The 144,179-nt window shown below is 40.4% G+C and overlaps 1 long non-coding RNA gene and 1 pseudogene across 1 annotated transcript; both read left to right on the top strand.

The window, feature by feature from the left end:
• Positions 1-26,148: 26,148 nt before the first annotated feature.
• Positions 26,149-26,652, top strand: LOC107982872 (large ribosomal subunit protein eL32-like; annotated as a pseudogene).
• Positions 26,653-52,775: 26,123 nt separating this feature from the next.
• LOC134295299 (uncharacterized) lies at positions 52,776-102,468 on the top strand. Its single transcript, XR_010001826.1, has 4 exons — positions 52,776-53,190; positions 96,871-96,962; positions 99,021-100,517; positions 101,871-102,468. It is a non-coding gene; the product is annotated as an uncharacterized LOC134295299 (long non-coding RNA).
• The last annotated feature ends 41,711 nt before the right edge of the window (positions 102,469-144,179 follow it).

Raw genomic sequence — 144,179 nt, 5'->3', positions numbered from 1 at the left:
CAGTTCAAGGTGAATGGGAGAGACTGAGATGACTACAAAATATTAGAGATGACCCAAAAGTTTTGGATTTTTTCACACAGACACAGGCTTGCTTGGTTTTGCAGAGAGCAGAGAAGGAAGGTATATGCACCAGGCACCTTCTCATATCATTGTGATAAAATCCAAAACAAAACCAAGCAAAAGAATCCCACCACAAAGTGCATTGTGTGGTACCTTTATTAGACCATCAAAATATACAAAATAAAGTACACAAGTTTTTAAAGCTCACAGTCTCCTTCATCAAGCATTCATCTTAAAAGTAATGTTGGGATGCAAAAATGTGAGGAGGGAAAGCAACAGAGCCACATCGCTCTTGAGATGTTAACACTGGTTTAAAGTAGTGGCAGAGGGAAGTTTGCTGCAGGAAATGTTCAAACCCCATGTTGGCCAGGAAGCAGGTGGAACACAAAAGCAAGACAAGGCCGTAAATCTTTTTAGAAACAGTCAATTTCTTTGCCATCTAGCCCATACTTGGCTATATCATAGGGTGTTGGCTAAATCATTGTTGAGAGGTGCCTTAAAGTGGTCTTCAGCTTATGGTGACCCTATTGTAGAATTGACTTTGGCATGATTTGATAATGTGTGCCGCCATTGCCTTTCTCTGATGGTAAGATAGTGGGGGGGGGGGGGGGGGGTTCTAAAGGAAGATTCATATGATTCTCCAACTCCTGTGCTTTGATATAGGGATATTAAAACAAAAAATGGACCCTGTCTTTTAACAAAACTATTGTAACTATCCTTCCAGAATTTTCAAGGTGTCTTAGATAAAGCAACCTATTCCACGTGTGTCATTTTCAAACAATTTTTTTCACAAAAACTATGTGTAGGCATTGAGTACATCTTTAAAATCAACCAAACAACCCAAGCAACAAACTGTGAATCCTGGTCGTGCAAAAAAAAAAAAAATCCCGAACCTCTTCACCTGTAACTTGGCAAGCTTAATTGCTTGAGAAGAGATAAATTTCACCCAGCTTTGCAAAGAAACAAAAAGTTTCTAACAGTTCAAGTATTTAAAATTATCAATATTGAAAGTTATATAGCATGAAACAAATGTCAAGGATCATGTAATAGTTGTGTAGAGGAGGGAATATAAGCAGGTGTTGCTTGCATAATACACCTAAAGGATTCTGGCCAGAATCATATGTAGATTTTGGGCTGAATAAAGTAGCTGTCAAAAGACTGTGCAACTTTTAAGAAGCAAAAACTGGAGAGTTGCAGCATAATCTTCCTGGGGAGCAAAGTTCACATGACCCACAAAATTTCCATTTTAGTAATGAAGCATTGTGACTTAATTCTATATTGTTTAGGATGAAAACGTTTCCATAGAAACGGAGACTAAGAATCCTATAGGGTGGAATCCTACTACAAAATTGATTGGGCACTTGATTTCTGCTTAAAACTTCAAAGAAGAAAGTGCACCATACTTTGAGATAGTCTATTCCACCATCATACTGGTCTCTTCCCAATAGGCCACATAGATGCTATGGTAAAGACAGAAGTAGTCATCCTATTTCAAGGGATGGTTATCAGCATGTTGGGAACAGTGATGAGAAACATCCCTTGAAATATATATTCTTTGTTGTAATTTCTGGATCAGCTTGTTTCCTGTATAAATACTGAGCATGTGCTATGCTGTTCTTTGGAATGATACATCTTGCAGAGGTGAGTAAAGTGCAGCCCTCAAAAAGGATACAGTGTTCCCTCACTTATCGCTGGGGTTAGGTTCTAAGACCACCCGCAAAAAGTGAAAATCCGCGAAGTAGGGATGAAATATTTATTTTAATATTTATACATTATTTTAGTAGTTATACACTATTTTAAGTCTTTATCAACCAATCGTTTATTGATAAATTGCCTCCTCCTCTTCCTGTTGCTACTTGGGCTCCTTTTCTCTCCCTTTGGCTTCTCCTTCCTCCCTTCCTTAGCCTGTAAATTGTAATTTTTTATGATTTATAATAGTATTTTAGAGTTTATTGAAAAACTGCGAAACAGCGAATCTGCGAAAAGTGAACCACGACGTAGTGAGGGAACACTGTACTGGATTTCTACTCACAGCATTCCTCAACACTGGCTAGGCTAGCTAGAGAAGCTGCAATTCTGCTTCTGGAGGATTGTACTTTCCCCACTGCGACATGAGATTTTGGAGGCAATGCTTCAGCTCTGATGAGGGGGAGACTGTACTGTTCCTAAGGATGTGTGCAGTGTGCACAGGACAGCAATTTACTTGCTTCAAGTTTCCTGTGTGACTTTATATGACTCTAAGGTCTTTTCATTTTCTTTTAACCAAAGCCAAGGGAGGGTATTATTTTGTTTTGTTTACTCCTGAACAGAAGGGGTTCAAGATGTGGGAGGAGAAAAAAGGTCTTCACTGTACTTAGAAATTCTGTGTACACATTCATTGGCCAGCTGGAAATCACTGTTTGAGACAGTGAAACCCAGTAGCTTGCAGAGAGAAGCCTTGTGGTTGCCTATCAGAAACACTAGGGAAACCCCCAAATTTGCAAATAGACCAAGGAAAAAGGTGGTTTGTCTAAACCTTCTTCTGCATTTTGAGAGCAAATATTAAATGAGTGATAAACAAATCAACCATCACTGTATTGCTGCATATGATTTGCATAATATGTAAAGTAATGTGTCTAGATTTATGGAAATGACAGAGCTTGAGACTGGGCACAGAATGTTTTAAGGTGGCCTTCTCAATCAGGTGTCTTTCACGTTATCGAATGAAAGCTCAGCTTATAAAGTCCAGTAAATGTGGCCACTGTAACAAATGGGAAGAGAGGAGGTGTCAACTAATGAAGTAGCAGCAGAATTAATCTTAGTGAAGGGAAGAGGAATAGTGTGCTCATAGATCGAGTGTGCCCTCCTTTTCCTTCTCAAAAGTCTACAGTAGCGATGCCTTCATAGGCTGAATTGGTTTTCTCTGTTCCCACTAGTAAGAAACAGCAGCCCTTCCAGAGTCTTGACAATTTCTAGGAGGGGTGCTTTGTGACAGAGCACAAGGAAAATAATCCTACCTGTCATCCAAAAGGAGCATACAGCTTCACTTATGTGTGAATGTATTAGTAACAAAATGTTGGCTTATGATACTTCTTACAAGATATGTTGCTTTGGACTGGTGGTGCACAACCTGTAGCCCTCCAACTGTTTTGGACTCCAGCTCCCAAAATTCTTGACCATTGGGCTTCTAGTAGTTGGAGTCCCAGACACCTGGAGAGCCATAGGTTGTGCATCACTAAACTAGACTTTTACATTGACAGCAATAGTGATGTCAGGAAAACTAAATGAATGCTGACACAAAGTGTATGCCTTGGATAATATTGAGTTTCCTGTTGATTAGTTCACTAAGAACTCTGTGACCAAATTTCTATGCTACAATCACATTTAGGAAAATAAGACAAGTGATGCTACTGTGAAACACAACAGGGGGAGAAAGAAACATGGTGACTCAAGGAAATTAATGCATAACCACTTCACTTTTTTCACAAAGGTACAAAGGGAGTGGAATCAGAATATTAAATATCAGGATATATGAACATTGTAATGCCACAGATGGAGAGAATCAACTGTGTGATGCGTCTGATTCCCTGGAATAGGGAACAGCTCCCTATCCTAAGAAGTCCTTGCAACCCTTACCAACATGGTTCAGATTTTGATACTAAAAATGGAATTGACAGGCACTGCACACCCACAAAGTGCTATAAGAACTAATAATAATACTAATAACATGAGTGGCAAGGTTTCTCTCTTTGTTTTTTTAATCTGAAGGATTGCTGTGGGTGTCGTTAAGACAGCCCTATTTATAAATCCTCCCAAACAGGCCACATTAAGCAGCTGTTTGCTTTGCTTATAAGCTGAGACCTGTCTGTATTCATAGGTGATTATTTTGAACAAGCAAAGGCTTTGAATGTTGTTCTTTTTGCAGGTGCCTCCCTATTTCCCTTGCTTAGCTGCCAGCTGTGTTGTTGGTCTGGAGCCACTTGCTAGAGGGTGCTTGTTGGCACCTGTGGAATACTTGTCTGCATGTGCACGTATATACATACATGCAGGGGGGTTATCCCCTTGCATGCACAAATGTGCACATTCTTGCAGAGAGATTCAGCATGTTTGAATGCACAGAAGCCAGGAAATATGAAATAGGGGATTCTCAAATTGTTTGTGATTTTTAGTCGGGTAGTGTCAATTAAATTCCTGCTATGTAGGATTCTTATTGTTATTCTCAAGTACCAGAAGGGACCGCACACAATCTTTTTGTCACAGCTTGTGCCTTGCCAAGCCTTAACATGCTTCATGTTCTTGTGCTGCTGAGTTGTGGCACTGAATGAAGAAAGGCTGGTGGGATTTTTGCAGCCGCATGGGAGAATAGAGAGGGTCCAAGGCATGCCAGTGGCTGAGATGAGGAAGATCTTTAAAATGCTGCCTTCAGTTGCGGTGTGACAGAATTGCCATTTTATTGGCAAGGCAATTTGTTTAGAACAGAGGTGGGCAAAGTTGCCCTGGTGCCATGCTTTCCCAGCGAGGATGACTTTGCGGTCCTTAACCTCTTCAGACAAAAGGTATATGTGTGACCCCCTGGGGACAACAGTTCATAACTTAAATTGGCTTCTCTTTTTCCCTCCTCTCTCTACCCTCAACTTTCCCTCCAGTTTTGGGTCTCAATACAGTTTACAACCATTAAAGTAAACACAACTAAAATTTTTGTAACATACAAAAGTCAAACAGGAATGAATTTTTTTTTAAAAAAAAAAACTATTAAAAAGAAAACATCAAATATGCAATCTAGCACACTATGTAGGCCCCAATTCCTTCAAAGCAATCAGTTCTCAAGTGTCTGCCAAAACAAAAATACCTTTACTTGCCTGTAAAACAGTGGTTCCCAACCTGTGGGTCCTCAGATGTTTTGACCTTCAACTCCCAGAAATCCTAACAGCTGGTAAACTGGATGGGATTTCTGGGAGTTTTAGGCCAAAACACCTGGGGACTCATGGGTTGAAAACCACTGTTGTAAAACCACAGAAAGGAGGATGGTAAAAAGGAGGATGGTAGATTTACCAAAAACAAGTCATGCCAGACTAATCTGATCTCTTTTTTCAATAGAGTTACGAGTTGGGTCGATACAGGGAATGCTGTGGATGTAGTGTACCTGGATTTCAGTAAGGCCTTCGACAAAGTCCCCCACGACCTTCTGTCAAACAAACTAGTAAAATGTGAGCTAGACAAAACTACGGTTAGTTGGATCTGTAAATGGCTAAGCGAACGAACCCAAAGGGTGCTCACCAATGCATCGTCTTCATCATGGAAAGAAGTGACAAGTGGAATGCCGCAGGGCTCCGTCCTGGGCCCGGTTGTGTTCAACATCTTTATTAACGACTTAGACGAAGGGTTAGAAGGCACGATCATCAAGTTTGCAGACGACACCAAACTGGGAGGGATAGCCAACACTCCAGAAGACAGGAGCAGAATTCAAAACGATCTTGACAGACTAGAGAGATGGGCCGAAACTAACAAAATGAAGTTCAACAGGGACAAATGCAAGATACTTCACTTCGGCAGAAAAAATGGAAATCAAAGATACAGAATGGGGGACGCCTGGCTTGACAGCAGTGTGTGCGAAAAAGACCTTGGAGTCCTCGTGGACAACAAGTTAAACATGAGCCAACAATGTGATGCGGCAGCTAAAAAAGCCAACGGGATTCTGGCCTGCATCAATAGGGGAATAGCGTCTAGATCTAGGGAAGTCCTGCTCCCCCTCTATTCTGCCTTGGTCAAACCACACCTGGAATACTGTGTCCAATTCTGGGTACCGCAGTTGAAGGGAGATGTTGACAAGCTGGAAGGCATCCAGAGGAGGGCGACTAAAATGATTAAGGGTCTGGGGAACAAGCCCTATGAGGAGCGGCTTAAAGAGCTGGGCATGTTTAGCCTGCAAAAGAGAAGGCTGAGAGGAGACGATAGCCATGTACAAATACGTGAGGGGAAGTCATAGGGAGGAGGGAGCAAGCTTGTTTTCTGCTGCCCTGCAGACTAGGACACAGAACAATGGCTTCAAACTACAGGAAAGGTGATTCCACCTGAACATCAGGAAGAACTTCCTCACTGTGAGGGCTGTTCGGCAGTGGAACTCTCTCCCCTGGGCTGTGGTGGAGGCTCCTTCTTTGGAGGCTTTTAAGCAGAGGCTGGTTGGCCATATGTCAGGGGTGATTTGAATGCGAGTTCCTGCTTTTTGGCAGGGGGTTGGACTGGATGGCCTATGAGGTTTCTTCCAACTCTACTATTCTATGATTCTATGATTCTAATATTTTTGAGAACAGTGTTCTCACCCTGGGAGAAGCCACTGAGAAGACTCTGCCCTGTGTTCCCAACAGTTGTACCACTACCTGCCTCTACAAATACTTTGAAGATCTGAAAACACAGACTCATACGAGAGAATACAATTCTTCAGATAACCTAGATCTGAGATATTAGGCTTTATAGCCACAACCAGCATTTGGATTGTGCCCAGAAAGAACATCAGATTCTAGGTTAGAACCCACAGAATAAGCAGCAGAGGTCTCAAAGTGTAGTCCTAGTTGGGCAGGGATTACCCATAGTTTAAATGTGATTTTTTTTTCAAAATCAGAAGTAGACATCTGGTCATCCTATTTTTGTGTTGTTTGTGATGGACTGTGTAACTTTTAGAGGTCTCTGTGGCAGAAAAGTGGTCCTTGGATGCAGCACAGTTGTCTATCCCATTTTAGAAGAATGCCATCTTTAGCACTTAGTATAGTCAAAAGAGTTCTCATGAAGGAATTGCACCGGTCACTGGATTATATAAGCTTGTCTTCAACTAATTTTTTAAAGGTAGCTATGTTATCCATGAGGAAAAAAATCTTTAAAATTCATATTAGTATAATGTCTTTATTAGAGTAACTCATTACAAATATATGCTTTTCATATCTTTTTGCTCTTGACAATACTGGAATGAAACCTGAAATTTCCACCACTCTTGCCAGATGAGGGGTAAGGAATCTGTAGTTCTCCAGATTGTTATATTACAACTCCAATCTGACTTACTCAGCATGCAAGCCACTGAAAGCTTATCTTAATGACACTTAGGCTGGCCAAATAAAAGCCTCTATTGAAATTTGCAATATGCAAATGTTTTTGGTGGTATGGAAGCAAATCCTCAAAGCTGAGAATTAGATCATTGTGTTTCTTTCAGGTGGGTTTAAGGAGGGATATCCCATTACCTCAACTTTACTCCATAGGGAAATATTATAAATATTCTGAGTGGACACACTTAGAGTTCAAACTTCAAATATTTTTATGTCCAAACAATTAACTTTGTTTTGTAACTGATCTGCATGTTTTGACAAATATAGAACTTCATCATGAAAATCAGCCTGTCGCCATTCAGTTTCATAACACTGAACTCCAGATGAGTCAGAGGATTTTTGGACGAAAACAGTATGAAATTCAATATCAGGTGTTTCCTCTTAAATAAATTCATCTTAAAAATTGGAGAATATTTTTGTTTTGTTTTATTTGCATTCTTTTGTACATTATGATTTGGCTTTTCTGTGCATCACTTGACATATTTCCTTTTTAAAACTAACAAACAAAGACAACGACTCTGTTCTTGATATCCTGCAGTTACGTCCAGTACGGCTTTGTTTATTTTTGTGCCCCTTGGACACAATTACAATACAATGTGCATGGACCACCGTGGCCAAGACAGGCTTCTCGTACAAGTTTTAACTGTGCGAAGGCCCTCCCAGTCACCGCTGACACCTGAGCAGGAGGACCCCCAGACTGCAGACCTGTGTCTTCAGGGGAGTGTAACCCCATCAAGCACAGGTATTCACCCTGTATCCCGATTAGCACGATTGACAGGAACTTCTCTGTCTTGTCTGGATTAAGCTTCAGCTTGTTAGCCCTCATCCAATCCATCACAGCGGCCAGGCACTGGTCCAGGATTTGGGGGGCTTCCTTGGAATTTGGTGGAAAGAAGTAATAGAGTTGAGTGTCATCTGCATAGAGATGTCACTGAATTCCAAAACTCCGGATGACCTTGCCCAGTGGTTTCATGTAGAAACTATGAGCCAGTGTGGACTTTGAGATCATCCGGGGAGGCTCTCCTCGCACTCCCACCACCGTCTCAAGTGCAGCTAGTGGGGACGAGGGAACGAGCCTTCTCAGCAGTGGCCCCCTGGCTCTGGAATGCACTGCCAAAAGAGATCAGGCAATCCCCTACATTATCCAATTTCTGCAAGGAACTGGTGGTGTCGGCAGGTTTTTGAGTAATTACATACCGTTGATCAATTTGGGCCTGAATATATTGCACAAGATTTATCTAGCCTGAAATGATACACTTTAATATATTGGGTTTATGGTTCCCGTCCCCTTGATCAGGTTGTGTAAGTGTTATTTATTGCTATATAATTGTATTGTTTTACCTTGTTTAATAATGTGTTATTATGCTGCTATGTAATGTATGTGCTGTTTTTATGATTGGAAACCGCCCTGAGTCCCATCCAGGAGATAGGGAGGTATATAAATAAAGTTTTATTATTATTATTATTATTATTATTATTATTATTATTATTATTATTTATGGGAGAAAGAATTGAACATTGCCGGACCCCACAGGTCAAAGGCCAGGGGTCTGAGGAGGTTTCTCCCAGCTTCACTAACTAGGAGCAACCCTCCAGGAAGGAGCGGAGCCACTGGAAAGTAATGCCCCCAAGACCCATTCTGGAGAGCTGCCCCAGAAGGATACCATGGTCGATGGTATTGAAAGGTGCTGAGATGTCCAGGAAAACCAACAGGGACACACTCCCCCTGTCTAGTTCTCTGTGGAGGTCATCCACCAAATCAACCAAAGCCGTCTCCGTACCGTGACAAGGCCTGGAACCAGATTGTGATGGATCAAGATAATCAGTCTCATCCAAGAGTTCCTGGAGCTGAGAAGCCACCACTCGCTCTAGAACCTTGCTTAAAAAGAGGAGATTAGAAATTGGCCAGTAGTTGTTAAGAACCGAGGGATCTAGAAATGCCTTTTTCAGGGGCAGGTTACACAATTGCCTGTTTTAGGTTTAGTTTAAGTGAGGCTCTAGCCCATGCCTAGTCAGATGCATCTCGAGTCATCCATAAGTCTTCTAGGGCAGACCATCTTAATGGGCCCTCAATCCCTGCAGAAGTTAGAGTCTATGGTTAATCTAAAGCTGATCAGATGATGGTGAGTCCATGACAACAGAACAATTTTTAGTTCTTTCATATCAACGTTACCCCTGTCCACATTAAACACTAAAGTGTGTCCAGCTACATGGGTGGGACCAGATATCAGTTGGGACAGCCCCAGACAGGGTAGCCTCAGCATGGACGTTGAAATGCCCTAGCACAATTAGCCTCTGGGACTCCAACACGAGGTCCAAGACACCCCCAGCAGCTCAGGCAGGGAGACTGCCATGTCGCAGGGTGGACAGTACACAAGTAGAATCCCCAAGCTGTCCTGGTTTCCCACTTTTAGATGGACACACTCAAACCCAGTAGAAGGCGGAACAGGGCACCTGATCAGCAGAATGGAATCATGATAGACCACCACAACCCTGCCTCCCTGCTCCCCAGGCCTGGCCTGCTGGTGCACACCGAAACCAGGTGGGCAAAGCCAGGAGAGGTAAACCCCCCCCCCCCCAGCTCATCCAACCAAGTCTCAGTGATGCAAGTCAGGTCTGCTTTTTCATCCAAGATCAAATCCTGGGTGGCAGCTGTTTTACCATTTACGTACCTGGAATTTAACAGCAGAACCTTAAGGCTGGAGAGCCTGTCATGTTGGCTATCCCACCTAACTTGGTTCAGGGCCGCATGAACTCTGTTGCACTTCTCCCTGGAATGGCATGGTTGACCCCATCTTCCTCTCCCCAGCATGACTTCAATGGTGATCCCCAGGTCCCGGAACTCCTCCCCACCCCAAGGGGGCTAAGGGCGATAATCAGCTCTCACGTGTCAAGGGGCCAGGGATATTCTAGGGAGCGGGCTCACTGGGGGAGGGAGAATCCTCTAAAAACAAAATAAAGGCATCAAATGGAGTCCTTGTAGGGGGCTGTTCTAAGGGCAAGGGCTGGAACTCTTCTTGCTTGGAGATTGGGAATGCTAGCAAAGGATCTGGACCCTTCTCTAGAATTTGCAGTGATTATTCTGGGGTGCTCTGGGGGCTATTTAGTATTCCTTTCTTTTGGGGGCCTATCTTAAGTCCAGCAATGAGTAGCCAAACAATTGAGTCTTGAAAAACCCTCCTTATACGGATACTCCAGTAATTCATCAACAATTTACATGCTAACACCTCCTTTGGTATTGTTGCGTCTTCAAATGTAATTAGTAGACAAGCGGTGTGATTATAACAGTCTTTACAGCGCTACTTGATGGAACCAATTTTGACATCTGTAGGGTGCTTCCTTAAAATCTGTCCCAGGGACCATGACAGCTTTCAATGAAGTCCATCTGCCCCTATTTAAAGGGATTCCCTTCATACCAACGTACTTTACCTTCATATAGATCTTCTAGACTAGACATTCTCTCTACTTTCAAGACTCCCTTTCACCTTCCAAATTACTTCCTCTGTGGCCTTCCTTTATTTCCCCTCTTAACCATTCCTACCTTCCTATATAACCCAGTCCTAATCTTCCTTTCCTATTTAATTTCCCCTTTCAACCATTTCATGAATATTTTCAAATTCCCTCCCCATCCTTAGTTCATTTACAACCAACTGATGCAAATCAATAAGGACAACTGAGACCTAAAAAGTCTGACTGTTTGGGAGGAAATTCTGACTAGAAGACCATGTATCTACTCAGTCTTTGGTGCAGATGCTTCCTGGTGATGAATAACAGAGACTCCCCCTCATTATGGTTAAGCAACAATAAAGAAGAAAGAACAAGAAAGGCATTGAAGTTATCTTTCAGTAAGGCATCTACTGACACCCTTTTAAACATACAGCATCTTCAAAGAGAGGATTTTTTTAATAGACTAAAATAGGGATGACCATCCTAGCTGAGAAGGGCCAGTGAACGTCATAGACATCAACAGGTTGAGCTAGCTAGAGGTGACCCATGAGGAAATATAGTACTGTATCTCTGGAACACTTCCCAGTCTTCCACAATAGCTATTAAACTGGGGAAAGTTACTTAACCTCAAAAACTAGCTCATGGCCAAGATGCAGACAAAAGAATACTGGGAATGGAGGCAAGGGGAAGCATTAAAAGGTGTTTTGCTCTATGTCATGTTTCTGGAGAAAGATACTCTGACCTTCATGCAGGGTGGGGAGCGGAGAGAGAGAATTAGCAGGAACACTGAAACCTTCATTCAGAGCTTAGTAATAGAAAATGACTCCTTTAAAGAGTCTCAACATGGAGCAAATAATTAGTCTTTTGCAGAAGTTCTCAGTTTTGACAGATCCATGCTGCTCTGTCCAGATTGGAGTGGATAGCTGCTCTCCAGGATTTATGAGGAGTCATCAGACCTAAGGCTCAAGGGGCATGTTGCATATATTTGTGTATTGTTTAATGGTTTTCTTGCATCCTTCCCTAAACCAGAACTTTATTAAAATGGGAAAGACACACAAGAATCCTCTCTTGTCTTTTCCTAGTAGAGCTAGCACTGTTTACATGTGGTCTTGACAAGACATTCCCCATGGAGTAAGGAAATAAAGAATTGCAAAGTGCTTATAGAGAGACTCATAAAGCTTAATACCCTTGCATTGTGTTCACAGCAAATTATGGCTTTGACTCAAAAGGGAGGGAGATGATGTCTCAGTAGGACATGTATAAATAAGCTCACAGCAGAAATCCAGATGAAGGCAAGCCTTTCTCACCAGCAGAAGGCATAGGCTATTGAAATATGCACTGAGTTGGGAAAGGGAGAGGATCCAAAATGAAAACTATTCAACTGTACATTTTAGAGTCTCCTATTGTTTGAATGCAGAGCTTGGAAAAGTCACTCAGCTGATTTGAAGATTCTGGAAGCTGTGGTCAAAGACTGAGGAGAGGCATTCTCCATGCTTTAACTAAAGCATAGAACCAAACTGTATGCCTTAGTGCAATCCTACCCAAGAGGCATATCATATCCAATACTCCAATTTCAACTTATGGTTTCTTTTGTCTTGCCCATCTCCTAATTGTTATATCATTCTGTGTAATGAAGCATTTTGGAGAACCCAATAGCTTTGCTGTCTTGATGAAAACTGGGAAGCATGACAATCAACATCAGAGTGTGATCAAGATGACAAAGGTTATTAAGGTGGAAAAACACACAAGCCAGGAGAGGTTGTAGCAGTTAACTTTTGCCTGAGTCAACTGGGAAGGGCAAGATTCTACTCCCTCATTGACTCTCCCCTCTGCAGAGCTAATTGATTTCAAATTACTTTTGCCATTTCAATTTGGTTTGAAACAATGGAGGTGAGCTGAACACAAAGAGAAAAAGTGGTAAGAAAGGAAAAAAAAACTAGGTCATTTTAAAAGTAGCCGAAAAAGTGGGATGACAGAGAATTAATCAGGACTGTCTGACAAATCAGACTAGCTGGAGCTACTTTTGTAATATTTTAGTAGCCCTAATAAAAGGCATTTTGATGAATCACGTGGCCAATTTATTGGTATCGTTTTTAGTCAGAAGTGTTGAAGTGTAAGGTACTTACATCTATACATAGACATTAGCATGTGCATCTTATATTGAAATCTCTATCCTTATTTTGCTTTTTCTTTGTACAGTAATATATAGTCACCCTAGTAAGAGAATAACGGTTGTCTTTTTCTCTATCTGTAATTTGGCTCTCAGTAATTGATTTAATCAATTTCTATCCAACCTTTCTCTCAAAGGAGTCTAAAGCAATTGGCAGTATGAAACACAGAACATGGAAAGTTGCTTTTAAAAAGTGATTAGATGCAGGAATTGCAGTGTATAGCTGCAATGTTATATGGTTCAGTGTAGTATAGTTCTGCATGCCAGTCTATGTTAGGCTGAGACATATATCACCCCTGCCCCCCAGTACTTACCATACCGTTTCTGACAGTCTTCTAGCCATTATGTGACTCATGGGGATTGAGCAAGTTCAAAGCAGCATCTGGCTATATCTCTGTAGTTAGACACAAAATTATTATAGGGAAATGGGCCACCCGGGTCCTCCATAGATGTAATAGTTTGCATTTGGCAATAGGGATACAGTGATGGTCAGATGAATGGATATAGACAGATGATTTTCTCTCCTAATTACTCCCCATGAAACAAAGAAAGGCCTTGGAAAGGGATTTCAGAAACTGTACATTAAGTCAGGGGAAATTGTGCTTTTTTGCAATACAGTAGAGTCTCACTTATCCAACGTTCTGGATTATCCAACGCATTTTTATAGTCAATGTTTCCAATATATCATGATATTTTGGTGTGAAATTCGTAAAATTGCTACGTAGCATTACTGCATATTGAACTACTTTTTCTGCCAGATTTGTTGTATAACATTATGTTTTGGTGCTTAATTTGTAAAATCATCACCTAATTTGATGTTTAATAGGCTTCTCCTTAATCTCTCCTTATTATCCAACATATTCGCTTATCCAATGTTCTGCTGGCCCGTTTATGTTGGATAAGTGAGACTCTACTGTAGATGGAAGAAGCACCTAAAAAAGTACATACTCAGGTGTAAAGGAAAAGTTTAAAACAAATTAAATAACTATTATAAAACTATTTTAACAATGTTAAACAGTTTAACAGATAAAATACCATCATGATGATAAAATATGCTGCATGCCCCAATAAAAAGACCTTCTACAATGGTCAGTTAGCAATACGTATATGACCTAAGTAGGTAAGAAAGTCTTGCCTGCTGGCAGAAGGGGACAACCTATACTAAGACACAGATAGGGAACTCTCAAGATATTGTTTGTTAGACTTTATGTCTCAGCCCATCTAGACAGAAATAACACTGAAAATTGATATTTTGTTTCCTTTACAATTTTTGGTGTACCAAATAGATTTTGTGATGCAGAAAATTGTCACACTATGTAAGGTTTTTGAGAAACAGCCCATTTTGTTTTACAGTTATTGCAAAATTATGAAATATTTTATTTCTCAACAGTTATTTGTATGATTTTTTAGATTGCTCATATCTTTGACAGCCATAACAAACATTATGCAACATGTAACAGAGACTCAGTCTGTTAAAATACCACAAAATACATTTCTGATCATGTAGAAACTTGCTCGGACATGCTTGAGGCATGGACACTAGAAAATGAGGAGGTAGGCGATAATGGTGATCAGATGCAGATGGAAACTGATGCTGATCCTGACTTTGTGCTATCAACATCCAGAGATCCTTATTTAATATCTCAGGCAGATTTGAATGATCTGGTAACAGATTTGGGTTTATTGAAGAGTCAGCCAGAGCTGCCTGGGTCAAGGCTGCAAGGATGGAATCTTTTGTCATTTTGTATGAAAATCTTAAAATTTCTCCACTGTGATGACAAAATATTTTAGCCAAGCTGACAGTGTAACCTTTTGCTGTGACATCAATTGATTGTTTTGTGCTCTCAGATGTTACCATGACCCAAGAGAATGGTGATTTTTTTAATTGACTTCCCAATCATAGAATCATAGAGCTGGAAGAGACCACATGGGCCATCTAGTCCAACCCCCTGCCATGCAGGAAAAGCACAACCAAAGTACTCCTGACAGATTCTTAAGTTTGAAGGCCGTTTTGCTGTACAATGGCAATGTCTACCCTTCTATATCCCTCAGACATGCTGTTCATATGAAAGAATCAGATGAGAACATACAACTTTTGCTGAACCACCTTCAATACTCAAAGCACAACTTGAATTTGTGTGGTGATCTTAAGGTAGTTGCAATTCTACTTGGTTACACCAAGTATTGCTGTTTCCTTGGAGCTGGATAGTTGAGCAAGAGATCTGCATTATATTGGAAAAGACTGGCCTCCCTACAATAAATTGGTTCCAGGATAGAATAATGTTGTTCATGATCCACTGGTTGATCCAAAGAAGATATTTCTTCTGCCTTTACACATCAAACTTAAGCTAATGAAAATTTTTGTTAAGGCGATGAACAAGGAAAGTGAAGCCTTAATTTATTTGCAACAGATGTTTCCCTGCATAAGTTGATGCAAAGATAAGGGAAGGTTTTCTCATTGGCCCACAAATCCGAGATGTGATGAAGGACACCCAATGTTCTTCTACAGCAATGATTCCCAACCTTTGGGCCTCCAGGTGTTTTGGACTTCAGCTCCCACAGTTCCTAACAGTTGGTAAGCTGGCTGGGATTTATGGGAGTTGAAGTCCAAAACACCTGGGCCCCAAAGGTTGGGAACCACTGTTCTACAGGGTGCAGAACATATTGCGTGGACAGCCTTAAAGAATGTTGTTTGTAACTTTCTAGGCATCTATAAAGAACCAGATTATTTCCAACAGATTGAAAGTCTGCTTCAGGCATACAAATCAATGAAGTGCAACATGTCACTGAAGATACATTTTCTTCATTCCCACTTGCACTTCTTTCCAGACAACCTGGGTGGTGTGAGTGACGATCATGGTGAAAGGCTTCATTGGGACATTGCCAAAATGGAGAAACGGTATCATGCAAGTAGAATCCGTCTATGTTGGGTGACTATTGTTGGACTCTCATCTGGGAAGTGTCAAACAGTAATGAAAATCTGTGGCAAAACATTTTTAGTTTTGCTTCCTGGTGACACCATTACTGTCATAGTGTATGCTGCTATAGACATTCAGCAATGCTTAGACTGTGGTTTTTAAATTTGAATATATTTTAATGGATTTTAACTGTGAATTTTAATACTGTTTATAGTACATTATGTTGTAATGTTTGCATATTTTGCATATTTTAAATTGTATGCTAATTTTTAATATTAGGGGGTATATATATTAATAATAATAATAATAATAATAATAATAATAATAATAATAATATAGCTGTGTGGTTTTCTGGCATTGTATATTTCTGCTGCTCCTGTGACTGTTCATTTGTATTTTGATTCCGTAGCCCACTTGTCGATGGATGTCCAGAATCAGCAGCATCCACCACGGTCCTTTTTATCCTGGGCGACGACTGAGCCAGTATAGACTTCATTTTGGTTTGATTCTCCATAATGCTAATGGGTTAGGTGCTCTTAGTTCTACTCCTCAGCTGAGACTTCTCTGGCTTTGTTGGACCTGCCGGTAGTTACACTACAGCCAGCACAGCTTTCAGTCATCATTGGAGTAGTTAAGCCCCCCCCCTCCACGGCAAGGTGGCACCTATGGGGGGGGGGGGGCGGTGGCGCCTGAACAGTCACATTAACGAAAAACAACAGGAAAAACTCAGTCGCTATCAGGATCTCAAGATTGAATTTCAAAGACTCTGGCAGAAACCAGTGCAGGTGGTCCCAGTGGTGATCGGCACATTGGGTGCCATGCCAAAAGATCCCAGCCGGCATTTGGAAACAATAGACATTACAAAATTATGATCTGCCAACTGCAAAAGGCCACCCTACTGGGATCATCCGAAATACATCACACAGTCCTATACACTTGGGAAGTGTCCGACTTGTGATTTTGTGAAACGAAATCCAGCATATCTATCTTGTTTGCTGTGTCATATAATAATAATAATATAGCATTTATCTGGAAAACTGTAAGAGAAGTGATACAGACATAATAATTCCATAGTTGTGTTCAACATGTTAAAATCTACTTGATTCACCCAAAATTGTGGCGGAAACAAAACATTCCCAAAAATTTGTTGACTAGTAATTATAATTAGGCATATTGAAACTACTAGTAGGCTGCTTCTGAAATCTGCCTAGCACAGAGGTGAAGAACGTGCAGGCCATTACTTACTACAAGCTTGTTACATATTGTGCCCTGCTCCTCAAAAGGGGATTGCACCATCTTTGGCTTTGTCAGCAATGTCTGACAACCAGGTGGTTTTACATAATAGAAATGTTACACCTTAGCTGATTTGAAAAAAGCTCTCAAGAGAGATGCAGATAAGGACAAGAGGCACTTGCTCTGACTTGTTAGTTGCCATGTTTACATTTCATCACCTTGAGAAAATAGTCAAGATTCAAATCTGATTACAGAAGAAACAACTTGGGTAAGAATTATATTCAGCCGCAAACATTACGCCAAGAATGTACACATGAAGTACATAACTAACAGCTGGTTGTGGGCTTTGTACTTGATACAGATATTTGATGTCTGGAATGTTGCCATTGGTTGAAAAACTCAGATGCTGTTCAAACAGCTACTTTATAAGCAATCTTCCAATGTTGTTGGAATGTTTGTTTTTAAAATGCCATTGACAGTAAAACAACAACAATAACAACAACAACAACAACAACTCAATTTTAGCTGATTGGTGAATCAGAAAGAAAGGCAACCACTTGTACACAAATAATCACTTTATGGCTGGCCAATAAAGAGAATGGAAAAGCCAGGTATGTTCATGATGAACTGATTTATAAATTCTGTAAATAAATAAATTTCAGATCTATTACATGATGTTTGTGTTTCAGTTTAATGCTTCAATACTGCATAGATCAGGAAAACAGGTTTTTTTTTTGCATCTGAATATTTTTCCTGCTTCCCCTGAGACTATTTGACATACACAACTGGAGAAGAAATTGCATAGGGAAAAAATTACAATGAGAAAATCATTTTGGGAAAGGAAAGGAGGCTCAACAGAAAGATGGGGAAAAGAGGACAGGGAAATGCACAAAATGCCTTTGTAGGCTTGGCATATGCATTAATATAAGTTGCCTATAATTATGCAGTCAGAATCAGAGAAGCACAGAGTTAGAAGAGACCCCAAGAGTGATCCAATCCAACCCCCTGCCATACAGCAACACAAATCAAAGCATCACCAACAGGTGGCCATTCAACCTCTGCTTAAAAACCTCCAGAGAAGGAAACTCCCCTACATTTCAACGAAGCATATTCCACTGCCAAACAGCTCTTACCATCACGAAGTTGTTCCAAATATTTAGATGGGTGCTTTGTCCTTCAGTTTGAATCCAGGGGTAAAGTGTGTGTGTGTGTGTGGGGGGGGGGGGGTGACAGTAGAAATTTTGGTGCAATGGAGAGAACTGTCAGGCTCTGTCCTCTCCCATCAGGGTCCTTCTGCCTTCCCATGTAGTTTCCCCGTTTGTCTCCACTTCCTCTTCCTCTGAGGAATCAGGTGAAAAAGGACGGCTTGAACATGGCAGCGAGTCCAGTCAGAGGGATTTATTTTCTCCCAACAGTAATGACTTAAAATGTCTTCCAGATAACCTATAGGGATTAGGAAGGTCACCTATGCCAAATAAATGACCAAGGGAGATGTGCAAGCTCTTTGATCAGTAGTATAGAGAGAAATAATTAGAGAGGAAGAATTAGATGAAGAATTAATAGGCTTGTGCACAGATTCATTTTGAACGTTTGCCTTTGGCTTGCTTGGCTTGTTCGGATGCCCATAATGGCAAGGGCTCTGCCGCCATGTTTTTTCGATTGAAGCAGACCACATGGTTGCCGGTTGTGACTACCTTCTGTTCTATCTGGGATCATGAGGCAGACAGAGAGGCTGTCGTGTGCTCGCATGGGATTTCCCTGTGAGCCCTGCCTGTTGGGCCAATCAGAACAGAAGAAAGCTGTGATGTGTCTTATGTAAGCTGTGTCTATTTAATGGGGCAAGTACCTCCATTGCTCAGTTGCATCCTATTATATATAAGTTAACTTATAGGTTATGTTACTGTGATAATTTGATCCTAGATGTTTGATTTATTTTGGGGTTAGGGTGGTTTTCTTTTTATTGTTTCTATATTTATTGTTTATCACAACATTGAATGTTTGCCTTTTTGTATATTGCATGTTGGAATTCGTCCTGAGTCCCCTTGGGAAGATAGGGCAGAATACAAATAATGTTGTTGTTGTTGTTGTTGTTGTTGTTGTTGTTGTTGTTGTTATTATTATTATGAGGAGGAGGAGGAGGAGGAGCTATGCAGTTGCACTTCAGTCCAGTTTGCAAAAGCAGAACTCATTTTAGGAGCCTCGTATGATAACGTCCCTGATTGTTCCTATGATCCTCTCCAATTTGATTAATTCTATTATTCTATGATAAATATAGATAAAATATTTTTCACTTGGATTTATATAACCACAGGTCATTCAGACAGCATTGGTTCCATGACACATTTCCATAGTGATGAGAATTATTTGACTTAGTTATTATCATCACCACAAGACTCACCTCTACTGTCAACTTTTATTGATGTTGTTACTTGACCTACTTTTTAATCAGTAAACATTAGCTAATATTCTTCTTATCAGTATAAAGCCAGGTATTAAGATGACTGGGTAAATATACTTATGAAACATGGTACAATGTAAGCATCATTATTAGCCAGTAACAGTTGTTAGCTTCTGAGGTGGAGTGCATGACCCACACCTTCTGTGCAATTTGAAAAGCACCTCTCAGAATTCTTTGCAACCAATGAATATTTGCAGATGTGTATGCATGTGCAAAAGTCAATGAGGTGCGAAGGACATACAAATATGGTGCTATGCTGAAAATATATTCTGCTTCCTTATTTTGCAAACAATTTCATTCCACCACTATCACTACATTAGAGACTTCTCTCACCTGGTTGAATTTTGGGGGCTCCTTTCAAAACGTCTCATCCAAGGAGGAACTTTCAGAGTTTCCCCAAATTTCACTTTATTTTATAATTGAGTAGTCACTAAATATGGTATATGCAGAACCTAAAGGCTCAGATGTAATTGAATAACACTCAACACTCCCTTGACTTTCCTTGCCTCCTACATTTGATCTAGGCAAATATTTACCACATATCCAGTATATGTTCATGATTGGCACAGTGATATAGTTCAAACTACCTACTCACCTGTCTGAAATTTCTTAAACTAACTGACTGTTAGTGCATTCAGCTTCAGAGGTGTTTAATTCCCTTGCACTCTTGACCTCTTGTTTGTTAAATATTTCCATATTGTATCTTGCCTCGGCTTATTATGCACACAGTGTCCTTCCTTGAACTTTTTATTGGTGGCAGTCTCCAAAGAGCAAATATTTAGACACTGAGTGCTGATGTTTAAGATCAATTAAGTAAGAAGCAATGATTGAGGGACAAGACATAACCAGACACCTTCATGGCAAATAGTGGGGAATATCATGTCCTGAAATGACCTTGGCCATTCCATAGATTTTCAGATGTATACTTCAGGCATAAATGTAAGAATTAAAAAAATGACCAAGGGTGAGTGCAATACAAAACCATAATAGCTGAGAGATTAAGGTTGGGATCAGGAAATTATTGGTTTAAATTTATCCCCAGTCCTAATTTGCCCTGGTTTCAAACTATCCACCTCCTCCAGTATGGATATATATTTAACACAATAGGTTTATAAGATCACTAATGAAAGAATAGATGCACACAGACCCCTCCATATGCTCATGTAAGATAAGGCATACACACGAAATATGTATATAAGGGGCAGGTTTAAATACTAACCACAGCAGTGGCAAAAGAGAGCTATGTATTACTTGTGAAGTATGTAAGGTTCAAGGTTTTCAAGCCCAAAGTAGTAGAGATACAGAGCTTCTCCTCTTTTTAATGGAGGCTTTCACTCCTTTCCTACTGAAAACTCCTTTCCTTATTGCAGTCAGAATTCTGCCCCAGGAGAGTTTGGGACAACACTGGAAATGTTTTCATGCACTAAATCGTTTAGATATAAATAATGTCTCTGTAAGGTGATATCAAGCTGCTTTTTTTTTTTGCTCAAAGGGATTTATATCTTTTCTTATATAATGTAAAATTATAATCTGATCAGTCGCAGAGATTAGAATTTCCTCCTACACGTCCACTTATGGGTAAATGCTATTGCTTTTGGAGAAGAACATTAAACATGGGGGGGAGGGGGGGTTACCTTAAAAACTAATTCTATCTCCAGTGTTATTTGGATTTGTTGGACATTCTTCCATTACCTCCTGCCAGTGGAAAATATCTCTAATATAGACAGTGCTTGTCAAAAGCTTGGAAAGTGGTTGATTCTGACATAAATAGGACAATAGCATAATGTCCGAAGATGAAATGAGCTAACCAAGATGTTGCTCCCTATCTCCAAAGCAGGTTCGCCACAGTGGATTGTTCTTTTACAACTAAGACTAAAACCTAATACTAATTCACCAACCAGCCCTCGTTTCAGAGAGATCCCTATGGACAAGACCAATGGCAAGCTCTGTTCTCATCCACAGTAACAAGGATAGTGCCTTGAATTTGGTGTTTTTGGTGGGATGGATTAAACCTGGTCTTTCATTTGTTGAAGCCAACACTACTTCAAACAATCCCTGCTCAATTCTGGTGCTTCAATGGTGCCAGCCTGCTATTATCCACTGTAGCTAATGTCCTCCCATTTATTTCACAAATATCTCTGAGTGTGCAAATCCAGTTAAATAATATTCTGGCCTTAGTGCTCTCAACAGTGACGGAAAGTGGGCATTTATTTTCTACTTCTTTATTATTCATATAGGAGATTTTCCTAGTCCTTCTGAAGAAGCTGGAATGGTCTCCATGCAAAACATGTCCTTTTCTGTTGAGACATGGTTTTTCCCACTCCACATTCTGAAATGCTACAATCCAGAATTCTATCATTGCAATCTAGCATCTCATTCCACTTCATATGTTACCAGGATCATGAAGCCTGGGTTGCGGGGGGGGGGGGGAGGGATTTACTAGTCTATCTCGGGATTATTCACCTTCACCCCTGACTCTCTTCATTACTATAATTATCTCTCTTACTAACATTTGAGGATAAGACAACAGTTCAAATACAGACAGGGTGGTAGTTAGAACTCATAAATATTTCATCTCTCCATCTTGGTCAAAGTTTGTGGCGCTAAATTCTCAGAAATACGCATATACACTCTGGGAATATAGGGAGACATGACATTTTTATAGAAAGCCGAAATATATTTGGAAGCCTAAGCGTTGCGGGCATCCTATGTCAAAAGGCGTTTCATAACAAAACACCACCATGGACCATTTATAGAAATAACATACTGTGCTTTAGTTGCTGTGGGTAAAGCTAAACATGTTGCCTGCCTATTTCAAACAACACAAACAGCACAGCCATTTCCCCCAAAAGGGCTGTTTTCATAAGAGAAATACAAATTAGAAACAAAAGTTGCATTGGATGGCGAGACCAGAGAAATTGTCAACTATCCGCTAGCTATTGAACTATGTGTCACATGGAGACAGCAGGGGGAAGGAACCACCTAAAAGAAATGATTTATAGCTGTATAATTTTCATCACTGAGGTAAATGGGGAGGGCTGTATTTGAGAAAAAAAGGTTTTGAATCCTATGAAAACATCAATAAGGAAATGGATCTTCTGAAAAAGCAAGAAAGGAAGGTTGGTTGGATAAATGACTACTAATGATCTGGGAATGAGATTCAGCAACAACAGCTACAACATTCATTCTGGTAACTGGTGGCTCTTCCTAAATTAGGAACCAATGAACTCAGAAAAGAAATCAGAAATGCCTTAAGTATTCTCCGGCTGAAAATACCAGTTTTATTGCTGTAGAAAAATAGAATGCTGCAAGATTTCAGGTCCCTTTACACTATATACTGTGGTCTTACCAAAACTCCTACTTTCAGTATCAACGCAGTGGTTATAGATGGCAACTTTTGTCCGAAGTCCCACCTTAATCCCTCCCTTAGACCAACCGGACATCCTGTGCTCAAAAGAAATGTGGCCTGGGGGCCATGTGCTCTCTCCTAGGAGCAAGTGGGAAATTTGTGAACTTATGGGGGGATTTCAGACTCCTTCATGATGGACATGTTTGGGCATGTTTCAGAGAAACAATTCATGGGTCAACAAAATGGCCAAAAGGTCTGCCTTTAACCCCCTCCCCTGTGCTTGGAAGATGTGCCGCCTGGGACCATGTGCTTTCTCCTAGGAGCATGTGGGGCATCTGTGGAGCAATGGAAAGGGGTTTCAAGCCCGTAATATGAGGCTGGGCTGTGGCGCAGCTGGCTAGTAACCAGCTGCTATAAATCACTACTGACCGAGAGGTCATGAGTTCGAAGCCCGGGTCAGGTTAAGCCTCCGACCATTAATAGCCCCAGCTTGCTGTTGACCTATGCAGCCCCGAAAGACAGTTGCACCTGTCAATTAGGGAAATTTAGGGACGCTTTATGCAGGAGGCTAATTTACAACACTATAAAACTGCCAGCAAAACACGAGGAAAGGAATGCGGAAGTACAGCCACTACTGGACGGTGAAGCAACAGCTCCCCCTGTGGCCAGAATCGTGAAGCTGGAAAAATGTTAAAAATGCCTCTGAGTCTGTCTAATGTATGTTGTTGTCTGTTGGCATTGAATGTTTGCCATATATGTGTTCATTGTAATCCGCCCTGAGTCCCCTTCGGGGTGAGAAGGGCGGAATATAAATACTGTAAATAAATAAATAAATAAAATCTGATGCCCAGGGCCTCATTAGGACAGAATTTAGGAAAAATATACCAAGTGAGTCTCTGGCAGCCCCAGATTGGTTTCAGAGAAGCAAAAAAAAAAAAAAAATGGAATCAACAGGAGCCTGGTCCAGCCCATCAGAGCAAGCCCAATTAGCAGCTGCAAACCCCCAATGCAGGAAATGCTACATCAGCTGAAGTTCTGATGAGGATGAAGCTAAAGAGATCTGTGAGGAAGATCGTATGATAGCTCAAACATTGAAAATCCAGCTTTTGGAAATGCTTTCATCAGAATTATCACTACCAGTCATTGAGCAGCTAAAAATTCATAAACTATTTTCACCCTCTTAGGGATGAAAGGGCCTATTTCATGGGCCAAACATGTGAAAGAGAGAACTGAAGAAACAGATATACTCTGTTTTTCTTTCATTTTAGGTGGTAACAGAAACTGTAATAGGAGAGACAGCTGAAGCAGCTGCAAATTGATAAATAAGGTGAGAAAAATTCTAGCTGGTTCCAAAAGTAATCAAAAATGTAAAGGGGCTCTGAACTTAAGGAGAGCAGACCCAACTTATTTCACCAATGCAGACTTGTCTTCTTCTTACAGTATGGATACACAGAGGGATGGGCATTCTCCTGAATCCGCGGAGGAAGAGTGCCAACACCATCAGGTAGCCTCCCCAGGTAATGAGGATGATGTGTTTGCAGGGGTGTTAAAATACTGCAGCCTCCTGAAGGCTTTTTGCTTCAAGCATGTCTGAATTTTCTTTCTTTCTCTTTTTAATGTACAATACTTGTGGTTGGGAGGGGGCAAGCCAAATTGTGGCCAAAGCCTATTACTACTCCATAATACCCAGAAACCACTGCTGGGCCAACTACTCCCTGGTCTACCAGGCCTGGTATGGTATCAGTACTCAGAACATTTGGTGATCCTTCCTCCATTCACAGGGTGTATTTTTCTGCCAACTAACTCCTCTATATTTATTCCAGAACCTCTGCAAATGAAAGAGAATTGGAAACTCCCTCGTCTAACTATCTTGCTCTTTGCAGACACTGCTGAGGTGTTCCCAAAGTTGCTTGCCACAAATGTTGAAAATGTATTCCTCCAAATCATCTCACAGTAGGGACATCCCTGAGGGGTAATAGGCTGAGTAAGACTACCATTTGGAGATAAGAAGGAACATTCCTGTAATTATCCAGTATCCCCAGGAGACACGCCACCAGTCAAATTGTACAAAGCCCCTGGCCTGATTATTGTACACATGCTGTGCAGAATTTATTAAATTCTGTATACAGCAGCAGCAGTTTAATCAGCGGCATTATCAGAATGAAAGACAGAACCCACTGGGTAGCACAGACTGGAAAAGCAAGCATGCCAGGAACAGCTTTACTCAGTGCCTGCTTTGAACAACAGAATCATGTTTTCCTTCTTCTTACTGTTGAGATTGGCCCATGGAAATCATTAGTGTTAATAAGGAGTTTATTCTGTGTTTCATTTTCTATGCCATAAATCTGGGTTTCCAAAATTATTTTTCATCCATAGCAAGTTTAATTTGCCTATAAACAGTTTGGAGTGGAGCAGAGTGGGAGGAAGAACCTACAAAGCTAAACCTATTTTTTTCTTTCTAAGTAACAACATAAGTGTTTGGACTGAAATTTTTCAGTGCAGTAATGTTGAGCTATACTGTAATGTCCATAATAATTCACTCTTATAGTCCTGCACATGCTTATTGAGAAGGAAGTATCATTATGTCCAGTGAAGTTTACTTCCTTGTAAATGTATTTATGGTTAGAAAAGCACCCTGCCAAAGATCCCATCACTATAAAATTTATAAAGTTCCATGAACAGAAATGAGGAGTGGGAGAGTTCAGTTTTCCCATCTCTCCTTCCATCTGCAGGCTCCACCAAATCTTCTACAGATGGTTGGGAGGATGCTCCAAGTAGTATGGGAAATGATGTATGGGCTGTAGGACAAAAGGGGAATTTTATAAATAAAAAAATTCTCTCTACTTTCTACTTATAGACATCAACAGTTATCAGCCTTCAGTGAATGGAAGAACAAGCATGTGCAAACTACGGAACTTAGCCACCCCTCCCCACACACCCCCCCCCCCCACAATGAAATAAAATAATTTTCCAAAAAGGTTCCATTAAGATGAAGCTATGGCACAGGGGCCCTTGGTGGCACAGTGTGTTAAAGCGCTGAGCTGCTGAACTTGCAGACCAAAAGTTGCCAGGTTCAAATCCCGGGAGCAGAATGAGCACCCGCTGTTAGCCCCAGCTCCTGCCAACCTAGCAGTTTGAAAAAATGCAAATGTGAGTAGATTAATAGGTACTACTCCAGTGGGAAGGTAACGACATTCCATGCAGTCATGCCGGCCACATGACCTGGAGATGTCTATGGACAATGCCGGCTCTTCGGCTTAGAAATGGAGATGAGCACCAACCCCCAGAATCCATCACGACTGAACTTAACGTCAGGGGAAACCTTTACCTTTACCTATGGCACTTAAAGTGTTATCAAAATCTTATAATTGTGGATATACTCTCAGTTTCTTCTAGGTTGTGATATACCCTCAGAATATGGATCTACCCTGAGGGCAGGCATGGTATCGGCTGGGAAATGGTGGCACCCTCTCCGCCAGCAGAAAGCACCGAGAGAAAAAGCCCTCAGACCTCTCATAAAGGCTAAGATCATCAAGAAGAGGGCAAAGAAGTTCATTTGTCACCAATCTGACCACTATGTCAAAATCAAGCGTAACTGGTGCAAGCCAAGATATATTGACAATAGAGTTCGTGAAGATTCAAGGGCCAAACCTTGATGCCCAACATTGGGTATGGTAGCAATAAAAAGACAAAGCATATGCTGCTTTCAGGATTCAATAAGTTTGTGGTATACAATGTCAAAGAACTCGAGGTGCTAATGATGAGCAACAAGTCCTATAGTGCAGAAACTGCACACAATGTCTCGTCCAAGAATCAGAAGGTGATTGTGGAGAGAGCAGCTCAGCTTGCTATCAAAGTCACCAATCCAAATGCCAGACTGTGCAGTGAAGAAAATGAATAAATAGTTGTTTTTATACAACTGTATTTAATAAAGGTATCAAAAACTTTAAAAAAGAATATGAAAATAACTTCAGTTTCTTCTAGAATGTGAAGCATAGCAGGCAAAATTATATCCTAAGCATAGTTATTCTCTAGAATCAATTATGAAGGAAAACTTTAAGGTAATTATTTGTATAATGTCTGTATTGGATAACAGTATTCAGCATGAAAGCATTTCCTTCCCTGTTCCTTTGCTGAGTGCCAAGTTTGGATTGGCTTTTTGAATCCAATACTACAGAAGAATTTGACTGAAGAGAATGTGCAAGAGCTTTTAACATAGCTCCCAATCCATTTAGAGAAGCTATAGTCTTCCACCTGTGCTCTCTTCATATGTAATCGCAAACCACCCTTATCTCCTGCCATGGGAAGAGTTCAGACGGTCAAAGAAACATTCACAGAATAGTCAGAGGAGAAACAGGAGAAGGAACCAGGAGAAAGCAGAGATCTGAAAGTTCCTAAAACCCTTACATATTTAAGGATGATATAAACAAGAAATTTATTTTTTCATATGGAACTTTTCCAGGCAGAGAAGATGGGGTTGTTGAAAATCACAAGAGCTCTGAGATGTATCCCAAGGCATCCTAACCATGCAAGCAGCTGAATGACCTAGAGCACTGTTTTTTTTCTGACCAAAGAATGTTCAGTCTGATTCTTCCAAAAAGAGAAAAATGGTTGCATTCTCTTTCAAAAAATGGCAATTGCACAAATATACATATGCACCATGTTTTATCAGTGGTGGAATAATTGTTTGGTAGTTGTAATATTCTGGATGAATGTTCATCTGTGGCACCTTTGGTTCTGAGAATTCACCAAATGTTTATCTTTACTAGATATTGAAAAAGTGACAAAGGTAGACAATTATAAAATTGTGCCTCACAAAAAAGAGTACTTTTCTCCCTCTCTCAAAATGATGGATGATGGAGCCATCTAATGATGTTTCATAGATTCAGATATGAAAAATGCAAGTGTATTTTCACACAATCCATCCTTAAACAGATGAGTTAACTACTATGTGCCGTGACAGCAAGCAGCCTTCTTATATTTGAAGGAGAATTATATAGTTTGATGGAAGTGTAAGGCTATCAATACATACACAGTATGATGCCCCTGGATTACCCCTGGGATTAAAACTTGCCTCTGAGTACCAAATGGTAGGGCAAAACAATATCTTGCCATCATGTTCTTCTTGTGGCCTTTCCTTAGGCATCTGGTGACCATTTTAAACCACAGGTCATTGTAGAGCATAAAGACGAAAAAGTCTGTCCTTTGTATACATGGGATATGCATTCATGGATTCAGTCATCCACAACTTGACTGAATCCATGGGAGCCCCCGGTGGCGCAGTGAGTTAAATCCTTATGCCGGCAGGACTGATGACTTGAAGGTTGGGTTGCTGACCTGAAGGTTGCCGGTTCAAATCCAACCCGGAGAGAGTGTAGATGAGCTCCCTCTATCAGCCCCAGCTCCATGCGGGGACATGAAAGAAGCCTTCCACAAGGATGGTAAAAACATTAAAACATCTTGGCGTGCCCTGGGCAACGTCCTTGCAGGCAGCCAATTCTCTCACACCAGAAGCGACATGCAATTTCTCAAGTGGCTCCTGACATGAAAAAAAAACCTTGAAAATGTTTGTTTTTTTTAATCATAAAGCCAACCATGATTTTGCAATTTTATATACGAAACACAATTTTACTACCACATTGTATATAATGTGACCTGTGTACCCACATATATAGGTATCCCCATGGGCCTTTGCGGCAAACCCCAGCTGATACTAAGAGCCCTCTACATAGGTATTTGATCCATATAGTCTTGATCCAACTGGTGCTTTCTTAAATTCTCATTAATATTACACTTGACCTATGAGGGAAGAATGCCCAACAACAGAAAAAAAAGAAATTTAACACATCCATGTATCTACTTTGCAGAGAAAGATGCTTTATAATTGTTAATATATAATACTGAGCTTTCTTGGGTTTAAATACATACAAAATGTCTACATGTTTTCATGTAGTAAAATACAGCTATATGCTATGCTGTGGTATGAAGCAAAACAAAGGTGTATGTAGATCTCTTCCTTGGCTCATGGTCCCCTTAATCTATAATTATAATAAAACGAAAACAACATCTTTATAAAGTGCCATCACTGCACTTGACACTTTACAAGTACGAGAACAACAAAGCATTTTCCTATCTTCAGACTTTCCAATTAACTAAAACATGGCACTAAAGGAAGAGGGAATAGCAGGGTGAGAAGGGATTAAGTGCAACAGACACTGCCTCTTCCTTTCTCCCTTTATGGCCAGGGCAGTGGCAGTTGGGATGGAGGGAAAGGCCTTACATCTGGGCCTAGGCACGATGGGATCGGGCTGTGGCACAGGCTGGTTAGCAGCCAGCTGCAATAAATCACTCTGACCAAGAGGTCATGAGTTCGAGGCCAGCCCATGTCGGGGTGAGCACCCGACAATTAAAATAAAAAATAGCCCCTACTTGTTGTTGACCTAAGCAACCCGAAAGATAGTTGCATCTATCAAGTAGGAAATTTAGGTACCACTTATATGTGGGGAGGCTACTTTACGACACCATAAAAATAATTCAGCCACCGTTGGAATGAGGAAGTTGCCATCACAATGGATGATGAAGCAGCTGCTCCCCCTGTGGCTGGAATCAAGCATACCCTCTGGAAGCTGGAGAAGGTTTAAATTGCCTCTGCGTCTGTCTCTGTTCTATGTTTATATGGCATTGAATGTTTGCCTTATATGTGTACAATGTGACCCGCCCTGAGTCCCCTTCGGGGTGAGAAGGGTGGAAGATAAATACTGTAAAAATAAATAAATAAATAAATCTCTCTCCAAGGCCAGAAGGGATTTATCCATCACCTTGGGGACACTGATAGCAATGCACAAATATTTTAAATAAACAATAAATAATAATAGAGAGTGCTAAAAAGGCATGAGACTGCTTTGTTTATTTGGAATGGTCTACTGGCAAAGGAAAATGCCTGTTCAGATTTTCCATTGGTAAATCAAGCTTCTCTTTGTAGTACACTTTTGGTGTAATACAAAGTCAACACATTTTCTTCTTTGCTTTCTCTTCTCCAAAAGGAAAATATTAATGTCACTCTGGATGTCCCACTATTAAGTGAAAGTCTACTTCACTAAGAGCTTTATCATGGGCCAATTTATGGGAACAGGGAGTTAGAACCTCAGAATCAGTTTAATAACCAAGCATAAATTGACATAAACTTGACATACATGTAACACTGATATATGCCTTTTGGGTTATTGTAGCGGGACCAATTCTTTCCTTCAAACATCATAATCAATCCCCCCAAAATGTCTGACTCCCCCATACACATAGCAATTGAATGGGCAGTGGGGAGAGTGGGATGGCAGAGGACCTCCAGCAATACCATCCTCTGAGACTTCTAGATGTCTTCTCCATGGTTTTGGAAAATGTTTTTCTAGTTGTTCATCTGGCTACAGTAAGAGCATCCACTGCTGCACCTTTGTCCCAATCTCTCCATCAGCCAGGGAGGACACATGAGACAGGTGAGTCCTTCAGGAGTTGTGGAAGATCTGTCTATACAGGATGTGAGTCATAACCATTTTGTTACAACTACAATGTACCTAGCCAAATATAGCTTCCACGGGCTCTGGGGAAACTATTTCTTGAGACAATTTCCTCTGACCTTAGGCAGAGTATGAAAGGCACATTCTCAGGAAGCAGCTTATAAAAGGAGCGTAATTTGTTTCATATTAAATTTGATGTTTTAACTGCATCTTTTTTATAGGGATGGAAAGAGATGCTTGTAGCGTGTTCTTGTTTTCTTTGCCTCAAATGTCAAAAAATCTTGACCAATGTTGGGTACTAAGCACTTGATGTGAATGGATTGAGAGCGCCATTTGGTGCTATGCCCATGAGAACAAAATGTCAGGGGTTTGCCCTGACATTTCAGAAAGATAATCTACCTATTAGTGCTGCAGAGTGATCCGGTCTGTCATGTAATGCTTTGTCACATCTGTTATGAAAAACCCCTATAACCAGGCTATGATAAAGGAACAGAGAAGCCCAGAAGTCAGATTTTGCTGTTGAGTCTTTCCGTATCACCCTTCTCTCTGCCTGTCACTTCCCCCTCAGCTTGGCTGTAAGATGAGGATGTTTTCTTGCATTGCCTTCAGTGTGATCTCTTAAAACAGGTTGAAACATTTGTGTTTGATGGTGCAGACATTGTATGAGTTTATATCCGGTTAACATTAAAGGTTGGTGGTGTTGGAGGAAAATTATGAGAATGCCTCGGACTGTGAGAGGATCCAATCATTCCATACTCCAGGAAATAATGCCCAACTCCTCACTGTATGGAAGGATATTAGAGGCAAAGATGAAGTACTTTGGCTACATCATGAGAAGACAGGAAAGCTTGGAGAAGAGAATGATGCTGGGGAAAATGGAAGGAAAAAGGAAGAGGGGCTCATCAAGGGCAAGATGGATGGCTAGTATCCTTGAAGTGACTGGCTTGACCTTGAAGGAGCTGGGGGTAACCACGGCTGACAGGGAGCTCTGGCCTGGGCTGGTCCATGAGGTCACTGAATGAATAAACAACAACAACCTTAAAAGAGCAACTAAATAAATGCTAAGTATGTCATTTGGGAATGGTATAATTTTATCCTTCCTCTCCTGTCTTCCTATTGAGTTGAATGCAAACTACTTTTGCACTTTGAACTAATTTTGCAGCAGTATAGGTAAGCTTAGGACAAAAATGAGAGGATGACAGAAACACAAGAACATTTTAAAAGCATCTTTTAAAAAATGGGATGACAGAAAATTAACCATATATGTGAAATTGAGACAGTTTGCAGTATATTTCAGTAAAATGAAATGTGCTTCAAACCATGTACACAGTTTAAAATGTGAACAGCAAGGAATACGCACATTTTGAAAAAAAGGTTTTAATTAATGGGACAGTATGTACAAAATGTATATATTAAAGTGCATTGAATATTATTGAAATGAGATACTTTTACTAGGGGAACTATATGCATTCCTTTGCAAGAAGAAAATAATGAAATCTCACAACCTGTAATGAAAAAGAACAGGAAGAAAGTTTAAAAAATGCAGTGAAATTTGAGATAGTGAGAATTTCATGTCCTTGAATCACAGCTTGGAATATTTACTTGTTTGGTCTACACCTCCTAAAATTTTGCTGCAAGCATGGCTGCTTTTTTTCTTGGCTGGGGAATTTGGAATGCTGTAGTCCAAAAAGTTACTTTTCACATTTCTGCCCATCACTATGTGTTCATCTGTTATGCAGGTGGCTGGTGTCTCCCATTCCAGTGGCATTATGACCCCCCCCCTTTTTAAGACCAACCATTAAAAAGAGCTATCCAAAGTACTGAATTTATGTGGATGTTTCACTAAAATTGGAGTTAAAATTCAGAGTGGATTCCTCACCCTACTAACTTGGGTGACACCACTTGCCACTATTATTTTAGCCAGGCAAGGGTATAAGGCTAGGCTTGTTTATTTTATCTGAAGACTTCATGACCAGATTTTGACAACAATTCACAAGAATTAAAAAAAAAACTTTTAAATTTGAAGAGCTGCGGGTTTTGATACAGATGTACAAAGAATACCAAATGCACCAAACAACTATGGGTTCCCCTCCCCCATGGTGATGCTATTGATTTCTAGGACTGAGTCAACAGCACTCTACCATGTGAGGTAATCCTATCAATGAAGCAATTCATAATTCCAAAGGAGTTATTACTTGGATGTTATATATAGTCATGAATAAACAGCTTCTACAGTACTTCAGTAGACATAATCCTGTCCTTGATTATTTGGGATGGTTTTACAAGTGTTGCATTGATTTCAGATCTATAGTTAGTTACAATGTTGGTATCTGGATGCTCCAGAGACAATGTAATAAAGTGGATAGCAAGGTAAAGTTTATATCTTGCTCTATCATGGAACTCACAGTGTGATCTTGAATTAGTCAGTCTCAATCTGATTGATTTGCTAGAACTCTTTTGTAAATAAATTCTGGGGGAATTGAAAAGTAGAAAAGGAGAGCCAGGTAAACTACCTTCAAGCTCATTAGGAGAAAGCCAGGTTATAAATACCACACAAATCCCAGATTTGCAAGACAAGTACCCAGAGTTTCACTTGTCTCACTTGTCTGTATCTCACACAATATTTAATCTCTAGGAATGTTCTGATTATGATATGCCTTGCTCAATGGGAAGTTGCTATAATGTAGTTTTGAAGGACTTAGAAAATTTCTAGAAAGGAGATCTCTCCTGGAATTTTCTGGGTCATTAAGGTTGACTGTCATTTGACAGCATTCTCTCTCCCCCCCCCCCCCCAACTTTGCTGTTAGAGCAACTGGAGTCATCGATAGAATAAAATTTCTTGCATGTCAATATTTCTGCTTATTTCTCTCATCTAGACCCCATATTTTTCCTAATTATCATTGGAACTTTATGGTCATAAATACCTTGCAAGTAAACCACATGACCCTGGTATCTTCCTTGGGGACTATGATAATTATTTTTTCCCTCACCCCACCTTCTCAGTCTCTTCTCAACTGATTTCTCTCTCCTCCTCCTTTAATCTCTAGCCATGTTGTTTGCATATTCCATTGAAAGGTGGTGAGTTACTTATTCTTTTCATTAGCTAGGATGTAGATTTTTCGTGCATACGTAAATGAAAAACTATTAGTAAACTTTTATATTTGTAACCTACAACTGCTTGTCTTGTTTGTTTTTAGAGTCAGCAAGGGAACTCAAGAAAGCAATGCAGATAAATTAAGGCACAATTTATCTGCTACTTTGATAAATGATGGCTAATTCCTAACAGTCTGTTTTCATACTTTTCCCAAAAAAGGGCTACCACCTTGGGAAACACCATTTCCCTACAACTTTATGGTAACTTCCCATGGAAGTCATTCAAAAGGACTTGCTACTATCCACAATTTTCTGTTTCTATTGTAAGTTCAGGAACATATTCTCCATGGTGCCATGCATAACTAATAAATAATGGATGCAAAATTGGGAGAATACCAAATTTCCAAAGTGAATTTTATTAGACTTAATCCTCACAAATTAACTAGGGTACTCTCTACTGGAAAAGTTACATTTAAGAAAAATAAAAACAACAATACACTGAGAGTATCTAGAACTGAGCTGTGATAGGTTGCTATTCTTGATACCAGAGCATCATCAGACTAGTGCTGCATTATGGATAATTTCCATATGCCATTGTATTACAGTTCCTAAAAAATAATCTTCCAAGTTCTGAAATCATAGTACATTGCTGCTCTCAGATGCTAAGCTTAAAGCAGATCAATAAACTACCAAGAGTCAGCAGATGCAAATTACTGTCAGCTGAGATGCTTTCCAGGTAGATAAATCTGGAACTGAACACTTGCATGAACCTACGTATGTCAAGCACTTTGAAGTCAGTTACACCCATAGAAGGCCTTCACAGATGGAATGAATCTGGAGCCAAAACTGGATTTTGTCCAGATATTGCTTTAACCACATGAACTGAGAGGGTTTTACATTTTAATACCACACTTTAATGTTTAAAATCTTAGGATCTTAAGATAATAGAGATTTATATAAACAATAAGCATGTCTATTATCCAAAGAAGAGCAACACAGGTTCACCCATCTAATTCTCATTTACAGGACAATTTTTGGTTGTGGAATAATCAAATTTATTTTTGAAAAATTATTTTATTTACATATTTTATATTTCTACACATTTTATTGTTTATTTTTTTTTCAAATAGCTTGCCATTTTAACAAAATGTGGATAAAATAACCCATAGTGCAAATGTTCAAAAATTAAATAAACAATCCTACTGAAAACACTAATTTAAAGCTATTTCAAAACACTTAAAGCAGTAACAAAGATAAAAATACAATAGCCCGTTATCTAAATGAAAAAGAGTTGTTCTCCAGGAAAGAAGATTCCACCTGAACATTAGGAAGAACTTCCTGACTGTAAGAGCTATTCAACAGTGGAACTTTTTGCCTCGGAGTGGGTGGAGGCTCCTGTTTTGGGGGCTTTTAAACAGAGTCTGGATGATCATCTGTCAGGGGTACCTTGAATGTGCTTTTCCTGCATGACAAGCGGGGTTCGACTAGATGTCCTATGTGGTCTCTTCCAACTCTATGATTCTATGAGAGAATGTCCCAAACACACAGAGCAACAGTGAGAGAATTCATGTATTTATAGAAGTTGGAGCCCTTTGAATGGCAGTCTGGTGAAGGATGAGGAGCAAAAACGATGTTCAGAAATGAATTGAAGAGTACAAGAGCAAAAGGTAGATAAGGCCAGTGAGGGCTTTAAAGGCAAGGCGAACGTTATGTGTGGAGGGCGCAACTTTCAAAATGAATCTTCTATCCAGCATATGAATTGTGGACCTAAGCAATGACTCTTAAAAGATGGGGTAAGGACAAAAACTCTGTAGTGGATCTGGGAGGAGACAGGAACCTTCATTTTGTTTGTCTTTAAAAAGAACACTCTTAGTCTGATTCTGAATCATTGTTATTTTTGCTGTCATATTATTGACAATTACTATGTGTGTGTATGTGTGTGTGTAAAAAAAAACCCAAACATCTGAGTCAATTTATCCATGGGTCAGTGTAAGTATATCATCAGTAATCACAGAAGGAACCATCCCCTTCTCCATACAGAATGGTAAAATGTGAGAGCTTTGAGCATCCTAGTAGAACCCCAAATAAGCACTAATCCCCTCTGCTCTCTCTGCTGCCTCTTGCTTTTTAATATCCAGATGTGGAAACAGTGGCAATGGCCAGGGTCAGCTGCCTCCCCTCCCACGAGGTGACATTGGTATCCACAGATAATAACAAAATCCATAATGTTTGCAACCAAATCTGTACATGAGTAACTTATACATGAGTATATATGGTACATGCTTGAACTTTGCTATGCCTTCCTGTTCTCTGACCTGACCTGTTAGTGTGGAAATTCACAGTATAGGTACTTACCTGGCTTGCCTTATTTGAAAAGGTGCATAGATGTTTTCAGGAATTGCTTTATACGTTGAGTGGGAGCACTTGTATTCCTCAAACAGTGCATTACTCACTAACCAACACGCTGCTCGCAAAGCCAAACCAATGGTCTATGAAACCAGAAGCAGAGTCCGGCTGCACTCTCTTCTTTAAATAAAATAAAATAAAATAAAAATACATATTGAGAGGTGTTGAGAAATGCATGGAGCTGAGAGTGACAAGAAAAAGCACCCCATTCATCCAGCATTTCCAGGCGGAGGGTCTAGAACTGAGCCAACTTTGGCGATGTTCTCTGTGTAACTGTATATTATACAAATGTTATTGGAAGGCCAAATTTAGGCATTGCAAGAGGAGGAGGGGTTAAGGGAGAAGGGGAAGAGGGGGAAAAATGAAAATACCTTGCAAGATAAATTGGCCTGTTTGGGAACCAGATCTCAAGCTTTGCCTTGTTGTTGTCTTTTAACGGATGTTGGAGTTGCTCCCAAAGCTCAATCAGGCCATTGAGAGCAATAGGGGAAAACCAACATAGTTCTTTCCTCCTGTTGTGTACAAAGGCCTGAGCTTGTCTTCCAGCTGGTTTGGGAAAGATCAGTCCAGGCAGCTCAACACTGTTGGATAGTGTTTCACTTAGTGTTCCTTAATTCAGGAAATTCCTTCTACATAGAATTGTGTGATGAAGACTTCCTAAGTGTTTGCTAAAGAATGTCCGTGTCTTACAGATTGATGGGGATAAACACTTTACCTTTTGTGAATTGAGATTGCATTGTCAAAGGTGTCTTTCATACTCTCCTGCATTTATACATTGCAAGGGAACAGTGATAATACTATTAGGTAAAGCAGGCAGTCACTTCTGGTAACAGATGTTGGTGTCACAAAATAACAAAACACCTGTTTAATATTTAATTCATAATCACTGTTTTTATGGATGTTTTCAGGGATGGAGAGAATTTCCTGTGGGTTTTCTTCCCTCAAGACCCAAAATAATTTAGATGGCTTTGGTGTGTGTGTGTATATATATATATATCTGTGTAGCATATATACCATTTGCTGCTCTGCTTCAAGTGGCTGGCCTTAGTGATAAACCAATTCCATAGTGGGATTTGTAAGGGCTTTTTTTAGTGAGAATGATAGTGGCATGTGGTCAGGGCCGGTTGATACTAGGCGGCCGCTGACGCGGCCGCCTCGGGCGCTGGCTGCTAGGGGCGCTGTCGAGGCGTCGACAGCGACCCGTAGCGCCACCGACGCCTCCGGTGTTGGCGCGGGCCCGCGGGGCTTCAATCCCCGCGCCCGCGCCAAGCACCTAGGCCATTTTGCCCTTAGTAACAAACTAAGGGCAAAAATGGCCTATCTGTGCTGTGCGCATGCGCACAGCCAGATAAGCCATTTTTGCCCTTAGTTTGTTACTAAGGGCAAAATGGCCTAGCTGTGCTGTGCGCACGCGCACAGCACAGCTAGGCCATTCAGGCCTTACTTCCTGGTCGCGGCCGGCGACCGCCCGGGCGATCGCCGGCCGCGACCAGGAAGTCAGGCCCGAATGGGCTATCTGCGCTGTGCGCACGGGCACAGCGCAGATAGCCCATTCGGGCCTGACTTCCTGGTCGCGGCCGGCGATCGCCCGGGCGGTCGCCGGCCGCGACCAGGAAGTCAGGCCCGAATGGCCTAGCTGTGCTGTGCGCGTGCGCACAGCACAGCTAGGCCATTTTGCCCTTAGTAACAAACTAAGGGCAAAAATGGCTTATCTGGCTGTGCGCATGCGCACTGCCAGATAGGCCATTTTTGCCCTTAGTTTGTTGACTAAGGGCAAAATGGCCTAGCTGTGCTGTGCGCATGCGCACAGCACAGCTAGGCCATTCGGGCCTTACTTCCTGGTCGCGGCCAGGGCACGGGGGGCGGGGCCAACTCTGGCCCCGCCCCCCGCACTATTCGCCCTGGCCCCGCCTCCCACACAGCGTGGGAGGCGGGGCCAGGGCACGCTGGGCGGGGCCAGGGCGTGGGAGGCGGGGCCGGTGGCGGGGGCGCTTTTTAGCCCCCCGCTTAACATTTAAAAATATCTCCGGCCGGCCCTGCATGTGGTAGTGTCATAATCTAGCATTGGCAATTGGTTTTGCTCTGACAGAGTCAGAGGTGGTAACTTTGCTTTTCCAAGAGAGGAAGAGCTCTGCTTTGTGTCCCTATGAATTCCTGCAGCTTTGTATCTTGATTCTAGTTCCAGCCTCATTTTTGTTTCTGTATTTCCAGTTGAATGTTCCAGTAATTTTGCAATTTGGATTTCTGTTCCAGTCAATACCCTCTCCTTGTATTCCAGTATTGACTCTGTACCTTGGTTTCCCTGTTTTCTAGCTTGACTCATGCCTTGGATCATTCCTTGATATCTTGTTCAGATTATTCGTGACCCCTGTCTTGGGACTCACTTTGATATCCGGTTTGGACTATGTTCTTTGAATGACTTTTATAGACTCTTGCTTCAAGATTTTCAAGGACAGTAGAGTCTCACTTATCCAAGCTAAACGGGCCAGCAGAAGCTTGGATAAGCGAATATCTTGGATAATAAGGAGGGATTAAGGAAAAGCCTATTAGACATCAAATTAGGTTATGATTTTACAAACTAAGCCCAAAACATCATGTTATACAACAAATTTGACAGAAAAAGTAGTTCAATACACAGTAATGTTATGTTGTAATTACTGTATTTACGAATTTAGCACCAAAATATCATGATATATTGAAAACATTGACTACAAAAATGGCTTGGACAATCCAGAAGCTTGAATAAGCGAGGCTTGGATTAGTGAGACTCTACTGTACTTTGTTCTTCTGAATTCAAACGCATTTTATTGACTTAAACTTTGATTTGCTATTGCTTGCATATAATCTTCAATAAACAACTTGCTTGCTTTTATCCTGGGACTCCAGTGTGGTTTTGAGGTGCCTGTGCAACCTAGGGGTGCAACAATTTTGTACTTTAGCTCCCACAATTTCTAACAGCTCGTAAGGTGGCTGGGATTTTTGGGTGTTGAAGCCCAAAACACCCGGAGAACCAAAGGTTGAGAACCACTGGCTTAGATTATGACACACAACAGAAGGATATATCTAGACTATAGAATTAAGGCTGTTTGACATCACTTTAATTGCCATAGCTCAATGCTATGGAAATCCTGGGAGATGTAATTTTACAAGGTCTTTAGCCTGCCAAAAACAATGCTGGTACCTCATGGCACTGAGCCATGACAATTAAAGTGTTGTTAAGCTGCATTAATTATTTAATGTAGATCAGTGGTTCTCAACCTGTGGTCCCCAGATGTTTTTGGACTACTATTCCCAGAAATCCCAACCAGTTTACCAGCTGTTAGGATTTCTGGGAGTTGAAGGCCAAAACATCTGAGGACCCCAGGTTGAGAACCACTGGTTTAGATGCACCCAAAGATAATAAATGATAGTGGGTCCAATAACTTTCAATGTGTGTTGGAACAAAATGTAGTCAGACATAAGATCTCTTTGTTAAGCAGGCTTTGTTCAAACAATGACCCACTTAGTGAATATTGTGGACACTCATGGATGCTCCAACAACAATATCATATCAGTGCTGTCATACTCTCCACATGAAGTCAACAAGGTATGTGTGCAACTATGGATTCTCCTCTGAGTATAGCTATGGAGATTGGTCTGATAAGTTTCTCGATTTCATTTTTTTTTTGTACTGGACAAGGTATCTTTCACTGAAACTTGTTTGCCACTACTAACCTCCCCCTTCAGGAAACCTTTTAATTTCTCAGGAAATCTATGTTTCTGTGGAACAGTTTTAAAGCCTGTTTTGTAAGAGAAAATGATGTATGATGTTGACTTGGTTTGTAGATGTACTCTTGCTCTATGTTCTATATCAGTAGTTCCCAACCTTAGGTTTTCCAGTTGCTTGGGACTTAAGCTCCCAAAAATCCCAGCCAGCTTACCAGCTATTAAGAATTGTGGGAGCTGAAGTCCAAAACACCTGAAGAAGCAAAGGTTGAGAACCACTGCTCTATACAAACTCATCTGGTATCAACATGGTACCAACATTATTGGTCCTGTTCACCTGAGCATCAGTCCCACTGAATACAGCTAGACTCAGTTCAGAATACACACATATACTAACCTGCTCCCAAATACAACTTGCACCACTTTTTACCATGGATATAAATAGGACCTGGGTTCAACTTAAAATATTTATTTCCCCCACTATATTGTGGAGTTTCAGGGCAGCATGCACATAAAACACTAGAGATAATGTTAAACACTGATTGAGAAAGGCAATATTTATTTTAAGCATCTGTGTTTTATAGAACTTGAGAGTTATGCAGACAGCAACAAAATTTTCATGAGCAATACCTAATGCCTACGTGGTAATCCGTATGTGAGGTCTATATTACCAGCACAGAATGTAGTCAGAGATTGTTTGTTGTTTAAAAGGATGTTCTCAGAGCCTGGTACTGTGTGTAACTATAACATCTGATTGTTGGCCTTGGCCATATATTACTGTTACAGCATTTTTTACATAACACAAATGACAAAGCTCAGCAAACAATACACGCCATGGGGAGATATCAGTTATTGTCAAGATGGAGTTTATAAGCATCATTAAAGCAGATCAGCATACAATTGGATCTTTTATTCTTATTTTACTTAACAATTTCAGTTCTTGGATAAACATACATGGGGTATTTGTTTAGAAATATTTCAGATATATACAGATATTTCCTAGATGCTTATGAAAAGCAATAACATAAACAAATAGCATCCCCAGCATTCCAAAATTTGTATTATGTGTTGGAAGGGAGGGAGGGAGGGAGGAAGGGAGGGAGGGAGGGGAAAGAAAAGGAAATAATATATATTTTTCTTTCCTCCTTGGATATTCATTTGTCACAACATGAGAAAATACCCCCAATTTCTATTACCAAAGTTTGATGCCCACATAACCTTTTATTTTATGGAACATACAGAGTTAGAGTTTCTGAGAAAAATCAGCAACTTCTCTATTTCTTCCCTTGGCAACTCAAGCCTTCATTCAAGTTGGGCACAAGTCCTTTCCTCCTCTCCCCACCGTGCACCTTCTTGGTTATCAATTACAAATGTGACTCCATTAATCTTCTTGAAAGGAAAATATTTTGGATACAATGGCAATTCAAAAAATTCTTCTGAGGAGATGACATGCAAGTGTAGACTATGGTGTAGGAAAAAGGGCCCATGGGAAATGTGCAATGACAGCTTACAAATGCCCGGGAAGATTGATGGGATATTTTGGTCATATTGTAAGGCTACCCTTTCCTGTGTACTCAAATAGGTCTTTTGCTAGCCATGATCTATAACTTCATTAAGTGTATTATTCTTGGCTGGGGCTCTGAAGCAGAATGCTCAATTTTTCACTCAATTTCCCTTCTTTCCTGAGAGCTTACTTCCTTAACAATTAATATAGTACTTTATTTTTCAGGAATCCATCACCAGAAAGCAGGCTATAAACATGAGAGTTGGTGTGGTCTAACAGTCAGACAACTTGGTGATGATGTAGAAGACCTTCATTTCAGACTGGGACCTTAAAGAAGCTAGTTGCTTGACTGTACCATGGGAATAACAGTAGCCAAGCTGTTCTGAATCTGAAAAGAATACTGACTGTAAAACACTTTGATTATTTTAAAAACTGCATAAATGAAATGTTGCTGTTTATTATGAAAGACCACAGCTGTCAACATTGGTTGACATAAAAATAAGTAAATTTCATAAATCAGTATCAATTTTACCTCTGTATTTCTGTTTAAAACTAAACGAAATGCCCCCCATTATGGTTGCCTAACTTCTTCCCACCCAAAAAAACTCCACATTACTCATATTGTTATTAGGTTTTTTTCATTTAACAAACAATTTACAAGCCACCTTTCTCCTGGAGTGGGATTCAAGGTGGCTCATAAAAGGAACAAATTAAAAACCCCAAATAAAAATGCAAAAACTACTGAAATGGGTGCATTAAAACAAAGTAATTTTTAATCCAGCATATAGCAGTTGAAATATTATTTATAATTATAATAAAATCTGTTTCCAAAGCCAGAAACAGAACTCTACTATAAGTAGAACTGATAACAAAGGCTTTTTTTGGTTATTAAATATTTTCTCTGGAGTTGACAGAGATATTGTAATTGGGTTCTAGTTGAAGATATAAAAAGGTATGAGTGTAAGAGGTTGCCCTCAAAGTTGCTACCATGAAATCACTATATTGTCCAGCCACCTCCCTGGGTCAACAACACCTGTTGAGTGGAAATGCTTACATGCACTACTGAACTCTCAGAAGTAATATATCCAATAGCTGATAAACCAATAGTACTATCGACTTTAACTGGCACCAATGACTCACCAGGTTTTCAGACAGGAGTCTTCCTAATACTATCTGGAATGGCTGATATTCAAATTCATATTTCTCAGCTAAGGACTAATGAGACCTGATCCTACTTGCCTTCTGAAATGTTTGGGAGTATTGGAGTTGTATTGTGATATAATGCAGCCTCTTATATCTGATTTAATGCTCTGGTGCCTGGTTCATGGGGACTAACGTGACAAGAGTAAAGTGACCCTTTTGAGTGGGCAAAAAGGAGCAATTGCATAAAGTCACACACAGTGATCACATTCAACTCTATATCTTCTTTCCATTTAATCTCGGGCAATCATATATTGTAAATAATGAACTAGATAAGAATGAGAAAGCTGAAGCTTGATCCAAGACAGAGATACACCTGGTCAATTAGAAGACAGATCAGGGAAAAGGGATTCAGTAAATACACATTCACTGAAATTAAAAGTTCATAGCTTGGGCATACCTCAGAATTCAACTATGAAGTGTACTCACACATGCAGAGCCACTGAACTTATTATGCTGTTCAAGGAAGTGTCCAGTCTTGTTACAGTAACACATGCCTTGATTTCACCCTATCTGGATTACTGTGTCACATTACACACTGGAAATTGTTCAGAAGTTGCAATGTGTTCAGCTGGATTGCTGACTGAAGAGTTGTTATGTGGAGTATATAGTGCATATACTCATGTATACGTTGAAGGCAGATTTTGAGGTCAACATTATGGATTTTGATGCAACTTGTGCATTAATAAAGGCTTGTTCCATAGAAAGGGGAAAGCACCAATGCCACCTTGAGGGCCAAAATCCCCAGGGCACCGGCATTTTCCTGTCCAGGCATTTATAAAAGGCCAGAAGCTGGTTTCTCCCCCTTCATCTGAGTCCATTTTTTCTTCCTGTTGGCTCCTTATCGGCTCCTTTCTTCCCTCTTTCTTCTTTAGTTTAAAATAGTGATTTTTTGAGGTTGATTTTTGACTAAAATATCTAGACTTATACATGAGTTCATAGGTACAGTACTCTCATTAACTCATGGATAAATTCATCCAGATTTTTTGGGTTGATTTTTTGGACTAGAATTTCTAGACTTATACATGGAGCAACTCCACTGTTGAAATAAAGACGCTTCACTGGCCACTAGTCTATCTCTAGGCACAATTCAAGGCTATAAAACCACATACAGTTTAGGCTTAGACTTCCTGAAATCCTATATCTCTTCAGATGAGCTTTTCTGAATCTTCAGGATGTGGAGAGCTTTCTCTTGGTTCTACTGCCATCAAGAGCACCTGGTGAGGATATGGGAGATTTCTCGGGATGGATCTACACTGCCATATAGTCCAGTTCAAAGCAGACAATCTAGATTGAGTAACTGAATTATATGGCAGTGTAGATGGGGCCTCAGTGGCTGCTCCAAGCTTTGAGACAGATTTTCCCCACTCTAGTCTGTTTCTATTAGCAGGTAAATTTCAATTTATACCGATGTATAAATCATTCCCTTTCTTGTGGTAAAGGAATCTTTTACTGAGCTGTCAGCACATCTTTTTAGTATGTTTTAAATATATTTTAACTGTTTTAAATACAGTAGTGTCTCACTTATCCAACACTCGCTTATCCAACGTTCTGGGTTATCCAACGCATTTTTGTAGTCAATGTTTTCAATATATCATGATATTTTGGTGCTAAATTCGTAAATGCAGTAATTACTACATAGCATTAATGTGTATTGAACTACTTTTTCTGTCAAATTTGTTGTATAACATGATGTTTTGGTGCTTAATTTGTAAAATCATAACCTAATTTAATGTTTAATAGGCTTTTCCTTAATAGCTCCTTACTATCCAACATATTCGTGTATCCAACGTTCTGCCGGCCCACTTACGTTGGATAAGCAAGACTCTACTGTAAATGTTTAAATTTCTATACCCTGTAATGTTTTAGCTACATTATTTTTTAATTTACATTGTATTCTACTTTGGGTCCCATATTGGAAGAAAGGGTTATAGAAATAAAATAAAATAATATAAGCATAAAGTTATAATGAAACAGGATGCAAAATCTGAAAATAAACCTTGCAAATCCTCCTCCTATGAAAAATGAGATGATAAATTGCAAGAAAGGAAATTAGCCAGGTTTGGGCTAAGCTGTTGTGTAAGCCACTAATGTCTTAGGGTGCACCCACACTGCAGAGTTGCAACCTCATCATATGGGACTAAAATTGGCAGCATGCACTGATCTAGGCCCGGCCACCCATGGAGCCGTCTGGTGCTTTGAATGCGATTTCCTGCTTCTTGGCAGGGGGTTGGACTGGATGGCCCATGAGCAGAGCCGACCCTAGGTATTTTTCAAGTGTAGGCGAACAGAATTTTGGCCCCCCCCCCAACCAATCACTGAAAAATAAACGTATTGGATAAGCAAAAATGTTGGATAATAAGGAGGGATTAAGGAAAAGCCTATTAAACATCAAATTACACTAAGATTTTACAAATTAAGCACCAAAACATCATGTTTTACAACAAATCAACAGAAAAATCAGTTCAATACATGGTAATGTTATGTAGGAATTACTATATTTGCGAATTTAGCACCAAACATTGAACAGGGATATAGGGCAGTGTGGACTAAAATAACCCAGATAGCCCCCAGTATTTAAAAAAACTCTAAAATCAGAACAATAAATAAAGAACAACACTCTGAAAACAGGAGAAATCCAGACATTTGTTCTCGCCAGGAAGGCCTTCGGGGCTTTGGGGAGCAGAGAAGTGGTGCCTCGCCAGGAAGACCTCGCCAGGAAGGCGTTCGGCGGCTTCTCTGCTCTGTAAAGCCCCGAGTGCCTTCCTGCTCCCCAAAGCAGCGACCTCGGCTCCTTTCTTGTGGAGGGAGGCGTGGCAGCGGAGGCAGGTCGCAGGAGACAGGAGTTGCCTCGATAGCGCCATTAGTGGCTTACACAACAAGATGGTGCCACAGGCAACTGCCTAGTTGGCCTAGTGGTTGAACCGCCTCTGCCCATGAGGTCTCTTCCAACTCTACGATTCTATGATTCTATCCAATCAGACCACACTGTGCCGACTCTGTGGGTGAAGGAGGGCGGAACTGGCATGCTGTTGCTGAGGCAACACAGGTTTCCCATAGAATCATAGAATAGTAGAGTTGGAAGAGACCTCAGTCCAACTCCCTGCCAAGAAGCAGGAAATCGCATTCAAAGCACCCCCGGCAGATGGCCATCCAGCCTCTGCTTAAAAGCCTCCAAAGAAGGAGCCTCCACCACAGTCCGGGGCAGAGAGTTCCACTGCCGAACAGCTCTCACAGTGAGGAAATTCTTCCTGATGTTCAGGTGGAATCTCCTTTCCTGTAGTTTGAAGCCATTGTTCCGTGTCCTAGTCTGCAGGGCAGCAGAAAACAAGCTTGCTCCCTCCACCCTATGAGTTCACGTATTTGTACATGGCTATCATGTCTCCTCTCAGCCTTCTCTTCTGCAGGCTAAACATGCCCAGTTCTTCCAGCCGCCCCTCATAGGGCTTGTTCTCCAGACCCTTGATCATTTTAGTTGCCCTCCTTTGGATGCTTTCCAGCTTGTCAACATCTCCCTTCAATTGTGGTGCCCAGAATTGGACACAGTATTCCAGGTGTGGTCTGACCAAGGCAGAATAGAGGGTTAGCATGACTTTCCTGGATCTAGATGCTATACCCCTATTTATGCAGGCCAGAATCCCATTGGCTTTTTTAGCAGCCGCATCACATTGTAGGCTCATGTTTAACTTGTTGTCCACGAGGACTCCAAGATCTTTTTCATGTTGCCATTGACTTTAATGGGGGAAGCCGCATGCTCCACATGCACACCATGCTTCGCCCATAAAATCAGCTGCCGGAGGAGAGATGTGGGACACTTTCAGCGGCTGTGTGATGAGGCAGTAAGTGTCACTACTTTAAATGCCATATTTCAATGCTATAGAATCATGGGAGTTGCAATGTTGCAAGGTCTTTGGCTTTCCCTACCAAAGAAGGCTGGTACCTTACCAAACTACAAAACCCAGGATTTCATAGTATTGTGTGTCATGTGGTATCAAATTACACTAATTCTACAGTGTTAGATGGCACCGTCTTAGTCCCTCACTAACCAGCATAACTAATGGCCTGAAATTCTGGGAGCTGAAGTTCAGCAACTTATGGCTGGATGCAGGGCTCCTACTTGTGCTATAATAGCACTGTACACCAGAAAGAACCACAATCAAACTATCATTAGCTAATCAAAGATGTGGACATGTAACAGTGTGTTCATCCCACTCAGATAAGTATGTCTCAACAACAACTTCTGGGCTCTTCTTATTTTAGTACTAAAACACCCCATGCAATTCTGCATCAATTTGTCATTTCTTGTTTTCTCAGTGAGAGAATATTTTTATTCCTGAGATGTTCATGATAGTGTGATTATGAAACAAGTTGTGCCTATTTTAATCAGAACTAGGTGAAACATTTCACATGGAAACCATCTTGCAACAATAACAACAACAAAATCTTTTTCTGCACGCGTGTACACATACAGCCAACCACAAAACTTCCTTTTTTATACGACTGAAATTTTCTCTGTGAATCTGATACTCCCCCTTTCCTGCATTTTTGTAAGATGTCATTTTTCTTCATTTCAAAATCTTTCATCCAAGAATATTAGGGGGAGATATGTGAACAGAACATGTGAACAGAAGAAATTCAATAATCTACAAACATGTGTGCAGAAATGGTCAATTTATAGCACTGTGGCTCATTTTAGTATTATATTTTCAAAATGAATATTTGTTTGTGTCTCCCCCATTTGTATGTTTTACAGAATGTTCTTCTGGCAAGGAAATAATTCCAGAATTCTTGGAATCCATTGCATTGTAGTTTGAGGTTGGACAAATGAAAACAGAGCAACTTTGGGGTAGAGTGTACTGTTCTCTTCAAAGAATTCCCGAACATGGAAAACATAAAGTAGTTTTGACGAAAATGGCTTCTTGGCTAACTAAAATTCAATTATTCAATGTTTGTTACATATTAATTTAGTGTACAGTAAGTTATGTTTTAAGATGGATCACTTAGGGAGAATGGGACTAAATATCTCAAATAGCATAGAATAGATAGATCAGAAATAGAGAAACTATAACCAGAAGGGGGGATTTTCAGACCTAACTGAGTTCTACCAGATATAAATAAAAGCTTATGGCATGGGATTCATTTACTTGTGTTAAATAATAATAGTGCTCCATATTTCTTTATGACACTGAGAGCAACATCCCATTTCACCATCTGGGGTTCCACATCCTTTCCACATGCTCCAAATTTGAAACAAATACAGTGGAGTGTTGACAGGCTGCCTCCTTTTATTTGATAGCCAGACTTGTTGCGGCTCTGACAGAGAGTGAGAGTGTGGGGCTCATCCACTGACAGGTGTGAGTTTATTTTTTTACCATGTTGGGAAGGCAGGGGACCAAGCTAAAGAAATTATCCTCTGTTTGAACAAATGTCTGTTTCTCATTGGATCACAGCTTCATTCCATTTGGGAGCCATATTGTGGTGTGAGCAAAAGCACAGTCAGTAAACAGCAGCTTTCTGAGAAGCTTTCTACAAGCCTGACACATATAGTTAAGAGCACAGAAGATAGGCATACATTTAATTTTGTTTTCTCTTGCTTTGTTTTCTGCCTAGCATTTTACTTCCAATAAGCTGAGATAGGCAAAGAGAAAAATACATTGGGAAGACAGGGTGGAAGGGATTCTGAATACAAAGCTTTGTTCAATAAGGATCTACAGGTGGTTTCCAGCTAATCATCTTACTAAAAACTTGAGCAGGAAGAATTGACTTCTCACAGCGTTGGCGTACTATTTTGTCAGTCCCATAGAAGAAGCATGCCCATTATCCACCATATAGTGCAGCATTTCTCAACCTTGTGGTCGGGACCCCTGGGGTGTCAGAGGGGTCGCCAAAGACCATCAGAAAACACAGATTTCTGATGGTCTTAGGAACCCCTTTGGCAGAGAAGGCTGAAGATCTCTCTGCCTGTCATGGGGGTTCTGTGTGGGAAGTTTGGCCCAATTCTATCATTGGTGGGGCTCAGAATGCTCTTTGATTGTAGGTGAACTATAAATCCTAGCAACTGCAACTCCCAAATGTCAACTTCCCCAAGTGTTCACATTTGGGCATATAGAGTATTCATACCAAGTTTGGTCCAGATCCATTATTGTTTGAGTCCACAGTGCTCTCTGGATGTAAGTGAACTACAGCTCCAAAACTCAAGGTTAATGTCCATCAAACCCTTCCAGTATTTTCTGTTGCTCATGGGAGTTCTGTATGCCAGGCTTGGTTCAATTTCATCATTGGTGAAGTTCAGAATGCTCTTTGATTGTAGATTAACTATAAATCCCAGCAACTACAACAGACAAAATTAAGCCCCCTTCAACCCCAGCAGTATTCAAATTTGGGTATATCGGGCATTTGTGTCAAATTTGGTCAGGTAAATGAAAATACATCCTGCATATCAGATATTTACATTTCAATTCATAACAGTAACAAAATTACAGTTATGAAGTAGCAATGAAAAAATGTATGGTTCGGGGTCATCACAATATGAAGAACTGTATTAAGGGGTCGCGGCATTAGGAAGGTTAAGAATCACTGATGTAGTGGTTTGAATGTTATACTAGGAAAATAGGAAAATGTTATACTAGGAAAATGGCATTAGGAAAGTTGAAAACCACAGATATAGTGGTTTGAATGTTATACTAGGAAAATGGGAGACTAGAGTTTAGATCTCTTCTCAGCCATAGAAACCCAGTGGGTTATTTTAGACAATTTATACACTCTGAGGAAGGCAAAGTTTCTCTGAACAGATCTTGCCAATAAAACCCTTATGGGCTTAAGATCTGCATAAGCTGGAAATGACTTGAAGGCACACAACAACAACAACAACAACAACAACAACAACCTTCTATGACATACTAAAACCTGATTTTATATGCTATCCTTACCCCCATTCTCAAAGCATGCAACTGTTAAGACAAATATAGCTACAAAAAAATGTAATTAAATTATGAAAAAAATAAAATCAGTTAGAAACATGAACCATTAAAAAGAAAACAACTAACAGACTATACTGCACATTTTGCAGAGCTGACCCTCCCTAAGCAATACATCTTCAAAGACCTGCCAAAATGCAAAAAGAATTCACCTGCCTGCAAAAAGTCAGCAGAGAGAGTGCCAGTCCAGCCTCTCTGGAAAGAGAGTTCCAGAACCTTGGAACAGCCAAGAAGGCCCTCTTTGATTTTCCTGCCAGATGTTCCCATTAGGGTATTCAACATGTTGAATCACTCTGGAAATGCTTTTAGGGTTGGTTTTTTTGTTGCCATGCTTCTATTTATGGCTTTATAAATAAAGAAAAGTAAATCCGGGCTATTTCTGGCCAGAGTTTGAGCTGTGGATCATGTTACTATGGATCAAGTGCTCTGCACCTAAAGAGTGTTTGACCAAGAATAATGGTAGGGAGTGATCATAGCTCAATAACAGAGCACATGTTTTTCTAGCAGAAGGCCCTTGGTTTGAAACTCTGCATCTTTAGCTTAAAAGGATCAGATGGCAGGAGATAATGGGCCAGTGAGAGATACGGGAGATGTGTTGCCACAGGTGAGGAGAGCTGTTGTCACCCATTCAGCTATGAGGATAAATAATCTGACCTAGTACAAAGCAGCTTTGAATGTTTCTAAATTCTGATGGAATGTGAAGGTTTTGTGTCAGTGGCACATTACGTCATCCAACTGAATAGAAAATCATTGATGAGCGAAGCTGGATTCACAATGACAGGTCTCTGTTAAAGTGACTAAAGTTTACAAACTAAAAATCTTATGGGAATCTCTATCACATGAACAAACTAAGAAGGAATGCAACAAAATTGTAAAATGAAAGCAGCTTGATGCCACTTCAACTGTCATGGCTCGATGCTATGGAAACATAAAAGTTGTAGTTTGATATGGTCTTTATCCTTCTCTCCCAAAGGGTGAGGGTGTCTCACCAAACAACAGATCCCAGGGTGCCACATCATGGAGCCATGTCAGTTAAAGTGATGTCAAACTGCAGCCTAAAATGGAATCATAGAATCATAGAGTTGGAAGAAACCACAAAACCATGTTGACTTTTAGTGAGTATGGCATTTTTTTCTAAGTGCTTACAGATTGTCTGTTTAATGATCTGTTCTAGAAACTTTCCTGGTATTGATGTCAGGCTGACCGGGCAGCAATTGTTTCTTGCAGATGGAGACATTTGCCTTCCTCCAGTTTCTTGTTTTCCAGGAATTGTCAAAGATGATTGCCAGTGGTTCTGAAATTACTTCTCCAATAGTCCAAACATTTTCCAAATGTTCTTCAGCTAAAGATCACGTTTCTGCACTGACTGGTCCACCAAAGAACCTTTGTTCATTTTAGGGGAATCTGGGAATGTGTTGTATTTTCAGCATACCTAAAAAAACACTCAACAGTCCCCTGAATCTGGATATAATCCTGAATTTCCTGGATGCCATAATTAAAACACACTAAAGAAATAACCATTGAAGAAGTGGAAAATTCTAAGGCCAAGATTTATTTATTTATTTAAGAAATGTATATATCACTTTTCCTCATTTAAAGACCTAAGGCGGCTTACAGCGGATAAAAATATGCATAACAGAAGTTAAAACATTTAAAACCAAATATTAGTGGTTTCACATGTCCTAAAACAAACTATAATAAATTATTAAACTTTAAAACCACCCGCAAATACATCAAGATCCTATACACATTTAAGGTAAAAGTAAAGGTTTCCCCCTGACGTTAAGTCCAGTCATGTCTGACCCTGGGGTGTGGTGCTCATCTCCATTTCTAAGCCGAAGAGCCAGCGTTGTCCGTAGACACCTCCAAGGTCATGTGGCCGGCATGACTGCATAGAGCGCCGTTAACTTCCCGTCGGAGCGGTACCTATTGATCTACTCACATTGGCATGTTTTCGAACTGCTAGGTTGTCAGGAGCTGGAGCTAACAGCGGCCGCTCACGCCACTCCAGGGGCTTGAACCTGGCATAGCATAAAAATACACCAACGTATAGCATTTGGGGGATCCTAGAGTCATGTAACCAATTGTGTGATGGATAACAAGGCCCTGGAGCCATAACTGGACAGTCAATTAGTTTCTCACATTATGAGTCAAAGTGAAAAAGAGAATGTGTGTGCATCTGCAATTGTAGAATGGCTGGCTATGCAACATTTAAGAAAGTGGAGCACTTGTGCAAGTATTTTTATTCTGGTGCTTTTGTTCCAACAAAACTCTGTGCCAAAAGGTATAGGTAGCACTTCCTTCTAAAAATGAAATGAAGCAACACCACATAAACGGTGCTATTGGAATTTGATACCTAGACTTGTGCTCTTTGGAGAATGTTGGATCGAATAAGATGCAACTGCCAGTTCCATTAAGTGACAAGTGGGTGTGATAACATAGTGATTGCTGGGTGACACCCAGTAGGATAGTCACTCACTGTCCATCTCAAGACCCCCAAGCCAGTCATCTTCTCTGATTAGGGTGCATCTGTTGTCTGTCCATTGCGGCTGATGATGGTAGTGAGACATTGCTACCACCTGATGGCCCCTTCTTGCTCTGGCAAGGCTCCTGGCTGGACCAGAAATGGAGATTGCAGCAATAGCCGAGCAGGGAGCGCAGTTCAGAGGGAAGAAGGCAAGTAGTGGCAGATGCCATGGGATGGGATGGTGGGGGTTGAGTGGTTCTCTTTGCTAACTTCTCCTTCCAGTGTCCCTTCCATTCCCACTTTTTCTTTCTGGAAATGTACATCCAAAAGTTGGGACAAGGAGGACTCAGCACCTAACACTGCCTGCTGAAGAGGGATCTTTCAGCATCAGGGAGGGGATCCCTGTAGGGTCTGGATTGGTCCCTGTCCTGTGGTTTTTACTTTGGAGATGTAGAAGAGGCAACCTAGATTGAATCCTTTCACCAGTGGGTCCCACTCACTGATGATGAGACTTGTCTGCCTGGGATTGACACTATAATAAGATTGAGCGGTGCGGAGAGGAGAGAGAGGCTGGAGAGGCTACTTCATCCGGTCGGGGTGGGGTGGGGAGTGGGGTGGGGAATCTTTTAAAAATCCCCAGCTCTGGTTCCAATATAACGAAAGGAACTGACACCAAATATAACGTACCCACTCTTCACTCTACTCACGCTCACACACACACACACGTATGTGAGAGGCGAGGATATACCGTTTGATTTTAGATTTTCTTTTAAAATGGTAGCTGCCACCAACCTAAAATGTCTTTAGGATTTTTGTTGTTAAATGTGTCTGAGGCAAATTTCTCCCATTCCCTGCCCACACTGTTTCTACCCCTGACTCCCAAACTGATGTTCACTATGAGGCTTTTCTGTGGTATTTTATTGTTGTATTGCTGGAACTTTTATTAAGGCTTCTTGATGGAAAATATACACTGTGGAGGCTCTTGAAAGTTGAAAATAGAATAAAAATATATTTTCTTAAAAACGGACAAATAATTACTTCAGAGAGGTTCATAAGCGTAATTGGTTACAGACGTTCTTCATCTTAACTTAGTTGTATGCTTCAGATTACTTCACTTAGTTTCAAACAGTTCCAACCAACCAATCTATCTATTGGTCACAAAAACCCTCACTCTATTTGCTGAGATTAGACACGAGTTCCCCTGGGTTGTTAACTAACTCTAACCTAGAGTCCTTCTATTAACCAGCCCAGTAGTGAGAGTCAATCCCTTGAGTTATCTTCCCCTCAAGAGATCCAAACTGCCTGACTTAGCCTGTCAGTTTCCATAGCTTTCAGTTCTCTCACACACACACTCCCAACTCCAAAACCGAACTGCTCTCTTCAAACCCTCAAACAGAACTCCCTTCTTCAAACCCCAAAACAGAACTGCCTGGAGCTCTTTTTTTCCTCTGCACTCTAAGACTTGGCTCCTCCCATCTGCTCTGGCTGGCCAATCCTAGGAGTCTCTTTCTAAGCTCCCCCCCTTTCTAACCACACTCAAAATGGCTGCCTGGCCTTCCTCAACAAAATGGATGCCTGCCTCACTCACTGTTACCAAGGCTTCATTTCGGGCCTAATAGGTAAGGTTCACTACAGACACCATTGGTTAACATATTGTGATAACACCACTGATTCAATTCTGTATGTGCAGAAGGTAAGCTATCTTGTACCTGATCTAAAGAGGTAAAATGTCTTCAAGAAACTGTGTCTGTTTTATCTATATAGCTGGACAGTTCAAGGTTTTATAGAACATATGCATCGCCCACATTCTTTCAGAAACAGAATACAGTTTTGCTATGGCAGTTAAACTGGAATCTTATTGTTGTAAATATTGAGTGCAAAAAAAATAAATAAATGCCAGAGGCCATCTCACCCCAGATTTTGCAATTAGGGGTGAGATTACTGATGATGGCATTAAAAAGGGAAGCACAATTTTAAATTCTCCATAATACCCAGTGTAGCCTCACACAATGTCACTCTGGAGCATGGTAGGAAACTTGAGATGGTAGCTTCCCAGACCCAGCTGCCTCACGAAGGGATATATAAAGTGTAAATCAGTCATGGTGGGCCCTGACAGCTGCATGATTGTGCCAGATACAGATGCTGGGCTTCTAAATGGGTATTTGTTTTGAACAGGGGAAAGTCCTAAGCAGAGCTTGGAAACCTAATATGTTTTCAAGCTATATATGTTAGTGTTGGTGTGACCACTTTTTTAAAAAGAAGGGTCATTCACCGTTCCTTGCTTGTTTCTCTTTACTTGCCAATAATGGATAACATTGATCATTAGCAATATATTACAAATATGTTCATTGTTTTTTGAAAATATTTCAAAATAAAAAATAGCTAAAATTAAAAATAGTCTCCAAATGTCTTGAAGGAATATTATACATTTTATCAAACATGTAACCTTAATAATTATAATGTTATTTTACTGTACAATAAATCCTCATTATTTTCCGAGTACCTGAACTATATTACCTCCAGGCTTCAGGACATACTCAGAGGAAAGTTATTCTAATGATAAGAATTGGATTTTTTTTTCCCCCTTTCTTGGCCTTCCTCTAATGCAGAGCTTTCCAAACTGTGTGTCATGACACATTAGTGTATAAGCTGCTGTGTGTAGGTGTATTGCACAAATGTAATGAGTCTGTGTGAAATAAATCATACATTTTTAAAAGATAAATGAAAGGCATTCGTGAGATGTGCTGCTTTCCCAAACATTTCAATTTTGACAATGAATGTGTTTGTCAGTGTCTCTTATAAGGGGTTGGTTTAACACCTTTGCTCTACTATATTAAGCTTGCCAGGCAATGGTTCTATGAAAACTACAGAGAACTGGTAATTAGGAAAGAGAAGATTGGGATCTTGCAAAAATTTCTACTGTTTTTATAGAAAAAACTTCTTCTCAAATTCAGTAAAAATATTTTCTAAGGTATGCTTTTGTTAAACAATATTGTCTGGAAGTTTACATATGCAGATCATGTTCTTAATTTCTTCCTTGTAACACTTTATTACTTGTTGACTATCCTTTATTCAAAATGTTTGGAACTAGAAGTGTTTGGGATTTTAAGGTGGTCGTAGTGGGGGATAGATTTTTAAATGCCTGTATCTATATAAATATAATGAGATATTTTGGAGATGGGACCTAAATCTTAACACGAAATTCATTTCTGTTTATATACACCTTGTCTACATAGCCTGAAAGTGATTCTATACAATATTTTTAATAATTTTGTGCATAGAACAAAGATTGTGTAAACTGAATAATCAGAAAGCTAAGGTATTGGTATTGGAGAAATTGTGTAAATTAAAACGAAATTCTCAATAAATACATTTTAGATCTACATTTCTGGATTTCCAAATTGGAAATGTCTACTTTAGTAAGGATTTCTCCCCAATGAGAATATTTCAGAGCTAACAACAAATAATTAACCTTTACATTTTTAAGTCAAGTTGGGTTAGAAAAGTGTGTTCCCTTGCACTTTCTTCTATGCCATATATACACACTAAAACACATTTTTCAACCAAATTGTAAATTCCACATCCAAAGATAAACACAATTGACTTAGAATTTTAACACTGAACTTTTAAATGAAAAAATATTTAAGTACAAAAACACATTGAGTTTCAGCATTTTAATACTGTCATTGAGGATTACCATATAAACTCATATATAAGTCTACCTTATACGGCTGCTAGTTTGGGTTTATATTCTTGGAAATTTTAATGTTTTTAAAATGTCTGCTAATTTTAAAACGTTTTAGTCTTATATTAGTTGAGCTAAATTCTAATTTTAGTGTTCGTTTAATTTGATGTAATATCATGGTATAGCTTATGTTTAAAATTTACTGTGACATTTTTAAATTTATGTTATATTTTCTTTATTGGCTGGTTGTATTATACGGCATTGAATACTGACGTTATATATTCTTAACTACACTGAGTCCTCATTGGGAAGATAGGGCAGGATACAGATGATGATGATGATGATGATGATTATGATTATTATTATTTTCAAGTTGAGGGCAGGAGTTCAGGCCAAAATTGTGTATTTTCATATGACTCATAGATCATAGAATCTTAAAACTGGAAGAGATCACAAAGGCCATCCAGTCCAGCTCCTGCCCTGCAGGAAAATCCAGTTAGCATATTCCCAAAACATGAACATCCAGCCCCTACATCAATGCTGTCTCAGGGGGGCAGATGACAATTTTCTTGCCCAGGCATTCCAAATGTTCAGAAATGGCACCATGGCAGAGAGAGAATTGGATTGCAGTGCTTCTTTTAGGTTTTCTCAGAACATATTAAGCTCTTGCTTTTTGCCACTCAGAAAAAGGGATGGTGCCTTTTCAAATAAGAGTTAAGGTATATGACACCCATCAGGCCTTTCTCCTTTTCTAATTTCCATTTTAAAAATTGGTCAAAATCTGTTTCTATACTTTCCTGTTTCCTGCAATCCATAATCCTTTATTTGAAACCATTTCATAAAAGCCAGTTATGACCACATCTATCCTCTATCAACTCCCAGTCTTTTATTGTCCTGTCTGGATTAAGGAGGTCTTTTATCAATTTCATTCCATTATGTTGTAAATTTGTTATCACTATAACAAATATTTGTTCCTTTTTATTAGGAGTGTATCTTCTTTATTTATTGGGAACTTGCTTTGCCATTTTTTCCAACACTCCATTTATGAGATCATTGGGCCCCCTATAATCTCTTTAAATACCTTATTGTCAACCTGCTCTTTTAAACACAGGCAGTGATCCCATCCGTTTATTGTTTTTTCAGTTCTGGCCCATCTTCTTGAATATTCAAAGTCTAATTTTACCAGTCTTGTTAATTGGCAGGTCTCAAAATAATCCTGTAAACTAGGTGCCCCACATCCTCCATTTTCTTCTGGGGAGTAAAATATTGAGCTGGAAATTCCATTTTTGATTGCTCCTGTTATCTAAGTTTTCATTGAGTTGCCCCATTTCTTGATTATTTTGTTGTGGCTGCTATATGGTAGGACTTGAAATAAAAATAAAAATTTAGGGATAACCATCATTTTGACTATCTTGATTTTAGTTGACATATCCCAGTTCCGCTTTTCCCAGTTACGAATTTGATTGTCAACTTTTTTCCATAGATAATTATAGTTTAATTGTATTATATTGTTTAAGTTTTTGGGAATATATATGCCTAGGTATTTTAACTTCTATCCCCAAAATAGTTCATATTCCTTTTAACTCTTTCCAAGTCAGGTTTTTATATAACATTTCTAATTTTTGAACATTAATAGCCAACCCTGATAACTTTTCAAATTTCTTTATGTTGTTAATCACTTCTTTTAAAGAGTTCTCTAGTGACCCTAATAAACCATGGCATCATTGGCAAATAAATTAACTTTAATTAATTCCTTCCCAATTCTAAAATTGTTAATTTTCTTATCATTTCTAATGAAGTTAGCTAAAGGTTCTATTGCCAATGCAAAGAGGATTGGGAATAGGGGACAGCCTTGTTTAGTCCCACTTTTAATCTCAATTGGCATTGTTCTAGTCCCATTGATGAGTAATTGTGACTGGCTATAATGGCGCTCCATACAGTCATGGTGGCCACATGACATTGGCAGTGACTACGGACAGTGCTGGCTCTTTGGCTTAGAAATGGAGATGAACACCTCCAAGCAAAAAGGTAAATATTCAATGCCTTGGTAATAAACAACACATTAATCAAAACAGTCCAAGGTAAACAACATTACAGAATCATAAATTACTAAATAAAAGTAAAATCAATAATAATTTAGTTCAGGTACTTGATTGATTTTAAAATATTGATTTATTTCATCCTTTATATCCTGTTTGTCCTGTTCCCTAGATGTAACCAGTGGGTTAAACCTCCACTTTTTTCAGTCTTCCTAATACTATATCCCAATTTGATGAAGAGAGGTGTATGATCTCCTGGCCAACTTCTTCCCACTGATAAGTCAATTATGGCCCCCCATGAGGGTCTTCCTCCAGGGGCAAACCAAGAATGGGCAACTTGGAAGTCCCTGAACAGACTCAGAAGTGGAGTGGGCAGATCTAAAGACAACTTGGCAAGGTGGCACTACCTGGAGGAATCCTCCACCTTGTGTGACTGTGGAGCAGAACAAACAACTCCGCTGTGATGACTCATGGGCCTTGTAGTCCTGTTCCTAGTACTATTGTGGCAGACGAAGAGGAAAACATGGGGTTTTCGCCGGTTCAGCAAGAGCCGGAGTCTCTTCACCTGCAGGATGTTGATGTTTGCCCTCAAGAATTCAGCCAAACAGGCCTTGGGCAGAACTCCCCCCCGTTTTCCAGGAGGGAAAATTATTCTAAAGATAGGGGAGTCAGGGAGGCTAATCGGAGAAGCCTGAGAATCGCTGCCAAACAAATGGCTGATTAGGTCTGCTTCCCTTGGGAAATTCTAAGGAGTCATGCATCTGGACAGAGTTGGGTTTCGCTTCTCGTTCTCTAGGGAAAGAGTTCTGTTGGCGGGAAAACGAGACCCAATATAGGTGTTTGGCGCGAGGGATTCTTTGCGGAGTCAATTGATCAGCTTGAGGAGAGAGATCGTGTGTGGACTTCGTAATCCCAGTTCCTTGCTTTCCGGATCTAGCTTCAAGCCTTGCCTTGTCTCACGGTTTTACCACGGACTCTGTTCATGCTTCATGTTCGTCTTGCCTCCAGTCACGGATCTAGTCAAGAATCAAGTTTATTTCCAGCCTTGTTGTCAAGCTTCATTGGACTTTAAAGACTCTGTTATTTCCCCACACTATTGCTTGGCAAAGTGTGTGTTTCAGTCAAGTGGATTAAAACTTTGAACTCTAATATCTTATGTTGGACAATACATTTCTGGACTATATTTGACCTCATCTGAAAGGTCTGCTTCTGAACTATATTCTTCACTTGTTTTTATTGATTTTATATATTTCTTTAATAAAGATATTAGATAGAGACTGGCCTCTGTGTAAGGTTATTGGTGCTCTGCAGCCAGGGTCCTGACATCCGCATATGTATGCTTGCCCACAATGTCCTGCCTCATGCACGGAGGAGGAGTTGTTTAAAGCTACAGACAATGCGGTTGCTGTTTGGTCTAAAACTATTTAGTTGCTTGTGATTTCCTTTTTTTCCCCATCATTTTAAAATGTATTTGTTATGCAATGCTTTTGACACGAAATTTAAAAAAAATAAAGTCAATTATGGACCAAACATTGTTGTTACCCACAAAGGAGTAATCTATTGTAGAAAATGTATTGTGTCTAGCAGAAAAAATGTGTGAATGCATCAACTCTTCTTCCAATTAATTCATTAACTTTCTGAATATTCCATTTCTTGACATTGATTTTACTTTCTTCCCCAAGTTGCCTATTCTCCTTTTCTTCTTTTTCATATATACATCAAATTTTGGGTTTCTTCCAATGATTATTTCCCCCTCTGCCTCCTGCTCTATTTTTTTTTAGATTAATGAATCTTATTTGATTCTGGTTGGGGACATAAACACTAATTAGTGAAACTTTATGCTGATTTATTTTCCTCATACTCCCATCCGCATGAGTAAATCCCCCCCCCCCGAGATTTGTTTGTACCTCTAGATTCACATTGAGCTCACCAGTTGGTGAAATTTAAAAATTCCAATCTCTCTTTTTTCTTGTGGGTCTCTTTCCAAAAAACCCACTTACAGTAGAGTTCCAGTTATCCAATTTCTGGTTATGCAACATATTGTATTATCCGACGTGCCAGGCCAGGCCGCATGGTCCAGGGTGCTTGCTGGAGGGACAAGACGCAGCTGGTGCAGACTTTCCTTCCTGGCAAGCACCCAGTGCTGGGGAGAGGCCCGCTGTGTGTTGCTAGGCAGCAACATGAAGTGGGCTTCTCCAAAGTGCCAGGTGCTTGCCTGTGATGACTCATGGGTCATGTAGTCCCATTCCTAGTGCTGTTGTGACTGACGAAGAGGAGAACTTGGGTTTTCCTCCATTTCAGCCAGAAAGGGAACCATTTCAGCCAGAAATTGAGCCTCTGCACCTGCAGGAGGCTTGTCTTCCAGAAATCTCCCAAACAAGCCCGGAGTCGAGTTCTCCCCCTTTTTCTCCCCCTTTTTCGCGCCGTAATTACATTCTCCAGCAGAAGGGAGTGCAACAGGCTAATCGCAGGAGTTTGAGAATAGCAGCAAAGCATTCAGATGATTAAAGCCTGTTCCCATGAGAAATTTTAGGGAGTCATACATCTGGACACAGAGATTGACTTTCGTTTCTGGTTCCCCAGAGAAGTGTTCTCTGGTGGGGAAAACAAGGCCTATTTAGGTTCCTTGCTCCCGGAGGGATCTTGCGGAGTCAATTTCGTCAGCAACTGGAGTAGTGTGTGTGGACAGCTACTCCGCTTCCAAGCCTTTGTTCCTGATTCAAGCCTTCGTTTTCCAGCCTTGTTCCTCCACGGATTTTGCCTTGCTTTCCAAGACCCAGCCTTGCCTTGTTTCCCGGATTTTGCCAAGTAAATACCACGGATCTTGTCCTTGCTCCTCGTTCCTTGCTGCCTTGTATCCAAGCCTTGTTGTTCCAAGAATCAAGTTACTTCCTAGCCTCGTTCAAGTTCATGGACTAAAAGACCTTGTCATCTCCCCTCACTTTGCCTGGCAAAGTGAGTGTTTCGGTTATTGGATTACAACTTTGGACCTTAATATTTCATATTGGACATTGCTTCTTTGGACTAATTTTGACCTTTCCTGAAAGGTCTACTCCTGGACTAATTCATACGCTTGCTTTTATTAACTTTACATATTTCTTTAATAAAGATATTAGATAGATTCTGGCCTCTGTGCATGGTTATTGGTGCTCTGCTGCCTGGGTCCTGACAGTTTGACTCCGCCACCCTAAGCACCAATTAACCTAGGCCAGAATGTCTACCGGAGCCGGGCCGGGAGGCCAACCGATCAGCTACACCATCGACAAGGATGAGGTGGACCGGATCCGTGATAAGCTCAATGCGCAGGATGGGGAAATAAAGGGTTTGAAGGAACGCGGAATCCGTCTCCCGGCCATGGCGTTGCCAACCAAGTTTTCTGGAGAAGCTTCTAAGGTTCATGTTTTCCGTCATCAATGCCAGGCTTATCTAGAGGCCCGTGCTGCCGAGTTTCCCCAAGAAGACATCAAGGTGGCGTGGGTTTACAGTCTCCTAGACGGGCCAGCGGCCAACTGGGCGACGGCACTGTTCGACCAAGCCTCCCCACATCTAAGGTCAGCACAACACTTCTTGGACCACCTTAAGGAGACCTGGGGAATCGAGGACAATTTGGAGGCAGCCGGCCACAAACTCCGGCGCCTCTCCCAAGGAGACAGACCCTTGTCCCAGTACATAGCCGAGTTCCGAGTGCTGGCCCACAACACTGGATGGAACGATGTAGCCCTTAGAGGACAATTTCGGGAGGGCCTCAACATTGAGATGCTGGAAGAAATCTCCAAGGTGGATCCTCCCCACTCTCTTGAAGCACTCATTGATCAATGTTTACGAGCTGAAGTCATGCTTGCCAACAGAAAACAATGGGTCCGAGGCCAGAGCGGTAGAGCTGGGGTGAAACCTCCCGCTCCCACCGGCGTCCAGCCGTGCCCAGTATGGAGACCCCCGCCACCAGCCCCATACCCCAGAGGGAGCGAGGAGGTGCCGATGCAGTTGGGCAATGTGCGTCCCAGATTAGATGCCGCCGAGAAGGCACGCCGCCAACGCCTAAATCTCTGTTGGTACTGCGGAAACGGGGGCCACTTCGCCAGAGAATGCCCAGCCAAAGGGAAGCCCGCCGCCCGTCTGGCGGCGGCGTCCTCCACGGAGACGAAGACGTCTGAGGCGGCTGGCGCACAGCCGGCGGGGGAAGCCAGCGACCGGGCGTAGAGAGGCTTGCCAACCCGGTCAAAAAACCCACTCAAGAGCCGCCAACCGGGGTCCTGTTCCTTCTAGTGGTCACCTTGTGGTCAGCAAAAAAAGGACCCGTCATGATCCATGCCATGATAGACTCCGGAGCCACCAACAATTTCATTGATAGAGAGTATGCCGACTCTCTGGGATTACAATATCATGATTTCAAGAATGCCCGTGTGGTGCAAGCCATCGATGGCCGCCCCCTCAAGACGGGTCCTGTAAGTCAGTGGTCGGAACCCACCAGAATGTGGATCAGGGAACATATGGAAGAGATTTCCTTCTTTGTTACCGAGGTTCCCCATTTCCCTGTGATTTTGGGTATTCCATGGCTGACACTTCACGACCCAAGCATCTCCTGGTCCAACAGAGAACTGCAGTTTGCTTCAAAATATTGCCAAAACCATTGCCTTGTAGCTAAGATCTGCCATACCACAGACACTGAACCCATTATCACCTTGCCCAAGAAGTACTCAGAATATTGGGATGTATTCAATGAAAAAGAGGCCGAGAGATTACCCCCACATAGACCTTATGACTGTGCCATTGACTTGGTGGAGGGGGCCCCGATCCCGCGAGGACATCTCTACTCCCTGACTGAACCGGAGCAAGAAGCTCTCAGGGAGTTCATAGAGTCAAACCTTCGCAAGGGATTCATCAGACCCTCTCAATCCCCAGCCGCTTCCCCAGTGATGTTTGTGAAAAAGAAGTCAGGGGAATTACGACTGGTGGTGGACTATAGAGCATTGAACAATATCACTAAGCGGAACAGCTATCCCCTGCCCTTAATCTCGGACCTACTAGACCGACTTCGAGGAGCCAAGGTCTACACCAAGCTGGATCTTCGGGGAGCGTATAATCTAGTTCGCATCAGAGAAGGGGACGAGTGGAAGACCGCCTTCCAGACTAAATTCGGATTATTCGAGTCCCGAGTTATGAATTATGGATTATGTGGAGCTCCCGCAACGTTCCAGCATTTTGTCAATGACATCTTTCAGGATTATCTAGATCGGTTCTTGATCATCTACCTGGACGATTTTTTGGTGTTTTCTAGATCACAATCAGAACATGAGAACCACGTCAGAATGGTGTTACAACGATTGCGGGATCATGGACTTTATGCCAAGCTGGAAAAATGTGCTTTTGATCTACAGGAGGTAGATTTCCTGGGGTACCGCGTCTCGCCACTAGGGCTCTCCATGGACCCGGCAAAAGTTTCAGCAGTATTGGAATGGCGGGCGCCAACCAACAAAAAAGAGGTGCAACGATTCTTGGGGTTCGCGAACTATTACCGCAAGTTCATTCCAGATTTTGCCCGCTGGTCTGACCCAATCACCAGCTGCATCCGTGGGAAACAGCCCTTCCGCTGGACAGATCAAGCAGAGAAAGGGTTCCAGCAACTAAAGAAATTATTCACGTCCCAGCCAATCCTTCAGCACCCAGATCCTGAAACCCCTTTTGTTGTGCAGGCGGACGCCTCCGATGTAGCAATTGGGGCTGTACTCCTACAACCGGTGGGAGATCATCTTCATCCTTGTGCCTTTTATTCCCGTCAATTGACCGCACCAGAGAGAAACTACACCATTTGGGAAAAGGAACTATTGGCCATAAAGGCAGCCTTTGAAACTTGGAGACATTGGTTAGAAGGGGCCAAATTTCCCATTGAAGTCCATACTGATCATCGGAATCTAGAGCATCTAAGAACTGCCCGCAAGCTAAATCAGAGACAACAACGCTGGGCTTTATTCTTTGAACGTTTTAACTTCCAAATTCATTATGTAACCCCAGCCCAGACCAAGCAAGCAGATGCTCTGTCACGGAAACCGGAATACGCTGCAGGACGCAAGGAGACCTTTGAGTCCCAGCTGCTACAACCCGGGAACTTTGCCACGCTCACAGTGGGGAACACCAAATCCACTCCCATTGAATCAACTCCCTCTTCTCCAGGGCCCCTTTGTGCTCAAGAAATCAGGGCTAGTCAGCAAGCAGATGCCTGGGCGCAGGACCAACTTCGCCAAGGACTACATTTTCCCTTTTCGCTTAAGGATGGGCTGCTTTGCTATAGAAATCATGTTTACATCCCCCCAGGACCGGGTAGGGAAAAGGCACTTCGTTTGTGTCATGACTGCAAGCCAGCAGGGCATTTCGGGCTATTCAAAACTATGCATTTGATCCTAAGAGATTTCTGGTGGCCCAAGATCCGCAAGGATGTAGAAAAATATATCAACACCTGCCCAGTATGCCAGCGCTCCAAGACAAGAAGGGAAAAGCCCTCAGGGCTTCTGCATCCCCTTCCTACCCCATCTCGCCCATGGGAAATAATCTCTGCGGATTTTATAACTGATCTACCACCTTCCTGTGGATTCACCACGATCCTAGTGGTGGTGGACCTTTTCACCAAGTTAGCCCATTTTATTCCCTGCGAAGGCCTTCCCACGGCCAAAGAGACTGCAGATCTATTTCTCCAACATGTTTTCAGATTGCATGGATTGCCCAAGAGTTTGGTCACTGACCGTGGGTCCCAATTCACCTCTCGCTTCTGGAAGGCACTACAAAAACTATTGGGCATAGACTCTCGTTTATCTTCGGCTCATCATCCTCAAACAGATGGGCAAACTGAGCGCACCAATGCCACTTTGGAACAGTACCTTCGCTGTTATGTAAACTACCAACAGGACAATTGGGCTTCCCTGTTACCACTGTCGGAGTTTGCCTACAATAATGGGGTCCAGGCTTCAATTAAGGAAACCCCGTTCTTTGCAAACTATGGCTTCCATCCACGTTTCTTTCCTCCTGTCATTGAAACCTCAGAAGTTCCCGCAGCAGAGGACTGGCTGCAGGAACTCACAGCAGCGCAGCAACTTTTGCTCCAGCAACTGGACCAAGCCAAGGAGGACTATAAACGCCACGCTGACAAGCATCGCCAGCCGGGCCCCGAAATCAAGGTAGGAGACCGGGTTCTTCTGTCCACTCGCTTTTTGCCCTCCCACCGTCCCTGCCGGAAGCTAGATGCCCGTTTCATTGGTCCCTATCCAGTGGTGGCGCAACTTAACCCCGTGACTTTCAAACTCCAACTTCCGCGCTCTATGCGCATTCATCCAGTGTTCCATCGCTCCCTGCTCCTTCCGGCGGATGGTGTGCGCCCTGATGCAGACCGGCCGGCCCCCGCCCCTGTTCTGGTGGACGGAGAAGAAGAGTTCGAGGTTCAGGACATTTTGGATTCTCGCTTTCACCGCCGCCGCCTACAATATCTCATTGACTGGGTGGGTTTTGGCCCCGAAGAGCGCTCTTGGGAAGACGCTTCCACGGTTCATGCTCCTGATCTAACCCGCCGCTTCCATCAGAGCTATCCCGCCAAACCGCGGCCTCGCGCCTCGGGGAGAGAGTCCCAGTTTGAGAGGGGGCTTGAGGAGGGGGATAGTGTGATGACTCATGGGTCATGTAGTCCCATTCCTAGTGCTGTTGTGACTGACGAAGAGGAGAACTTGGGTTTTCCTCCATTTCAGCCAGAAAGGGAACCATTTCAGCCAGAAATTGAGCCTCTGCACCTGCAGGAGGCTTGTCTTCCAGAAATCTCCCAAACAAGCCCGGAGTCGAGTTCTCCCCCTTTTTCTCCCCCTTTTTCGCGCCGTAATTACATTCTCCAGCAGAAGGGAGTGCAACAGGCTAATCGCAGGAGTTTGAGAATAGCAGCAAAGCATTCAGATGATTAAAGCCTGTTCCCATGAGAAATTTTAGGGAGTCATACATCTGGACACAGAGATTGACTTTCGTTTCTGGTTCCCCAGAGAAGTGTTCTCTGGTGGGGAAAACAAGGCCTATTTAGGTTCCTTGCTCCCGGAGGGATCTTGCGGAGTCAATTTCGTCAGCAACTGGAGTAGTGTGTGTGGACAGCTACTCCGCTTCCAAGCCTTTGTTCCTGATTCAAGCCTTCGTTTTCCAGCCTTGTTCCTCCACGGATTTTGCCTTGCTTTCCAAGACCCAGCCTTGCCTTGTTTCCCGGATTTTGCCAAGTAAATACCACGGATCTTGTCCTTGCTCCTCGTTCCTTGCTGCCTTGTATCCAAGCCTTGTTGTTCCAAGAATCAAGTTACTTCCTAGCCTCGTTCAAGTTCATGGACTAAAAGACCTTGTCATCTCCCCTCACTTTGCCTGGCAAAGTGAGTGTTTCGGTTATTGGATTACAACTTTGGACCTTAATATTTCATATTGGACATTGCTTCTTTGGACTAATTTTGACCTTTCCTGAAAGGTCTACTCCTGGACTAATTCATACGCTTGCTTTTATTAACTTTACATATTTCTTTAATAAAGATATTAGATAGATTCTGGCCTCTGTGCATGGTTATTGGTGCTCTGCTGCCTGGGTCCTGACATTGCCCCTCCAGCAAGCACACTGCACTTTGGCTAAGCAGCAAGCATGCACCGGGCTTTTCTAAACTGGGTGCTTGTTGGAGGGAAGAGTCTCTTCCCTTTGCCAAGCACCCGGCACTTTGGAGAAACCCGGTGCCTGTTGTTAAGCAGCAAGCATGCACCAGACTTCTCTAAACTGGGTATTTGCTGGAGGGACGAGATTCTTCCCTTTGCCAAGCACCCGGTTTGCCTGAAGGGATAATAGGGCCTCCCTATTATCCAACAGTTCCGGTTATCCGACATTCGGCCCACCCATTTTTGTCAGATAACCGGAACTCTACTTTATTTGATTTTCCACTAAAAGTTTGCTTGGCCTCTGTTTTTTAACCACTGACCCCAAACCATTAATATTCATCAACATAATCCTTAAATCACTCATCCACTTTTAATTGATTAACATTTAAACTCTTTGTGATTTCATTTCTCCTATATAGTTGTGTGTAACTGTTCCTTCCCTTCCCACCCTTCCCTCCCTCTCTTCTCTCCCCATCTGGGACTCAATTCCTCCCTGCTGTTCCCTGGGAGGAACAGCAGAAAAGTTACTTCTTGCCATCTTCCAGACAGATTACCCAGGGCCTGTGTCTTCCTTAACTTCCCCCACTCTCATTATTTTAATACAACACTACTAGACTCTTATCCCAGGCTCAAGAACAATAAATTAATTGGAAAACAATTCAAATTAAAACAAACGTTGTCTGAGATATGAATAGAGGAGCTAAACAGTGATGAGCTAGACACTGAACACTGGATCAATTCAATCAAAAATAAAATATATAAGGTCAAGAGAAACACAGAGGAAAATATTGACCAAATTTATTTATTTATTTATTTACAGTATTTATATTCCGCCCTTCTCACCCCGAAGGGGACTCAGGGCGGATCACATTATAACACACATAGGGCAAACATTCAATGCCAATAAACACATCAAACAGAGACTGAGAGACACACGCAGAGGCAAGTTAACATTCTTCTGAGGGGATGTTCGATTCTGGCCACAGGGGGGAGCAGCTGCTTCATCATCCACACTGACGGCACTTCCTCATTCCAGGTCGTAAATTAGTTAATCTTGCCTCCCCACTTATAAGTGGTACCTTATCTCCTACTTGATAGATGCAACTATCTTTTGGGTTGCTAGGTCAGCAACGAGCAGGGGCTATTTTATTTATTTATTTTTAATTGACGGGTGCTCACCCCGCCACGGGCTGGCCTCGAACTCATGACCTCATGGTCAGAGTGATTTAAGGCAGCTGCTCAACAGCTGCGCCACAGCCCGGCCCCAATTATAACCCCAATTAAATTAGCTCACATAACTAAATCAACCACAAAATTATGTTGGCACAGATGTGGAGGAATTGGATCTTATATGCATATGTGGTGGGACTGTGCTAAACTACAAACATTTTATAACAAGGTTAAGAAAAAAATGGAAGAATTAACAGGTAAAAAACTGGAGTTGAACAAAAAAGAATTATTTACCCAGAAGGTATGTAGGAAGGATAACATTAAAGATTGTGTCAAAATTATAAAATATATGACATTTGCTGCCCAAGCAACTGTGGTGTTGGACTGGGAAAAGCATAGTAAGTGGGAAGTTAAAAATGATTTGAATATTTAGCAGATTTTATGCTCCAACATTACATCCTTGAAAGGAGAACCAAATATACATCAGGCTTAATCAAGAAGTGGGATCTGAAATGGAGAAGTTTGATAGAGGAAAAGGAAAATACACTCTCCACAATCAATCAATTGAAATAACATTTGAACAAAAGAAAGTAGTGTTCCCGGAAGGTGGGGGGGGGGGGGGGGGAGGGAAGAGAGCAATATTGTTAGACACTTGTGGAAAATAAACATGGAGTTGGCAAAACTGAGAAAATTGAGTGAATGATATGCTGTTTGTACTATGAAATGGTTGTTGAAATTGGTATATTACCTGTGTTAACAATAAAAATGTATTTAAAGAAGAGTTAAGGTACGGTATTCATTCACATTGATTCATGAATAAGTCAGTTCATTTTTTGAGGTTGATTTTTTTACTAAAATTTCTAAACTTATACATGCGTATATAGGGTATTTCTATGCATCAACTGAAGAAACTAATTTTCTGGTGAGGCTTTTTCTGTTTCAGTTTGCCACTTAAAATGTATGTTTCTTCTTCATTGTTTGTTTTACTTGTAGTTGGGGCAGGGAGAAGTCAAAGCAAATTGTATTCCAATTTCCAAATAATCAACTTAGGACACAATTGATAGCATGTTGATTCTTCAGAAGCAAATTTCGGAGTCACAAGGGATTTATTTGTAGCTTTAATGGTATCATAACATGGGAAGTTGGTCAAAGAACTGCCCCCCTCCAAAAACTCTCAAAAGTGCCTGTTCTTCTGAGTCTAAACCAGTGGAACCAAGATTCTAATCTGCCTGTGTACATTGAAACCCAAAGTGCTTTGCTGTTTCATTAGCAAAGCAGACAGAAACCACACCGGCACGCTATTTCCTTGTATACACAATTACTGACCTCAAAATTCTTTGCATTGCAATCTTAACACATCATCTTTTATAAATTCTCCAATTTGCACTGTCAACCAAAATACCAAAGAGAATTTGCAAATGCCACCCCAAGACAAGGCAAATGTTGTTCCTCCAGTGCCAAAGGCATGTTTATGTACACAGATCTCTTTGTTACTGAGCATGCTGGAGTTTCAGCTTCACCATCTCATCCAAGTTGGAGTGCTTAATGGGTGTGCAGGCAAGCTGCCCAGGCTAATGCTGGAAAAGGCATGGATAGATTTAACGTTTGCCATTTGCTATCTTGCAAGGTGTGAGGGACTGTAGTATTTTCTTGAACAACACTTCCTATTGCACTCAATAACAGTACATTATTTGTAGCCCTATTGAAGCACCAATATGACAGACTTATACTTAGGTAAAAAAGTATTGCATCTGAAATCAGATTATCCCATTCCTTAATAAAGTTCAGAGATGGAGATGCTGAAAGTGGGAAAGTGCATACTTTTTAGGATCTGCTGCCTGAAGCTACTTTCTCATTGCTGCATTATAAGATTGGGCTTGCTCTCATGAAGTAGATGGATAGATAGATCAACAAAGAGAACAAACTCTCCACCTTCTTCAATTGCTAAAACAGTAGTAAAGTGTATTTAAGGTGGCAGTTTAGATTGCTGTGTTGCTGGCATTCATACATGGATGATAGCACTGCGAACTATCTTCTAGGGTAAGATCATGCAGTATTGAGATCTTAAGTCTGCGGATCTATAAATTCACCATTGCATCCAATACAGGCAGTCCCCGACTTACAAACATCTGATTTACAAATGACTCATAGTTAAGAATGGGTGTGAGACAACAAGAAGTGAGAGAAGTCTACTAGAAAAACAAACACACTTCTTTAAGAACTATCATGGGGGAAAGGTGTCTCCACTGAAGCTTTCTCACCAATCCTTGTTTCCACAACAAGCCAATTTTTCCAAATCCAATGATCAGAGAGACAGAAATTGAGGTGAAATCTCCTGCCAAATCCTGCCAATGTCCTCTACAAATACCATTCTGCACACCACCCAAGTGAAGACTTTCAGATGGGGACAATTTCCTTCTAGATTTTGTTTTTCCTCTGGAATGGACATCCCAGGGTTCTTTTCTCTCTCCATTGGTGTGGAATTCTCATGACCTCACCCACTGCCTCCCTTAACACTTTCCTACCCTTTCCTATGGTACACAGAAAACAGAGGAATTGATGAACAACTGAACAAGAAGTTTGAGGAGAATTCACCATGATTTATAGGAGTTGTAGTTCACCTACATCCAGAGAGCACAGTGAACCCAACCAACAATGGATCTGGACCAAACTTGCCATGGATGATGGGAGTTGCAGTACCTTCACTCATTCCAGAAACCACTGTGGCACCCACCTGGACCAAACTTGCCACACAGACCCCTCATGACCCACTATATGTCCTGGTACAGTTGGGGGAGGATGGACCACTGATAATGGGATTTGCAGTAGCTTCACCCGATTCTCCTCCCACAGACTACTGCGACCCCCATGAATGACGGAACTGGACCAAACTTGCCACACAGCCCCCCCCACCCCCCACCCCCATGGCCAACAGAGCATACTGGAGACATTTGGGAAAATTGATCTTGATGGGAGTTATAGTTCACCTGCATCCAGAGAAACTGTGACAGCCACTGATAATAGACTGGAATCAAACTTGGCACAGAGAAGCCCCATGACCAACTGAACATACTGCAAGGGTTTGTGGGAATGGACCTTGATTTTGGGAGTTATAGTTCACCTGCATCCACCAGTACTGTGACACTCACCGACAATGGACTGGGACCAAATACACTAAATACATATATCTGTAACCCAGTTTCCAACTGTTACACCCAACTTTCATTCCTTTGATTCTTCTTCATACTTCTTCAGATTATTTCTGAGTACATAATATGTAAGCAAAACACTGTCAAATAATGTGATTTTATGTATGGTTGAATAACGATGCTTTTTGATAATGGTAATTCAAAATAATCAGAGGACCTCTGTATGTTTACATTAATTTGGACAATAAGGAAGGAGAGAGATGGAGGGAGGGGGTACCCCATGCAATATCCATTAATAGTTTCAGCCCAGAAGAGCACAGGCATATTTACCATTGCTGAGATTAATAAACAGCACGAGCACATGGAAGAGCTTTTTCACAGCTATTGTACCCCAGTTGTGGATTGCCCTCCCTTTGGGTGACTGATTGGGACTAACATTGGTTTCATTTTGGTGCCAATTAAAAATATGGCAATTTACTAAGGCCTTTGAGTTTGATTTACTCCAGCATGCTTATGCATGTGGTGTTAACCTCTTATAATCGGTTTTGAATGGTAAATGTGTCCAGTAGAAAAGGTAAAGGTTTTCCCCGGACATTAAGTCTATTTGTGTCCAACTCTAAGGGGTGGTGCTTATCTCCATTTCTAAGCCGAAGAGCCAGCATTGTCCAGACACTTTCAAGGATGTGCTAGATTTGCAGAAGCTAGGGCTAACAGTGAGAGCTCACCCCCACTATCCGGATTTGAACTACTGATCTTTTGGTGAGCAAGTTCAACAACTCAGCAATTTAACCCACTGTGCCACCAGGGATTTCAATGTGTTCGATATGATTATATTAATTGCTTTGATCCATTTTTACTCTGTTAGATTAAGTTCACTTGTACACTCATGTGCACTCTCATGACATTTTTTTTTCAAGATATAAATATTTCAATCAATAAAAATTTTTCAGATGCCACTGCCCCCTTGTGAGACTAATTTAAAGGTTACATGTGCATTATGAAATATAGTCCCCCTTCTTTTCCCAGCACAGGAAGGACTTTGAGCCAAAATAAAACCATATAAAAGGAGCAAACAAATGTTTTAAAGTATTCTACTGAGATTTAGGTCTCCCAATTGTATCTAGCCCTATGCTCAATATAAGATTCAGTTGTGAACTTTTCCACCATGGTCCGGCAAGAAAAGGAAAACGAGAGAAGGTGAGATGTCTGGATGTTTCTCATTGGTAACCAGAATTCTCTATGTACACACTTGCTAATCTGTTCAAACAGTCAGGAGGGTTTTCATTGACTGGCATTTTCCAGAACAAAAATGTGCCATTTATAGATTGGGAAACTATCTCATGTAGATCAGCAGGGCATGCTTGATTTATTGATTGGCTTTGCAGCTCTCTATAGAGAGCAGATGTGTGTGAGAATATGTGTATGTTTTGGGGGTGGAGATAGTCAGCATGGTAAGGCAAAGGGAGAGGAAAGATTTATATCCAGATGGGAATGCTGAAATTGGGGAAGGAACTGCCATACTGGGAAGCAGCCTTTCACAATGAAAGCTATTCATCACCAAGGTCTTAAGGCAACACTGCTGTGAAATGGGCCAGGCTGAAAAGCCACGCAGCAAGTTAATAATTGATGATAGCTGGTTTTCTAGTAAGGAAGCAAGTAGTGGAGGAGGTATAAGCTCCTATATCTTCACAAATTATTCTTAGGATTTTTTTTCCCTACCACCCCCATATGCCCCATTTTTCTACCTTCTTGGTGATTTTGCAAGATAGTTGTAATTTTAGAACCATTCAACTGTCCCAATTTGGCAGGGATAGTCTCAATTAATCTTCTGCCATTCAATTTTTAATTGCATTTAAAATATCTATGTTTCTTCCCCTCCTCACACTTTCCCCCTCCTTTGTTTGTTTGCAGCAAAATCACAATTGCTACAAACAAAATTTAGAATTGCGCAAAATCCTTTTCAGGGAGCTACATTAATGAGGGGTGGTGGTGACAGAACCTTGCTCTTCTCTGTAGGTTCAGAGAGAAGCAAACTTCTGCAGCCTCTCTTAGCTTGCCTGTTCTTCCCCAATAATAACCTCAGCCATCTTGGCCAAACTTCCTTTTCAGCTCCAAGCGATGACTATTGCTTCGCAAGCATGGCTGACGGGGAAAAGAGACAGGGCCTTCTCAGTGGTGGTCCCTTGGCTGTGGAAGTCCCTCCCTAGAGATATAAGATCAGCCCCCTCACTCCTAGCCTTCAGAAGGAAAGTAAAAACCTGGCTCTAGGATCAAGCTTTCAGATAATCGCACAGTGCAATAATAGATGTCTAATATGTGCAAAGACCATGGAACAGCTCTAGACTACAATTTTTGGATTGTGTGATTTTAATTTAATATATGTTTTTAATTGTGAATCTATATTAGTTTTTTATTTGCAAATATTTTAAGCTTATATATGTTTTTAAGGCATTGAATAATTGCCATATGTAAGCTGCCTTGAGTCCCCTTTGGGGTAGAGTAAGGTGGGGTATAAATAGGGTAAATAAATAAATTTCACTCTTCTTAGATTTAGGACCTGGCCTGATTATTTGTGTCTAATCAGTTAAAATGTTTTGACTACAGCCTGAAAGATGACTTTTTAACAAAACCAATAAAACAGTGGTACAATATTATACAATATTATTTCCCATTCTCCTTTGAAAAGCATGAATGTAGTTCTGCTTGGATTTTGGCAAAATATGATCACCAGTTCCCTCCATATGCTTTAATAGGTTTGAAGTTCATATCTGTTAGGAAACTCTATTCTTTTGAGGATTTTACACAGATATGCACAGGACTTTCCACAAACCATGATTCATGAGGTAAGCCATAACAGTTAAACCACGCCTTAAAATTGTGATGTGACTACAGTTAGCCATTTGCACCAATAGATTCTATACTCATGAATTCAACCATCCATGGCTTGAAAATAATTGTTTAAATAAAAAACAAACAAACCTTGTTTGTGCCATTTTAGATAAGGGAGATCAGTTTCCTACACTATTGTATATAATGGCACTTTATATACAATGGCAAAGTAATGTTGATATCCTGGCACCAAACATTAGAAGATAGCAAAGGCTTGTTGTATACTCATGCTGTTGAGGATGTGGATGCTCAAGGAATGAAAGGGGGAATGAGCATGAAAATGCTGAGGCAAACCAGTTTTGGCCCCTTTTATATTATAGGAGATGAATTGTCTTCTTGAATTCTGAATGAACAAGCATACCCAGTGAACTTTCACTTGCTTAAGGTTGCATGGGGGTGATTCATATAATGTGAGATCTTATTGTCGCTTGCAGATTGCTACAGTCTTCTAAAATCCAGTGTGGTAGAAGATTTCAATGTGAAGCATTTGCTCCAAAACTTCTTTTCTCCCCCTTCTCTTTACACATTTATTCATGTACTAGCTTGGGGACCCGGCGATGCCCAGGCTTATTTGAAAAGGGCATTGTTTGTTTTGGATGTTAGGTGATATCAGTTTGATCATATGTTTAAAACACTCAATCTTTGCTTTTGTTTTTTTTATGAATGCTCCCATAAGAAAATGTATAAGGATGTAGGTGAACTACAATTTCCAAAAATCTTGGATTAATCGTCCCTAAACTCTGCCAGTATGTGTAGTTGGCCATATTGGGTCTGTGTACCAAGTTTGGTCGAGATCCCTCATCTGCTGGATTCAGTATTCTCTGAATAAGGGTGAACTATAACTCTCTGTCTGGACGATTTTCCAGGCTAAAACCATGAGGACAACAACTCCCTCCCCAAAAGCCCCCCAAACCCCTTTAAAAAGTAAAAGCGTGTGTGTGTGTGTGTGTGTGTGATTTTCCTCCTCTCTCCACCCCCCACTCTCCTGGCATGTCATTTCTATGCACCAGGAGAGCTGCAGGACCATTGCAATGGAGGCCTGGTAAGTTTTTTTTTTTTTACTTTTTAAAGAGGTTTCAGGGGCTTTTGGGGAGGGGTTACAGTATCCAAGTGTTCTCCTGGAAAGTTCTGGGAGAACATCTGGACACTCACCCCAGAAAGCACAGGCTTTCTGAGATGTGTGTAGATAGGCACCTGGGAACATTCATGTTTTTTAAAAGCGAATGTTCCCGGGGTAAATGCTTGTCTGAAAACACACTAAGTCCCAGAAAAACCTCAAGCCACTGAAATTCTTTTCCAGGCTTATTCAAGCATGACTATATTGCCTTCCTCACCTTTTTTTGCTCAGATACTCAGCTTGAGGTTGAACCATCTGACTCCTAATGCCACATAAGATCTTAAACCAGAATCAATTGCTTACAAGGAGAGTGCAGTTATAGGCCTAATGCTTAAGACTCCTCATTGTCCTTAAAAGTTTTTATAGAACAAAAGATAGCTTGTGTCAAGAGCTTTGCTTTTTTTTTCTTTCTCTTTCATTTTTTCTCTATTTATGGCAAAGAAATCCATTGGGGAGAGAGAGGAGAGGGGTGAAATGGCACAGTGGCAGGGTGTTTGTGTGTGGTGGAAGCAGTCAAGGGTGGGGATGAAGCAAAAACCTGCCAGGATTGGAAAGGCGTTTAAGGCATTTTCGTGAGGCACGCAGGGCATTAGTCAGCACTCTTCCAAGCCACAGAAATGCGCCTTTGCTTGTCTGAAATTACAGAGATGAAATGATTAGACCACAAGCCTTTGCCCTCTGGACACTGGCCTTTTGTCTTGATCAAATAATGATACATTGTTGATTGTCATCCAGTTCTTGTTGAGAAAAAGTGCCACTTTTTTCATCCTCTGCTCCTTCTTTCTCCCTTCCTTCCTCGTTCCTTTGCTTTTTTTGTGTGTGTGATCTGCTAGCACACTGTTCTCTGACTTAAACTTTTTTAAAAACTGCAAATACAATAGAATTCGGACTCCTCTTTTCTTTGTAGAATTTTTCAAAGGAGAACCTTCTCTCTCCCACAGTGAGAAACAGAATGAGTAAAAACTAATGGACACAATAGTGTGTGTGTGTGTGTGTGTGTATGTGTGTGTGTAATTCACACAACCAATGTTGAACATGGGCTAACACAAAGAACATGAGTGTGCATGAGGTGCATGAGCTAATGCAGGGAGCATGAGATAGAACAAGAAGCACAAGCCAGCACGTGCAGAACAAATTAGTGCAAGCAGCACGAGCAGCACAAGGGAATCTTCATATGTAACTGAAACTGCATAACACATACTTGTGTAATACATGGGCCTACTTATGACTTTGTCACATGGCCTCCAGAATCACTCCACATCATCTGGGGGCGTGGGAAACCCGGAGCACCAACACCCTGCGTCACCCAGCTCCAGTAAAGGGCGATGATCCCATGGGGGGAAAGCATCAATCGTGCGGCTTTCCCCCATTGATTCCAATGGCAACAGGGGAAGCATCCCATGTTACGTCCACCAGCTCCACCCTACTTCACTCACAGAGCCCCACCAGTGTCATTTTATGGAAAACAGTGGGCTTCATGGGTGACCTGAGTTAAACCGGCATTTGCTGTTGATTTTAGCCCTTTGTGATGAGGTCGTGTATTTCTTTCTAGGGCTTACATCTAGTTGCTGAGTCCAGGTAGAGTAAATCCATTGGATTAAAGGTGAATCAATAATTCTGGAATTAATGGATTTATTCTGAATGAAAATAGCAACCAGACTTAGGCCCATGGCTTAAGTAGGAGAGCTAGTGTAACATAGTGATTTGTGGGTTGGACTAGGATTCTGTGAAGTTGTTGCTCAGGTACTGGACAAGTTGCACTTAGCACCAGAGGAGGGCAATGGCAACCCCCTATGAATGAATGTTACCCAGAAAATCCTATGACAGGATCACCATCAGTCAGAAGGCACATACAACAGCAACTTAAGTATGAGCTCCTATCTGTTGATCCTTAATTGGTTCATTTTTAAGGCACAATTTTATACCCTATCAAAAGTGATAGCAAAGCCACTGTTGACTGTAATGGATCACGAATTAAAGCCTTAGAAAGATGTCCAGGAGTGTCTGTTGAAGCCAGACAGCCTGGACTTTCATACCACAGTAATGCACTGTTTGGATGCAAGCAGGGAAAAGAATGTGTTGAACTATGAAAAGGTGAAATCCAACCAGACTAAAGAGAATTTGGCAAGCAAAATGCTTTCTGGTACATGCATTCTGACTGTGTCAGATCTAAATACCACTGACAATGGCTCTATTCCTCTTCCAGGAACTGTTACCCCATTCCTGATTTCATTAAATTTTGTAGTGTTTACTTTATACTAAAGCTGGGTGGGGTGAGGCAAGGTGGAGAAACAGAGAGAAGGAAAAATGTATGTGAATGTGCATGTGTGTGTTAACACATTTCTGAAAAAAGAAATGATTTTATTTATTCTCTTTTTTCTAAGCTTTCTGTTGGACCAGTATTAACTCTTTCATTATACCTCTACAAAGTGGGAACTATTCTCAAATAAAGAATGCACCAATTTGGGGTGCACAACTTTTCTAACCAATGGATACAATTTATAACAAATGCTAGATCAGAACAAAAGGAATATTTAAGCTCTATAAGAGTGAGCTAAAAACAATTTACCAGAAACCCCTCCTGTAATGAAATTAGCTTGGTGTTCTTCAGTGAGAAGGGAGGGCAACAGTATTTTCTCTTACACTGCAGTATCAGTGAAAGTCACCCCATCTTTTAATACTGGGGTTCTTACCATCATTTTGGATCCACAAAAAAGTTACCAGCATTTTGCATGTCTTCATTTTTTAATAATTGCCTGACAAATGGAAACGAAGGAGGGAAGGGTTTACCATCAGTTCATTCTCACACCTGAAATAGTGTCACTACTAATTACAGGCCATCAGACAGATACCCAGGGCCCTATGACCCAGGGAATGTCTGAAGACCTCTAGGAACTTCAAAAAGTGGATAATTATGGACCATGTTGCAAAAGCAAATGTTAGATCTGTGCCACTAGAAGAGATATAACCACACCCCACTTTCATGAAATTGCACACCTCCCACACAAACAAGGTCACTGGGCTCCCTACTCCAAAAGGAAACATGAAATTGACTGGGCTCACTGCCACTTTGAAATGAATTCAACAAAAAGGGTGTTTGGCTGCAGACTTTGAGTCATGTTAGTATATTCCAACCATCTTATCATTTGATCAGCTGGTGGCTCTGGGCAGTACAACTGTTAGGCAGAGGAGCAATACTGTAACCTAGTTCAGTGGCCAACCATGCCTTCTTTCTATCCCAGATGGCAGAAGGGGTTCAATTGATCTGCATGTGCTTTAATTTTCCCTCAAAATCCCCTCACTCCCAAGTTCTTCTCTGCAGTGAGGCTATAGTAATAAATCTGAGGCTGCCTAGTGACTGAATTCTGATCCTGGATAAGGTGAATCTTATGCCTACATGCCATGACCTATTAGGCATGGCTTTTCATGATTTGTGTCCCTGTTGAAACTGCTCCACATTTAAAATTACATTATTTAGATAATTTGCACCTGCATCACCCAACGAGAGGTGGTAGGAGCACAGGAGGGCACTAATCGTGTAAAGATTCCTCTTGCGTGCTTTTTCTGGTTTATCTCTCTGGAGGCAATGTGCAACTGCCTGAGAGCAGCTTGAAAGGCATCATCTGCCTTTGTTACATGCCTTATTAGACAAAGACCAGATCCTTTGCTTTGTGCATCTTGGAGCAGTGCCAATGTACATTACCAAAGAACTGGTCATCTATCACTGAGTGAATGTGCTCCAGTAGAACTTCCAAAACTAGACAGAGCAGCACTGTGTTCTGCACGAGATAATCCAGCTATCAAACCATATACTCTGTTGCCATGCAGGTTCTTTCTTTTTTTCAGTCCTCTATTTTCTGTCCTTGAATACAGTGTTATGATTTTTATGCTTGTGATACTGAACAAAAATAGAACACAATGTATAAAGCCAGTTTTAAGCTTCGTTGTTTTTGGACCGAAAGGTCCCAGGTTCAAATCCCTGGAGCGGAGTGAGTGCCTGCTGTTGCTCCAGCTTCTGCCAACCTAGCAGTTCGAAAACATACCAATGTGAGTAAATCAATAGGTACCGCTCCAGCGGGAAGATAACGATGCTCCATGCAGTCATGCAGCCCACATGACCTTGGAGGTGTCTATGGACAACGCTGGCTCTTCGGCTTAGAAATGGAGATGAGCGCCAACCCCCAGAGTCAGACATGTCTGGACTTAACGTCAGGGGAAACCTTTACCTTTCCCTAGTTTTTGGACTATTAGCACTGAGTAAATCTCTCTCAGGATTAGGCAAAGACATTTAGCTTTCTAATAGGCATGTCCGATCGATGAAAAAAAATGTTTCAATTCTCATTTCTAAAGTAGGGGGCGCTGGCGCTTCGATATAGAAAGTATTTCTGAATTTTTCACCCAAAAATTTCGGATATTTCCAAAAATTCGTAATGATTCTAAATGTTTCTAAAATGGTGGATGCGCATGCGCAATCACCAGAAAAAAAGGAACCCGGGGGAACTTTTACAGGGCTCTCCCACCCTCATTTCTTGAGCTATCCTCATCAAATTTGGTACATTGGGAGAACACATTTAACACTCTTAGCTTAACAAATTGCAGAACGTTTCCTGTCTCCTATGATTTTTGGCAAATTTTCATAACTTTTTATAATACTCTATTTTTTAATATTTGAAGAAACCTGTTCCTGGTTTGAAAGTCTTATTTCCTGTTCAATTGGGTTTTTATCACTGTGAAATGGACCAGTGACCATGCCAAGCAATGCCCTGGCAAGGAGTGCAAAGATACTTTGAAAACTATAAATTCCCTTGCTATATTTGTAAGCAAGAACACCGGAAATCAATGGTATCTCTGGCTATGTGATCCCACAAGCCTCAACCCAAAGCCTTCAATTAGAAATGGACCAGTGACCACGCCAAGCAATGCCCTGGCAAGGAGTGCAAAGATACTTTGAAAACTATAAATTCCCTTGCTATATTTGTAAGCAAGAACTCTGGAAATCAATGGTGTCTCTGGCTATGTGATTCCACAAGCCTGAAAGGCAATGCCTTCTTAATGAAATAGACTACTGATTCTGCAAAGGTATGCTATGATCCAGCAAGAACTATTCTTAACGAAATTGAAAGCTAGATTTTTTTTTAATAATATGGAAAAAAAATAACCCTGGAATTCACAGCTCTAAATAGCTGAGCTCTACCCAAAATTAACACACTCACAAGAGAAGGAACCAGCAACAAAACCCTAACCCTTTCTCCAAACCCCTCTGTGGGAACAGCCAGACCAGGCCCCTTCACCCTCTCTCTCCCTCAAGACATGAGGCTTGCTTGCTCTCCGTTTGCAGACCACCACCCTCTCCGCACAAAACCCAGCCCAGAATGGCTCGCCCAGGCTACACAACGGGTTTTTATGGCAATCTTCCACATGGACGCAGAGGACCCTAGCCCCCACCTTTGCGTCCATCATGGAAGCTTCTGATTGGCCAGGGAGCGGCAGCCATGTTAGGCTGCGCTAAGCTCCCATTCAAGGTAGGATGCAGAAACAGAAAAAAAAATATTTAAAAATATATATTTAAAAAATAGGGGGGGGGGGTTAACGAAACATTAAGAGACAATTAGAGAATGGGCCAACAATGGTTCAAATTACATTGCCGGTTGCACTGTGAGACAACGTCTCGGAATGCGTCTCAAAAAGTGAGAGCAATCCGATATAAATCCAATATAAGATTCAAAACAATTTTTGGACATACCTACTTTCTAAGGTGAAGAACAAGATCAGAGTCCTCTCCCATTCCATGTACCAAAGCAAAGCCAAATGGAAACTTTCTTCAACTAGAATGATAGAGTTTCTTTCAGATTTGAAAAGAGCAAGCTAACATAGAAGCTACAGATAAATTTCTTCTGGTGCTGCCTCCCAGCATCTGCCATCTGAGGAAACCACTTTATTCTGTCTAATGGTAGAGGTATGGCCTAAGGTCTTATTATTGATAATAAATAGGCCAAAGAATTCTGATTGTTCAGAAGCAAACAACTAGTATTTTCCCCCTCCCTCTGATGACAATCTACTCAAGAATGTATTTAAATGTATAATATTTGCATCGCGAATTCCAAGAGTGTGATTTTGACCAAATCTGGAAATGGGCTGTTGTGAATTTTCCAGGCTATATAGCCATGTTCTAGAAGCATTCTCTCCTGATGTTTCACCCACATCTATGGCAGGCATCCTTGGAGGTTGTGAGGTATATTGGAAAACAAAACAAGGGAGGTTTATATATCTGTGGAAGGTCCCACACTGGACCATTCCTAAATGGATGTTCTAAGCTTTGGAGACTCCTTCTTTGGAGGCTTTTAAGCAGAGGCTGGATGGCCATCTGTCGGGGGTGCTTTGAATGCGATTTCCTGCTTCTTGGCAGGGGGTTGGACTGGATGGCCCATGAGGTCTCTTCCACCTCTAGGATTCTATGATTTTATGATTCTAGGGTTAATATGAGTAATGTTCAATGAGATAGCTGTTGTGACTTTTTAAAAATGTTTTTGTCAAACACATTAAACAATTTCCCTAAAATCAGTAGATGTATGAATATTTCTGAAAGTTGGGGGAAAGATCCCCTGTTATCTTGTGTCATTGTATGGAAAGTTCAAGGAGATAGCTCTTGTAGTTTTTGTTTTTTTAAAATGATATTTATAAAAACTTTGAAAATTCCCCAAACATCCATGCATAAGTGAAATGTTCTGAAACTTGATGGGCTAAAAATGGTAAATGTGTCTTACTATTGTAGTAAGTGTTATCCCAATAGCTGAAAAACGAGAGAGAAAGGAATCCCTGAAGTTTTCCCACTTGCGCAATTACTATAATGAAAAAGTAATGAAATGTTGTTACTCTTGCTATAGTAACAAAATTTTCACTAACTATACTTTAGAAACACTATAGAAATGAAACACTGATGCCCCCTAATTTTGTAATGTGTTTTGAAACCTTTTTTATCAATCGCATGCACAGCCCTAGTATCTATGGAATTCAACTGCAGTACCTCATTTCAGATGATTTAATTTCCTTCATGTCAACTTTCCTAACTGTACATAAAAATCAGTAACACGATGGTGTTGACAATCCTAGATTTAGTATTCAATTGTATATTTTTACACTTGAAGATCTTCTTTAGTTCCTTTTTAGCTGTAAGTCCTACTCTTTTGATTTTTCAACTACAGTCTTCATTTTGATTTATAACTGAGCCAACCCATAGAACCTTTTTGACTATTTTGATGTATTTATTATCCATGTTAAGGTTGTGTAAATCACTTGTGTCCATTACCTTGATGAAAACCTGCTTGTGGTAAGACAAAAGGCTTTGTTGGTATAAATCCCAGCTGCCTGTATTTGGGGGTCTTTTTGTGGGTATGTCCAATGGGGAGTGTCACATTAAGTACCTGCACTGCAAAATTGCCATGAAACTAGCATAAGGTATGGTACAAAGCATACAGATGGGTTACATTCATAATTAAACTCTGTCACCTTTAACATTTATGAAGTTCTCTTGCAAAGAAACAGGATTTTTTTTAGACAGGCAAGCTAAACATGAACATTGGCCCACATAAAATAAGGAAATATGTAGTGATCAGGATGTTACAAAAATAGTGCCAGAGGATATGTATCCTTAGCCCATTAAAAACAGTCTATTTGAAAATATTTTACATTTTTATTAAAGTGCCCTAGACAGGATATAAGCACTATAAACTTTCCACTGAGAAAGTGAACATTGCTGGCATTCTGCTAGATTAAATTATGTCTCTTCTAAAGGCTGAATAATTCCTGCACCATTTCATTTGCTGAGGAAATGGTATATTGGGTGTTTTTGCTCACCAAGCCAAGGGAAAGCCAAGCATTTTCAAAATAATCTGGGGATATTTTTGAGAAGTTGAAATAGGTGTGGTTATGGAACTCCATAAAACCTTTCACATGTACACTTATGAGAACGCATTGTATGGGATATTTTCTGTGTACTTTGATGGCCCAAGCCTTGTAAATCTTCCCCACAGAAACAGCTAAGAAGCAATCTGCACATATTAAAATAAATCTGATTGAAAGTTTGTAAAAGTAGTTGTATCTAATGTATCCGCACAAAATGCAATGATAACTAGAGTTTCACATTTTGAAAATACAATTGTAATATGGTCTCTACCAAAGAGGTCTAGTGCCCCACTAAACTCCAAGCCCTAGGATGGCACAGTATGTAATCATGGCATTTAAAATGGAAACACTGTGCTGCAAGGATGTAGTGTGACTTAAAGGACCACATATGCCAAAGTATTTGATATAATGTATTGGAACTGGATGAGTGAAATTGAACGGGTTTGTCCACCACCCATCACCAATGATATGTTTGTATTCCTCCTTTTCTATTTTTCCCAACCAATATCATACAGATTAGCATTCTGGAAAACAATGTTTTTTTACAAGAGAATGCAAAAATGAGGACACCCCCCCCCCCCCCAAATCTGGAAGGGCAGGCTGAAAGACTTCATCACATCAACCTGCTCTTCTACAATAGTTACATTATTATAGATAATCGATATGTATGTAGCGAGTTGAGTACCTTTAATGTCACACCCCTCTTCAGTAGAGCAATTGCACTAGTTCACCATTCTGTGGTGATGCAAAATGACATTTGCACATCCTCATAACCCCAACCTTTTTGTACTACTGTAATTCCTTTTAAAAAATCTTACGGAATTGTGCAATTTCAACATTAAAAAAGCTATATAAAAAATAAAAGGAAAACAGCCAGCTTGGAAGTAATGAGGGGGAGGGGGGAGAAGAAAGGAATCCCACTCTTTGACATCACATTACTACCAGCATGCCAGCAGAGAAGCAGAAAGGACTCATCACACTGTGTAGGTAGTGGGAGTGTAGCGGGAAGGAGGGATATTGATTAATTATACCCGTCAATAAGGAGCCCCCCGGGGGCAAAGTGTGTTAAAGCACTGAACTGCAGACCGAAAGGTCCCAGGTTCAAGCCCCGGGAGCGGCGGGAGCGGCCGCTGTTAGCTCCAGCTCCTGCCAACCTAGCAGTTCGAAAACATGCCAATGTGAGTAGATCAATAGGTACCGCTCCGGCGGGAAGGTAACGGCGCTCCATGCAGTCATGCCGGCCACATGACCTTGGAGGTGTCTACAGACAATGCCGGCTCTTCGCTTAGAAATGGAGATGAGCACCAACCCCCAGAGTCAGACATGACTGGACTTAACATCAGGGGAAACCTTTACCTTTTACCCGTCAATAGCTAGAGACAGAAGAGCAATGGTGGAAAGGAAGGCAGCACAGGAAATGTCATTGTGATGAAGACCTAAGAATCCTGCTCTCCTAAATGAAATTATCGTTGAACTTCCAAATTTCCAGCAGTACATTAACTTAAAGCTTTAGGTAAACATTTAGAAATAGAGTTAGGCATCCATTGAAAAGGGCCAGGCAAAGTAACCAAAGGAATGCAAATACAGCAAACAAAAGAGTTCTAAGCATTAATGATTTTCAGTGTCTCCCTCTCTGCAGTGCTGGACATTTTGAAATTTCATTAAATTCTTATGAAAGTTGGTAATGTTCCCATTTTTGTAAATGCATGCTCCCATCCATATGTCTGGATTTTCACAGTCAATTCTGCACTAGGGCTATCTCTGTGCAAAAAGAAAATTGCAGACAAAACCACAGAAAGTATCTTATTTGGTAGAAGGAGGAAGTTCCATAAACAAACTGCTTTGTTGTTGTTTTAGCTTGAAGAACCTTTGTCAGTAAATAGAGTCATCTCTATCTGCCTCCTTCCTTTCTAACTGCCAGGCAATACTTAGACAAATTGATTCCTCACACACTCCTGAAAGCAAGTGGGTTGCTTTCAGGAGCAAACCACTTGAACAACAGATGGTCCCGCTCCAAACCAAAATGAAAACAAGAGTCCAAGTATGAGTGATGAAAAAGAAATCTGAATAATAAAATATAAAGGAACAACAGCTTCAAAATATGGTAAAATTCTCTGAACCACCCCCAAATAATGACTGAAGAGGAGTAGTGATTCCTTCATTACCAGAAGAAAGGCTTAGGCCCCTTGCCTTTTGGGGGGAAATTTTATTAATTTTACTCAGTGTAATATGTTTCAGTCCCTTTTTTTTTTTTACTATTGTCAGGGAGGTGAGGGTGGGTGTGCGTTTTGTGGGGCTGTGAAAGGGCATTTTGGGGAGTGTTTGTTTAAATATTTTTTACCTTTGTGGGGGCGGTGGTTTAGGGAAGAGAGGGAGTAGCCTGACTCCTCTGAGTCCCCACGGGGAGAATACTAGTGTTTCAATTTCAATCCCTCCCCAGCCCTATCTATCTTCTTGCTTCTGTATTCTGTCCCCCCAAAAATATTTTTAATTACCCAAAAAATCTTTTTTTTTCTTGTTCATCTCTTTGACTGACTCATTTATTCTCCTCCACTGCCCTACTTTCTGGCTTGTGTGTACTCCTGCCACAGATCACCTGGCTTGACAACCATGTAAAAATGCAAAAGCTTAAGAGCTGTTTTTGTTTTTATTAGTAAAAAAAACTTTTCCTATAAATTGTGGGATGTGTGGATCTTTATGAAAGTTGGCAGGAATGATGCCCTACTGCTGCTTCTATATTGTTGCTGTGGAGAAATTCCAGGGGATATCTCTTTGGGGTTCTTTAAAGCACATTTTATTTCTAGAAAATGTAAAAAAATATTTTAAATCCATACATGACCCAAATGTTCTGAAACTTGGGTGGCTTGCACTTGTAAGTGTGTCTTCCAAGTGTGGCCATTTTCGTCCTAATATCCCTAAAAATGTCAGAATGGGGAGCCTTGGAAGTTTCCCTATTGCCGCCAATGGGCCGGATCTTCTCGGAACAAAAACAGTACTTCCGGCTGATGAAATGAGAAATGGCTTTTCCCTCCTGATTTTGGGAAGTTCATAAAAAACAGAACAGGGGCTGACTGAAACTCGTCACTGAAAATGGTATGGATTTTTTTTCCAAATTGCACACCCCTAAGGCATAAACATTTGAAGCAATACATAGCTCTCGTGTGGAATAGCAATGTAGGATACAGAGAACAAAAATAAACTATAATTACTGCAGAGTCATGGGTTGCGAAACATCACTTCCACCACTGTATATTGAATATGTAAACTGTGCAACATTATGCTCCAAGGCTCTTCATTTCTGCCATTTCCTACTTAATTTGTCTGATCTACGATGCTGAAATCTTTACATCATGAGTGCAATGTCTACTAGGCCTGAGCGATCAATTAAAAAAAATGTTTTAGTACTAATTACTAAATTAGGGGGGTCATTTCTAAAATATTATAAGGGGTCCATGTCTTAACTATAACGATATGACAAATTTTTCGTTACATTTTCATTAAGTAATTGTGCCAATGTAGAAACTTCAGGGGCTCCTTTCTCTCATCATTAGAGCTATCGGGATGAAATTTGCTACAAATGTAGAATGCATTTACTGCTATTAACCTCCCCCCCCCCCCAAGTTTCAGAATGTTTCACTCATCCACTGATATTGTGGGGATTTTTTTAAGTTTTTACAAACAACATGTTTTTTTAAAAAAAAACAAAACTACAAGAGCTATCCCCTTGATTTTTTTTCTACAATGGCACAAGATAACCAGGGAATCATTCCTCCCAAGTTTCAAAAAGATTCACACATCTATTGATTTTTGGGGAACTTTTAACAAAAATGTTTTTTAAAGGCCACAATAGCTATAGAGACATCCCTGAATGTCTCTATATGAGAAGCAACACATACCGTAGAACTTCAACTTAGGAATTTTCTTCCCAGTCCAGCACAGACTTACTAACAGTCCTCTTTGCAGATCCAATGATTTATTGAAACACTAAACTCAAACTGTGTGGCTGGCTGGCTGCTACGGATGGACTACAGCTCTCACATAACTCATTGGGGATTTCCGTTGCAAGCAGAATTCTGGAAAATGTAGTTTAGGGCAGGACTTTTGAACTCTCTGCTGCAGGGGGTCCTCACCTTATCAAACTACATTTCCCAGAATTCTCAGTCTCTCTCCCAACTCGCTTGCCCTTTCAATGGTGACAGGCAACCTGACTCTCCTTAACTTAAAGAGGAATTGGTGGGAAACCCAAGTTTTCCTCTTCGTCTGCCACAATAGTACTAGGAACGGGACTACATGGCCCATGAGACATCACAGAATGGCCTCTTTGGCTTCGTACCCCTGGTACAGTTTGGTGCTTGTGCTGAAAATGAAACTGACTTTAAGAGACTTACCAGGTTTACTGAACTCTAATGAAAAGTCACAGACAAGTGTTTTGATTTTTTTGCATGGGCACCCCTCACATTTCTTAATATTGCATTGTATGTACTAATCTTACAAAATAGATACAACAAATGAGGCATAATTTTTTTTTTGCACAGCCCTAGTTTCTACCTTTCATGAGTATGTCACATGCTGAATTCAGACCAAAGTCTAATAATCCCATTGGTCCACCATGGCACTACCGTTCAATTATTGCTCCCCTAAAGCAATAAGGGTTGGTTGTTAAAGATGGTAGATTACAGACAGGCGTTTACTGTGAAGGCAGACAAAATATGCCAAATACCTTAATGTGATAAAAGAAAGCTACTTGGCAGCAGAAAAGGGAAAGATGATACTGATAGAAGATTTCTCAGAGACTAGGAGAGTGGCGCTTTAGTTAACTATTGTTCATATTGCATGACTGAGGGAAGCACTGCTGAAAAAATTCTAAATATCTTTGCCATGAAATCTGTATGACTATACAGGTCTTTGGTCTGAGCCAGCCTTGTTTTCTATCACTCTGGTGCTCTATATTAAAGCTGGGCTTAGCTAACTTGATAGGTTCTTTTTGATACCAAGCTTATATCAGTTATCAAAGCTTACATCTTAATGCCTAAATTAGTATTTGTTCCTAAAGAGAACACATAACTTGCCTGACATATTTTCTTTATCTTGCTGCTTTATACCTAGTAGCCTTCATTAAATTTTTGACAAGCAGATTAAATCCAGATCAGGGATAGAGATCTTATCTCCTCTTGTTGTAAGCTGCCTGAGTCCCCCTTGGGAGAGGGGGCAGGATATAAATAAAGCATTATTACCATCATCATCGTCGTCGTCATCGTCGTCATCGTCTGAAACAGTTTGTCAAAAACAGTTACGTTGCAGAAGAAATGCAAGACTGTAATCCGGGAAACCAGCTTGAAAGCATCTGGATAAGAATCAAGGGAACCGGGACTCAAAAAGATCTTGTCGTGGGTGTCTACTACAGACCTCCGAGTCAGGATGAAGGACTTGATGAAGCCTTCTGTCAACAGCTGACCAAACAGGCACAAAGAAGAGATATAGTAGTCATGGGCGATTTCAATTATCCCGATATCTGCTGGAAAACAAACTCAGCCAAGAGCACAAAGTCCAACAAATTCCTCACTTGCCTTGCAGATAATTTTATGGTCCAGAAGGTAGAAGAGGCAACAAGGGGATCAGCAACTCTTGATCTAATCTTAACAAATGTGGAAGACCTGATCAAGTGGTTGGATCCTTAGGGGCAAGTGACCATGTGCTCCTGCAGTTTGCAATACAAAGGAATGCTGAAACTAAGACAAGTCAAACACGCATTGTGGACTTTAAGAGAGCTGACTTCCAAAAAATGAAGGAATTACTGAGCGGCATTCCATGGACGCCAATATTAAAAAACAAGGGAGTTAAGGATGGATGGGAGTTTTTCAAAAGTGAAATACTCAATGCGCAAATGCAAACAGTGCCAACAAAGAAGAAAAATAAGACAAGTGCAAAGAAGCCAGAATGGATGTCCAAAGAACTTCTAACTGAGCTAAAGCTCAAAAGTGACATGCACAAGAAGTGGAAAAGGGGAGAAATCACCAAAGAAGAATTCAAACGTATAGCCAACACCTGTAGGGAAAAGGTTCGCAAGGCTAAAGCGCAAAATGAGCTCAGGCTTGCCAGGGACATAAAAAACAACAAAAAAGGCTTTTTTGCTTACGTTGGTAGAAAAAGGAAGAAAAAGGAGGCGATAGGGCCATTGCAAGGAGAAGATGGGGTGATGGCGACAGGGGACAGGGAAAAGGCAGAACTACTTAATGCCTTCTTTGCCTCGGTCTTCTCAGAAAAAGAAAGCCATCTTCAACCTCAGCAACACGGAATGGACGAAGGATTGGGGGAAATCCAACCCCAAATAGGGAAACAAGTTGTCCAGGAACACTTGGCCTCTCTAAACGAATTCAAGTCCCCAGGGCCAGATCAGCTACACCCAAGAGTACTGAAGGAACTAGCGGAAGTTATTTCAGAACCACTGGCAATTATCTTCGAGAGCTCTTGGAGAACGGGAGAAGTCCCAGCAGATTGGAGGAGGGCGAATGTGGTCCCTATCTTCAAGAAGGGAAAAAAGAACGACCCAAACAATTACCGTCCGGTCAGCCTCACATCAATACCAGGCAAAATTCTGGAAAAGATCATTAAGGAAGTGGTCTGCGAACACTTAGAAACAAATGCGGTCATTGCTAATAGTCAACACGGATTTACCAAAAACAAGTCATGCCAGACTAATCTGATATCTTTTTTCGATAGAGTTACGAGTTGGGTCGATACAGGGAATGCTGTGGATGTAGCGTACCTGGATTTCAGTAAGGCCTTCGACAAAGTCCCCCACGACCTTCTGGCAAACAAACTAGTAAAATGTGGGCTAGACAAAACTACGGTTAGGTGGATCTGTAATTGGCTAAGCGAACGAACCCAAAGGGTGCTCACCAATGCGTCGTCTTCATCATGGAAAGAAGTGACAAGTGGCGTGCTGCAGGGCTCCGTCCTGGGCCCGGTTCTGTTCAACATCTTTATTAACGACTTAGACGAAGGGTTAGAAGGCACGATCATCAAGTTTGCAGACGACACAAAACTGGGAGGAATAGCTAACACTCCAGAAGACAGGAGCAGAATTCAAAACGATCTTGACAGACTAGAGAGATGGGCCAAAACTAACAAAATGAAGTTCAACAGGACAAATGCAAGATACTTCACTTCGGCAGAAAAAATGGAAATCAAAGATACAGAATGGGGGACGCCTGGCTTGACAGCAGTGTGTGCGAAAAAGACCTTGGAGTCCTCGTGGACAACAAGTTAAACATGAGCCAACAATGTGATGCGGCTGCTAAAAAAGCCAATGGGATTCTGGCCTGCATCAATAGGGGAATAGCGTCTAGATCCAGGGAAGTTATGCTCCCCCTCTATTCTGCCTTGGTCAGACCACACCTGGAATACTGTGTCCAATTTTGGGCACCACAGTTGAAGGGAGATGTTGACAAGCTGTAAAGCGTCCAGAGGAGGGCGACTAAAATGATTAAGGGTCTGGAGAACAAGCCCTATGAGGAGCGGCTTAAAGAGCTGGGCATGTTTAGCCTGCAGAAGAGAAGGCTGAGAGGAGACATGATAGCCATGTACAAATATGTGAAGGGAAGTCATAGGGAAGAGGGAGCAAGCTTGTTTTCTGCTGCCCTGCAGACTAGGACACGGAACAATGGCTTCAAACTACAGGAAAGGAGATTCCACCTGAACATCAGGAAGAACTTCCTCACTGTGAGAGCTGTTCGACAGTGGAACTCTCTCCCCGGGGCCGTGGTGGAGGCTCCTTCCTTGGAGGCTTTTAAGCAGAGGCTGGATGGCCATCTGTCGGGGGTGCTTTGAATGCGATTTCCTGCTTCTTAGCAGGGGGTTGGACTAGATGGCCCATGTGGTCTCTTCCAACTCTACTATTCTATGATTCTATGATTCTATGATTCTATGATTCTATGAATACAGCAGTTTTCCTTATTGCGCTGCAGAATCATGGGAGAAGAATAGGCCTATATTTACCGTGTTTCCCTGAAAATAAGACAGTGTCATATATTAATTTCTGCTCCCAAAGATATGCTAGGTCTTATTTTCAGGGGATGTCTTATTTTTCACATTTAGAATTCACATTTATTGTTGAACAAAAAAAATGAACATTGATTATATACTGTACAGTAGTTTCCATCACAAACCAGCATAACCAGACAAACTGTGAATCCTATCAAGAATTTCTTGTTACTACCAATATTTCCATGTACAACACTCTATGCTACGCACATTTACCGATCCTTCATGCTCTGGTGTTCTGTTTGGCGGATATGCTTCCAAACAAAAACTTTGCTAGGTCTTACTTTCGGAGGAGGTCTTATATTTAGCAATTCAGCAAAACCTCTACTAGGTCTTATTTTCTGGGGATGTCTTATTTTAGGGGAAACAGGGTAGTCATTGGTTTCACATCTGCCTCAAATTTCAAAAGTCAAAGCTTAAAGCCCCCAAAAACAAGGATCTGAATCCTATTGGTAGTCCAGAACTAAAGTAGAGTCAACGAGGGCCAATCTACACTGTCATATACTTCAGTTTCATAATGCAGTTTAACAGCATTATTAAACTGCATTATATGGCAGTGTAGATGAGGCTGCCATCTACACTTATGCAAACTCCATTGGTTAAATTGATCTACTTTAGTTGAGACTAAAAAATGGATTCTCTCTTGAAATAGTTAATAGACTTTGATGCAATAACATAAGTGTTTTCCAGTTTGTATTCCTGTGAATTTTTCCAACATCAATTCATTTATTTTTAACTCAGGAGTGTATACAACAATCCACAAATGTGTTTCTCAGCCCAAATCCCAAAATTAACCTTAAGCAAAACTTTTAAATACTCTCTATGGAAGTAAGGGTAGTTGGAGTTTTGATAAGACAAGTTAAAATTTAGTTCTGTATATAGCCTAATTTTCTGATAGCCTAGAAAACATATTCTCATTTTTGAGTGCTGCAAATGTGTAGAGTTTATTTTGGCAGCTGAGCTCTCATTTCTCATATTCTTCACATTTTCTGCATTTCAGAAATTAGGTGCACAGTAGCCAATATGTGAGATCCAGTTCCTTAGCAAAACAGATGGTCTTGCATCAGCCACGTGCAAATGGGAGACAAATTCCCTGAAAAAGAAATCTGTGGACACTGCTTTGTGCCAGCAGTTATAACACAACCATGGGAAATAAAATTCAGACATACACCACCTGAGCATATGGACTTGGTAAAATGCATCTTAGCACTATAACTGAAAATGCTCAAATTCAAAGAAAAGGGTGAAATTAAAAATCTAAACTCTGATCCAATATGCAAATTTTCAATTTAGTTCTACATTTCTCCCACATGGCACACACATTCAGCAATATATTAATGGGATATAATGTGCATGTATCTTTTATTATGACAGATCTAATGACGATGTAATAACTGGATCATCTCCTTGTCATGGTGAGCAGGTTTGTGTGTTTCAGTGGAACTATGTGCGAAGCCCTCGGGAGCCATGTACTTCCAGCAGAGCCACCCATGGTGGCAAAGTCATAGGAGAGGAATCAGACAAAGAATGATGTGAAGACCTCAATGGTGGAACAAGCAGATGATAACATGGTACATGTTATAACGCCTGTGGAGGTGGGTGAAGGCTGCAATAGATGAGAGGCCACCAACCATTGTGGTGTCTATGCCATTGGATCAGAACCTCTTTCTGTGAAGTCTCTGTGTTAGTTGGTGTGCACCAATCTTCACATGTAAAACAAATTTAAGCACAGGTGTCAAAGTAAACCAAAATCAACAAAACAATGGTGTGGCTATGGGGCTGTGAAATTTAGAAGACCTAGCTATAGACAAGGGGGTATTACAACGAGAGTAACGAAATTGTGTTACTTTTTTGTTAAAGTAATTGTGCACCTGGGGAAACCTCAGGGGCTCCCTTCTCTCCCATTTTTACAGCTATTGGGCTGAAATATGCTATAATGATATGACACATTTACAACTGTTAGCCCACCAAATTTCAGAACGTTCCACTTATCCACAGATTTTTCGGGAATTTTCAAAGTTTTTCATAAACAACATTTTTTTAAAAAAACCTGTAAGAGCTATCTCCTTGAATTTTCTTTACAATGATACAAGATAACAGATGATCATTCCCTCCAACTTTCAGAAATAATCATATATTTATTGATGTTAGGAATTTTTGTAAGCTGTTTTGACAAAAAGCCACAACAGCTATTTAATTTAATGTCTCTCATATTAATCAATAGAAGAAGCTGATATTAACCAATTCTAGATTACATAGAATCCTAGAGTTGGAGGGGACCCCCCCCCCCAAAGGCCATGTAGTCCAATCCCCTTCTTCCAGGCAGAAGGGCACCATCAAAACTCTCTTGACAGATGGCTATCCAGCCCCTAAACTAATTAATATGCATCCAACGCAGAAAGTCATGGCTGTGAAGGCGAGGTGTGTGCTGCTGCTGGGGACCAGGGCATCATTGTTGTTGTGTTGCAGAGGTGGAGGAAGAAGAAGGAAGTGGCTTCTGAAATGTGGAATGAACAACTAAATCAAGATTACAAAACTGGCTTGGGCAAAAGATACTGGTGTGGATCAATGGCAGAGAAAATTTGAATACTGGGTGCCTGGCCCCATGCTTCCCCTATTGAGTTTGAAGGGACCTCCAAGGGCCATCCATTTAGGGGTTTCTCCCTAAACCAGAGCACAGAGATTTACTTGAAGTATCAGTCAGACCTCCTCTTTGCCTATTCAACAATTTATTGGAACTTTGTGGTCAGAAACCAATAGCATTGAATTCACTTTATTTTGAGAACTTTCAATCTAAGGAACACCCTTTAGAAAAACCCAATGTTGGTTTCCAGGAGGGGAACCCATTCTTACTTTAAATGATCAGGAGTATTTGTGTACATTGGACTTATAAAGTCAACAAACTGCAGAAATAAAATCTAAATACTGTAGTGGGGAGGATTCTTTGTCATTTTAGGATCTCTTCACATGGGCTAAAATTTGGCAGGGGTGACGGTTTTTTTGCACTTTCGTCACAAAGCCTGCTGGCTCCTATCACAAACCAGAAAAGTATTTCTGGGGCAGTTCCATGGGGGTAAGTGCAAAAACCCCCAAAACCTACTGCCAGTGCACGACAGAAGGCTTCCAGTTTTTACCTAGGGAAAGGTGGGTTGAGCCGGCTTACTGAGGCTTCCCCAGTGTGATGACATAGGGAGGAAGCCAGAACAGTGCAGGGTGACAGGTCTCCATGCCCCTTGGGCAGGTGGCACTGGCATTGCCATGATCCACAGTGACATTTGTCAATTCCAGCGACATGTGTGAACAGGTCCCTAGTCTGATGCTGGAACCCATTCTTTTCAAAGAGCAAATGAATTCTAGTAATGCATCTTGTTTCTTCAAAATGTCCAAGTCCCAGGAAAAAAATCTTTGGAGCACAGAAGTGCAAAATGTGTGAAGTAATGAAATTCACATCCCTGTGTAAAAGTCACACATTTTATATATGATTGAAAAGCAGTGAAGAACAGATATATGAAAAACAAAATGCAGTGCCTTGAAAGATGCAGAGAGATTTTCCCCCCTCCAATTTTGTTGTAAGGAACAGTAGTCCAGATTACAGAAGTCAGTCCTCCAGCTGCAGGCCCTCAACCTCAGGCTCAGACAATGTGCTGCAAATTTATGTAATGGTTCAGTTTATTTCCTGGGTCACTCAAGAAAAACATACTGCTGAGTCTTACCAGGAGGTTTTCAAACAAAGTAGTTGATGGACAGGCATCCAACTCCCTCCACATTCTGTAAAGATACTTTGAGATGCCTCTACCTTAAAGAGATGTAGAGACATTTCAACCAACCTCATCACAACCAGTGGACAAGTTTTGCTTTACATGGTCTGTTGTCACAAACAGTCTCACAAATGATTTGACTGTTCAAACCACTCTCATGTCCTTTTCTGCATCTGTTTCTATCTGACTGACAAGTGAAGAAAGAACATTTGTGAGGTTGTGACACAGATATTTTCTAACAATTTTGCAGGCTCAGAATTGACCATATGACGCATGGATGTCTGAACCACAAGTGAAAGCCCAACAGACTTTCCCATATATGTGGTAATAAAACTATATGCCACATTCTGTCTAGAGAGTCCTGTTTATGCCACAGCTTTGTTTTATTTTGTAATGGAGCATTTTGTGAACTTGTCATATTCATTCTTCTTTTGATGTAGAGACATTGCGGCAAGACGGATGTCACCAAAGATGCCAACAGTTTCATAGCAACTACCCAAACAAACTTGCATTGATTTGGCATTATTCTTTTACAATTATACCTCCTTTTCTTATACTTAGACAATGTTTTCATCAATAAAAATCCATCTGGTATAATGGGCAGACTGGTGAAATATGTCTGGATTGGGGGTACTGTAATTCAAAACTGAGTAACCATGAACACTTGAAGGGATTTTGTGTAGGGAAAACAAAAGATTGATTTTGTTACTATGAGCTCTTTGAACACAGCTTTATAATGTCACATGTATTAGAGTGTTGTCTTTGGTATTAGGGAAATTTGCATGTTGTTGCCTATCCTTTTAGTCTTTAACTAATAAACTTTATTTAGTGTCCATGCTGGTGATCAGATATTACTTTTGGTAATACATATAAGACATATCATTGCATTTTTGGTAATAGTTATCAGACATGTCCTTCCCTTTAAGCTCTGAGAGTCTCATAAAAAAGTGCACATGGAAGCCAGATGAGGTTTTGCTTCCATTCACAATTTCATATTTCTCCTATTCCTCATAGAATAGGACAAATTTCACTGTTGAAATACCAGTACACATAATCTTTAGAATCTAGTTTATACTGAGTCAGACCATTGAAACATCTAATTCAATACTATCAGCCCTGATTTGCACTGACTCTCCAGGGTTTTAGGCAACTTTCTTTCCTATGTGGAGATCCTTGGTAGGCCCTGGTGGTGACCCATCCAAGCACTAACCAGTTCTGACCCTCTTTGCTTCTATACTCAGATGAGACTGCTTGTTCTCGGGTGGTAAATAGACCAAACAATGTGTAAAAGGCACAGATCAAGGTGTCACAAACCTTGATCCAATCCAGATCCAGTGAAAATGCAACCAACACATATTATCAATGGAGGATTGTGGTTCTCATGTCATTAGAGTGGTGACGCTACTTCAGGTTTGAGTTCAGAATTTAAAGGAGTAATCCATGGTTCTGTTTCCATTTTGATGATGGAGCAAATGAGTTGGACAGCTTTTTTAGAGTTCAGACTAATTTTAGTCACCAGCACCCATAGATGATTGTGTAGAATTTCTATTCACTCTTAAGGAATATCAATTACAATTTCCTAAGAAATGAGTGGAAGTGATGTGGTAGAGAGCTTGATGAAGTATTCTTGACATCTAAGTTTAAATTGGAACTGCAGAAGTACTTAATCAGACTTGATCCATAATGTCTTTAATTCTCTGCTCTGATTTCAGATGATTGTGTTGATTTGGGCAACTTTATTTACACACCAAATAAATTTTATGCAAGTTATTTTACACAAATGCCAAAGTCAGGAACATCCATGCTATAGTATTTCTGTATGGCTGGAAACATTGGAACAATGAAAAAACTGAGATGAGAATTAACTCCTTTGAAATGTGAAGCTGGAGAGTTTCATTGGATTCCATGGATTTATATCCAAGAGATATAAATTGATCAAATTTTGTCTTCAGAAAAATGGAAAAGCAAATCTGTGTTTTATGACATAATGTACATAAAATGTATGTTTTAGGATAAAATATACACAAAATCAAATGAAAATGAAATGTGGGAAAACATTCATATTTAAATGCATGTTTCTGCATTTTTGAAAATAGCAGTCTGATGCAGAAATGTGAAATAATAGACATATATGGAAATGTGGAAAATCAATTCATCCATTCTTAACTGCATTTCTTAACCAAGCTTTATCCTTTGACTAACACTTACGGCATTTAATATTTTCAGTGAATAGTAATAACAACTGGAACACCAATTCGTAAGTGGAAAAAAATTATGCATAAAGTCTGATTCTTCATATTTTTCCCAACACAGTCTTTCAGCAATCTTCCATAAATGCATTCCTGAAAACACAGCATAGGTTTCTAGAAATAACTGGGTCAGACATTTTAGAACTCTCTCCTATCTATTAGCTCTCCTTCCCCAATAAGTAATCTAGCCTTGTTCTACTTATTACTTGTTTTCATTTATTTTAGTTCAATGGTTTTTGACAAAGACAACCAAAGATATATCTGGTTTGCGGCCAGACTAAAATGATTACAGCAAGCTCTTGTTTACAGAAGATGGGGATCGACTACAGCCTTTAGACTTTAGTTTAAACATCTCTGTTAAACCACTTGGTTTTATGTTTGTTGTTCTTGTAAAGTGGTAAAAACTGCTGATTACTAAATTATATGTGGGAGTGTGAGACAGGGAAGAAAATGAGAACCAAAAAGAACATATGTAATATATAACATATCTCGTGTGCATGTGTGTATGCCAAACATTTCACACATGCACACAGAAACATACAAATATATATTAAAAAGTGTACTTTTTCTTTTATGCACATACAAATACCCATCTTTGAGCTAGCTTGTTGAGGAATGACTTTTGTGTTGTTTTAACTTCTTCTAGGTCCTGTAGCAAATCAGGATCCAGTCGTGTTCACTTCCAAATATAGACATATCTATTGCCTCACAGAACTAGTGCTTATGTAGATATTGGGGGTATGTAATTTTTTTGTTACTTGTTGTAAGTCGTATCAAATTTTGTTACATTCATACTTTTATGACACAATATCTGATGTGCAGACATGGCCCACACCAAAAACTTAAAAATCAAAACTTACCCAATAATTTTGCACTTGCATTTTGTAAACTTCGAAAGCCTCTCAAAGTCAGCGCAAGGAAGCAAAACAAAGCCAAAAAGTCTGTCTTTCCTCTTTAAATCAATGGCTGTTGTGGCTCAGCCTGTTCTTCAGCCTGAGGTGGAGTTCAAATCAGATTTCGGGCCCATCCAGGACTTTGACCAAAGCCCTGTAAATTTGCAGGTGCCTGAAGTAGTTGTTACAGAGGATCCGGTAATTGAGGAACATTTCAATAGTCAGTCAAGGCCCATTCAGCCAGATGGGGTTGTCAGCTCGGAGGAGTGTGTTGATTTTGACCGAAGAGGGATGTTTACGAGAGAGAGGAGCTTGGCTCTCAGACGCACTAGTCAGCGCTTGGCTCTCAGACACACTAATGAGGAACTTTCACATGCCCTAGTAGATATGAACATTGAGTATCAGGATGTTAGTCAGAAACTAGAGCAATACCTTTGATCATTTTAGTTGCCCTCCTCTGGACACTTTCCAGCTTGTCAATATTTCTTTTAAACTGTGGTGCCCAGAATTGGACACAGAATTCCAGGTGATGTCTTACCAAAGCAGAATAGAGAGACACCATGACTTCCCTCGATCAAGACACTATATTGCTTTTGATGCAGCCCAAAATCCCATTGGCTTTTTAAGCTGCTGCATCACACTGTTGGCTCATGTTCAACTTGCTGTCCATGAAGACTCCAAGATCTTTTTCACATGGACTGTTGTCGAGCCAGAAATCACTCATCCTGTATCTTTGCATTTCCTTTTTTCTGCCTAAGTATAGTATCGTACATTTGAGGATCATTACCAGACTAAAGACTTAAATGTAGACAATACAAAGATATGCACATGTGCATGCATAGATGCACAACTCTATATGGGGGTATTTTAAATATAAGATTTTAGCAAAATCTTCTAAGAAGAGGAAGCATCATAGTAGGAGGGGCAGAGAATTTACTTCCACTCTGATGAGTAGGGAGAAAAGTGGGGAATGTTATTTCAGAGAAAATACTTCCCCATTTTTCCAATCTGGACAATCTGCTAGTCTCTAATGAAGCTGAATGAAAATGACGGTCTCTTTTGAGATTAAGTTAGAAGTACAATTAAGCATCTGGACCCAAAATGAGATAATATGGATTTTGCTTATTAAGAGGTTAAGCACAAGATAAAGGTCTCTCTTTTAATTAAGGATTGAGTACACCAAGTTCATTAACACAGTTCCAATTACCAAGACTTCTTTCTCTAGGTTCTTGAAGTTCACAAAGTCCAATTATGTCTACCCATAACACAGGGTGCAATCCATCTAGAATGACATACTCTTAAATTGCATTGGTTTCAATGAGTTTCAATGAGTGAGATGCACTTAGTTCTTCTGCTAATATAGAATGCATATAAAATGTATTGCCCCCTTCTTTATTTTGTTGAAATACTGCAATGTCTCATATGGCATCACTGAAACCCACTCCCCACCATTGCCTTTAGCCTTGCAAATTCTCAACACTTGTTAGCTGATAAGAAGATAAATGCAGGCAGGTGCATTGAGATTAATGCCTCAAATATCTCTCTCACTAGCGCTAACAATGCTACTGCATTCATCTCTGGGAGATAGATTTGCAGCTGATCAGAAAATAACTTACCATCTCCACTTTCTTTGAAGACAAATATAGCTCAACCATTGCAGATGCTGATGGGTGACTGATAGTTTATGCCAGCTGAGGATATAAACTTAATTGTTAAAAGAAATTGTTTAAAAATGATAATGTTACATATTGCATACACTTGAGTGGGATGTAGCTTGCTTGGCTATTAGCTGGCATACATAAAATGATAATAAAGATTAATTTTCACTCAAATTGAGACTCTGGGAATAATCAAAACAATTTTTCTATGTATTTTCTACATTATGTATCTGTATGTGTTTTAGACCCAGGCTGGAATCCTGAGGGTGGCAATATGCAGCATAAGTCCATCTTACACCTGGATGTATCTGTTTTGGCCATTGCTAGTATTGCCTTCCAACTCCTACAATGACCAACGCACACACCCCACAAAGTAACTATTGAGTTATGTAGCTTCTGCTCCCATGGCTATTCTGTGGCTGGTGTAGAGAAGAGGGGGATTGTATAAGACTCTGGTTATGTCCATGCAACCATATTTGAAATGATTATTATTATTACACTTTATTTATATTCTGCCCTTCTCCCTCAGTGGATTACAGCACTTACATGCATAGGCAAACATTCGATACCTTTACAGTCATATAATGAAGATACACAAACACAAACAAAAGCAGAGGTTTCTCCTTTCATTTCCAGCTTCTTGGAGGTGGTGCTCATCTCTGGCTCTCGGGAAGTAATTTTCTCTATTTTCAAGCCGAGGAGCTTCCGTTGTCACCTCCTGATCGTGTGGCCGACAAGATTGCTTGGAGCGTCTCTTTGCCTTTTCCCACAGAAGTGGTACCTATTGAAATACTCACATTTACATGTTTTGAACTGCTAGTTTGGCAGGAGCTAGAGCTGACAGATGAGAGCTCACCCCATATCACAAATTCAAACTGCCAACTTTTAGGTCAGTAGTTCAGCAGCACAAGGGTTAACCCATTGCACCACTGCAATTCCTTATAGTGGGCCTTTGGTATTCACCACAGTATGATACCAAGACCCCTTGTGAATATTAAAATCCATGGATGATCAAGTCCCATTATGTGAAATGGCATAGGTGTCCCTTATATGAAATGTCAGAATTTGTTTTTTGGAATTACGTTTAATAGTTTCAAGCTGAGGATAGTTGAGTTCAAGCTGAGAATACAGAGGTCCACTATGGTCCTCTTAAGATCTCAGTGGATGATGTAATCATTTGGTGTCTGGATACAGAAACATAACCAGATATTTTTCCAGTCCCTTTCCTGTTCTCCACCAGCCATGGCACATTTTCTTTATTTGTTATATACAATAAATATTAGGGATATGTGATCCATAAAAAAATGGTTCAAAAGTCATTACAAAATTGGGGGGTGCTGGCCCTTCATTTCTAAAGTGTTTCTAAAGTATAATTCGTGAACAATGTGTTACTTTAACGAGTGTAACAAAATTTTGTTACTATTTCATTATAGTAATTCTTGGGTTATCTAAGCAATCATGCATGCATTTTCAATGTGGGATGGTTTATGTAGTTAGTTTTGTTTGTTGCTTAGTAACCTGAAGCCACCATTTTTAGGGAAATGGGAAATGGGAGTATCCTTTCTGGGGACACACAGGAAGTGATGTACATGTGCCTCTTCCTGTCTCTTTCTCTTTGCTCCTGCCTGACCATGCCATACCGATGTTGCTCTTGTTTTGTTAAGAGATATGTAGTATCCTGAACTGTTTTTTCTTTTGGAACTAAGATGTTTTTACCTGTATGGCCATCATCATACAAGATTGTGAGTAAACATATTTTGCTATTTTATTTTGATGTCTCTGATGTTTATTTTATGTGCATGACTTTTTAAATGGAAAATGAGGCTGGATATTTTGCTTTTATCTCACCTCTGCTCACATAAACCTCTAGTCTTCTGCGTTTTTGCTACTCTGCACCAATATTTAACCATATTGGTTTTATAATCTTAACAGGTTATGAATATACAGTGGAGTCTCACTTATCCAAGTTAAACAGGCTGGCAGAAGCTTGGATAAGCGAATATCTTGGATAATAAGGATGGATTAAGGAAAAGCCTATTAAACATAAAATTAGGTTATGATATTACAAATGAAGCACCAAAACATCATGTTATACAACAAATTAGACAGAAAAAGTAGTTCAATACGCAGTAATGTTATGTTGTAATTACTGTATTTATGAATTTAGCACCAAAATATCATGATATATTGAAAACATTGACTACAAAAATGGCTTGGATAATCCAGAAGCTTGGATAAGTGAGAATTTAAGAACTTGGCCAGTCTTTTAAAAAATCAACCCTGCAAAATGTTTGCATCCATCTCCATCCCCCATAAGCATACTGTTTAACTGTATATTGGCATTCACAATTAAACTCCCACATGTGCTTGTGAAAAGTTAGCTTATGTGTTTGTTACAGAACTTCATTTCTCTGCTGGACCTGTTTGATATGTGAGTTTTAGTTGAGTGGCAGCAGATGTGGTTTGCATAGCAAGACTCCCAGACTTCAATATGTAGCGATTTAGATAAGCAAGGCCGGAGAATCCCTGCTATTCAGATTTGCTGTGTACATGTAGCAGGATGTAAACACAGAATCCTGAAGTTGGCAGAGGAGAATATATATCGTTGATTATTCTCCCAGTGACCTGATATAATACAAGATGCATATTTCTAATGGAATTAAAGTCTCTCTATCTCTCCCTCCTTTGCAGGGAACTTGATCTTGGATATCTCAGCTGTAAGAACCTTGCAGAGATATCTCAGATGAAAACACTTCATGTAATACCATCATAGAGATGAACCTAGTAGTGAAGTTCACATTTTCTCCCAAATGGTTGATTTGTATCTCAGTTCAGAACCTTCCAAGAATGCAGAGTTTATGCTTTGAACTAAGTCAGTGATACATTCTGCCTTGCTTTACTGTCAGCTAGCTCCATGGTTTACCACCTCTATAACTCACATTCTATTTCATCTCAATTAACTTTTCATCACAAGTGCCAGTCCTGTTCATTGCCTAAATTATTTACTTGTTTTGGTTTTATGTGACTACATTTCTGTATATACGGATAGAGGCATGCAGAATTTGGTGGTTATAGCATTTTTTTTTTCACGTCAGGAGCAACTTGAGAAACTGCAAATCCTTGGCAATCTGCAAGGACGTTGCCCAGGAGACACCTTGATGTTTTGATGTTTTACCATCCTTGTAGGAGGCTTCTCTCATGTCCCTGCATGGGGAGCTGGAACTGACAGAGGAGCTTACCCGCTCTCCCTGGATTCAAACCAGCAACCTTCAGGACAGCAACCCAACCTTTAGGTTAGCAGTCCTGCCGGCACAAGTATTTAACCCATTGCACCACTGGTTGTAGCAATGAAACTAATGGTGAGGAACAGTGTGGACATCCCAAAGAAGGAACAGAAGAAGAAAGGACCAAAAGTATCCCTCAAGAAAGAGAAAGAGAGAGAGAATGAGCTTCAGTTCTGAATCAAAACATCAGTGGTGTCTATGATAGCTCAGACTGCATGAATGAATGTGTGAATTCATTTTTGGGTGCAGGTTCATATAACCAAAACTTGCACCAGGGGCAGATGTTAATAGTTCCTACTGGGCCCCACAATATAATATACAGTTTCTCTTAGGTTAAATGTTGCTTTTGCACTGAATACTGTGGGTTCAATTCAGAAACCATTAAAGTCATTGAGAGCCTTGCCATTAACTTCAAGGGAATGTTTGTATTTATTTGTTGTTTTTTAAGAGGACTTGGCTATATTTGTCTTATTCTGTGTTTCCATTTTTATTACCATGTTCCAAGTGTTCAGAAGTAAATGAGAGCAAAGAAAGAAACCTTTGTACCCAGCTGCAAAGACAACTCGGGATATCCCCCCCCTTTTTTTTTTATGGAGAGACTGAGTGCAGAAGTTCACAGCTAACATATGCCAGCTCCACTTTCCCTCCACCAGACATTCCCAAACACACAAGGACTCCCTTTTCAAAGGCAGTCATCTGGCCCATAAATTTGCAACGTATGTTAATTTAAGAAAACAAATGACCAGCTCCCATCTTTCCTCTATGATATTTGAAATGGGAAGGAACTAAGGGAGGCAATTAAAAGGAGGGGAGTGAGAGAGGCACAAATAATAATAACAATCCATCTTGCTCCTTTTCTTTGGCAAGGAAGAGGTGGGACTAATTCCAGGCCAGCCCTAAAGCTTCAGTGTTCTGGTATGTTAAGCCTCTCTCGAAGTTAAATTTGTACCATTACTAGATTTGAAATCATCCCTTAGCAAACATGTCACAGCAGGAGTTGGGCACTGGGAATTAAACATATCCTGGAGTTTCTTCATTTTTCATTTGTCTTCACTAACCGTTGCAAAGTCCGTATATAGGCAGGAAAGATTTTATACACAAGAAGATGCAAGGCTTTGCTTTTTTTAAAAAGTAGCATTAAATTGTGAGTTCATTTTCATCATTGAGCTCTGCTGGCTCACCAAGTACAGTCAAAAGAAGGAACTTTTATGTACTTAGATTAAAGAAATCCAAAGTTAGCTAAAATATTGCTTTTAGAACCAACTAAAAAGGCACAAAAAGTGAGTATGCTTCTGCGTTATCAAGATCAGGTTGGATGGAATGAAAAATGTTGGTAGGTGGGAGAACAAAATCATCCAGACATTTTGGCCCAAGAAGTTTGCAATTATACTCAGTCCCAAAATGGAGATCATTTTTTTTGTGTGTCAGGAGCAACCGGAGTTGCTTCTGGAGTGAGAGAATTGGCTGTCTGCAAGGACCTTGCCCAGGGGATGCCCGGATGTTTTGATGTTTTACCATCCTTGTGGGAGGCTTCTCTCATGTCCTCGCATGGAGCTGGAGCTGATAGAGGGAGCTCATCCGTGCTCTCCCCAGGTGGGAGTCGAACCTGGCAGCCTTCAGGTCAGCAACCCAACCTTCAAGTCACAAGGCTTTTATCCCCTAGGCCACCGGAGGCTCCAATGGAGATCATAGACTGATGGGTCATTGGTAGGTGTGCAGACATCAGATTAAAACCAGCAATATTTTCTGGGACAAAGAAGCAACAGCTGATCACCATTATTGAGAAACATATCTGACTGCATCTTACGTATCTGCTCATTTCTTTGGGTGAAACATCCAGGTTTCTTGGCCAACAGACCAGAACCATGGCAGACTTATTAAGTGACAGGGATTTCATGAGGTACAGCTTTTCACACTACTTTACAAAAATCATGGCAAATGATCTTCTGTTTATGCATTTCTTCTCTAAGACAGTTGTCTGAAGAAGAGAAAGTCACTGGCCTTTGATCCACCTACCTTTCCAGTAGAATTGCAGCACTAGAAATAAATCAGCAGAGGAGTACAAAAGAGGCAAAGTACACTGGGAACCCATGCTCTCAACATGCCACACCTTACCTACCCTGTTTCCCCTAAAATAAGACATCCCCAGAAAATAAGACCTAGTAGAGGTTTTGCTGAATTGCTAAATATAAGGCCTCCCCCGAAAGTAAGACCTAGCAAAGTTTTTGTTTGGAAGCATGCCCGTCAAACAGAACACCAGAGCATGCAGGATCAGTAAATGTCCGTACCATAGTGTGTTGTACATGGAAATAATGGTAGTAACAAGAAATTCTTGATAGGATTCACAGTTTGTCTGGTTATGCTGGTTTGTGATGGCAACTACTGTACAGTATATAATAAATGTTCTTTTTTTTTGTTCAACAATAAATGTGAATTCTTCATGGAAAAATAAGATATCCCCTGGAAATAAGACCTAGTGCATCTTTGGGAGCAAAAATTAATATAAGACACTGTCTTATTTTCGGGGAAACACGGTAGCTGTGGCAAGGAGAAAGTGAGAAGGAGAGGCAGATATTGCCACTTAAAGAGTTTTCTGTCATTCCCTCCCAAGCTTGCAACCTGTTGACAGTGCTATGCAACAAGATGTCTTACTAATCATAATGCTGGCATTCCACTAATTACATTGCTTCAGATGGCATTATAGGTCCAAATTTATTCACTCATGACTCTCTTGGCACTCAGCAGCCTCCTTTCCTGAGTCCTATTATTTTGGAGTTTCAATGTGTGCATAAGGGCAGTGCATACACAAAAGCCTTTGCACCCAGCCAAGGAATACTGCGTCCAATGAGGTGTAGAGAGATGAGATTCAGATGCCACCTCACCCAATAAACCAAGACTTTCTCCTTCTCCAGGGCTGCTCACTTTGACATTTGTTTCATGGACTGTGAGAAACACACAATTTCTGAGATTTCACCTTGTACCCAGAAACTTGGCAATCCTAATTTTGTGAACAACAGAATTCGCTTCTGTCGAGACTTCCCTCTAACATGCTAATTTCTCTTGTGATTTTTTAAAAAAATAGCCTCCTAAATGGCTCACTTGTTTTTGAAAAAAGAACTTCAGGAGATGGTAGCATTTGTAAACTTTCTACCTTTAGCAAATCTAATTAAGCACAACACTGGTATTACTGATATGACAAAGACAAAAGAGAAAAAGCAAAACTTTTTCTAATATTACACCAGTGAACAGATGGCATGCAGTGACTGTGCTGGAAAAAAGAGCTGGCCATTTTGAACGGAAAATGTCCCAGTGAAAAGGAATGCATTCATTTTATCATAGGCAAGTATTTATAACATTCCTTTCCCAGGGCTGTATCTATGGTATGTGTGTGTGTTGTGTTTTAAGAAAAACATTATTAAAAATAGAAAAGAGTAGGCTGAAGGAAATGGGCAACTAATATGTGACATTTTCAATGACTGCCAGAAATGGCTTTAATCATGAAGAAGGGACCGTTGCATTTTGTAACTTATTTTTGTAACACGATCATTTTGCTGATTGCTTCATGCCTATTAAATGTGTGCTGACAAAGGCTTAAGTCCAACTGCTAGTTCCAGTTACAGTAAACCTATTAAGTCAATGGGAGCTCCATAAGCATTTCCATTCAGTAAAGATTCATAATGCAGTGTTGTAGTTTAGTGTTGGCCTAACCCTCAAGGAGACTGAATCCTGTCTCAGTGGGAATCCCCACTTACTGGGTGACCTTGGACAAGGCACAATCTTTCAGCCTCAGAGGTACGCAATGGCAAATCTCCTCTGAAAAATCTTGCCAAGTCCTCTAATGTATATATACCGTATGTGCTTTCAAAACACTTCTCAAATAATTCCAATCCAATGAATTTCATATGGTTTTCTCAAGCAAGGAATACTCAAAGGTGGTTTTGCCAGTTTCTTTCTTTGAAACCTATACTACAGCACCTGCCGTTGTTCCATCCAGATACTACCCATGGCTAACCCTGGTTAGCATTTCAGATCAGGCAGGATCTCATGCATTTAAAGTATTTTGCATCACCATAAGTCAAAGTCAACTTGAAGGCACAAAACAAGAACAACAAAATGATTCAATAGTTTGACTCTCATTGGAACTATGTCAAAGACATCTTTCTGTCTCTAGTAATCAAACAATGATAATCAGATACTTCTATTGTACTATCAATTCCCTGGACAACATAAGTTTGCATTTTCCTCATTGTCCCATTTGGTCTTCCTATTATGATTAATACCAGGTTGTGAGTCTGAACCCAACTAGAGTTCCCAGTCAGGAGTATCCCAGACTGATAGATCTCAGGGGCAAAACCTGAGATCTAGGGATGACTTCCTGCCCCATTGCAATGTCACAGAAAGTGAGCCCAGCAATGCCATGAGAAGGTCATTGGTGCACAGGGTGGCCATTAGTCCTGTTATTGCCTGTTCCCCTATTTCATTTTTATAGTCACACTGTGGAGAACTCTCTCAACCAGAAAATAATAATTATAATAATGTTACTAATAATTACCAAATATTTGGGTAGAGGAATTCCAAGTATGTTAACCACGATTGTAGGATAGCAGGACAAATCCTATCTATGTGTAGCTGTTTAATAACAAGGTCAGTGGAGTGTAGCAGGAGTTGCAGCTTTCAGATGTTGGGAATTAAACTGTCTTTATCGTAATATCACATTTGGGAGGTAGGCTGGAGAAGAGTTGATAGAGATGAGAGAGAAGGAAGACAAGAAGTAGGTAAGTATGAGAAGTGTGAAATAAGGTTAAAGAAGATGTGAAAGAGAAAGAGAATAATGGAAAAGGAGCACAGTCAGTGTTTTCTCAATTTGAGACATAATGGGATGCTTGTTATCTTTTAAATAGAAATATACTTGGAAAAGCCTCAGAGCAATGGGAATAAACAGCAATGGACTTTAGCAAATTGCCTTAAGCTTTTCAACTCATTGTGGTTTGATTCTCAGCCGGGCATACCATGGCTTGCCCTCAGATTAATCTACTGAAAATGTTAATTTTTTCTATTCCTCTCAAGCATCTCTGCATAGCATCAACTTTATAATCAAGACCTTCTGCTGAAACATAACCATAAACAATAAAGTGATAACAATGATGGCATTAGCAACAGTTTCAAGATCTACACTGCCCACAACTCTCCCCAGATTGTGGAGATAGATGAATGCCTGACTCTGCCTTCCATCGGCTTCACAGTTACTTCATGCATTGTTGATTGATATCCTTCCAAGAAATTATCATTCTGCAGAAAGAATTGATGATGTCCAATCCATAATGGTAAGAATTAGGTTTAGTCAAAAGAGGGCAGATGAAATAATTCTTCCTCCACTGAAAAGTGTAAACATTCCTTTTCATAAAATGTTCCCCAAAGAATTCTATTAGAGTGCCCTTTCTATCTGAGTAAAAAGGGAATGCAGTTATGAATTAATAAAAGGCGGGAGTCTGATGCAGGATGTTAAAAGGAGTGATTCAGATGTTTCTCTCTCTGCATGCTTAATCAACATGTGGTGAGGACACAGTAGCTCCATCCCTTCCATTGTCAGGTCTATCACTTGGTATAAATGAAATATAATGATCTGAAAAAGAACCTCTATTATCCATGGATGCCATCCATAAGGTTTGGAATCATGGAGGAAGTGGAGCAGGGGATGAGGCCAGCGGTGGATCATCCTCATGCTTTCTTCTCAGCAATATGTTGGGATGGAGGTGAGGCTTTGGAGGTCCCTTTGTCCCCACCTGCCTTTTCCTTCTGCCAGTATCAGGATGGGGCCCTGCCTCTTCCTGACACCAGAAGAAGGGAGAGGCAATGGCAGGCAAGTCGGCTTTGGAGTCACTTCATCTGCCGCTTGCTTCTTTGCACAGGCCGTGCTTCTCCGGGCATTAGGATATAGGGAAGTGTAGATACAGCCACAGTTTAAAATGCCAGCAAGTATACCTTAGTAGTAGTTGTGATTATCTGCCATTTTGGTTCTACAGGTTTTAGACAGGCCTTTAGCATAGTCACAGTGATAAGATTTAGAATGTCTCTCCACCAATTCGTCTGCATTTATAAGTGAGAGAATAATGTTAGCTGTTGAAACTTTTTGTTGAGCCCAGCATTCACATTTCTTCTGTTGCCCAGACAGATTTTTCTGTATTTTCTGGTTGTGCTTCTTCAATTAACACCCCATTAAACAGCACACCTGCAAGGCCTTCTGCTTTGGCAGACTGAGCTGCTGGGTTTTGCCCTGTATCCCATGGGAAAATATTTCTAGATATTTATGTCAGGGAGTCCAGTAGTTATTTTTTTCTAATTGCCTTAGTTTCCATTAGAGTTCGTTGCTGTTGTCAGTTAATAAAATAACATTGTTTTAAAAGAAGAGGCAGACAAAGAGCTGCTTTAAGATAAAATCCAGGGTCAAACAAAATCCTTGCAAGATTTTCTGTATATGTGTGAAAACTGGGCTGCATCTGCCCCCTTCATCACCTGACAGGCTTGTATGATGCAACAGATAGAGTTCTGCACCCAAACCTACACTGCAAAACAGTCATCAGCAACCTGCTCAAGGGCCTTATCAAAAACAGGATACAGGCTGCAAAGCCTTAACTGATATATGACAACATTGGCAGCTTCAGGGAAATACATGCATACCACAATCAAAAACAAAAAGGGAACATCTTCAAAATTGGGCAATTCAGTGGGCAGGAAATATGCATTTCATTTCTTAGGATGTTTTATGTATGTGACATATGTGACTAAGAAAACAGTTCCAGTCTGATGGATAATGCTCTAAAGAAATTGCACACAGAATATATTGTTCCTTGGCAGTTTCTGACAGGTGAAATGCTGCAAGTCTTTTCTAAGGTTAGATTTAGTGAGTGAGTACTGCAGTGGATGTAGACAGCCATTGGATACTTCTGTGATATAATTGCCTACACAACACTATTAAGCCCACTCATATTAGCAGCTCCATCATAACCCTATCCACACAAGTATTCCAAGTTCAGCACAACTTTTTCCAGTGTTTTCAAAATAATGCCTTCAAGTCCTTCACCTGTCATATCACTTATCTTCACAAAACCTATAAATTCTGTTGTCGAAGGCTTTAATGGCCAGCATCACAGGGTTGTTGTGTGTTTTCCGGGCAGTATAGCCATGTTCCAGAAGTATTATCTCCTGACATTTTGCCCACATCTATGGCAGGCATCCATAGGATGTGGGTGAAACGTCAGGAGAGAATACTTCTGGAGCATGGCCATACTGCCAGGAAAACACACAACAACCCTATAAATTCTTCTCTTACTCCTGCAGCTTCAACATCAACATACCTTACTGAGAGGGATAACTGTTCTGAGGTACTCACATCCAAAGTTTCATCTGTCAAAACAGAGAAACACTGTGAAGCATAGCATTTTTCATCAGTTTTTGGAGTATCTTGTCACCATAGATGTCTATTAGTTCATTCAGTATTTGAGAACTAGTACACTGGGCATTCAAAACTGCAATTTTGAGATGACTTTTCAGGTCAGTGTCTCCTGATCTAGCTTCAGGAAGGAAAATATTTGGGGCTAGGTTCTCCAAAAGCCTAGAGCAGGGCATATTAATGAATACTATATAAAAATAGTTCTCAACATATAACAGTATAGTCATCCAATTACTTTGTTTTGTTTTGTTTATGTATTCATTGAATTCTAACACTAACAATCTAATATTATAATCAATATACAAAGAAGCAGAAGAAAGAAAAGGGGAGAGAAAAGGAAAGGAAAGGAAAAAGGGATAACTGAAACAAAAAAAAGATTGCTCGACCATTACTAATAAAATTATATAATCTGACTAAAATTATTAATAGCCATAATCTCAGATTATTACATCATTGGATTTCTTATTGCCCAGGAAAAAAACTCATAAGTTTTTAAAAATCTTTCAATAAATCATTGCCTTATCTTTCAGAACTAATGTTAATTTGGCCATTTGGGCTAAGTCAGCAATTTAGCAATCCATACTTTCAGATTTTATGCTTCAATCTGTTTCCAAGTTCGAGCAAACAGTTTTGGAGCTGTTGTCATATTTTGATGAAATAATCCATATTTACACTCTTTTTATACATGACACTCAACAATGTTAAAAAATCTACCTTTAAATTTTGTTGGATTAACATATAAATCTTAGACCGCTAACTTTTTATCTTTTGATAAGTCCACCACACATGAAAAAGGTGCTCTGTTTATTTTGACATCCCCACACATCCAAGGATTATGTTCACTATAGCCATAGTTACATGTGGTAGGGGTTACCCACAAACAGTTTCACATCCTAAGCTCCTCTGAGCATGAAAAAGGGGTCCATTGCCATTTCCTTCTGGCATATTTAATTCTTTTGTTTGAACCTCTTCAACTATGATTCATTGCTCACTCTGTTTTGATTATGGACAGGTGTTTCATTCATTAAAGATAAAAGAGAACATGCCTCAGAGGCCTTCTTCAAATATTGCCTGTATCTTTAATGTGTGTGAGGGTTTTTTTTCTGTAGTCTCATGTTTTTCCTGAATCATCTCTGTAAATCATGATTTCCCAGTTCATACACTTCTTTCAAAACAACCATATTATTCAAACACCCTTTTAAATTCCCTAAAGTATGTATGAATAACAACACTCTTTTTGGCAACTACTTACAATCATTATCATATTTTAAATACATTTTAAGTTGAGATGCCTTGTATTATAAGAATTATTTCAATGAAAAATTAAAGATCAACAATAACAAAATGGAACTACCACCACCCCAATATTATGAGAAGGCATAAAATAAATGCATTGTATTACTGTTTTCAGTTTGGGTTTCTGGAATGCAAACTGGAAAGGCCTGCTGTATTTTACCTTGATTGGTTGATACGCAAAACTTGCTGGAAAACCCCCTTCTACACAGAAATTGTAGGTCAAGAGCAACCTTCTCCTCCCTCCAGTACAGGAATGAAAAAAAAACAGATCAATAATCCATCTATGACTAATAGACATGTGCACAATTTCATTTTTGTGTACCAGATTCAAATGATTTGGCCAATTTGGTTGCCAAATGCATGAAAATGAACCTGGCACAGGGCAGCTGAAGCCTCAGCTGATACAGATCACAGAAACCAGATCTTTTTTAGCTAATGGGAGCTAATAATGGGGACCAATGGGGCTGAGCATCACTCTACCTTAGGCAAAGATGGTGGTGTGTGGGCAGGGCAGCCTCACTAATCAGGAAAGTTGTGGCTCCTTCTTTGCTTTTTTCCTGCTTGAGGCAAGTGGGAACTCGCTTTCTCAGCAGCACTTTGTGTGGCACAAGCATTGAAGGAGCCTTATGCTTACTTCCAGGGCATGATGGGAGTTGAAATTTCTCTCTGTGTGTGTTTCTCACTTTCTTTCTCACCTAACCAGAGGCCTGGTTGACTGTGTCCATCCCTTCTCCTCCCCTCTTGGGGAGTGTATTTGAGACTTCAATTCCCTGAACCTCCTCTTGTGGATTCCTTTAAAATGACATGATAACAAGGTCCAAAAGATAAAAAATTCCAAAATATTAGTCAATTGGTGAAACATTCTGAAACTTGGCAGACTTGCAGTAGAAGATGTGGTCTATAAGTGAGGCGAGTTTCATGCTGATAGGCCTAAAATGAAGGAGAAATTAGTCTCTAAAATTTCCCTGTTGCCACCAGTGGACACATTTTCCAGCATAAAAACAGAATTTGGGAAGTTCCCTAAAAACGAAACAGGGAGGCAGCCAAAAACCGGACACCAAAAATGGTATGGGTTTTGCCTAATTGCACTAATACCTTTTCAAATGTGTACTTTTTAACTGATGATATGCTTGAACCTGCTGAGCCTGAAGCTGTGAAGACACCATTGTAGCCCCCAAGAGCCCAGTGTAGATTAAACTGAAGAAACTTGGTCCATTGACAACTGCCAGGAGTTTCATATGAAGAGTTGCATGTGATTCCAGGAAAAGTGCATGGATATAGGAAAACTTTTAAGTGGTAAGAGGTCTCCTCAAGTAAAATGGTCTGTTGCCTGAGAGACATAATGTTGGCAGCCCTGCACCTGAGCAGTTCTTCAGCCTTAGTCCTGGCTAAGGCATATTGTTGAGAGCAATGTATGTACTGAGCTGTACATTTGGTCAGCTGTTCCCACATCCTTTGATCTATATTATGAGCAATCTGATGGTGCAGAGTTTGAATAATGCTTGAATTGGGTTCTGGTATACACTTGCCTGCCTGTTATTGAAACTTGGCTGATTTTGAACCTTGTCTGCTGTTTCACTATACCTCTGTATCACCCTCATCTGTTTTATCTGATTTTTCTGGTAGAACTCTGACTTTCCCTTTGTTTTTCCCCCTTGTCCAAACACTTATTGTCCAGCACTTTAGTAGTCTTCGTGCATAGACTGTCCTCACAGTGCTTTCTTGACTATTTTGGCCTGCCTGGAATATGACATAATGAGCCAGGGTGCTATGATAAAACACAGAAAGGTTCTTATAAGAACAATTGTTCACCCCAAAAATTCAAATCAGGCATTCAGGGTGTTGCATCATGTTGTCACAGAATTTGGACTAGTTACTTCTGGGGTCTCTAATTTTCTGTCTGGGATTCAGTGAGTTTTAGACCCTACCCCCATCCCCCACATTTCCCAGGCTTTGCGTAGTTAGTTGTAGAAAGCTACAGATAACAACACAAACAATTAAGTTAATATTTCAAGCTCAGTAGAGTTATCAAGCATTCCCATTTCTGTTCTGTCCACTAAATATAATAACAACAACAACAACAACAACAACAACAACAACAACAACAACAGTATTACCTGTAGATTCCCACTTCTGGCTATTAACCCACCTCGAGCCATGAGGAGAGACAGGTAAGAAATACTATTATTATTATTATTATTATTATTATTATTATTATTATTCCATACTTCCTTTCCCAAACAAGTTCACCTTTGTTTCAAATATGAAGAATGGCAAATAAGTTACATAAAGTTATCTAAGTTCTGAAAAGGTCAATGTGATGATAGTAATATTTATTATAATATAATGGTTTGAGTGTTAGAATCCAGGTGACCAGGGTCTAAATCTCTATTTAACCTAATAAATCCACTGGGAGACCTCAGATAAGTCACATTTCCTCTGCTCTGAAAGAAAAAAGCCCTCTGAATTAATTTTGCCCATTAAAATGTTACGATAGGGATGTTGTAAGCTGGAGTTGATTTGAAGGCACATAAATCAGCCTCTTGCTATTGGATAAGTTACTCTGAATATTTGTCTTTGCAACGGATACTCACAGTCAGCCTCATCAGATGAAGGTAGAGAAGTGTCTTCTCCCAGCTTTTTTGTGCCACTGGCACAGAGTCCCTTGGAGCCCATCGCATGACACAGGGCTACTTCCAGCGGGACTCCAAGGGGCACAGAGAAACAGAGCCAGTGGAGTTGGGTGTACACTCAACTCCTCATACAAAAAAGGCTGATCAAACAAAGAGGAAGCAGGGGAAACGTTGTGGGAAGGGATGGCACGGATCATGATGGTAGGAACACAACCAGATAGTTCCCTACACTGCCCCATGATTTCCCCTGCTGTCCCCTGCTTTACAAAGGGCTATCTGAAGAGATGCAGCAAGCCTCATTTAAATATTCCTTCAAATACAACAAGGCAATATCCAGGTTATACATACTGAATTGGTTAAGATTATTATTGTAATGAAAACTTGGCCACATCTTGATCTGAAAGAAACTCTTGGAATGTATTGGTGGAACCCTCCTATTATAGCTATTAACGCAAAAGAATTCAATATGCCCCAAGGAATTGGTAAAGGGCCCTTATTTTAAGCACTAAACATTACGGCAATCCAGCTATGATTCATTGCAGAATGGAGAGGGAGCTGATTCATTCTTTCCTATTCTTTCTGCTTCCCATATCTGTTGAGGGATCCTTCAGAATACGTATCAGAGCACAATAGGCCTGCACTTTAAGAGAGGGACAGATAACACCCTCTGTTTTGCTGATGGAAGCCTTCAACTGGCAGAAGGACTCTCAGCTTTATCATAAAGCCTTTTCATCCTTACTTGCTTTCAGTCTTTGTACATATGATATGACAAACAAGAAATCATATTAAAGAGTTCGTGCATACTCATAAAGCGTTCCTATCAAATGGAACCACTAATTTAGGTGGCCTTGGTAGACACAAATCCCCTGCCCAACTTACTGGGCAGGGTAGTTGTGGCAGCAGGTGCTCTTCTCCACCTGCCATCTTCATGAGCTCCTTTTTCACAGGGGGCTTTAGGTCTTCACACACTCACAGTGTTCAAATAGCCTTGCAGCCAATTGCAGCCAGAGTCATGGCTCACTCTGATTGGTTTGTTTGGGCATACCTGAGTGAAAACATTTTCACTTAGGTCATCTACCAGCTATAAAAACCTGCAAGGCTCCTCCTTCAGTTCAGTTACCTTCTTGCTCTTCCTACCCTCCCACCCTCTGTTGGTTTAGTTATTGTTTCTGCATTTATCTCTTTGTCATAAATTGGGGGCTGGTGGCATGGGCCCTTGATCAGGTACTGGCTTGTTCTCCATCCCATTTGGGGTCATCCAACAGACTAGCAGCACTAGCAACAGTTGGGGGGCGGATTGTTGTGTTGGTTCCCATCTAAGTTTGTGCCCTACTTACATCAGAAAGGTTAAGTAGCAGTAAGCAGAACTTTCTTACATGCTTGAGATACAATTACATTCCTCTTTTTGTGGTGTGTAGAGTACTTAGAAAAAATATGGCTATTAGCAGCTTATTTTGGTTTTTTTAGGCTACAATACACTCTCTCTTAAAGTATGAGTTGAAGTCTGCAGTCCTGCTGAACTGTGACATGCATGTGCTTTATATTTCTTGCATTCTGTTGTTGTTGTTGTTGTTGTTGTTGTTGTTGTTGTTGTTCTTCTTCTTCTTCTTCTTCTTTCTCTCCTCCTTGTCATCATCCTCCTTCTCCCATAACATACACACAGAGACTTGTTTGTTGTATTTAATTCCTACCTTTCATCCAATGAGCTCAAACTGACCTACATGAATTTTCTCTCCTTTTATTGTTACCATAATTCCTTAAGCTGTATAACTGAAAGGGCATGTGGCTGCTTCAAAATCACCAAGAAAATTGCATTGTTCAGGAGTAAGCAAAACCTGATTTTCTCAGCTTATAAATATAAATTAATAAATAACTTTATTTGTATTCTACCCTATCTCCACAAAAGGACTAGGGCAGTTTCCAACATCAGAAAGCACACATTCAGTGCCTATACAATAAAAACTATAAATACAAGTACATTAACCGAACACAAAATAAACCAACCTATACCATTTTAGATTCACATATATTAAATTAACACACATGTCAAAAAAACCCATATTATCTGAAATTAAATTATATCGCATATAAAATCATGAACCTGAATTCACCAAGAGTTCACAACAATCACCAGGTTAATTTAAAATGATGTTAAAATTAATATATTTACCTGTAATACAACACTTCACTACATTACACTGAGTCTAAACTAGAACAATCTTTTGGATAATTTTTTTGTTCTCATAAAAATATCTGTCCTTACCCTAAATCCCAGATTTACTGGTTCAAGTAAGTTTATGATGGTGTGCCGTCGAGCCTGGGGCTGTACTCTTAGTGAAAGAGGAATGGACGTGACATCTTTCCCCAGGGATTGCTTCTTGCCCTCCTTTAGGGAAACTGGAACTCCCAAGGACCAAAACACTGTAGTTAACTCAAAAACTGGATTTATTCTTCACAAAGGGGGTAAAAGAAAATATACATTACAGTCTTTGGTTGTTTAAGTCCATGAAGCTTGTCCAGATCCCTCTTTCTCTGGCTGTGAATGCCGGAGCAAACTCAGCCTCAGTCCAATGACCTATATCTGAAAACAAGAGTCTTCCTCTGTTGCCAAAGGACTGATGTGAAGGCGCTTGAGACTCCTCAACGTTGTTCAGGTTGGCCCTGAACATGAAGTGTGAGTCCCAAGGGTAAGAACCTCAGAATTGGTGCTGAGAGGTAACTTTTGAAGGGCTTTTTGAGCCAAGCCTCTCTTTCACGTCCATCCGATAGAGAACTTGCTGATGGAATGAGAAGGAGGAAACACAGTCCTACTCCAGGAAGAGGTGGAGCCAAACAGTTTTGCTGAGTGAGCAATATAACAGGTACAAACAACATTGATTGACAGATATAAATAACCAATCCAACTACATTTACAGGGTAAGGGCAAAATCAGGCATGATACAACAATTCAAATCTTGAAACTTATAGTTCCAACACATAGATGGCGCCACTCGCACCGTCACAGATGGAATAGTAGTATTTGTTCACTAGAAGCTCCACTGGTGTCTATCCACCCTCAGTTGTAGGACCTGAACTGGGGTGAGACATATGCAGGTCAAAGGAGCAACCTTTATTCTGCTGGATCCTAAATCTCTCCATTTATTGAGAGTCTCCAGGAACAAGACCTGGAGTAGATAATTTCTTCCCCAGTGCAACCAGAAGTGGCAAAAGAGAACTGCAAAAACAAATCACAAACTCTCCATAAACTCTTTTGCAAGTCAGCAAAAGTTTAAAACCATACCATCATATACCACTGCCATTCTACTCTCATTTGTAGCCCCACTTAAGCTTGCTCTGAAAAATTGTTTTAATATGTATAAATCACATATTAGCTAAATACCCAAATAAGTTTAATACATACAGTAGAGTTCCAGTTATCCGACTTCCCCTTATCTGACACACCGTATTATCCGATGCGCCAGTGTCTCGCCCCTCCTGGCAGGTGGGGCTTGGAGAGGCCTGCTGCGCATTGCTGTTTTTCTAGGCAGAAACAAACCTCTCCAAACCGGGTGTTTGCCGGGCGGGACATGATGCGACTGGTACAGACTTTTCCCTCCCAGCAAGCACTCAGCGCTTGGAGAGGCCCCCTGTGCGTGCTGTCTAGAAAACAGATGTTTTTCGAGGCAGCAGAGGGTCTCTCTAAGCCGGTTGCTTGCCAGAAGGAAAAAGCACCTGGCTTGCCAGGAGAGATAATAGGGCCTCCCTATTATCCAACAGTTTTAGTTATCTGACATTCGGCCCACCTGTTTATATCGGATAACCAGAACTCTACTGTATTTCAAAAGCTTACTGTGTTTTCTGGGTCTAATTTTGAATACTTTAAATAACTATAAAAGGTAAAGGTTTCCCCTGACGTTAAGTCCAGTCATGTCTGACTCTGGGGGTTGGTGCTCATCTCCATTTCTAAGCCGAAGAGCCAGCATTGTCCGTAGACACCTCCAAGGTCATGTGGCCGGCATGACTGCATGGAGCGCCGTTACCTTCCTGCTGGAGCGGTACCTATTGATCTACTCACATTGGCATGTTTTCGAACTGCTAGATTGGCAGGAGCTGGAGCTAACAGCGGCCGCTCATGCTGCTCCCGGGGTTTGAACCTGGGACCTTTCGATCTGCAAGTTCAGCTCAGCGCTTTAACACACTTCGCCACCGGGGCTCCTCCTGAAATAACTATACCTGGTGTTAATAATGCAGATCAAATGTAGATATTTCAGAACCTAAGTTAATTATACAGATCATTAATCATTACTGATCTGTTTGTGCCTCCTGTTTTTTTTAAACATTAATACTTGTAAATTCTGAACACTCAGGACTGAATGCCAGGACTGAATTCCAGCGCTAGAATTAGAGAAAATGGGCAGACTTTGTGAAATATATAAACCCCAGCTCTGATTTCCCTGATTGCATCTAAGACATGTCCCTCTATGTCCCTCTTAAAATAATACCTGGAAGGAGGCAGGTATCACAAAAGTTAATGGGGAAGAAACTACTTATGTCTCAACAATTCAAAAGTTTGTTTTGGGAAAATGGGAAAGAGGAGACTGGCAGTGACTACTACCTATGATGCAAATATATTCTCTCCAGTTACAGAGCCAGTGTGTTTTTATATGAGAAAGTCAGCATGGCATAGGAGTTTGAGCATTGAACTAGGGGTGCAACCACACTGTAGAATCAATGCAGTTTGAGAGCTATGGCATTATGGAATTGTAATTTGCGGAGGCACTCATATTCTTTGGAAGAGAACGATAAAGACTTTGCAAAACTACAGGCATAATACCAAGCATTGAACCATGACATTTACATTGGTAACAAGCTGTAATAATTCTATGTTGTAGATGCACCCTAGATCTCCAGAAGATCAGGGTTTGAATCTCTGCTCAGCCTTGGAAGCCCATTGGGTGACGTCGGACAAGTCACAATCTCTCAGCATCAGAGGAAAGCAATGGCAAACTCATTTGAATACATCTTGCCAAGAATACTCGATTATAGGGTCACATTAGTATCACCATAGCTCAGAGTTGACTTGAAAGCACATTAGCAACAATCTGTAATTTTTATCAGTTGCTTATTAATTGTCAGAGGGAGGGTGCTTCTCCTGCTCTTCCAATGATACATCAGGTTGGACACTATACGAAAATAATACTGAAGTGGTTCAGACCACCGGTGCTGGAGTGAGTTAAACCCTTGAGCTGGCAGGACTGATTGGGTTGCTGACCGGAAGGTTGCAGGTTCGAATCCAACCTGGGGAAAGTACAGATGTGCTACCTCTATCAGCTCCAGCTCCACATGGGGATATGAGAGAAGCCTCCCACAAGGATGATAAAAATATCAAAAACATTTGGACGTCCCCGGGCAACGTCCTTGCATATGGCCAATTCTCTTACACCAGAAGTGACTTGCAGTTTCTCAAGTCGTTCTTGACACGAAAAAAAGTAGCAGACCTAAGCCTGAACATAGAAAAGAGGAGTCACTAACCTTGTCTGCATTTGCAGCTGCCATGTTTTACTGCTCATGTAAGAAGATAACTTACTGGAGCAGTTAAAAAAAGGAAAAGAAATGTTATCAACATCAATATATTATCTGAAAAACTGCTTCATCATCATATGAACAAGAAATATTTGAGTGAAGCCAGCCCATAGCTATCATTTTCTAAGCAACCTTGCACAATTTTGATGTCCCAGCTTGAACTCTACATAGAGTACACAGACAAATCATTTCTTTAGCTCAGCCCCGTTGTCTTTAGTCTTAAAATGTAAAAGTCTTTTGAACATTGCTCTGATTATTTTTGGACTTGTCATTGTGTTTAGAAAACTTTATTCCCTGAGTCCATTCCATTTTCATGAATGTTTCTTTAAACCCCAGCCTCAATTTAAATGTTTATAATTTGTATGTATTCTTTTGAAATAACATATTTTAAAAATGGATAAGAAGCTGTCTGTCAGCTGTGGAATCCTTTTAAAATATTTCTGCAATAATGCAAGCATTGCTATTTATTTAGACACAGAAAAGTAATTTTTAAGAAAAAAAGAAGAAGCAAGAACTTGGCTAGAAATAACAACACAATCAGCAGATGCTTTTAAAGTATTATATAGGGGGGAGTAATTCTTTCAGCATGGTCCAGCCAAAGTTGAACCCTTCTAAATGTGTTTAGTTCTCCCACAGAAAGTAGTAGAATTTAATAATGTTTTGCTCTAGCTAGATTAAATCCTAAATAAATAGATACAAAATGAGAAATTAACTCTCGAGACAGCAAAACCAGTGTGGAGGATTTGGAGGAAATCGTTCCAAACTATAGAGGAGTAGTTCAGTATATCTCAAGACTTAGCAATGGCAGAAGTGGCAGATTATTTAAAAAAAAAAACCTCTTAAATTCTGGCTTGTCCTCTACAATTTACTACAGCAAAAGAAAAAAGTTGCATAGTACAATAAAAAGCAACACTCGCACAAAATATGAAGTTGTCAAACTACATCACATGGAAGTATGGATTAAGGCCTAAGACCTGAACTGCAAAGATACTTCTCAATCCACAATTCTTCCCACCAGGAATTCTCAGAATTTCAAAGCATTGTTATCCCTTTTCAAATATTTCAGATATTCTTTCTGTTCCTACTAAATCTCAGCTGCTAATATATCCAGAGGGTTCACCACTATTCAATTTTTTTCTTACTCTGCAATTATGAATGTTAGATATTTACTTTATAAAGCACATGCTGAATTAATAATAATATAAATAATAATAAACCCTGCCACCATCTCCCCGAAGGGACTCAGGGCGGCTCATAAAAAAACTGGGAAAACTTATTGACTCGAGTATACGACAGGGGTGGGAAATGCAGCAGCTATGGGTCAAATTCAAAAATAAAAAATAGATATTAATAAAATTGCATTATTTGAGGCATCAGTGGGTTAAATGTTTTTGAATACTTATATAAAACTTTAATTTAAGATAATAATAAGACTTTAATAAGATAAGACTGTCCAACTCTGAATACCTATATACTCAAGTATAAGCCAACCTGAATAGAAGCCAGCCAGGACCCTCATTCGAGTATAAGCCGAGGGGAGGTTTTTCAGCCCTAAAAAGGGCTGAAAAACTAGGCTTATACTTGAGTATATACAGTACGTTTGCATAAAACAGCATACTAATATAAACCCAACCAATTTAGAATCCAACAGACGCAGCAAAGCTGCAGATAAAAAATTCTCAGGACTTCCCCACAATCTCAACAAGATCCTACGAATTGAATGAAAACCCCCCATGGACCACATAGGGGCTGTCCATTGTCTGGCCTTGTTATTGTCTTTTCTTTTCTTTTTTGGACTCGGGGGAAGGGGTGTGGTTTTTGAGCCCAGAAAATTTCATGGATGAGATATGAACAATTGAAAATATAAACAGAGGAGTTCCTGGACATAGATTGTCCTATGAAGCCCCAGGGAGGGAGTTTTCAACATCTCCAGAATTTATGGAAAGTTGCTGTCATGACCCATTTACAAAGCAGAAGGCTTGCTGGGGGCCATGCAACTCCAGTTCCAATCTGGGATGGTGAAAATTAAGAGTCAGCTACAGGACAAATTGTCCTTATTTTCTTTATCTCAATTCTCATGGCAACAGAGTGGATGTGAGGTGAAACATCTGTTTTGATTTGGATGAGCATTATTTATCTTTCTCTTGCCTCTTTCCCCTTGTCTCACAACTTGATTTATTTTCACATTTGGAAGAAAGGCCACTCATAAAAGTGTAGTATTGCCTCACATGGTGTTCCAAGGCATGTACCTTTCTTCATCTTTGCTACACAAACCCGAGAAAGATATTCCCATGTATCCATGGGTGCTTGCAACTACACCATTGCAACCCTATGATTCCACATTAATTTCTATTGATGTATCCTAAGAAATCCTGGGGTTTGTAGCTTGGTTCTGAATACCCTCCCTAAACTACAAATCCCAAGTTTCTATAGAATGTTATCATGGCAGCTATAGATGAATCATACTGTTACAAGGGACCCCATATGGTTATTTACTTGTTAAGGTTATTATACTGTAGTTCTTTTTAATCTACCTATATCAGCTGAATAATAATAATAATAATAATAATAATAATAATAATAATAATAATTATTATTATTATTATTATTATTATTATTATTATTTATATATCGCTCCATCTCATTGAGAGGAATCTGGGCGGTTTCCAACATGAACATAAAAAACATTCAATTGTCAAAAAAAAAACAACAACCACCATACAGCAAAGTTAAACATAATAAACAACATCATAAGACAGAACCAAAACAATCCTATTAAAAACAGACATCAATTACAAATCCAAACCAATATACTCCATCAAGGATTCAAATACCAATAATGACATATCATTTGCAAATGCTTTGTCGATATGTATGATGTGGAGCCAGTTTACAATTTTCAAGGAGGGGAATGCAATCCTGCTTCATTTTATTCCAATTATTTAATTTATTTATTTATTTGCAGTATTTATATTCCGCCCTTCTCACCCCGAAGGGGACTTAGGGCAGATCACAATGTACACATACAAGAAAAACATTCAATGCCATATGAACATAGAGACAGAGACAAAGACAGAGACACAGAGGCAATGTAACCTTCTCCAGTTTTCAGCTTCCTGAGGGTATGCTCGATTCCGGCCCAGGGGGAACAACTGCTTCATCATCCACTGTGACGCCGACGTCCTCATTCCAAACGCTGCTGGACAATTTTTATGATGTCATCAATTAGTTAAATTAGCCTCCCCACATACTGGTACCTAAATTGCCTACTTGATAGATGCAACTATCTTTTGGGTTGCTTAGGTCAACAACAAGCAGGGCTATTTTTTATTTTAATGGTTGGGTGCTCACTCCGACACAGGCTGGCCTCGAACTCATGACCTCTTGGTCATAGTGATTTATTACAGCTGGCTACTAACCAGCCTGCACCACAGCTCGCTGGCTACTAACCAGCCTGCGCCACCCCCACATTTAATATAATTAAATATATTATTTGAAAGACCTGTGTATATTTTGCAATATAATATCCATTTCATATAATTCTGTTGCCATACAACTGTAGCAGAAAACATCGATAATTAGAATTGGGTGCTAATGTGAATCAGAACAGAATGTGGAAGCCATAACTTAGTAACTGGTGGCCAAGGGGATAAAAGCCTCGTGACTTGAAGGCTGGGTTGCTGACCTGAAAGCTGCCAGGTTCGAATCCCACCTGGGGAGAGTGCAGATGAGCTCCCTCTATCAGCTCCAGCTCCATGCGGGGACATGAGAGAAGCCTCCCACAAGGGTGGTAAAAACATCAAAACATCCGGGCATCCCCTGGGCAACGTCCTTGCAGACGGCCAATTCTCTCACTCCAGAAGCAACTCCGGTTGTTTCTGACACGAAAAAAACAACAACTTAGTAACAGCTTGATCAGGCAAGATTATGGGAGTTACAGGCAGAAAGAGTGGGCACACACAGGCAAAAAGACAATATAAGATTACAGTGAAGCAAAGCAAAGAAACCACAGTTTGATTACACAGTCAAGGAGTTGTGACTTGAACCTCTCCTTCGTGTTTCTACCTGCCTTACCCTGAACCCTCCAGATCAGAGACTACTTTCCTATGAATCTTTTAACCACATTGTCTGTTTCTTTGTCTGTTGATGTGAAAAGCAATTGATCTAAAGCAGAGAGCCTCTTGGGTGCACGGAGACACTCCACACAATTTGAAACCATGGGAAATCAGGGTTATATTACAGGAAGAGTCTCCATGCATTCAAGAGACTCTCTTCAACAGACTTTTTTCATGTGAGCACAGCAGTGATGGAGGGGAGATCTATATATATAAAAGGGTAATGGAATCACGGCACCGGACAAAACAGCTAAACTAAATGCTTCACAACCTCAAAAATTGACAGCACAACCTCTCATCCACGCCTCTACGTTCATACAACAAAAGAAAAAAGAAAAATTAAGTCCTAGCCACAGCAACGCGTGGCCGTGCACAGCTAGTGACTTATAAATTCCCTTCCTTGTGTGTTCAACTTATCCTTATTTAAAATATTTGAAAATGCTCCTCTTTATCTGTTTCATATAACCCTCCTTATTTTTCTATTATGTATACTGTCTTCAGGAGCCCCGGTGTGGACTTAACATCAGGGGAAACCTTTACCTTTACTTATACTGTCTTCAATCATATTATAAAGTAGATCACATGAAAGAAAACAATATCAACTGAAGCTTGATGCCCCTCACATGCCCCTAAATCACTTTGTCCTGGTTCTGTCTATTGTCATGGCATAGAGATTTAAAGAATATTCACAAATATTCTCATCCTTAACAAAACATTGATATTCAAGAGATCCCATTGAAATATTACAAGATTTTGGCATGGGTTGTTGCTGGTTTGCAACAAATTTGTTTCTGCAAAAAAATGTTTTGTCCAACCTTTCCCCCATTTCTTCACAGAAACAAGGGGGTATTTTTGCAGTAGAAAGCAAGAATTACTCATGTATTTTTCAGGAAAAAGTCCCAAAGTGTAAAAGAAATTGAAAATTGCACAAGAAAAAATATTTTCTAATCTCATAATAGAGAACACTTTTGACATTATTCATTTTTGTTCAAGAGAACAAAATAAGCAAAGATTTACAATCCTGCCATGGGAAATAAAAAGCAGTTTCTCGCTCTTTTCATCATCTGGAGTTTATAACTGTGTTTGGCAAGGGGGCTCCCTTAAACGAATGATTTGGAGAAGAAGAGTTTTGGCTAACCCTACAGAACCCAGCATTACCATTATCTTGGATTGAACTGAAAGCCAGTTAGGGTGGCCACTTAAGCGTAGTTTAAAAAAGGACAAAAAAGGATGCAGGTTTGTATGATATTTGTTTCTGTTCATCTGTGTGTATTATAAATGTGTTCTTAGAAATAGATTACTGTGGCCACATCTACGCAATCATGTAATCCAGTTTCGGAATCCAAATGATCTGCTTGGAATTGAATTATATGGCAGTTTAGACTCATATAATCCAGTTCAAAGCAGATAATCTAGATTCAGAAACTGGATTATATAGCAGTGTAAATCCAGCCTATAATTTATATATAAACATAAAACATGTCATTATAGTGGGATAGATACATGTCACCTGAAGAGTCTGCTCTCATGATTCTATTGATAGACAATCTTGATACCTCTACTTCCTTTTCTGAAATTCTTTTTCTTTAAATCAAATTAGGATGAGTGTGTGTGTCTAATTGCCTTCATGTTGCCTGTTGATCACACAATGTTCATTAGGTTTCTTCACTCAAGAGAGAGTTTGTAATTTTCTTCCTCTGAAATATTGCCTTCAGCACCATGTGATTCCCAAACCAGACCTGCTTAGCTTTCATGCCGGCCACATGACCTTGGAGGTGTCTATGGACAACGCCGGCTCTTCAGCTTAGAAATGGAGATGAGCACCAATCCCCAAAGTCAGTCACGACTGGACTTAACGTCAGGGGAAAACCTTTACCTTTACCTTTTTTGGAGGAATCAGAGCATGACTAGAACTTGTTCTCTGATAGCTCTTCAAACAGAAGCATCTCCTCCAAGTAGGAAACATGTCTGCAAGGAGCTCACTAGCAGTTCCTCAGTGTTCCACATGCCACTTAGAATATTTAAAATGTGATGATTAAAAAAAAAGAGTTCAGGATTGAAAGATAGTGGGGCAGTTGGCCCACTGCTTAAACAAGACTCTCTGGATTGGGATCATTGTCTCACAGATCACTTTTAAAATACCTTCAGAGGAAAATATTTTGTGTGCTGTTGACATTTTGCTTGGAATGTTTCAAGAAGACATTTGGCTTTGAGGTGTTGGATGACAAGCTTTCTCAAGTCCTTGAGGAATGAGCAATGTGTCTCCAAATGAGGATTTGATTAAGATTTAATACAAAAAGTTATTGTACGTTAACTAAGTACTACATGGTGATTGAAACCACATTCGAAGAGGCTTAATGGCTCTATAGCAGCATTGACATGGATCTTATATATAGCCACAGGGCCACAACAAACATGTTCCTAATCATTAATTGGCACTATCCTATTAAGTTCCCATTAGAGAAGTTGTCAAGTTTATTTAGGACACACATTTCCCCATCAATCAGAATCTGAACCAGAGCAATACCACAGTCACCCCCAGCCACCAGGTGCAACTATTTAATGTGGCCCGGCTTTGGCCTTCAGGCCCAGAGGGCTTTGTCAGAATCTGATCTGGGCTGGTGTTTAATATCCTTTAGCAGGGATGTTTCTGGCTTTTGGAACTGAAGAAGAGACTAGATTCAAGGTCAGATCAAAGTAGTTGGGACCCTGGAGCAGTTCCAAAACGAGGCCCTCTGTGTGCACATATGTGAGCTATTCCAGGCTTGGGGGTATGAAAATTAAATGAATGGAAACCCAGTAAATAAGAGGCAAAGCACAAAAGACACAAATCCACCAGTGTGTGTTGTCGAAGGCTTTCATGACCGGGATCACAGGGTTGTTGTGTGTTTTCTGGGCAGTATGGCCATGTTCCAGAAGTATTCTTTTCTGACGTTTCACCCATATCTATGGCAGGCATCCTTGGAGGTTGTGAGATATATGGACAAACTAAGCAAGGAAGGTTTATATATCTGTGGAAGATCCTGGGTGGGGGAAAGAACTCTTGTCTGTTGGAGGCTAGTGTGAATGTTGTAATTAATCATCTTGATTAGCATTAAATGGCCTTCCAACTTCACCTCCTGGCCTGGGGGAATCCTTTGTTCAGAGTCGTTAGCTGCCCCTGATTCATTCATGTCTGGAATTCTTCTGTTTTTAGAGTGTAGAGAGATGCAGGTGTAGAGAGCAGAATGTATTCACACTTAGAGTTACATGTGGAAGCTAAGGAAGCCACCCCCACCCCTTAAAAAGATATTCAATTTTTTTTTAACGAATGTCACTTAAGAGTTTCATTGGATTATTTCCAATTGTATCTTTAAATTTAATCTCTAGGTTTTCTAAAATCACTGAGATTTGTCTGCAAAACTATACTCTGTAAAGCCAGCTAAAGGATAATTCTAATAACCTACTTGGAACAAAGTTCCAGAGACTTGTTTGCTGCAATAAAATAACTTTGGACAAGAAGTAAAACATGTACAGTAAAATATGTACAGTTCCAAAATTGTGACAAAATGTCTCCAAAGTGTGTGTATATATGTTCTTGCTTTCCAAATCATGAAGGAGTGATATGAGAATTTTATTATCAAACATTTTGCATCTTGAATTTAATTAGAATGAAAGGGAGCCAGAAAGATTTTGATTTCCACAGCATTAGGTCTCATAGAAATCATTATAAGACTTGACAATATTAAAGAACACATTCTTGGAAAGTACATCTACTGTTACCAAGCATGCACTCCAATGTGAATGCACTTTATTCTAGGCTAATGGTAATTTTCATGCTTTAAACTACTGAAAGTGTAACTTATATTGCTTGCAGCAATTTACTGCCCCCTTTTCCACAATCATACATATTATAATCTTTGTGGTACATCTATTCACAAAATTTAGACAAACCAATCCACAAATCTGGCTTTCTGGGGAATAGAAAGTTTATTAAACGGTTTTCATCTTTTTAGATCAACATGAACATGTGAAAAGCATACTATGAGTGTATTCACCTTCGCTGGGGATATGAAATAGGGTCTAAAGCACTGGTTGTCAGCCTGTGTCCCCCCAGATGTTTTGGCTTTCAGCTCCCAGAAATCCTAACAGCTGGTAAACTGGTTGGGATTTCCAGGAATTGTAGGGCAAAACACTTGGGGACCCATAGGTTGACAACCACTTGTCTAAAGGCACAATATCCTATCTGATCTTGGAAACATAGATGGGTCAGCCCTGGTTTGTACTTAGAGGGGAGGCAGCCAAGGAATACCAGACTATATTTCAAAGGAAAAAAAAACCCAGCAAAGCTATCTCTGAGTATTCCTTCCCTAAGAAAGTATTTGTTGTGTCATAATAAGTCAACAAGTGGCTTGAACACACACACATACATACACATACCATCATCTCTTATTATTCTCTTCTCCAAGATAAACATATCTACCTCTTTACATTATTCATCATAGAGCTTGGTTTCCAGACCTTTTGTCACATTGGTCACCCTCCTCTGAACTTGTACTTTACTGATAATGAAATGTTGAATTCAGAATTCTACTAACATTCTAGTGCTGTTTATGTTTTTCTTCTGTATAGAAATTCAGTATGATTGGTGCACCCCTTTCCTATTTTTTACAATGTTTAAATGTATGGTAAAAGGTAAGGTAAAGGTTTCCCCTTGGCATTGAGTCCAGCCGTGTTTGACTTTGGGTGTTGGTGCTCATCTCCATTTCTAAGCCGAAGAGCTGGCGTTGTCCGTAGACACCTCCAAGGTCATGTGGCCCGCATGACTGCATGGAACGCCATTACCTTCCTGCTGGAGCAGGAATATTGATCTATTCACATTTGCATGTTTTCGAATTGCTAGGTTGGCAGAAGCTGGGGCTAACAGTGGGCGCTCACTCTGCTGCCTGGATTCAAACCTGCAACCTTTCAGTCCGTAAGTTCAGCAGCTCAGCGCTTTAACACACTGCACCATTGGGGGCGTTTAATGGATGACTAATTGAAATTTGTATTTTTTTCGAACATACACATTTTAGTTACATTTAGTTTTATTTAAATGTAATTTCTGTGGTTTCCTCCAAATTATGGTAAATTGAAAGATATTGATGCATTTCTGTTAATGGTACTCAATTCCATAAGTTGGATAACTATGATCTTTGGATCAATGCAAATTTCTTTTCCATCTTTCTCCTTGGCTCTCATTCTAACCAGCCTTCTATTCATGGGCTTTCTTGTTGAGTACTTGTATGAAAGCCTAGCTTTTGGTGCATGCATACCCAATACACATATACACATGCATAAGCAATATTGTATGAAACACAGAAATTGTCATCTTGTTTTATTCGTTCTGCATCTACTCCATTACCTCAGCCATGAAAATCTCCATCTGGACAAGCAACTCTAAATGTAACCATTGATCTGGCACAAAATAGGCAACTTCCTATAGGACTTTTCAGTTCTATAACACACTTAAACAATAAATGGACATGTGCTAACTTTTTAATATCCAGCGCTCCCTTAAGTTATTGTTGTTCTTACCCCACTTGACATAATGTGCCTTTCTTTGTGTTAACAAAGTGGGATTGGGTGGGGAGGATCAGATTGATAAAAGATGTGTGATTGTAATCAAATGGGTTTTTTGATCTCCACAGCTGAGCATAATGCTTATTATTTTTATGAATTGCCAGAGGCAGATTAAGAGGTGGCAGAGAGCAATGGTGGTCGCTGTGGTTAGTAATCTCAGTCTGCTAAATGAAACAAAATCTGTATCATCTGAAGGCCAGGACTCTGTTGGAAATAGAATCTGATTTGAATGAACCACATTCTTAATCGGAGACAGGAAACTTCAGAGCCATCTGTAGACAAAAAGAGAAAACACATTTTGCACAAAATATGCAGTTTAGCTTTCAAGAGTGCCGGCTGGTGCCTGCTGAATTTGGAAATATCATAACAAAATAGATTAGAGATGTTGCAGAATTTTCTGGCTGAAGTCAAAACTTGTGGTTTTACTGCCAACAAGATCGCCTGCAGCGGCTAAGCAGAAAGTTTGTACTCCTGCAAAGCTGCAGAGACATGCACATTTTAATAGCCATTGATGTACTGCACAAATTGCTTTATAATCCATGTCTTATAGATCGAAAGAAGTGACCGTTCTTTCAATGTTCCTATTTTTTTTTTTTTTTGGATTATGGAGTTGGAGCTGAGAAAAGGCAGACTGTACAGTAAGTTCATATTAAGCCCTAAATGGTTCTGGTCCAATTTATCTGTCTGAATGCATCTCCTCTTATGAGCCTACTAGAACTTTAAGATCTTCTGGGGAGACCCTGCTCTCGGTCCCATGCTTTGCAAGCGTCATTGGTGGGGACGAAGGACAGGGCCTTTTCAGTGGTGGCTCTTCGGCTGTGGAACTCTCTCCCCAGCAACATCAGGCAGGCCCCATCCCTTCTGGGTTTTAGAAAAGAGCTGAAGACCTGGCTCTGCGCACAAGCATTCAAAGAATAACTTTCTACAGCTTCGACACAATCTGGACTAAGGAATAGAGCAAGGTTTTTGTATGAATGGAACTTATGCACTTTATTTGTTTTTAAATTTTTATACTGTTTACATGTATTATGGCCTAATGTTAACTGTTTTAACTGTTTTTACATTTTATTGTTCTTGTTGGCATTGAATTCTTGCCAGAATTATAAGAAGCCTTGAGTCCCTTCAGGTGAGAAAGGCAGGGTAGAAATGAAGTAAATACAATAAATATTTAAGATAGGAACCTGAATCCAACTTTCTCAGAACTGGGTAAAATAATATTGCCTTCAGAAACAAATAGATTATGTGTTAAATATTATAGGCAGCTCTTCATTAGAGGTAAGCTGAAAGAGTTATCACACAATAGACTCAGGTTTGTATCAAGATATTCAATAGATGGGCTGGATAACCCCATGTTTTTATTTATTTTTTATTTATTTATTTACAGTATTTATATTCTGCCCTTCTCACCCCGAAGGAACTCAGGGCGGATTACAATGAACACATATATGGCAAACATTCAATGCCAACAGACAAACAACATACATTAGACAAACTCAGAGGCATTTTTAACATTTTTCCAGCTTCACAATTCCGGCCACAGGGGGAGCTGTTGCTTCACCGTCCAGTAGTGGCTGTACTTCCACATTCCTTTCCTCATGTTTTGCTGGCAGTTTTATGGTGTTGTAAATTAGCCTCCCACATAAAGCGTCCCTAAATTTCCCTAATTGACAGGTGCAACTGTCTTTTGGGGCTGCATAGGTCAACAGCAAGCCAGGGCTATTAATGGTCGGAGGCTTAACCCGACCCGGGCTTCGAACTCATGACCTCTCGGTCAGTAGTGATTTATATCAGCTGGTTACTAGCCAGCTGCGCCACAGCCCGGCCCCATGTTTCCACTATGACACTCCTTTTCTGTGGTGGTGGGGAAAGGACAAATAAATGGACCCTGAGCCTCCGGTGGCTCAGTGTGTTAAAGCACTGAGCTGCTGAACTTGCAGACCGAACGGTCCCAGGTTCAAATCCGGGGAGCGGAGTGAGCGCTCGCTGTTAGCTCCAGCTCCTGCCAACCTAGCAGTTCGAAAACATGCAAATGTGAGTAGATCAATAGGTACCGCTCAGGTGGGAAGGTAACGGCGTTCCATGCAGTCATGCCGGCCACATGACCTTGGAGGTGCCTACGGACAACGCCGACCCTTCGGCTTAGAAATGGAGATGAGCAGCAACCCCCAGAGTCGGACACGATTGGACTTAACGTCAGGGGAAACCTTTATCTTTACCTTTACTAGAGCAAGTAAGTCCTGAGATCTCACTGGAATCCATAATAATTAAATAGAGACTGTCATACTGTGGACATATCTTAAGACAAGACTTACTAGAGAAGAGAGTAATGCTTGGCAAGGTGGGAGGCAGTAGAAAAAGAGGAATTTTGCATTGCAGATAGATATACTCAATCAAGGAAGCAAGACCTAAGAGAGGCTGTTGATGACCATGGAAGTCTCTCATTCACAGGGTTGACATAAGTCAAAATCAACTTGATGGCAGTTAATAACAAGAACCCAATGTTTTTTTCAGCTTTTGATTCTTTCAGTAGTTAAAGATTTCATAACTTCTGCACTAGATATAGAGAAAAGCAGGTGCAAACAAGAGTCCCTTAGAATAATTTCCTTTTTCACTCTTTTCCCATAACAGCCACATAGTTGTCCAAACAGTCTTTCCTGACTGTTAGGGTACGTTGCTGAATGGGATGGATGTTCCACTGAGAGAAAGGAGTATTCTCAAAATCAGTTCAAAGCCAATTTCTTTAAGACATTTGCAGTACTGCATGTACTTTACAAATGACTACTGAGATATTTTAGGGAACATCCTGCTTTTAATTAAAAGCTGCCTACTCTGAATAGAATAACTTTCTTTGCTTCTAATTGCTTCCTGATTCTCAACAATATTGAATAATTGATGACAAATTGCCCATAAGTAATCAATTCCTATTCATTTTACTTAGAGATGGGTTTAATTACTGGTTTAATTATATTTTTGTCCATCCCACTTCTGTATTAAAACTGTTTTTCAACAATGGAACACTCAATCACACAAAATCAGAGGAAATCGCTTAATAACCACAACTAATTAGCCACCACAAACACCCAGAACACAGAAAGACCGATCAAATTATGTAGAGCTGCTTACGTTCTGTACCTTAATTTAAAACAATGTACTCTTATTATCTAGGTAAGAACTTCCCTTTGGAAAAGTGAGGCCCATCTAGACAGAAATGTAAAGACTATTTGCTAAACACAGTAAGTTTTTAATCCTCCATGCAAGCCAAATTATGATTATTCTCCCTGTCAATTTACACACTGTTTATTATTATTATTATTATTATTATTATTATTATTATTATTATTATTATTATTATATTGTATGACACAGCAAACAAGATAGACATGCTGGATTTCATATCACAAAATCACAAGTCAAACACTTCCCAAGTGCCTAGGACTGTGTGATGTATTTTCGGATGATGCGTGCAGATCCCAGTAGGGTGGCCTTTTGCAGTTGGCAGATCGTGATTTTGTCAATGTCTATTATTATTATTATTATTATTATTATTATTATTATTATTATTATTATTTTTATTTTATTTTATTTCTTACCCGCCTCTCCTCATGGCTCGAGACAGGCTACAACACTGCTAAAACACATAATCAAAACACATAATCATTTAAAAACACTCCATAAAATACACATATTAAAATATATTTCCATAAAATAAATATTAAAATATACAAAACAAAAATTAGACATAGAGCAGAAATTTAAAATTTGTCATTAAAACTGCCTGGGTAGGCCTGCTGGAAGAGATGGGTCTTCACTTGTGTCTTAAATTCTGACAGCTTATCTAGCTGTTGGAGGTCTAATGTCAGATCATTCCACAGTTATGGGGTGGTTGATGAAAAGGTCCTCCTGGGTGGTGGTCGCTAGTCGGGTTCTGGCAGGCTGGAGCAGAAGCCCCCCCAGAGGACCTAAATGTTCAGGACGGATTGTACGGGAGAAGGTGATCCTTCTGTAGGTAACCTGGACCCAAATCATGTAGGGCTTTAAAGGTCAAAACCAATACCTTATACTTTGCCCAGAAACTAATTGGCAGCCAATTGCAAAAAGAACAGCACTGTTTATAAAGACAACAGAGCTATCTGGCTGCCAAACTATCTATCTATCCATCTATCATTTTATCTTTTTAAATGGCCATATCATGCCAACAGCAATGATAGTTTATGAAGGAAATCCTCTGTGTAATCTGAAAGTGGAAATAATATTTGAAGGCTTTGGGGGGGGGGGATGAGAAAAGGTGGGGCTCTGAGGTTAAATAGAAGGTAAATCAGTGCATGCCACCACAGCGGCAATACGGGAGGCTTCCCATGTTGCCTTCTTTGTGACTGAGAGAGTGGGACACACCTACGACCTCATCAGATGGAGGTGAATTTGATGGCATGCTCTGATTCGCCTTCCCTTTAACCATGGAGCCTGCCAGCTCCCATTCCACAATGTACAGCAACTTCCGGTTACCCACACCCTCCGGTGGTATGTCTGATGAGGTTGCTAGTGTCCCAGGACCTCTTCACATTTACCTTTTTTAGGTGGTAGCAGCAGGGTTTTTTTTTTAGTTCAGCCATGGAGCCTGATGTATCCCATCACAACCCGGAGAACTACTTCCGGGGCAGCTCTGTGGCTGAACTGGAGCAAAAACCCTACCGCTGCTGAAAATTTGCCACCAGTGGTCGACAAGTGGCTCCTTGTCTTTCCATAGGCCAAGATGGGTCAAGATGGCTTAAGGAGGCTTCCCCCCATCTGATGAGATAGGGGGGAGCCAGAAAGGTGTGGGGTGTGGGGCAACAGGTCCCCAGCCCCCCTGGGTGGGCACCACCAGTATCACCATGATCCACTGTGATCCAGAGCAATTCTGGCAGCGCGCGTGTTAAGGCTAGCACTCCATAATCATTGCGGATTCGGATCTTGGTCCCGGAGTTCTAAATTCAGTCACTGAATTACTCTTTCATGCTGGTGCTCAATGATTACATACTAAATTCTAAATCAAAGATATGCTATTACAACTTAAATTCATCTAGAAACTGTGATGGTGGCTTTAAAGCAGATTACATTATCCTGCAGTTCTGTTGCTTTTTTTTAGAAATAAAATGAAACTATTTTCTGTAGTTATAAAACTCTGGAACTCAAGCACATTCTACAAATCCCCAGGAGAGGAACTGTGCCACCAAAACAGGATATAAAAGGACATGGATTTGTCTGAAATCTCAATATGGATGGATGGATGGATGGATGCATGGATGGATAGACAGACAGACAGACAGATAGAAATGTAGATAAATAGGTGATAGACATAATTTTTCATGGAAATACAATACTCTTTCACAAAAGTCAAAAGATGACCTAAGTGTCTTCTCAGTCGGCTGTCCAGATCCTAATTCTTGATAGGCAATGTTCATGCTACTGCTTTGCCTTCTTATAATCCTTGATCTTTTAACTGCTTTTGTGTTGTATAACTCTTCAAATCTTTCTTTCAAGCAGAGACTCTTCATCTCTAAAATAGGATTCATGACCATTGACCAACATACCTCAAGGAACTCTAGTCAAAGACTGCCGTTAAAGCTATACAGTTATGCAACTGGACTTTTCATTCTTGGGCACTTAGCTGTTGAGACTTAGTGACCAAAGGTTTGCTTTAGTTGTTATAATAAAGCTATTTTATAGTGTTTTCCCCCTCCTGCACAATTTCATGACTAACCATGTGTAAAATGGAAGGAATCTGAGGAGCCAATCTTCATCCAAGTGGATACGAACATCAACTGGCTCCTTTTGCTCACTTTCATCTGGCATGGGGCTGCTTTCTGTTTTCTTTTAAATGTCAGAAAATGTTAGAGAGACTAGTCAAATCTGCAACAGATTTCTGAGACCTCCAGGGGCAAATACTTCACCACAGGCTTTTCTTTTGCTCTGCTAGTGGGACAGCGCTTGCATTACTTAATATAAAATCAGTTTTAAAATACTTGTAATGATGACTAGAATTTGGAAAGTATTTCCACATCCTCAACAATGCAAGAAACTCCCAAACTGAATTTTTGAAGAATAAAAAAAGGGGGTGAGATATACTCAGTTTAAAAAGATAAGCAGAACCATGTGCCTGTCCTCATTTTGCACAGCAAAGCCTCTCCCCTGTTTTGTTCATTTGTTTCTGTCTCTTCCAGGAACCGTTATGAAAAGGAGCGAGGCTGTACACACCTTCATCAGACCTCTCTGACATACAAGCTGACTAGGATATAATTCATCACCAAATTTATTCTTGAAGAAAGCAACAAGTAATCTCTTTATTTTTACAAGAATATCTTCCAAAGCTAGAATACTGTTCAAGTTTTGGGGCTTATTCTGTGCAATATTAATAGATTTTCCCATAGAGAATTACATTTTAAGCACAGGAAACATTTATTTTTCTGCATAGAATATTTTTGTATTGCTATAAAATCTAATTGGCCCTACTATTAATTTATTTAAAGAACTAGTGCAAAGCCACCATCCTTTGGAAGAGAAAGTATATGTCCTTAAATATCTTGTAAACATTCATGTATTTTTTCCCAATTTGTTTGTAAGCCTGTAAAATTGTGGGCCTCCTGATCTAAAGAGTTCTATAACCCTAAGCTCGTCTTTGTTCCACTGACTCTTCCATTAATATACTTCACTGGTATAATAAAGCCATGGTACAAAGTAATCCTTTCTGCATTGAGATGATCTGCCCATGTAGGCCAAGATATGCACAGTGCCAGTTCACTCATGCAGAATGAATATGTACATGCTTGGACAACGGAGCATGTGAATAGTCATGGTAGCAACTTCACTCACCTATCAAAGTATGAAGGGCATTCCTACACATGGCTCCTAAAACATTGGTCCTGTTTTATTGCCAGAGCTGGTAAGGGAGGCAGTCCTTATTAAATGCTTATAGCTCCCAGTTCTCCAGTGTCACATGTGCAAAGGGCAACAGTTGGGGGTGGGACCTCCATTGGAAGTCACATGATGTCATGTGATGGCTGGTGTGGAAGCGTCCTAGGACACTGATTTAGGTAAGTGTGATGAGATTGAAAGACTGTCCCAAGTGCAATAATGAATTATTGTATGCATACAAGAGGTCACTAGGCCATGAACAACTGTCACAAGGCCAACTTCCACTCTCTCAGCAACCTAAAACCTTAATATTTGTTCCAGATCAATGATCCCACTTGTGCTCCATGGACAATAATGGATTTAAGAGCACCACAATGCATGGGCCTGATCTTTTTATAATAATATCACTCCTTTGCAACAGTTTCAATACCAAACCAACAAACCAACACAGATTAATTGATTAGTTTTTTAGTCTTAATCCAGCCTTTCCTTGCCCATGATTGGCTCATTTGTTTTATGGTGGGAGTGGGGGGGGGAGGGGGGGTAGAGCTGGATACCCTCCACATATTACTGACACCTCAGTACCATCCTCTGTGGTTTCATGCAAATAGTGAAAAAAGGGATAAAGCTATCAGGAATAAACCTTAGTTGATTCTATCGTAATCCCCTGTCTAAGTAGGTGCGGAACCATTGCAGTACAATATATTCCCATCTCAATTCCTATAGTCTATCCAGACAGACACCATGATTGATGATATGGTTATTCGTATCCCACATTTTTCCCAATCCAAAACTCAAGAAGGCTTACGAAAGATTAAAACAGATACAGCTTTAAAATTCACCACACTAAATTGTAGCTCTTCAAAAGTAACTTTTTAGAGATTTCCAAATTCTGAAAAATTTGGTTTGCTGGTTGTAGCATCTTTGATGAAACCAGCACACCATTTATGCTTAACGTTCACTGTGCACTAGCATAAGTGTCTTGTACTTCCTGAAAGAACTTTCCTTCGGGACTGGGCTGTGCTCGTGTTTATGCATATTAAGAGAGTATTAAGCACTGTGTTTGAAAGAGATGAAATCAAGGCAGGCTGTGTGCCATATAAAGTTTAAAGGAAAGAAACTCCACTGAAGGAATTGGATGACCAGATTTTGAAATATTGTTTGAGTAAGATGGATGGATTGGTCCTCACAGGTCTTGATCAGAGGCCAGGAATAATCTGTTCAAAGGAGAGAGGCTCCTTTGATCTCACCATCCTCCTCATCCTTGTCACTCTGAACCACCAAGGAATATAATCTTCCCGGCACAACATGGGGAAAAGAAAATGTGCCTCAGAAAGAGCAGAGAGGAAAAAGGTGGTAGGAGCCAGTGAAACAGAATCTGAAAACAAACACCATTCGGCAGAATGACGCTGCTGAGCTTACTGGTCTGCCAGTGGAAGGGTTTGCTAACACCTTTTTTTTAAAAAAAAAGTATGTTTGTTCTTTTGTTACTCATGCATAATAAATAGTTCAGGGCCATATCCAAAGCAAAGTGACTTGACCACCTTTGGAAGTTGATGATGAAGGAAGGTTTTCCTTGATTCCTCTTCATTCAATCCCTGGCCTATCCGTGTGTGTGTGTGTTCTATGGATAATCTCCCATCATAGCCTTTAAAAGTTACTTTATTTATTACACCTCCCAAAACCATGGTCAGTGGTTTTGTAAACTGATTGATTCTGGGAGCTGTAGTTGAAAGAAATAACTTTTTAAATCTCTGTCTAACCACCTCATCATACCTCTGGTGGTCAGCAGCGGCACTCTGCTTCATCTCGGGGCATGGGGAATCCAGCCCTGCGTCGCTTGGATCCAAGGGAGGATGATCATATGGGGGGAAGCGTGTGCATGGCTTCCCCCCATAAACGGTATGGGAATACAGAAGCTCTCCCGTGCTGCCTTGCTGGCGGCATGTGCCATTTTCACCCTGCCTCACCCACGTAGCCGGCACAACGTCATGTGATGGGAGCCAGCTGGCTCCATGGGTGACCTGGGCTCATGCTGTTGATTTTAGCCCAATGTGATGAGATCGTTAAGCTTAGCTCCAATGTAACCATGGATATGTAAAGGGTAGACAGACACTAACAGTGGACAAGGAAAGCCTTGCTAAATCAGATCCACAGCCCTGCTGTTCCAGGTTCCCGATACATGCAGTGTCCAGTCAAATAAATTTGAGAAACTCATGCAGCCTTATCATGTAAATTCAGGTGTAAACACATATTGAAGATCCTGGTAACAACTGATGCTCCATTCTCAAAGTAATTTGGAAAGTCATGTTGCTGATCTTGTTTCAGATTTACTGTATGTTTATTCAAGTAATTGAATTATAAGATTGGAAAGACACAATGATCCATCTAGACCAGGTCCCTGCCAGTGTCATGTATCCTACTGTAGCATTTTTGTAGCTTATTCTGCCTCTCAAAAACCACAACTATCTTTTATCACAGACACTAAGTTTTGGATTCTGGGTTGTTTGTATGAGATATATTTCATTTCTTGTGATCTTGGAATATAACTATTATGCTTGGAAGATTCAACTTAAAAATGTGTGTTTGAGGCATGCATATGTTGTTAGTTATGTCAAGCTCTAATATGCATGTATTATGGAGGTTGTTAAAGTCTCTTTGCAAGGCACCTAAAATATGATTGTGTGAGTACTCCCTGGAAAATTTTCTTCTGGCCATGAAAACCTTCAACAATTCTCTTTCCATTTAGAAGATTGTAACAATTATATCTCATTTGCATATATCTCCCTTCAGAAAAAGGTCCCTAATGAATTATATCCATGTTCTCTTGAATTATATGAGTAATTGGCAGTCATTTTAAGTAGGTGACAGACCTGAATTTAGTGCTAGAACAGATCTTATGAGTTTATTAAGAGAGAAACAAGAGGAATGTGATTTTATTGATGTTTTCATTTTCCTGCTGTTTTGGATTCTAAAGCTATGGTATCTTTTCAGTCAAACACAGTGAGTTGAGTTTGGCAACTACTTGCCAGTGCCCCCTAATTTTGTAATGAGTATTGAAACATTTTTTCATTGATCGCACAGGCCTAGTATCCATGTAATTATTAATTGTGAATGTTGTATATCATCTTGTTTGACTCATCTTGTTACCTCTCTCAGATGGCAGCTTGTCCAATAAATTCTGAAAACTATATTTTGATTATGTGTTGTGAACACACTAATTCTGCAGCCTTGGGGCAAACCCTTCTCTAAGAGCTTACATTCTCAAACTTCCTCTGAGAAGGGAGTGGTTAGTTTATTAGTTTATATCAACATACAGATGATGGCATACCATTGTTACTATTAGAGGTGTGCAAATGAATCGGAAGTGTTCATTACATGGAAGTAAATTGTATGTTTTATAGTCAGTAATAATAAATGAAATATTGAATCTGTAAAGAGAACTAAGTAAGTAAGTAATGGTACATATCTGTGCTGAGTTGAAGTTCTGTGGTTGTGTGTCATAAAGACAGATGAAAATTCAAGGGGATTGCTGTTGTTGCTTTTTGGAGGATAAATTGTTTTGGTCACAACTTTTAAAAAATCCCCCAAAATCTTTCTGAAACTTCTGGAGATTGATGCCCTGGCTATCTTGTGCATTGTATATAAAATTCAAAAAGATAGCTCTTGTAGCTTTTTAAATAATGTTGTTTATAAAAACTTTGAAAATTCACCAAAATTCTGTGGATAAATAAACGTTATGAAAATTGATGGGCAATGAGTGATAAATGAGTTCTACCATTGTAATAATAATAATAATAACTTTATTTTTATACCCCGCCTCTATCTCCCCGGAGGGGACTCAGGGCGGCTTACATGGGGCCAAGCCCGAATAAAAACAGTAGCAGTATAAAACACAGCAATAGACAACAACTTGCACAATAAAAAAAATAAAAAATAAAAAATAAAAAATAAAAAAATAAAAATAAAACATTAGCCAATAAAAAACAAGAACTAATAAAAACATGGATTAAAACTGAGAGATTGTAAAAGTAGACTGGGTAAGGTGCAAGTTTGTAGCAAGTTTCACCTCAATAGCTTTAAAAATGAGGGAGATAGGAGCCCATGAAGTTTCCCCAAACAGTGATGTTTTCCTTATTGTGCATGTGCAATTGCCATAATTGGAGTAATTGAAAAATTTCGTTAGTCTCGTTAGAGTTTTGAAATGTTCACTACCAAAACATTAACAACACTTTAGAAACAAAGTGTCAGTGCTCCCTAGTTTTGCAAGTACTTCAGAACCATTTTTTAATTGATGGCATATGCCTAGTTACTATCCCATATGGCACAAGAGCTTGTTTTCTTGAGGGAAAATGTCCTATTTGGATGCTGAATGCAGACACTAGGCTAAAAAAATATGATTTATTCCTTTCATCTGGACCTCACATGTATTACATTTTGGCTGATATTATCATCTGTATGAATGTGAGTCCTGAAGTACTTGTTGGAAGATATATATATATATATATAGCCATGAGTCATGTAATGAAGATTAAATTCAAAAGTCCTTCAAGCAGGAAAAAGTTCTTATTTGCTTCATCCAATCCTCAAGAATATGGTCAGAGCAAACTACAATAAGCAAGGACTTTATAAATGCTAAATTGCACATAGCCAATTCATGGTTAGAATCCATGTGAGGGACAGATACACTATGGCCACAAAAATCCCTCTTCCCCTGGCCGAGGTCCGCAGGGTCCTAACGCCTCCCTCTCCCCCTCTTATTGGCAGTTATTTTATTCCCAGGTTATTCGAAAGAGGCGTTGTTTGTTTTTTGGAAGTTAGGGTTTAAATCAGATAATCTGGAATCACATCCTGGAATATAGGGCAGTGTAGATTCATCATGAGGCCCTTTCCATACTGCCCATATATCCTAGGATTTGATTCCCTACACTCCCAAGATCCCAGATTTTCTGGTCTGAACTGGATTATATGAGTCCACAATGCCAGATAATCTGGGATCAGATCCTGGGAATTAGGGCAGTGTAGATCCAGCCTGAGTCCCCTTCCACACTGCTGTATCCCAAGATCTGATCCCAGATTATCTGCTCTGAACTGGATTATATGAGTCTACACTGCCAGATAATCTGGGATAAGAAAATAATCTAGGATCAGATCCTGGGAATTAGGACATAGATTCATCTTGAGGGCCATTCCACACTGCTGCTATATCCCAGGATCCGATTCCAGATTATCTGCTTCAAACTGGATTATATGAGTCTATACTGCCAGATAATCCAGGATAAAATAATCTGGGATCAGATCCTGGGATATAGGACAGTTCCAGCCTGAGGCCCCTTCCACACTGTCCCTATATCCCAGGATTTTATCCCAGATTATCTTCTTATTCCAGATTATATGGCAGTGGAGACTCATATAATCCAGTTTAAATCAGATCATCTGGAATCAGATCCTGGGACATAAGGCAACGTAGAAGGGACCTGATTTCCATTATCAATTCCAATGGGTTTAACAAGGGGGGAGGGGGGGAACAAACCTCAATTAAGGTATCAGTTTTTAAGCATGTATACCTTTTTTGGGACACCCTGTTTAGAGCAAGTTCAGATGGAAAGTGGGGCTCTTAATACAGGAGGATTAAAGACATAGTAATCTATCCACACTGACATTTCTATGCAGTTTCAAACCAGTATTGTAAGGGGGGAAATGCAGAAAATCCTGGAACAAATTGGAAGCCTGGAAGAGGAGGGAATCGCACCAATCGCAGAACCTTATTCTGCATTAAGGAGTTTGCTGGAGTTCTCAGGAGTTTGTAGGAAGCTTTATGTAAAGGATCCACATAGATTGGGAGGAGGTGGGGGGACATGATTTCTCCTCCATGCAATCAGAATAAAGGGATCCCAATACTCCCCGTTTGCAACTAACGTGGATTCCTGGCTGTATGCGGCTAATCGCTGTAGGTTTTTCGGGCTGTATGGCCATGTTCCAGATGCATTCTCTCCTGACGTTTCAGCCACATCTATGGCAAGCATCCTCAGAGGTTGAGGTCTGTTGGAGACTGGAGAAGAACCTACAGCCCGAAAAACCTACAGCAATCCAAAAAAATATGCTGTCTTCTCTAAATGTTAATTGTCCCCTCCCCATTAGTGTTTCTTTGTATTTACTCTTGTTTTCCAGAGTTTTTATTTGTATTTATTTTACTCTTGGTAACTGAGGGTTGATATATACATCTTAGGACCTGATTGGGTTTTTTGGGGGCCGGGAGCCAAAATACTGTTTTCTTACCCTTGAAAATTACCTAGGGCTGGCCCTGGTAGGAACATATTACAGTAGAGTCTCACTTATCCAACATAAACGGGCCGGCAGAACGTTGGATAAGCGAATATGTTGGATAATAAGGAGAGATTAAGAAAACGCCTATTCAACATCAAAATAGGTTATGATTTTACAAATTAAGCACCAAAACACCATGTTATACAACGAATTTGACAGAAAAAGTAGTTCATTACACATTAATGCTATATAGTAATTACTGTATTTACGAATTTAGCAGCAAAATATCACAATGCATTGAAAACATTGACTACAAAAATGCGTTGGATAATCCAGAACGTTGGATAAGTGAGTGTTGGATAAGTGAGACTCTACTGTATATGTGGTCTTCTGAGATAGATATCAAAGGTGCTATCTATTTCAGGTGCTATTAGGTTATGTTTATTCAACTCACTTATTGCTAAAGCACATACACAAAGTACTGCAAAAAGTAGTAATCATGGTAATGCATATATGATTTACCTATTCTTTCTTATTTTGGCTGTGTTTGACTGATTTGTGTTTGCATTGCTATGATCATATTAAAAATACTAATTAATTGTACCATTGGATCAGAATTTTTATGGGTAGTGTTAACAGTGGAATTTTCCCCAATGAAACACCATTGTGGTAAGGGAAACTAGAGCGAAAGCCTCCTCCAAGCATGCTACTTCTCCAATGCCTTGTTTCTTTAATGGCTGCTGTGTCAATGACTTTTTCCTACCTTTTACTATAATCTCCACATGTATACTTTCACTGCCACAGGGAAGCAATAAGATTCTAGCTTGTCTTCTGGGGCCTTTCACCCTTGTAATTTAGGTTTATTGTGCCTTCCTTCCTCTCTACTTCACCTATCAATATTTCTTCCTTCTTTGGAACTAGTTTTGCAGAATGCATACGAAGCATATTTGACCTTTTTTTCCCAGTCAGTTTTCATGGGAAAAAGTGACCCAACAAGAAAGCCATTTAGTTATTCTAGATTTCCATTGATTCCCCATTACTCACAGGTGCTGAGCTTGTGAGTAATGGAAGTTAATTATAGGCTCAGCATCTAGATCATTTTATGCTGACCAACCTCACAGGAAAGCTGATTCTGGATTGCAGCATCTCATAGCTCTGTGCCTTTCTACACATATACTGCCAGGAGATTATGGAAGAAATCCTAAAATCCCAGGGGCAGCAGCCTGAAGAACCATGCAGTACTATATATCTCCTTCTCTGTAATCAGAGGAAGGTACCTAGGCAACAAGTAGCAATGAAAAGAATATTCAAAATATAGTCAGTAGCCCAAAGTACTCAACATTTGATTTCTCATATGTTGGGAGTCTTTTCCTCTTACCAGAGCACCAATAGCCTCCCTCCAGACTTCCTGCATAACCTCTAAAGCAGTCCTCGAGCTGTTTTGCCCTCCAATTCCCAGAATTCCTGGCTATTGGACAAGCTGGCTGGGACTTCAGGGAGTTGGAAGTTGGAAACCAAAACAGCTGGAAGGTCTCAGGTTATGCAGGCCTGCTCTAAAGCTACCCAACAGATGTTCAGTGCTTTACGGAAAATGGATAGGATTGAAGAAGCTATGTTGTAGACAGCAGCAAAATCCTTACAGCAGTGCTGAGACCTCCCGAGGATCCTAGGGGATCTTAGCACTGATGTAACCATGCTGTGTCTGGCTACAGAGTCATAGCCAGATGCTTCTCCAGTCCTACCTGCTTCTCATGAGACATACAAAGATCGTGCAGGGAGATGAGGCTTTAGAGACAGTATGGTAAGTCTGGGGGTGGGGTTCAACCTAATGTAGGTCTACATGCAAAACTACTATGCTATACTGAACCATACAGGATTGCATGCATCATTGTCATTTGAGCCATTCTGTTTATCCTTCTCCCCTAAATTCTTTTCTCTCTTCCAAAATCATGAACAAAACAATTTAGTATAGTTTCCAGAAAAGCCTCAACAATGCTACAAAGCCATACACAGGATGAAAATCAGTTCTTCCCCTTATTCCCCTGTCTATGGGTTTTACAAGCTTTGTTTTTCGATGCTTCTTAGTAGAAGCTCATACCTCTAATGCAGGCATGGACAAACTTTTTTGCCTTGGGGTTGCATTGTGGGCCCAGCCAGGAGGGCTGGGCCAGTAGGGAGTGGGGGCTAGGCACACACTGGGTGGAGAGGGCCCAGGAGAGGGTGGGGCAATGCCCAGGGCATCCTCAGGTTGTCCTCCCAGCATATGGATGGGGCTACTCACCCTATTCTTATGCCAGGAGGAAGT

The sequence above is a fragment of the Anolis carolinensis genome, chromosome 1 (assembly GCF_035594765.1).
Source record: "Anolis carolinensis isolate JA03-04 chromosome 1, rAnoCar3.1.pri, whole genome shotgun sequence".
Lineage (NCBI taxonomy): Eukaryota > Metazoa > Chordata > Lepidosauria > Squamata > Dactyloidae > Anolis > Anolis carolinensis.
This window is presented reverse-complemented; position numbering and strand designations above follow the sequence as displayed.